The sequence below is a fragment of the Panulirus ornatus genome, chromosome 36 (genome assembly GCF_036320965.1).
Source record: "Panulirus ornatus isolate Po-2019 chromosome 36, ASM3632096v1, whole genome shotgun sequence".
Classification (NCBI taxonomy): domain Eukaryota; kingdom Metazoa; phylum Arthropoda; class Malacostraca; order Decapoda; family Palinuridae; genus Panulirus; species Panulirus ornatus.
In genome coordinates, this window is record NC_092259.1 from 18,501,459 (window position 1) to 18,606,783 (window position 105,325).

At 43.1% G+C, this 105,325-nt stretch overlaps 1 protein-coding gene across 3 annotated transcripts; it reads right to left on the reverse strand.

The window, feature by feature from the left end:
- Positions 1–1,362: 1,362 nt before the first annotated feature.
- On the reverse strand, positions 1,363–66,773 carry LOC139760422 (uncharacterized). Of its 3 annotated transcripts, XM_071683618.1 has the most exons (4): positions 66,586–66,773; positions 52,689–52,746; positions 22,577–22,646; positions 1,363–4,820 (listed from the first exon to the last, which is right to left on the reverse strand). In XM_071683618.1, exon 4 carries the CDS (start codon positions 4,796–4,798, stop codon positions 3,710–3,712), a length of 1,089 nt encoding a protein of 362 aa, XP_071539719.1. In that variant the 5' UTR covers positions 4,799–4,820; positions 22,577–22,646; positions 52,689–52,746; positions 66,586–66,773; the 3' UTR covers positions 1,363–3,709. The 3 variants fall into 3 exon arrangements, with proteins under 3 accessions (XP_071539719.1, XP_071539718.1, XP_071539720.1); XM_071683617.1 differs by lacking the exon at positions 52,689–52,746 and having other exon boundaries at positions 66,586–66,772; XM_071683619.1 differs by lacking the exons at positions 52,689–52,746; positions 66,586–66,773 and adding an exon at positions 66,536–66,558.
- Positions 66,774–105,325: the final 38,552 nt, after the last annotated feature.

A 105,325-nucleotide genomic window follows, 5' to 3' on the forward strand; every position in this document is an offset into this window, starting at 1 on the left:
GTATGCGAGACATGGACTATCGTGTATGTTTGCGTGACGGACTGTAAATGAGAAAGCGCGATACAGGGTGGATGTGTTGGTAATTTCTGAGGATATTAAATATGTGGTGTGCTGAAGGTTGCTCGAGTGAGTAATAAAAGGTATAACAGATGTGTGGTTGAGAGCTGAAGCTGAAGAGGGTGTGCTTCCATGTCTGGTCACGGAGTCCATTGGCCTCCGTAAATGGAGGCGTAGTCAGTCTGCCTCGTTATTTGAAGCGGGTGAGTACCTTTATAATACAGCAATACTGTTACAAGTCCCTACGTCTAGACATGGGGCCAAGTTTATGAGGTTGACTGTGTTTACATATTGGTGCAGTTGTACTATTGGTCCATGAGGAGGGGAGATGACCAGTGGCATAACTCATAAATCTTTAATAATAGGTTACCAGGTACACATCTTAGAAGTCTAATAATAATAATAATAATAGGTTACCAGGTACACATCTTAGAAGTCTATTAATAATAATAGGTTACCAGGTACACATCTTAGAAGTCTAATAATAATAATAGGTTACCAGGTACACATCTTAGAAGTCTAATAATAATAATAGGTTACCAGGTACACATCTTAGAAGTCTATTAATAAAGGATACAATGCTTCCATGGGCACTTGACTTTTCTTCTTGTTAGAGCTGCATCAAGTTTTTCCTCAATGACTGGCACATAACTTCATCATGTTGCAGGAATTGTTTAAGATGTTTTCTTTCTTTGTATTTATGGTACAGAACATTCTTAGTAGATATCAAGTTGCTACTAGAAGCTTGGACCAATTTTCTGTAAGTCGCGCAAACTCGGTCTACAAAAGCCTATACAAAGCGGTCCTGGGAGCACTATCCCTCTCATGGGGTAATTTAAGACAGATTAGGTAATAATACTGTCGAGGAAAATGAAATACAAATCCCGACCATCTTTTGTGTGTATTATCACCCGGGAATGAAGCAGAGGTACACGTAGTTACTTGCTGAAGTACTGGTGCAGGCAAGACTATGTGGTCGTCATGTCTAAAGGCCTGTCTACACGAGCGGGCCTGATCGGCGGGTTTGCCCGTTAACGGGCATATTTGACGGGCAAACGATCAAATTGGCCGAAAGCCCGCCGAGCGAAATCACTGAGCTGGTGCCCGGTAGCTGGAGTTTCTACCCTGCCAGACGCAAGATCATATCGTGAACCCACAGCGGGCCTTCATCCCACGGTATAGTAGCACAGTGAACATTTAACGATGGCAGCCCAGGATAACTCATGTTTCTTTACACCATATCCTTTTCTTTTTCTTTTTGAGACACAAAGCTTTTATCATAGAGCACAAAATCTTTTTCTTGACAATGCTAGGCACCATGGTTCTCGTACCGCACTCCACTGGCAACATCGTCGGGCAGGCCCGGCTGTTCATCACTTCGGTCGTGTGGACAACATTCACGGGCAGGCCCGCTCGTGTAGACAGGCCTTAACGTGTATATACCATGGCACTGGAGGCCTGTCATGTTACATTATGTTCACATCAAGAGGAGGATCTTCTGTATGTCCTTTACAAACCATATCACAATCACTGCAGGATACACGAAACCAACGATTTTCTGTTGATTTATTGATCAGAATATTAATATTACAGGTACTGATGATGGCTACACTTACATTGAAGGCTTAGACTAGAAAGCAAACTAGAATGAATGTATCAGTAAAGTACAGCAATACCAGATTCTTATGTACAGCCTTACAATCAACTCTATATAACGATTTGTCACAATATGAGCTTTGTGACTAATGCTATATATATATATATATATATATATATATATATATATATATATATATATATATATATATATATATTCCTATGAGTCCATGGGGAAAATGAAACACGGTAAGTTCCCAAGTGCACTTTCGTGTAATAATCACATCATCAGGGGAGAGACAAGAGAGAAGTATAACAGTCAGTTGATATACATCGAAGGACGCCATTTGGTAGACATGTTTACCAAATGGCGTTCTAGCTTCGTCTCTTCGATGTATATCAACTGACTGTTATATTTCTCTCTTGTCTCTCCCCTGATGATGTGATTATTACACGAAAGTGCACTTGGGAACTTACCGTGTTTCATTTTCTCATTTTCCCCGTGGACTCGTAGGAACATCTTGATCACGCGCAAAATTGTGATCCTTTCCAATATATATATATATATATATATATATATATATATATATATATATATATATATATATAAACTCAACCATAAATTTTGGAGTGCAAATACGTCATGCACTAAGAAACACACACAAAATTACTGATTATGTTATTGTGGAGCATAATGTTTAGTATATGGAGCAACAACACACAGGTGGGTCTGCTGGAAATGGTAAAAGTCAATGTGTTGTCTAGTTTGTGGGTCGAACAATACAGGAAATGGTAACCAACCAACCTCTCTCTACATAATTTGATAAATTGCTTGATCGTTAAGGTAAAAGTTACTAAATTGCTAAGGTAGAAGTTACTAATCGTTAAGGTGGGAGTTACTTAATCGTTAAGGAGGAAATTGCTTAATCGTTAAGGTAGGAAGTTACTTAATCGTTAAGATAGAAATTGCTTAATTGTTAAGGTAGAAGTTACTTAATCGTTAAGGCAGAAATTGCTTAATTGTTAAGGTAGAAGTTACTTAATCGTTAAGGTAGAAATTGCTTAATTGTTAAGGTAGAAGTTACTTAATCGTTAAGGTATAAATTGCTTAATTGTTAAGGTAGAAGTTACTAAATCGTTAAGGTAGAAATTGCTTAACTTTAAGGTAGAAGTTACTAAAGGTAGAAATTGCTAAATTGTTAAGGAAGAAGTTGCTAACATTAACAAATATTCTTAAATTATTACTAGTTGGCCAAAAACAGAATACTTCCTGGAGAAGGGAAATGTTTAAAAGCGAGAACAACTGGTGTACACTAAGTGGTCAATACTAATCTTCCAGGAATATCCAGAACAAAATAACAGCGACCCTATATATAAAGAGGTTCCGCTTATGCAATCATTACATATATCAACATTTTCACTTATGTGCACATTCTCTCTCTCTCTCTCTCTCTCTCTCTCTCTTTCTCTCTCTCTCTCTCTCTCTCTCTCTCTCTCTCTCTCTCTCTCTCTCTCTCTCTCTCTCTCTCTTTCTCTCTCTCTCTCTCTCTCTCTCTCTCTCTTTCTCTCTCTCTCTCTCTCTCTCTCTCTCTCTCTCTCTCTCTCTCTCTCTCTCTAAATTATATCAGTCTGGCACATGGATCACACACGGACTTTTACTCGCTACTGCGCAAGGACTAACGTTCTTGATGACTGCGCACAAACTGACGTTCCTAACGACTGCGCACAAATTAACGTTACTGAAGACTGCGTAGAAATTAACGTTCCTGAACGACTGCATCCAAATTAACGTTCGTGGAGACAGCACACACATTGACTTTCCTGACGACTGGTCACAAAGCAACGTTGCTGAAGACTGCGCATGTTCAAACACCTTCCATTCCGCCACATTCATCACATGCAAACCTTTGTGATGACTTTGTGCTCAAGGAAATGTTTCTCACGATCATTGTATCATGCAAACACTTCTCGTATTCATCTTACACAAACTTCCTCACATACACACACACACACACACACTTCACTATACACAGCAGATAATCATGGTTCTCCAACATCAGTTCACATTTTCATTACTTTTCTTGGCGTTACATTTCAAAAGTAAATGTGTCTGTAGATCACATTTATGTTGAAACCATTTCCCACATCCTTGACATCTATACGTTCTCACACGGCTGTGAATAATTAAATGTTGTCGAAGGCTAGATTTTCTTGCATACATTTTGCCACATTCATCACATTCAAACTTTTTGACAGCACTGTGCACATCCAAGTGCCTCTCAAGACTACCTTTCCGTGCAAACAGTTTCCCACATTCAACACATTCAAACTTTTTCTCGCCATTGTGTACTGACTGATGATTCTTAAGATCACTTTTTCGTATAAACATTTTGCCACATTCCTCACATATGAAGTTCCTCACACGACTGTGCACCAGCTGATGTGTTTGAAGATTACCTTTCTGTGCAAACAACTTCCCACATTCATCACATCTGAACTTTCCACTGCCGTGCAAGAGCGCATGTGTCTGAAGACCAGTTTTCCTTGCAAACATTTTCCCACATTCATCACATTCAAACTGTTTCACTCCAGTGTGCACAGATAAGTGCACTTTAAGTCCCCACGTCCGTAAGAACGTTTTCCCACACAGATCACAACCAAACCTCCTCACTCCACTGTGCATCAACAAATGTTGTTCAAGATGACTTTTCCGTAAGAACATTTTTCCACATTGATCACATCCAAAGTTCTTAACACCGACGTGAACCAATAAATGTTTCTTCAGGTTACTCTTACGTGTGAAGATCTTGCCACATTGCTCACATGTGTGATCTCCAACATCTTGCCTTTCATCCTCCACCACCACAACACCACCACCATCATCACCATCATCATCATCACCATCATGCAGGGTCAGGTTGCCACTGTGGTGAGAGCCAATATCTTCGTGGTCAATGTCAATATCTTCATGGTCAATATCTTCGTGGTCAATATCTTCGTGGTCAATATCTTCATGGTCAATATCTTCGTGCTCATCCGGGGGCAGCAGCAACATAGCGTTTCCATCACAATAGATCTGGCTGTAGCCTTCATAAGCAAAGTTTTCACAAGACATCGTCATTCTCAGATATTCTCGTCTTGACATAAAACATCTTCCAGTCCACAACCTGAAACAAGAAAATTATCTTAATAATATCACCACGTGTTACATTACCAACTCTGGACAACTGAGGTCATCTCACCACGTGTTATATTACCAACTCTGGACTACTGAGGTCATCTCACCACGTGTTATATTACCAACTCTGGACTACTGAGGTCATCTCACCACGTGTTACATTACCAACTCTGGACTACTGAGGTCATCTCACCACGTGTTATATTACCAACTCTGGACTACTGAGGTCATCTCACCACGTGTTACATTACCAACTCTGGACTACTGAGGTCATCTCACCACGTGTTACATTACCAACTCTGGACTACTGAGGTCATCTCACCACGTGTTATATTACCAACTCTGGACTACTGAGGTCATCTCACCACGTGTTACATTACCAACTCTGGACTACTGAGGTCATCTCACCACGTGTTATATTACCAACTCTGGACTACTGAGGTCATCTCACCACGTGTTATATTACCAACTCTGGACTACTGAGGTCATCTCACCACGTGTTATATTACCAACTCTGGACTACTGAGGTCATCTCACCACGTGTTACATTACCAACTCTGGACTACTGAGGTCATCTCACCACGTGTTGCATTACCAACTCTGGACTACTGAGGTCATCTCACCACGTGTTACATTACCAACTCTGGACTACTGAGGTCATCTCACCACGTGTTACATTACCAACTCTGGACTACTGAGGTCATCTCACCACGTGTTACATTACCAACTCTGGACTACTGAGGTCATCTCACCACGTGTTACATTACCAACTCTGGACTACTGAGGTCATCTCACCACGTGTTACATTACCAACTCTGGACTACTGAGGTCATCTCACCACGTGTTACATTACCAACTCTGGACTACTGAGGTCATCTCACCACGTGTTATATTACCAACTCTGGACTACTGAGGTCATCTCACCACGTGTTACATTACCAACTCTGGACTACTGAGGTCATCTCACCACGTGTTATATTACCAACTCTGGACTACTGAGGTCATCTCACCACGTGTTACATTACCAACTCTGGACTACTGAGGTCATCTCACCACGTGTTACATTACCAACTCTGGACTACTGAGGTCATCTCACCACGTGTTACATTACCAACTCTGGACTACTGAGGTCATCTCACCACGTGTTACATTACCAACTCTGGACTACTGAGGTCATCTCACCACGTGTTATATTACCAACTCTGGACTACTGAGGTCATCTCACCACGTGTTACATTACCAACTCTGGACTACTGAGGTCATCTCACCACGTGTTACATTACCAACTCTGGACTACTGAGGTCATCTCACCACGTGTTACATTACCAACTCTGGACTACTGAGGTCATCTCACCACGTGTTATATTACCAACTCTGGACTACTGAGGTCATCTCACCACGTGTTACATTACCAACTCTGGACTACTGAGGTCATCTCACCACGTGTTACATTACCAACTCTGGACTACTGAGGTCATCTCACCACGTGTTATATTACCAACTCTGGACTACTGAGGTCATCTCACCACGTGTTACATTACCAACTCTGGACTACTGAGGTCATCTCACCACGTGTTACATTACCAACTCTGGACTACTGAGGTCATCTCACCACGTGTTACATTACCAACTCTGGACTACTGAGGTCATCTCACCACGTGTTACATTACCAACTCTGGACTACTGAGGTCATCTCACCACGTGTTACATTACCAACTCTGGGGACTACTGAGGTCATCTCACCACGTGTTACATTACCAACTCTGGACTACTGAGGTCATCTCACCACGTGTTACATTACCAACTCTGACTACTGAGGTCATCTCACCACGTGTTACATTACCAACTCTGGACTACTGAGGTCATCTCACCACGTGTTACATTACCAACTCTGGACTACTGAGGTCATCTCACCACGTGTTACATTACCAACTCTGGACTACTGAGGTCATCTCACCACGTGTTACATTACCAACTCTGGACTACTGAGGTCATCTCACCACGTGTTACATTACCAACTCTGGACTACTGAGGTCATCTCACCACGTGTTACATTACCAACTCTGGACTACTGAGGTCATCTCACCACGTGTTACATTACCAACTCTGGACTACTGAGGTCATCTCACCACGTGTTACATTACCAACTCTGGACTACTGAGGTCATCTCACCACGTGTTACATTACCAACTCTGGACTACTGAGGTCATCTCACCACGTGTTACATTACCAACTCTGGACTACTGAGGTCATCTCACCACGTGTTATATTACCAACTCTGGACTACTGAGGTCATCTCACCACGTGTTATATTACCAACTCTGGACTACTGAGGTCATCTCACCACGTGTTACATTACCAACTCTGGACTACTGAGGTCATCTCACCACGTGTTATATTACCAACTCTGGACTACTGAGGTCATCTCACCACGTGTTATATTACCAACTCTGGACTACTGAGGTCATCTCACCACGTGTTATATTACCAACTCTGGACTACTGAGGTCATCTCACCACGTGTTACATTACCAACTCTGGACTACTGAGGTCATCTCACCACGTGTTACATTACCAACTCTGGACTACTGAGGTCATCTCACCACGTGTTATATTACCAACTCTGGACTACTGAGGTCATCTCACCACGTGTTATATTACCAACTCTGGACTACTGAGGTCATCTCACCACGTGTTACATTACCAACTCTGGACTACTGAGGTCATCTCACCACGTGTTATATTACCAACTCTGGACTACTGAGGTCATCTCACCACGTGTTACATTACCAACTCTGGACTACTGAGGTCATCTCACCACGTGTTACATTACCAACTCTGGACTACTGAGGTCATCTCACCACGTGTTACATTACCAACTCTGGACTACTGAGGTCATCTCACCACGTGTTATATTACCAACTCTGGACTACTGAGGTCATCTCACCACGTGTTATATTACCAACTCTGGACTACTGAGGTCATCTCACCACGTGTTATATTACCAACTCTGGACTACTGAGGTCATCTCACCACGTGTTACATTACCAACTCTGGACTACTGAGGTCATCTCACCACGTGTTATATTACCAACTCTGGACTACTGAGGAAGACAGCAGTAGCTAGTCATGTCTTCCTCAACCCTAGAGGTACAAGCAATTATGAGCTGCCCGACTTGACACCTTCAACTGTTGTACACATTGATTTATAACATTATTATTATAACATAACATTCATGATACTTTCAACATAAAGTTTATCCTAAATGTTTAACACAGTTACTTTACGGTCATTACATGCACTATTGGTCATTATTACGACACATTGTGGGTCTCCAGGTTAAATATCATTTATCATACACAGCCTCTCTACCTTCCTCCCCTCAGTAACTACCTTCCTCCCCTCAGTAACTACCCTACCCCCCTCAGTAACTCCTGCTCCCCTCAGTAACAATCCTCCTCCTCTCAGTAACTCTCCTACTCTCGTCATTAACTACCCTACTCCCCTCAATAACTATCCTCTTCCCCTAAGTAACTACCCTCTTCCCCTCAATAACTACCATCCCCCATCAGTAACTACACTCCTCCCCTCAATAACAACCCTACCCTCAGTAACTGTCCTCCTCCTCTCAGTAACTAGCCTCATCCCCTCAGTAACTAGGATAACCCTCAGTAACTATCCTCCTCTCCTTAGTGACCACCCTCCTCTCCAAAGTAACTATCATCCTTCTCTCAGGAACTACCCTCCTCATCTCAGTAACTATCCTCCTCCCCTTAGTAAATACCCAACTTCCCTCAGTAACTATCCTTCTCCCCTCAGTAAGTACCCTCCTCCCCTCAGTAACTATCCTCCTCCCCTCAGTAACTACCCTCCTCTCAGTAACTAACCTCCTCCCCTAAGCAACTACCCTCCTAGCCTCAGTAACTAACCTCCTCCCCTCAGTAACTATCCTCCTTCCCTCAGTAAATACGATCCTCCTTCCTTCAGTATTTATCCTCCTCCCCTCAGTAACTACCGTATTCCTCTCATTAACAAACCTCCTCCCATCAGTAACTATCCTTTTTCCAACAGTGACTACCCTCCTCCCTTCAGTAACTACCCTCACTTCAATAACTACCCTACTCTCCTCAGTAACTATCCTCCTCCTCTCAGTAACCTCCTCCCCTCAGTAACTACTCTCCTCCCATCAGTACCTAGCCAACTCCTGTCAGTAACTATCCTCCCGTCAGTAACTACCCTCCTCCCCTCAGTAACTACCCTCCTCCCCTCAGTAACTACCCTTCCCCCTCAGTAACTACCCTCCTCTCCTCAGTGACTATCATCCTTCCCTCAATAACTATCCTCTTCCCCTCAGTAACTAACCTCCTCCCCTCAGTAACTACTTTCCTTCCCTAAGTAACTACCTTCCTCCTCAGTAACTAACTTCTTCCCCTCAACAACTACCCTCCTCCCCTCAGTAACTGTCCTCCTCCCTTCAGTAAGTACCCTCCTCTTTTCAGTAACTACCCGCCTTCCCTCAGTAACCACCTTCCTCCCCATAGTAAGTACCCTCATCCCTTCAGTAACCAAGCTCCTACCCTCAATAACTACCCTACTCCCCTCAGTAACTATCCTCCTCCTCTCAGTAACTACCCTACTCCCCTCAGTAACTATCCTCCTCCTCTCAGTAACTATACTCCTTCCCTTAGTAACTACCCTCCTCCCATCAGTAACTACCCTACACCTCTCAGTAACTATCCCCCTTCCTTCAGTAACTACCCTCCTCCCCTCAATAACTACCTACCTCTCCTCAGTAACTACCCTCCTCTCAAAAACTAATCTTCTCCCCTAAGAAACTACCTTCCTCCTTTCAGTAACCACCCTCTTCCCCTCCGTAGCTACCCTCCTCCCCTCCGTAACTATCTCCCCCTTAATAACTACCCTCCTCCCCTCAGTATCTATCCTCCCCTCAGTAACTACCGTCCTCCCCTCAATACCTATCTCCTCGCCTCAGTAACTATCCTTCTCCCCTCATTAACTACCCTCCTTTCCTCAGTAACTACCTTCCTCCTTTCAGCAACTACCCTCCTCTCAGTTGCTTTCCTCCTTCGCTCAGTAACTATCCTCCCTCTCCATAACTAACTACGTTCCTCCTCTCAGTAACTACTTGTCTCCCCTGAGTAACTACCCTCCTCCCCTCAGCAACTAACCTCCTCCTCGCAGTAAGTGTACCCTCCTCCCCTCAGTAACTATCCTCATCCCTTAGGAACTTCCCACCTCCTCTCAGTAACTCTCCTCCTCCCCTAAGTAACTACTCTCCTCCTCTCAGTAACTACCCTCCTCCTCTCAGTAACTACCCTCCTCCCCTCAGTAACTACCTTCCTCCCCTCAGTAACTATCCTTCTCCCCTTAGAAACTACCCTCCTCTCAGTAAGTAACCTTTTCCCTCAGTAACTACCCTACTCCCCTCAATAACTATCCTGATCCCCTCAGAAACTATCCTTCTCCCCTAATAACTACCCTCCTCTCAGTAACTACCCTCCCCTCAATAGCTATCCTCATCCCTTCGGTAACTACCCTCCTCCCCAAGTAAACATCTTGCTTCCCTCAGTACTATCTCGGTAACTACCCTCCTCCCCAAGTAAACATCTTGCTTCCCTCAGTAACTATTCTCCTCCCCTCAGTAACTACCCTCCTCCTCTCAGTAACTACCCTCCTCCCCTGAGTGACTACCCTCCCCTTAGTAACTAACTTACTCCCCTTAGTATGTATCCTCCTCCCCTCAATAACTACCCTCCTCCCGTAAGTAACTACCCTACTTCCCTCAGTAACTATCCTCCTCCCCTCAGAAACTATCCTCCCCATCAGTTTCTATCCTCTTCCCCTTACGAACTACCCTCCTCTCCTCAGAAATTATCCTCTTCCCCTCAATAACTATCCTAATCCCCTCCGAAACTATCCTACTCCCCTCAGTAAGTACCCTCCTCCTCTCCGTATCTACTCTCTTCCCCTCAATAACTACCCTCCTCCCCGCAGTAACTACCCTCCTCCCCTCAGAATAACTACCCTCCTCCCTCAGTAACTACCCTCCTCCCTTCAGTAACTACCCTCCCTCTCAATAACTGCTCTCCTCAGTAACTACCCTGCTCCTCTCAGTGACTATCCTCCCCACAGTAACTACCCTCCTCCCCTAAGTAACTGCTCTCCTCCCGTCACTAACTATCCTCCTCCCCTCAGTAACTACCCTAGTTCCCTCAGTAACTACCCTCCTCCCCTCAATAACTACGCCGCTCCCATCAGTAACTACCCTCCGCCCATCAGTAAATACCCTCCTTCCCAAAGAAACTACCCTCATCCCCTCAATAACTACCCTCATCCCCTCAATAACTACCCTCCTCCCCTAAATAACTATCCTCCTCCCCTACATAACTATCCTCCTCCCCTCAGTACGGATCCTCCCCTCAGTAACTACCAGCCCCTCGGTAACTATCCTCCTCCCCACAGAAATGATCCTCCTCCCCTCAGTAACTATCCTCTTCCCCTCAGTAACTACCCTACTACCCTCATTAACTACCCTCCCCTCAGTAACTATCCTCCTCCTTTCAATAGCTACAACCAAGCTTTCTCCCTACAACCCCGTAAAGCAAAGAAATACAAACAAACCTTATCCCCACAATCTCGTAAAGCAAAGATATACAAACTCTCTCCCCATAACCTCGTAAAGCAAAGAAATACAACCAAACTCTCTCCCCATAACCTCGTAAAGCAAAGAAATACAAGCAAACTCTCTCCCCATAACCTCGTAAAGCAAAGAAATACAAGCAAACTCTCTCCCCATAACCTTGTAAAGCAAAGAAATACAACCAAACTTTCTCCAACCCTTGTAAAGCAAAATTTCAACCAAATCTTCTCCCCATAACATCGTAAAACAAAGAAATACAACCACTTTCTCCCCACAACCTCGCAAAGCAAAGAAATACAAACAATTTTTTCCCCACAACCTCGTAAAGCACAGAACTACAACCAAACTTCCCCCACATCCTTTTAAAGAAAAAACACAACCAAACTTTCTCCCAACAACCTAGTTAAGCAAAGAAATACAACTAAACTTTCTCCCTACAACCTCGTAAAGCAAAGAAATACAACTAAACTTTCTCCCCACAACCTCGTACATCAATGTGCACAAATCATGTCGTATCCAGTTGTATACATGATAACTGTGTGCCACCTTCTGTAGCATGAGGACCTGACCTGGGAGCAGCACGACCAGCCAGGTGACACAGGTGTGATAATCGCACAGTAGGTCAGGTCAACATGACAACATGGTTGTAAACTGACCGATGTACGAGTGTTGTTATGTACACTGCGTTAGTACTCGTGTGCACGATGATATTATGTACATTATATATTGAACAGTGCACCTTTGTGTGAATATCCCATACCTTACATACACAGTACATGTACAATACATCAACATACAACCATATATCAACATACAACCAGAATTTCGGTACAACGTATTTCACTAAGACAAATCGTACTGTTGTCTTTATATGAAAATAAAAAACGTAATAAATACGGCAAAAACGTAATGGATGGCAGGTGAGCGTAGGTATAATGAACCACAATCCTAGACTGGCACTGTAATAATAACACAAGACATGAACGAAGGTTCTGACACCATCCCTCCACCACAGACACATGGTCACACAACACATACTCGATACCTTCACTCATGTGACAGCTGGCCCTCATGTTACACAAACACCTTCACCTCCAGACCACTAGGAGAGAGTCCACCATGGAGCAGGTCCATCTACACCTCTGGTCGGTCTCTCCCCACATGACTTCCCCTACCTTAGGAAACCCATAATATGAAGAACACAACCACCCTGACACCACAGTTACAACATGCAGCACACCAACCTGACACGACGGTAACAACATGCAGCACACCAACCTGACACGGCAGTAACAACATGCAGCACACCAACCTGACACGGCAGTAACAACATGCAGCACACCAACCTGACACGGCAGTAACAACATGCAGCACACCAACCCTGAGACCACAGTTACATGTAGCACACAAACCTGACACCATAGTTACAACATGCAGCACACGAACCTGACACCAGTTACAACAATTGGCACAACACCCTGACACCACATTAAAACATGCAGCACACCACCTTGACACCACAGTTACACCATGCAGCACACCAGCCTGACACGACAGTAACAACATGCAGCACACCAACCCTGAGACCACAGTTACATGTAGCACACAAACCTGACACCATAGTTACAACATGCAGCACACGAGCCTGACACCAGTGACAACATGTAGCACAACACCCTGACACATCAAAACATGCAGCACACCACCTTGACACCACAGTTACAACATGCAGCACACCAGCCTGACACCACAATAACAACATGCAGCACACCACCCTAACATCACAGTTACAACATGTAGCACATCATCCTGACACCACAGTTACAACATGCAGCACACCACCTCTGAAACCAGTTACAACATGTAGCACACCAGTCTGACACCACAGTAACAACATGCATCACACTACCCTGACACCAGAGTAACATGCAGCACACCGGCCTGACACCACGGTAACATGCAAACCACAGTTACAACATGTAGCACACCACCCTGACTTCTAACTTACAACATGTAGCACACCACTCTGACACCACAGTTACAACATGTAGCACACCACCCTGACAACACAGTAACAACATGCATCACACCAACCTGACACCACAGTAACAACATGCAGCACACCACCCAGACACCACAATAACAACATGCAGTACACCACCCTGACACCACAGTAACAAAATAAAGCACACCACTCTGACACCATAGTTACAACATGTAGCACACCACCCTGACACCATAGTTACAACATGCAACGCACCATTCTGACACCACAGTTAAAACATGCAGCACACCATCCCTGACACCAGTTACAATATGTAGCACACCAGCCTGACACCACAGTAACAACATGCAACAGACTACCCTGACACCATAGTAACATGCAGCACACCAGCCTGACACCACAGTAACAACATGCAAACCACACTGACACCACAGTTCAACATGTAGCACACCAGCCTGATACCTAAGTTACAAAATGTAGCACACCACTCTGACACCACAGTTACAACATGTAGCACCACCCTGACAACACAGTAACAACATGCATCACACCATCCTAACGCCACAGTTACAACATGCAGCACATCACCCCTGACACCACTTTAACAACATGCAGCACACCACCCTGACACCACAGTAACAACATGAAGCACACCACCCCCTGACACCATACTTACAACATGTAGCACATCACCCTGACACCATAGTTACAACATGCAACTCACCACCCTGACACCATAGTTACAACATGCAACACACCACCCCTGACACCACAGCTACAACCTGCAGCACATCACCCCCAGACACCACAGTTACAACATGTAACACACCACCCTGACTTCTAACTTACAACATGTAGCACACCACTCTGACACCACAGTTACATGTAGCACACCACCCTGACAACACAGTAACAACATGCATCACACCAACCTGACACCACAGTAACAACATGCAGCACACCACCCAGACACCACAATAACAACATGCAGTACACCACCCTGACACCACAGTAACAAAATAAAGCACACCACTCTGACACCATAGTTACAACATGTAGCACACCACCCTGACACCATAGTTACAACATGCAACGCACCATTCTGACACCAAAGTTAAAACATGCAGCACACCATCCCTGACACCAGTTACAATATGTAGCACACCAGCCTGACACCACAGTAACAACATGCAACAGACTACCCTGACACCATAGTAACATGCAGCACACCAGCCTGACACCACAGTAACAACATGCAAACCACACTGACACCACAGTTACAACATGTAGCACACCAGCCTGATACCTAAGTTACAAAATGTAGCACACCACTCTGACACCAAAGTTACAACATGCAAGCACCACCTGACACACAGTAACAACATGCATAGACACCATCCTGACACCAGTTACAACATGCAGCACAACACCCTGACACCACATTAACAACATGCAGACACCACCCTGACACCACAGTAAACATGAGCAACACCACCCCCTGACACCAATTACAACATAGCACACACCCTGACACCAAGTACAACATGCAACCACCACCTGACACCATAGTTACAACATGCAGCACACCACCCTGACACCACATTTACAACATGAAGCATACCACCCTGACACCAGGGTAACAACATGTAGCACACCCCCTAACACCAGTTACAACATGCAGCTCACCAGCCTGACACTAAAGTTACAACATGCAGCACACCACCCTGAAACCACAGTAATAACATGTAAACCACACTGATACGACAGTTACAACATGTACCACACCACCCTAACACCTAAGTCACAAAATGTAGCACACCACTCTGACACCACAATTACAATATGTAGCACACCACCCAGACACCACAGATACAACATGCAGCACCAGTTACGACATGTACCATGCCAGCCTGACACCACAGTAACAACATGCAACACTCTACCCTGACACCATAGTAACATGCAGCACACCAGCCTGACACCACAGTAACAACATGCAAACCACACTGAAACCACAGTTACAAAAAGTAGCACACCACCCTGACACCTAAGTTACAACATGTAGCACACCACTCTGACACCACAGTTACAACAAGTAGCACAGCACCCTGACAACACAGTAACAACATGCATCACACCATCCTGACACCACAGTAACAACATGCAGCATACCAGCCTAACACCACAGTAACAACATGCAGCACACCACTCTGACACCACAGTAACATGAAGCACACCAACCCTGACACCATAGTTACAACATGTAGCACACCACTCTGACACCATAGTTACAACATGCAACGCACCACCCTGACACCACAGTTACAACATGCAGCACACCGCCCTGACACCACAGTTACAACATGCAACACACTACCCCGAAACTACAGTTACAACATGTAGCACACTACCCTGACACCACAGTAACAACATGCAGCACACCAGCCTGGCACGACAATAACAACATGCATGATACCAGCCTACCACCACAGTAACAACATGCAACGCACCAGCCTGACACCACAGTAACAACATGTAGCAAGCAATCCTAACACCACAAAAACAACATGCAGCACACCACCCCTAAAACCACAGTTACAACATGCAGCATACCATCCCGACACCACAGTTACAATATGCAGTACACCACCCTGACACCAAAGTAACAAAATGCAGCATACCACCCTGACACCACAGTAATAACATGCAGCACATCAACCTGACACAACAGTTACAAGATGGAGCACACCACCCTGACTCGACAGTAACAACATTACAGCACATCACCCCGACACCACAGTAACAAAATGCAGCATACCACCCTGACACCACACTTACAACATGCAGCACACAACCCGATACCACAGTAACAACTTGCAGCACACCACCCCTAACACCACAGTTACAATATGCAGCACACCACCCTGACACCACAGTAACAACATGCAACACACCACCCTTGACACCACAGTAACAACATGCAGCACACTACCCGAACACCACAGTAACAACATGCAGTTCACCAGCCTGACACCACAATAACATGTAGCACACCACCCAAACACCATAGTTACAACATGCAACAGACCACCCTGACACCACAGTAACATCATGCAGCACACCACCCCGACACCACAGTAACAACATGCAGCACATCAGCCTGATACCACAGTAACAACATGCAGTACACCAGTCTGGCACCAATAACAACATGTAGCACACCACCCTGACAATAGTTCCAAGATGCAGCATACCACCCTGACACAACAATAACAACATTCAACACACCACCTGACACCACAGTAACAACATGCAGCAAACCACACAGACACCACAGTAACAACATGCAGTACATCAGCCTGACACCACAGTAACCTATAGCATACCAACCTGACATCACAGTTACAACATGCAACACACCACCCTGACACCACAGTAACATTATACAGTATACCATCCTGACACCACAGTAACATCATGCAGCAAACCACCCAGACACAACAGTGACAACATGTAATACACCACCGCGACACCACAGTAACAACATGCACCACACCACCCTCGTACCACAGTAACAACATGCACCACACCAGCCTGACACCACAGTAACAACATGCAGCACACCACCCTGACACCACAACTACAACATGCAGCACATCACCCTGACACCACAGTAACACGCAGCACATCACCCTGGCACCACAGTAACAACATGCAGTACACCAGCCTGACACCAGAGTTACAAAATAAAGCACACCACAGGGAGCACAAAATAAAGCAAAGTAACAGGGAGCACAACAGCCTGACACCACAGAATCAACATGCAGTGCACCAGCCTGTCACCACAGTAACAACATGCAGCTCAGCACCCTGACACCACAGTAACAACATACAGCACACAACCCTGACACCACAGTAACAACATGTAGCACACCACCCTGAAACCACAGTAACAACATGCAGTACACCAGCCTGACACCACAGTAACAACATGCAGCACACCACCCTGACACCACAGTAACAACATGCAGTACACCAGCCTGACACCAGAATTACAAAATAAAGCACACCAGCCTGACACCACAGTAACAACATGTTGCAGACCAGCCTGACAACACAGTAACAACATGCAGCACACCACCCGAACACCACAGTAACAACATGTAGCACAACAGCCTGACACCATAGTAACAACTTGAAGCACACCACCCTGACACCACAGTAACAACATATAGCACACCACCCTGAAACCACAGTAACAACATGCAGTACACCAGCCTGACACCACAGTAACAAAATGCAGCACACCACCCTGACACCACAGTAACAACATGCAGCAAACCAGCCTGACACTACAGTTACAACATGCAGCACACCACCCTGACACCACAGTAACAACATGCAGTACACCTGTCTGACACCATAGTTACAACATGCAACACACAACCTTGACACCACAGTAACAACATGCAGCACACCACCCGAACACCACAGTAACAACATGCAGTTCACCAGCCTGACACCACAGTAACATGTAGCACACCACCCAAACACCATAGTTACAACATGCAACACACCACCCTGACACCACAGTAACATCATGCAGCACACCACCCTGACACCACAGTAACATCATGCAGCACACCACCCGACACCACAGTAACAACATGCAGCGCACCACCGACACCACAGTAACAACATGCAGTACAAAACCATGACACCACAATGATAACATTCAGCACACCACTCCGACACCACAGTAACAACATGCAGCGCACCACCGACACCACAGTCACAACATGCAATACACAATCATGACACCACAATGATAACATGCAGCACACCACTCCAACACCACAGTAACAACATGCAGTACTCCAGCCTCACACCACAGTTACAACATGCAGCAAACCACCCTGACACCAAAGGAACAACATGCAGCAGCCCACTCTGACACCAGAGTAACAACATGCAGAACACCACCGTGACAACACACTAACAACATGCATCACACCATCCTGACACCACAGTAACAACATGCAGCATACCAGCCTGACACCACAGTAACAACATGCAGCACATCACCCTGACACCACAGGAACACGCAGCACACCACCCTGACACCACAGTAACAACATGCAGTACACCAGCCTGACACCAGAGTTACAAAATAAAGCACATCACCTTGACACCACAGTAACAAAATGTTGCAGACCATCCTGACAACACAGTAACAACATGCAGCACACCATCCTGACACCACAGTAACAACATGTAGCACAACAGCTTGACACCATAGTAAGAACTTGAAGCACACCACCCTGACACTACAGTAACAGGGAGCACAACAGCCAGACACCACAGAAACAACATGCAGTGCACCAGCCTGTCACCACAGTAACAACATACAGCTCAGCACCCTGACACCACAGTAACAACATGCAATACATCAGCCTGACACCACAGTAACAACATGCAGCACACCACCCTGACACCACAGTAACAACATGCAGTACACCAGCCTGACATCAGAGTTACAAAATAAAGCACACCACCCTGACACCACAGTAACAACATGTTGCAGACCAGCCTGAAAACACAGTAACAACATGCAGCACACCATCTTGACACCACAGTAACAACATGTAGCACAACAGCCTGACACCATAGTAACAACTTGAAGCACACCAGCCTGACACCACAGTAACAACATGTAGCACACCACCCTCAAACCACAGTAACAACATGCAGTACACCAGCCTGACACCACAGTAACAACATGCAGCATACCACCCTGACATCACAGTAACAACATGCAGCGCACCACCGACACCACAGTAACAACATGCAGTACACAACCATGACACCACAATGACAACATGCAGCACACCACTCCGGCACCACAGTGACAACATGCAGTACAGCAGCCTCACACCACAATTACAACATGCAGCACACCACCCTGACACCACAGGAACAACATGCAACAGCCCACTCTGACACCACAGTAACAACATGCAGAACACCACCGTGACAACACACTAAAAACATGTAGCACACCAACCTGACACCACAGTAACAACATGCAGCTCACCAGCCTGACACTACAGTTACAACATGCAGCAAACCACCCTGATACCACAGTAACAACATGCAGTACACCTGTCTGACACCATAGTTACAACATGCAACACACAACCTTGACACCACAGTAACAACATGCAGCACACCACCCGAACACCACAGTAACAACATGCAGTTCACCAGCCTGACACCACAGTAACATGTAGCACACCACCGAAACACCATAGTTACAACATTCAACACACCACCCTGACACCACAGTAACATCATGCAGCACACCACCCTGACACCACAGTAACATCATGCAGCACACCATCCGACACCACAGTAACAACATGCAGCGCACCACCGACACCACAGTCACAAAATGCAGTACACAATCATGACACCACAATGATAACATGCAGCACACCACTCCGACACCACAGTAACAACATGCAGTACACCAGCCTCACACCACAGTTACAACATGCAGCAAACCACCCTGACACCAAAGGAACAACATACAGCAGCCCACTCTGACACCAGAGTAACAACATGCACAACACCACCGTGACAACACACTAACAACATGTAGCACACCAACCTGACACCACAGTAACAACATGCAGCACATCAGCCAGACACTACAGTTACAACATGCAGCACACCACCCCTGACACCACGGTAACAACATGCAGTACACCTGTCTGACACCACAGTTACAACATGCAACACACAACCTTGACACCACAGTAACAATATGCAGTACACCAGCCTGAAACCGCAGTTACAACATGAAGCACACCACCCTGCCATCACAGTAACATGCAGTACACCAGCCTGACACCATAGTTACAACATGCAGCACACCACCCTGCCATCACAGTAACATGCAGTACACCAGCCTGACACCACAGTTACAACATGCAGCACACCAGTCTGACATCAATTACAACATACAGCACACCAGCCTGACACAACAGTTACAACATGCAGCACACCACCCTGACATCACAGTAACAAGTTGCAGTACACCAGCCTGACACCACAGTTACAACATGCAGCACACCAGCCTGACACCACAGTTACAACATGCAGCAAATCACCCTGACACCACAGTTACAACCTGCAGCACACCAGTCTGACACCACAGTTACAACATGCAGCACACCACCCTGACACGCAGCACTATACAACACACATGGCTGACGTGGAACAGTTTATGTACATGTGTAGGGAAGTGTTCAGTGTGTCTGTGATGCCCGGAGACACACCATCCCAGCTCACATCATTCAGACACCTTGACTGGACAGTCTCTCCCACTGAGCAAAACACCAACCTTTGTAATGAGCACACACGACACACACACACACACACACACACACACACACACACACACACACACACACACACGACACTGAACCAACACAACAGTAACGTAAAATACTGAATACCCTCAGAACACAAGTGATACCATTGTGTTTGGGCAAGATAAGACTCCCTTAAAATCTTATACACGTAATTCACACCCCAGTTACAACCTTCCCAAATAGAAATCCAACATAAGTGCGAACCACAGCAGAGAGTGCAACCAGAGCAGAGACTGGCTGTCTGGCAACCAGAAACACTCAACACTTTCATGATGAAACACTGATGTTGTCAACACAGGCCCAGCCACCTGAACCTGTTCAGTGCACAATGCTATATAACAACACCTGAACCTGTTCAGTGCACAATGCTATATAACAACACCTGAACCTGTTCAGTGCACAATGCTATATAACAACACCTGAACCTGTTCAGTGCACAATGCTATATAACAACACCTGAACCTGTTCAGTGCACAATGCTATATAACAACACCTGAACCTGTTCAGTGCACAATGCTATATAACAACACCTGAACCTGTTCAGTGCACAATGCTATATAACAACACCTGAACCTGTTCAGTGCACAATGCTATATAACAACACCTGAACCTGTTCAGTGCACAATGCTATATAACAACACCTGAACCTGTTCAGTGCACAATGCTATATAACAACACCTGAACCTGTTCAGTGCACAATGCTATATAACAACACCTGAACCTGTTCAGTGCACAATGCTATATAACAACACCTGAACCTGTTCAGTGCACAATGCTATATAACAACACCTGAACCTGTTCAGTGCACAATGCTATATAACAACACCTGAACCTGTTCAGTGCACAATGCTATATAACAACACCTGAACCTGTTCAGTGCACAATGCTATATAACAACACCTGAACCTGTTCAGTGCACAATGCTATATAACAACACCTGAACCTGTTCAGTGCACAATGCTATATAACAACACCTGAACCTGTTCAGTGCACAATGCTATATAACAACACTAAACTCCCTCCCACCCAAACCACTCTTCAGTCAACCACAAACCCTGTAACAACGCTGTAACAACACATCCCAACAAACTTAACGCTGACAAACCACATACACAGTGAAACAACCTGACGAACACCACTTAACCGACCTCTAAACTAAGTTTGACATTCCAACCCACCAACCATACATCCATGAACATCCACAATCCCTAGACGAATACGAGTCAGAGTTCCCCGTTTCCGCTCTGTATATCACTCATCATGACAACACCACAAACACTGTTTCATTATATCCCACGACCTTGACACCCACGACGCTACTAACATGAAGACGACACTAAACACTCACTCCTCAACTGTCTTGCAATGTCTGTACATAAACGCATACATGGAACACTTTATAACCTGTGTCCCGACCGGCGGACGTGGCCAACTTCCTGAGTGCTGCAGAAGCCTCAGAAGGATACAAGATACATGTAAGGCAGGAAGTAATTAGTACCTTCCAATATTGCTTCTATTCTCTGGCTGTTTCCCAATCATTGTGGTCTGGTGGCAGCCATGTGAGAAGGATTAGCTTCTCTCTAACACTGAGATGAGAATATGATCCTGCACACACACATACACCTTGCTGACGTACACCCTACCTTTGCACGGGCTGGTCCAGGTGTCTCCTGGGTTGTGACAGTAGAGAGGTGTTCTAATACCACACAATGTCTGAAAAAAAAAGAAAAATACATTACACAGTATAATTATGATTATATGTCACTTGAAAAATAAATAAAATAATCTTTATTGTGTCTGAGAAAAAAAAAAACAAAGATCAAAACAACATTTAGATTATCTCCATTTCTTATACAATAGCACAGGAGTGCCTGGTGGGAGGAGCCAGCTAGTCTTGGTAGCACAGGAGTGCCTGGTGGGAGGAGCCAGCTAGTCTTGGTAGCACAGGAGTGCCCTGGTGGGAGGAGCCAGCTAGTCTTGGTAGCACAGGAGTGCCTGGTGGGAGGAGCCAACTAGTCTTGGTAGCACAGGAGTGCCTGGAGGAGGAGCCAACTAGTCTTGGTAGCACAGGAGTGCCTGGAGGAGGAGCCAGCTAGTCTTGGTAGCACAGGTGTGCCTGGTGGGAGGAGCCAACTAGTCTTGGTAGCACAGGAGTGCCTGGTGGGAGGAGCCAACTAGTCTTGGTAGCACAGGTGTGTCTGGTGGGAGGAGCCAACTTGTCTTGGTAGCACAGGTGTGTCTGGTGGGAGGAGCCAACTTGTCTTGGTAGCACAGGTGTGCCTGGTGGGAGGAGCCAACTAGTCTTGGTAGCACAGGTGTGTCTGGTGGGAGGAGCCAACTTGTCTTGGTAGCACAGGTGTGTCTGGTGGGAGGAGCCAACTTGTCTTGGTAGCACAGGAGTGCCTGGTGGGAGGAGCCAGCTAGTCTTGGTAGCACAGGAGTGCCTGGTGGGAGGAGCCAACTTGTCTTGGTAGCACAGGTGTGTCTGGTGGGAGGAGCCAACTTGTCTTGGTAGCACAGGTGTGCCTGGTGGGAGGAGCCAACTAGTCTTGGTAGCACAGGAGTGCCTGGTGGGAGGAGCCAACTAGTCTTGGTAGCACAGGAGTGCCTGGTGGGAGGAGCCAACTACTCTTGGTAGCACAGGTGTGCCTGGTGGGAGGAGCCAACTTGTCTTGGTAGCACAGGTGTGCCTGGTGGGAGGAGCCAACTACTCTTGGTAGCACAGGAGTGCCTGGTGGGAGGAGCCTGCTAGTCTTGGTAGCACAGGAGTGCCTGGAGGAGGAGCCAACTACTCTTGGTAGCACAGGTGTGCCTGGTGGGAGGAGCCAACTACTCTTGGTAGCACAGGAGTGCCTGGTGGGAGGAGCCTGCTAGTCTTGGTAGCACAGGAGTGCCTGGAGGAGGAGCCAACTACTCTTGGTAGCACAGGAGTGCCTGGTGGGAGGAGCCAACTACTCTTGGTAGCACAGGAGTGCCTGGTGGGAGGAGCCAACTAGTCTTGGTAGCACAGGAGTGCCTGGTGGGAGGAGCCAACTAATCTTGGTAGCACAGGAGTGCCTGGAGGAGGAGCCAACTAGTCTTGGTAGCACAGGAGTGCCTGGTGGGAGGAGCCAGCTAGCCTTGGTAGCACAGGTGTGCCTGGTGGGAGGAGCCAACTTGTTTTGGTAGCACAGGTGTGCCTGGTGGGAGGAGCCAACTTGTCTTGGTAGCAAAACTGTGCAAAACTTCTGAGAGGATGTGCTCAACACTACTACACAGAATCACACAACATATGTCACCTAATATTAATGGTTCACACATGGCAAAAATGTACACAACTGTATCATTACTTTTCTAACAATTTATGGGGATAGAAGACATAAGTACATCACTTTTCTTGACCTAAAAGCCGCATTTCATATTCCTAATAGGCAAGTTATTTTGTGAAATGATTTCTTTGCTAACTTAAGGGATTTATCAATGAAACATCTAGGGTACTTTAACTTAGATCCAATAGAATATATCTTCTCAAACTCGTCAATAAACTCTGGACTGAAAATACGTAATGTCGTAAGGAACACGGACTGGAATGATGATAAAGTACCCTAGATCTTTCATTGATAAATCCCTTGATATTGATATTGCCTTCAGCAACAACAATACTATGAAGAATATTTTGATCAGGAACTCACCAGAAAGTTCTGCAGGATGCATCTATAGAGTGTCATGCAGAAATTGTGATAAATTTTATGTTGGTCAGACTGGTAAGGATCTTTCTGTTAGACTTAAGCAACATAAATATAGTATGAGAACGAGACATGAATCAAATGCCTTGTTTAATCACGTTAAAAACTACGATCATTGTATTGACTGGAGTAACGCCATCTCAGTTATTAACTCTAACTCCAGTACCACGAGAAATATCATTGAATCTTCTATTATCAAATACACAAGTAATTATAACATTATATTAGTGAAGGTGTATATAAATTGGATAGCTTTATTGTTGATTAAATTTGTAAACACTTCCCCTTCTTGTCCACATAATAAGTTTAAGAATGCTTATGGCCAGATTCAAACGCATCCGACCTACATTCAGGCAGTCACTTGTTCACCAAATGGCGTCCTAACTACGTCTCTTCGTTGTATATCAACTGACTGTTATATTTCTCTTTTGTGTCTCCCCTGATGATGTAATTATTACACGAAAGTGCACTTGGGAACTTATGTTTCATTTTCCCCGTGGACTCTTAGGAATATACTTGATCACGCACAAAATTGGGATGTATTTAGGGAAACAGTGATGGATTGCGCAAAAGATGCTTGTGGCATGAGAAGAGTGGGAGGTGGGTTGATTAGAAAGGGTAGTGAGTGGTGGGATGAAGAAGTAAGATTATTAGTGAAAGAGAAGAGAGAGGCATTTGGACGATTTTTGCAGGGAAAAAATGCAACTCAGTGGGAGATGTATAAAAGAAAGAGACAGGAGGTCAAGAGAAAGGTGCAAGAGGTGAAAAAGAGGGCAAATGAGAGTTGGGGTGAGAGAGTATCATTAAATTTTAGAGAGAATAAAAAGATGTTCTGGAAGGAGGTAAATAAAGTGCGTAAGACAAGGTAGCAAATGGGAACTTCAGTGAAGGGCGCAAATGGGGAGGTGATAACAAGTAGTGGTGATGTGAGAAGGAGATGGAGTGAGTATTTTGAAGGTTTGTTGAATGTGTTTGATGATAGAGTGGCAGATATAGGGTGTTTTGGTCGAGGTGGTGTGCAAAGTGAGAGGGTTAGGGAAAATGATTTGGTAAACAGAGAAGAGGTAGTAAAAGCTTTGTGGAAGATGAAAGCCGGCAAGGCAGCAGGTTTGGATGGTATTGCAGTGGAATTTATTAAAAAAAGGAGGTGACTGTATTATTGACTGGTTGGTAAGGTTATTTAATGTATGTATGACTCATGGTGAGGTGCCTGAGGATTGGCAGAATGCGTGCATAGTGCCATTGTACAAAGGCAAAGGGGATAAGAGTGAGTGCTCAAATTACAGAGGTATAAGTTTGTTGAGTATTCCTGGTAAATTATATGGGAGGGTATTGATTGAGAGGGTGAAGGCATGTACAGAGCATCAGATTGGGGGAGAGCAGTGTGGTTTCAGAAGTGGTAGAGGATGAGGGGATCAGGTGTTTGCTTTGAAGAATGTATGTGAGAAATACTTAGAAAAGCAAATGGATTTGTATGTAGCATTTATGGATCTGGAGAAGGCATATGATAGAGTTGATAGAGATGCTCTGTGGAAGGTATTAAGAACATATGGTGTGGGAGGCAAGTTGTTAGAAGCAGTGAAAAGTTTTTATCGAGGATGTAAGGCATGTGTACGTGTAGGAAGAGAGGAAAGTGATTGGTTCTCAGTGAATGTAGGATTGCGGCAGGGGTGTGTGATGTCTCCATGGTTGTTTAATTTGTTTATGGATGGGGTTGTTAGGGAGGTGAATGCAAGAGTTTTGGAAAGAGGGGCAAGTATGAAGTCTGTTGGGGATGAGAGGGCTTGGGAAGTGAGTCAGTTGTTGTTTGCTGATGATACAGCGCTGGTGGCTGATTCATGTGAGACACTGCAGAAGCTGGTGACTGAGTTTGGAAAAGTGTGTGAAAGAAGAAGGTTAAGAGTAAATGTGAATAAGAGCAAGGTTATTAGGTACAGTAGGGTTGAGGGTCAAGTCAATTGGGAGGTAAGTTTGAATGGAGAAAAACTGGAGGAAGTAAAGTGTTTTAGATATCTGGGAGTGGATCTGGCAGCGGATGGAACCATGGAAGCGGAAGTGGATCATAGGGTGGGGGAGGGGGCGAAAATCCTGGGAGCCTTGAAGAATGTGTGGAAGTCGAGAACATTATCTCGGAAAGCAAAAATGGGTATGTTTGAAGGAATAGTGGTTCCAACAATGTTGTATGGTTGCGAGGCGTGGGCTATGGATAGAGTTGTGCGCAGGAGGATGGATGTGCTGGAAATGAGATGTTTGAGGACAATGTGTGGTGTGAGGTGGTTTGATCGAGTAAGTAACGTAAGGGTAAGAGAGATGTGTGGGAATAAAAAGAGCGTGGTTGAGAGAGCAGAAGAGGGTGTTTTGAAATGGTTTGGGCACATGGAGAAAATGAGTGAGGAAAGATTGACCAAGAGGATATATGTGTCCGAGGTGGAGGGAACGAGGAGAAGTGGGAGACCAAATTGGAGGTGGAAAGATGGAGTGAAAAAGATTTTGTGTGATCGGGGCCTGAACATGCAGGAGGGTGAAAGGAGGGCAAGGAATAGAGTGAATTGGATCGATGTGGTATACCGGGGTTGGCGTGCTGTCAGTGGATTGAATCAGGGCATGTGAAGCGTCTGGGGTAAACCATGGAAAGCTGTGTAGGTATGTATATTTGCGTTGTGGACGTATGTAAATACATGTGTATGGGGGTGGGTTGGGCCATTTCTTTCGTCTGTTTACTTGCGCTACCTCGCAAACGCGGGAGACAGCGACAAAGCAAAAAAAAAAATATATATATATATATATATATATATATATATATATATATATATTTTTTTGCTTTGTCACTGTCTCCTGCGTTTGCGAGGTAGCGCAAGGAAACAGACGAAAGAAATGGTCCAACCCCCCCCCATACACATGTATATACATACGTCCACACACGCAAATATACATACCTACACAGCTTTCCATGGTTTACCCCAGACGCTTCACATGCCTTGATTCAATCCACTGACAGCACGTCAACCCCGGTATACCACATCGCTCCAATTCACTCTATTCCTTGCCCTCCTTTCACCCTCCTGCATGTTCAGGCCCCGATCACACAAAATCTTTTTCACTCCATCTTTCCACCTCCAATTTGGTCTCCCTCTTCTCCTCGTTCCCTCCACCTCCGACACATATATCCTCTTGGTCAATCTTTCCTCACTCATTCTCTCCATGTGCCCAAACCACTTCAAAACACCCTCTTCTGCTCTCTCAACCACGCTCTTTTTATTTCCACACATCTCTCTTACCCTTACGTTACTCACTCGATCAAACCACCTCACACCACACATTGTCCTCAAACATCTCATTTCCAGCACATCCATCCTCCTGCGCACAACTCTATCCATAGCCCATGCCTCGCAACCATACAACATTGTTGGAACCACTATTCCTTCAAACATACCCATTTTTGCTTTCCGAGATAATGTTCTCGACTTCCACACATTCTTCAAGGCCCCCAGAATTTTCGCCCCCTCCCCCACCCTATGATCCACTTCCGCTTCCATGGTTCCATCCGCTGCCAGATCCACTCCCAGATATCTAAAACACTTCACTTCCTCCAGTTTTTCTCCATTCAAACTCACCTCCCACTTGACTTGACCCTCAACCCTACTGTACCTAATAACCTTGCTCTTATTCACATTTACTCTTAACTTTCTTCTTCCACACACTTTACCAAACTCAGTCACCAGCTTCTGCAGTTTCTCACATGAATCAGCCACCAGCGCTGTATCATCAGCGAACAACAACTGACTCACTTCCCAAGCTCTCTCATCCCCAACAGACTTCATACTTGCCCCTCTTTCCAAAACTCTTGCATTTACCTCCCTAACAACCCCATCCATAAACAAATTAAACAACCATGGAGACATCACACACCCCTGCCGCAAACCTACATTCACTGAGAACCAATCACTTTCCTCTCTTCCTACACGTACACATGCCTTACATCCTCGATAAAAACTTTTCACTGCTTCTAACAACTTTCCTCCCACACCATATATTCTTAATACCTTCCACAGAGCATCTCTATCAACTCTATCATATGCCTTCTCCAGATCCATAAATGCTACATACAAATCCATTTGCTTTTCTAAGTATTTCTCACATACATTCTTCAAAGCAAACACCTGATCCACACATCCTATACCACTTCTGAAACCACACTGCTCTTCCCCAATCTGATGCTCTGTACATGCCTTCACCCTCTAAATCAATACCCTCCCATATAATTTACCAGGAATACTCAACAAACTTATACCTCTGTAATTTGAGCACTCACTCTTATCCCCTTTGCCTTTGTACAATGGCACTATGCACGCATTCCGCCAATCCTCAGGCACCTCACCATGAGTCATACATACATTAAATAACCTTACCAACCAGTCAACAATACAGTCACCCCCTTTTTTAATAAATTCCACTGCAATACCATCCAAACCTGCTGCCTTGCCGGCTTTCATCTTCCGCAAAGCTTTCACTATCTCTTCTCTTTTACCAAATCATTTTCCCTAACCCTCTCACTTTGCACACCACCTCAACCAAAACACCCTATATCTGCCACTCTATCATCAAACACATTCAACAAACCTTCAAAATACTCACTCCATCTCCTTCTCACATCACCACTACTTGTTAACCCCTCCCCATTTGCGCCCTTCACTGAAGTTCCCATTTGCTCCCTTGTCTTACGCACTTTATTTACCTCCTTCCAGAACATCTTTTTATTCTCCCTAAAATTTAATGATACTCTCTCACCCCAACTCTCATTTGCCCTTTTTTTCACCTCTTGCACCTTTCTCTTGACCTCCTGTCTCTTTCTTTTATACATCTCCCACTCAATTGCATTTTTTCCCTGCAAAAATCGTCCAAATGCCTCTCTCTTCTCTTTCACTAATACTCTTACTTCTTCATCCCACCACTCACTACCCTTTCTAATCAACCCACCTCCCACTCTTCTCATGCCACAAGCATCTTTTGCGCAATCCATCACTGATTCCCTAAATACATCCCATTCCTCCCCCACTCCCCTTACTTCCATTGTTCTCACCTTTTTCCATTCTGTACTCAGTCTCTCCTGGTACTTCCTCACACAGGTCTCCTTCCCAAGCTCACTTACTCTCACCACCCTCTTCACCCCAACATTCACTCTTCTTTTCTGAAAACCAATACAAATCTTCACCTTAGCCTCCACAAGATAATGATCAGACATCCCTCCAGTTGCACCTCTCAGCACATCAACATCCAAAAGTCTCTCTTTCGCACGCCTGTCAATTAACACGTAGTCCAATAACGCTCTCTGGCCATCTCTCCTACTTACATAAGTATACTTATGTATATCTCGCTTTTTAAACCAGGTATTCCCAATCATCAGTCCTTTTTCAGCACATAAATCTACAAGCTCTTCACCATTTCCATTTACAACACTGAACACCCCATGTATACCAATTATTCCCTCAACTGCCACATTACTCACCTTTGCATTCAAATCACCCATCACTATAACCCGGTCTCGTGCATCAAAACCACTAACACACTCATTCAGCTGCTCCCAAAACACTTGCCTCTCATGATCTTTCTTCTCATGCCCGGGTGCATATGCACCAATAATCACCCACCTCTCTCCATCAACTTTCAGTTTTACCCATATTAATCGAGAATTTACTTTCTTACATTCTATCACATACTCCCACAACTCCTGTTTCAGGAGTATTGCTACTCCTTCCCTTGCTCTTGTCCTCTCACTAACCCCTGACTTTACTCCCCAGACATTCCCAGACCACTCTTCCCCTTTACCCTTGAGCTTCGTTTCACTCAGAGCCAAAACATCCAGGTTCCTTTCCTCAAACATACTACCTATCTCTCCTTTTTTCACATCTTGGTTACATCCACACACATTTAGGCACCCCACTCTGAGCCTTCGAGGAGGATGAGCACTCCCCGCGTGACTCCTTCTTCTGTTTCCCATTTTAGAAAGTTAATACAAGGAGGGGAGGATTTCTGGCCCCCCGCTCCCGTCCCCTCTAGTCGCTTTCTACGACACGCGAGGAATACGTGGGAAGTATTCTTTCACCCCTATCCCCAGGGATAATATACATATATATACACATATACACATACACACACATACACATACATACGCACATATACACACACACACACATACATATATATACATATGAAAAATGTAAGAAACAATTTAGAAAACTGAAACTTCTAGCTTGAAATGAATGAAAAAATGAATGTCACATAATGGTGCAACTTCTGGCTATATATATATATATATATATATATATATATATATATATAGTGCACATGAACGCATAATCCATAGAACATTCAAACCTCCAACAGCCAGGCTCGAACCTGGGACCTTATGCGTATTCCCTACATGTCGTAGAAGGCGACTAAAGGGGAAGGGTATGAGGGACTGGAAACCCTCCCCTTCTTGTATTTCAATTTCTAAAAGAAGAAACAGAAGAAAGAGTCAAGCGAGGAGTGCTCATCCTCTTCGAAGGATCAGATTGGGGGGGGAAGAGTGGTTTGGAAACGTCTTGGGAGTAAAGTCAGGGGTTGGTGAGAGGTCAAGAGCTTAGGAAGGTGTAGCACTACTCCTGAAGCAGGATTTTTGGGAGTATGAGACAGAGTGTAAGAAAGTAAATTCTAGATTGATGTGGGTAAAAGTGAAAGTGGAAAGAGAGAGATGGGTGATTATTGGGAGCAGCCGAGTATGTCAGCGGTTTTGGCGCACGATATCGGATATTAGTGATGGGTGATTTAAAAGCGATGTGAGTAATGTGGCAGTTAAGGGTATAATTGGTGCACTTGGGGTATTCAGTGTTATGAGTGTCAGTGTTATGAATGTAAATGGTGAAGAGCTTATGGATGTATGTGCTGAAAAAGACTGGTGATCGGGAATCCCAGGTCTAAAAAGAGATATATACAAGTATGTGAGTATGAGAGATGATCAAAAGGCATTAGTAGATTGTTTTAATTGAAAGGCTTGTAAAAGAGAGACTCTTGGATGTATATGTGCTAAGAGGGGCAGCTGGAGACGTCTGATCATTATGTTCTGGAGGGGAAGGTGAAGATTTGGTTGTTGAGTTTTCCAAAGAGGAGAGAATGTAGGAGAGATGAGAGTAGTGGTAGTGAGCTTGGAAAGGAGACTTGTGTGAAGAAGTACAAGGAACGATTGAGTTTAGAATAGCAAAAGGTGAGAGCAAATAATGTGAGGGGAGTGGGTGAAGAATGCGAGGTATTTATGGAAGGAGTGCTGGCATGTGTGAGAGATGCATGTGGCATGAGAAAGGTGGGAGGTGGACAGATTACAAAGGGTAGTGAGTGGTGGAATGAAGAAGTTGTTAGTGAATGAGAAAAGAGAGGAATTTGGACAGTACTTACAATGGAGTGGAAATGACTGGGAAAGGTATAAGAGATGGTGACAGGAGGTTAAGAAGAAGGTGAAAGGGTTGAAAAAGATGGCAAATGAAATTTGGGGCGAAAGAGTATCATTAAACTTTTGGGAGAATAAACGGATGTTTTAGAAGGAGGTAAATTGTGTGCGAAAGACAAGAGAACAAATGGGGACATCAGTAAATGGAACAAAAGGGGAACTGATAACAGGTAGTGATGGGGTGAGTATTTTGAAGGTTTGTTGAATGAGTTTGATGATTGACAGTAGTGCTCCCACCTGCCATGCAGGGGTCCTGGGTTTGACCCTGCTGTTGGAAGTTTGTATGTTCAATGAAAGTGTGTGTTCATGTGCACTATATTCGTATATATATATATATATATATATATATATATATATATATATATATATATATATATATATATATATATATATATATATTTTTTTTTATACTTTGTCGCTGTCTCCCGCGTTTGCGAGGTAGCGCAAGGAAACAGACGAAAGAAATGGCCCAACCCCCCCCAATACACATGTATATACATACGTCCACACACGCAAATATACATACCTACCAGCTTTCCATGGTTTACCCCAGACGCTTCACATGCCTTGATTCAATCCACTGACAGCACGTCAACCCCGGTATACCACATCGCTCCAATTCACTCTATTCCTTGCCCTCCTTTCACCCTCCTGCATGTTCAGGCCCCAATCACACAAAATCTTTTTCACTCCATCTTTCCACCTCCAATTTGGTCTCCCTCTTCTCCTTGCTCCCTCCACCTCCGACACATATATCCTCTTGGTCAATCTTTCCTCACTCATCCTCTCCATGTGCCCAAACCACTTCAAAACACCCTCTTCTGCTCTCTCAACCACGCTCTTTTCATTTCCACACATCTCTCTTACCCTTACGTTACTCACTCGATCAAACCACCTCACACCACACATTGTCCTCAAACATCTCATTTCCAGCACATCCATCCTCCTGCGCACAACTCTATCCATAGCCCACGCCTCGCAACCATACAACATTGTTGGAACCACTATTCCTTCAAACATACCCATTTTTGCTTTCCGAGATAATGTTCTCGACTTCCACACATTCTTCAAGGCCCCCAGAATTTTCGCCCCCTCCCCCACCCTATGATCCACTTCCGCTTCCATGGTTCCATCCGCTGACAGATCCACTCCCAGATATCTAAAACACTTCACTTCCTCCAGTTTTTCTCCATTCAAACTCACCTCCCAATTGACTTGACCCTCAACCCTACTGTACCTAATAACCTTGCTCTTATTCACATTTACTCTTAACTTTCTTCTTCCACACACTTTACCAAACTCAGTCACCAGCTTCTGCAGTTTCTCACATGAATCAGCCACCAGCGCTGTACCATCAGCGAACAAAAACTGACTCACTTCCCAAGCTCTCTCATCCCCAACTGACTTCATACATGCCCCTCTTTCCAAAACTCTTGCATTTACCTCCCTAACAACCCCATCCATAAACAAATTAAACAACCATGGAGACCACACACCCCTGCCGCAAACCTACATTCACTGAGAACCAATCACTTTCCTCTCTTCCTACACGTACACATGCCTTACATCCTCGATAAAAACTTTTCACTGCTTCTAACAACTTTCCTCCCACACCATATATTCTTAATACCTTCCACAGAGCATCTCTATCAACTCTATCATATGCCTTCTCCAGATCCATAAATGCTACATACAAATCCATTTGCTTTTCTAAGTATTTCTCACATACATTCTTCAAAGCAAACACCTGATCCACACATCCTCTACCACTTCTGAAACCACACTGCTCTTCCCCAATCTGATGCTCTGTACATGCCTTCACCCTCTCAATCAATACCCTCCCATATAATTTACCAGGAATACTCAACAAACTTATACCTCTGTAATTTGAGCACTCACTCTTATCCCCTTATATATATATATATATATATATATATATATATATATATATATATATATATATATATATATATATATATTTATATATATATATATATATATATATATATATATATATATATATATATATATATATATATATATATATATATATATATTATCCCTGGGGATAGGGGATTAAGAATACTTCCCACGTATTCCCTGCGTGTCGTAGAAGGCGACTAAAAGGGGAGGGAGCGGGGGGCTGGAAATCCTCCCCTCTCGTTTTTTTTTTTTTTTTCAATTTTCCAAAAGAAGGAACAGAGAATTGGGCCAGGTGAGGGTATTCCCTCAAAGGCCCAATCCTCTGTTCTTAACGCTACCTCGCTAATGCGGGAAATGGCGAATAGTTTGAAAGAAAAAAATATATATATATATATATATATATATATATATATATATATATATATATATATATATATATATATATATATATATATATATTTTTTTTTTTGCTTTGTTGCTGTCTCCCGCGTTTGCAAGGCAGCGCAAGGAAACAGACGAAAGAAATGGCCCAACCCACCCCCATACACATGTATATACATACACGTCCACACATGCAAATATACATACCTACACAGCTTTCCATGGTTTACCCCAAACGCTTCACATGCCCTGATTCAATCCACTGACAACACGTCAACCCCGGTATACCACATCGATCCAATTCACTCTATTCCTTGCCCTCCTTTCACCCTCCTGCATGTTCAGGCCCCGATCACACAAAATCTTTTTCACTCCATCTTTCCACCTCCAATTTGGTCTCCCACTTCTCCTCGTTCCCTCCACCTCCGACACATATATCCTCTTGGTCAATCTTTCCTCACTCATTCTCTCCATGTGCCCAAACCATTTCAAAACATCCTCTTCTGCTCTCTCAACCACGCTCTTTTTATTTCCACACATCTCTCTTACCCTTACGTTACTTGCTCGATCAAACCACCTCACACCACACATTGTCCTCAAACATCTCATTTCCAGCACATCCATCCTCCTGCGCACAACTCTATCCATAGCCCACGCCTCGCAACCATACAAAATTGTTGGAACCACTATTCCTTCAAACATACCCATTTTTGCTTTCCGAGATAATGTTCTCGACTTCCACACATTCTTCAACGCTCCCAGGATTTTCGCCCCCTCCCCCACCCTATGATCCACTTCCGCTTCCATGGTTCCATCTGCTGCCAGATCCACTCCCAGATATCTAAAACACTTTACTTCCTCCAGTTTTTCTCCATTCAAACTTACCTCCCAATTGACTTGACCCTCAACCCTACTGTACCTAATAACCTTGCTCTTATTCACATTTACTCTTAACTTTCTTCTTTCACACACTTTACCAAACTCAGTCACCAGCTTCTGCAGTTTCTCACATGAATCAGCCACCAGCGCTGTATCATCAGCGAACAACAACTGACTCACTTCCCAAGCTCTCTCATCCACAACAGACTTCATACTTAGTATGCCCCTCTTTCCAAAACTCTTGCATTCACCTCCCTAACAACCCCATCCATAAACAAATTAAACAACCATGGAGACATCACACACCCCTGCCACAAACCTACATTCACTGAGAACCAATCACTTTCCTCTCTTCCTACACGTACACATGCCTTACAACCTTGATAAAAACTTTTCACTGCTTCCAACAACTTGCCTCCCACACCATATACTCTTAAAACCTTCCACAGAGCATCTCTATCAACTCTATCATATGCCTTCTCCAGATCCATAAATGCTGCATACAAATCCATTTGCTTTTCTAAGTATTTCTCACATACATTCTTCAAAGCAAACACCTGATCCACACATCCTCTACCACTTCCGAAACCACACTGCTCTTCCCCAATCTGATGCTCTGTACATGCATTCACCCTCTCAATCATATATATATATTTATATATATATATATATATATATATATATATATATATATATATATATATATATATATATATTTTTTTTTTTTGCTTTGTCGCTGTCTCCCGCGTTTGCGAGGTAGCGCAAGGAAACAGACGAAAGAAATGGCCCAACCCACCCCCATACACATGCCTTGATTCAATCCACTGACAGCACGTCAACTCCGGTATACCACATCGCTCCAATTCACTGTATTCTTTGCCCTCCTTTCACCCTCCTGCATGTTCAGGCCCCGATCACACAAAATCTTTTTCACTCCATCTTTCCACCTCCAATTTGGTCTCCCTCTTCTCCTTGTTCCCTCCACCTCCGACACATATATCCTCTTGGTCAATCTTTCCTCACTCATTCTCTCCATGTGACCAAACCATTTCAAAACACCCTCTTCTGCTCTCTCAACCACGCTCTTTCTATTTCCACACATCTCTCTTACCCTCACGTTACTTACTCGATCAAACCACCTCACACCACACATTGTCCTCAAACATCTCATTTCCAGCACATCCATCCTCCTGCGCACAACTCTATCCAAAGTCCACGCCTCGAAACCATACAACATTGTTGGAACCACTATTCCTTCAAACATACCCATTTTTGCTTTCCGAGATAATGTTCTCGACTTCCACACATTCTTCAAGGCTCCCAGAATTTTCGCCCCCTCCCCCACCCTATGATCCACTTCCGCTTCCATGGTTCCATCCGCTGCCAGATCCACTCCCAGATATCTAAAACACTTCACTTCCTCCAGTTTTTCTCCATTCAAACTCACCTCCCAATTGAATATATATATATATATATATATATATATATATATATATATATATATATATATATATATATATATATATAGATATATATATATATATATATATATATATATATATATATATATATATATATATATATGCAGGTGCAACTGGAGGGATGTCTGATCATTATCTTGTGGAGGCTAAGGTGAAGATTTGTATGGGTTTTCAGAAAAGAAGAGTGAATGTTGGGGTGAAGAGGGTGGTGAGAGTAAGTGAGCTTGAGAAGGAGACCTGTGTGAGGAAGTACCAGGAGAGACTGAGTACAGAATGGAAAAAGGTGAGAACAATGGAAGTAAGGGGAGTGGGGGAGGAATGGGATGTATTTAGGGAATCAGTGATGGATTGCGCAAAAGATGCTTGTGGCATGAGAAGAGTGGGAGGTGGGTTGATTAGAAAGGGTAGTGAGTGGTGGGATGAAGAAGTAAGAGTATTAGTGAAAGAGAAGAGAGAGGCATTTGGACGATTTTTGCAGGGAAAAAATGCAATTGAGTGGGAGATGTATAAAAGAAAGAGACAGGAGGTCAAGAGAAAGGTGCAAGAGGTGAAAAAAAGGGCAAATGAGAGTTGGGGTGAGAGAGTATCATTAAATTTTAGGGAGAATAAAAAGATGTTCTGGAAGGAGGTAAATAAAGTGCGTAAGACAAGGGAGCAAATGGGAACTTCAGTGAAGGGCGCAAATGGGGAGGTGATAACAAGTAGTGGTGATGTGAGAAGGAGATGGAGTGAGTATTTTGAAGGTTTGTTGAATGTGTTTGATGATAGAGTGGCAGATATAGGGTGTTTTGGTCGAGGTGGTGTGCAAAGTGAGAGGGTTAGGGAAAATGATTTGGTAAACAGAGAAGAGGTAGTGAAAGCTTTGCGGAAGATGAAAGCCGGCAAGGCAGCAGGTTTGGATGGTATTGCAGTGGAATTTATTAAAAAAGGGGGTGACTGTATTGTTGACTGGTTGGTAAGGTTATTTAATGTATGTATGACTCATGGTGAGGTGCCTGAGGATTGGCAGAATGCGTGCATAGTGCCATTGTACAAAGGCAAAGGGGATAAGAGTGAGTGCTCAAATTACAGAGGTATAAGTTTGTTGAGTATTCCTGGTAAATTATATGGGAGGGTATTGATTGAGAGGGTGAAGGCATGTACAGAGCATCAGATTGGGGAAGAGCAGTGTGGTTTCAGAAGTGGTAGAGGATGTGTGGATCAGGTGTTTGCTTTGAAGAATGTATGTGAGAAATACTTAGAAAAGCAAATGGATTTGTATGTAGCATTTATGGATCTGGAGAAGGCATATGATAGAGTTGATAGAGATGCTCTGTGGAAGGTATTAAGAATATATGGTGTGGGAGGAAAGTTGTTAGAAGCAGTGAAAAGTTTTTATCGAGGATGTAAAGCATGTGTACGTGTAGGAAGAGAGGAAAGTGATTGGTTCTCAGTGAATGTAGGTTTGCGGCAGGGGTGTGTGATGTCTCCATGGTTGTTTAATTTGTTTATGGATGGGGTTGTTAGGGAGGTAAATGCAAGAGTTTTGGAAAGAGGGGCAAGTATGAGGTCTGTTGGGGATGAGAGAGCTTGGGAAGTGAGTCAGTTGTTGTTCGCTGATGATACAGCGCTGGTGGCTGATTCATGGGAGAAACTGCAGAAGCTGGTGACTGAGTTTGGTAAAGTGTGTGGAAGAAGAAAGTTAAGAGTAAATGTGAATAAGAGCAAGGTTATTAGGTACAGTAGGGTTGAGGGTCAAGTCAATTGGGAGGTGAGTTTGAATGGAGAAAAACTGGAGGAAGTGAAGTGTTTTAGATATCTGGGAGTGGATCTGTCAGCGGATGGAACCATGGAAGCGGAAGTGGATCATAGGGTGGGGGAGGGGGCGAAAATTCTGGGGGCCTTGAAGAATGTGTGGAAGTCGAGAACATTATCTCGGAAAGCAAAAATGGGTATGTTTGAAGGAATAGTGGTTCCAACAATGTTGTATGGTTGCGAGGCGTGGGCTATGGATAGAGTTGTGCGCAGGAGGATGGATGTGCTGGAAATGAGATGTTTGAGGACAATGTGTGGTGTGAGGTGGTTTGATCGAGTGAGTAACGTAAGGGTAAGAGAGATGTGTGGAAATAGAAAGAGCGTGGTTGAGAGAGCAGAAGAGGGTGTTTTGAAGTGGTTTGGGCACATGGAGAGGATGAGTGAGGAAAGATTGACCAAGAGGATATATGTGTCGGAGGTGGAGGGAACAAGGAGAAGAGGGAGACCAAATTGGAGGTGGAAAGATGGAGTGAAAAAGATTTTGTGTGATCGGGGCCTGAACATGCAGGAGGGTGAAAGGAGGGCAAGGAATAGAGTGAATTGGAGCGATGTGGTATACCGGGGTTGACGTGCTGTCAGTGGATTGAAGCAGGGCATGTGAAGCGTCTGGGGTAAACCATGGAAAACTGTGTAGGTATGTATATTTGCGTGTGTGGACGTATGTATATACATGTGTATGGGGGGGGGGGGTTGGGCCATTTCTTTCGTCTGTTTCCTTGCGCTACCTCGCAAACCCGGGAGACAGCGACAAAGTATAATAAAAATATAAAATAATATATATATATATATGTATATATATATATATATATATATATATATATATATACATACAGACATATACATATATACACATGTACATAATTCATACTGTCTGCCTTTATTAATTCCCATCGCCACCCCTCCACACATGAAATGACAACCCCCTCCCCCGCATGCGCACGAGGTAGCGTTAGGCAAAGACAACAAAAGCATCATTCGTTCACACTCAGTCTCTAGCTGTTATGCATAGTGCACCGAAACTACAGCTCCCTTTCCTCATCCATGACCCAAAAAACTTTCCATGGTTTACCTTAGACGCTTTATATGCCCTGGTTCAATCCACTGACAGCACGTCAACCCCGATACACCACATTGTTCCAATTCACTCTATTCCTTGCACGCCTTTCACCTTCCTGCATGTTCAAGCCCCGATCGTTCAAAATCTTTTTTCCTCTGTCTTTCCACTTCCAATTTAGTCTCCCACTTCTCCTCGTTCCCTCCACCTCTGACACATATGTCCTCTTGGTCAATCTTTCCTCACTCATTCTCTCCATGTGACCAAATCATTTCAAAACATCCTCTTCTGCTCTCTCAACCACTCTTTTTATTACCAAACATCTATTCTTACCCTTTAATTTCTTACTCGATCAAACCACCTCACACCACATATTGTCCTCAAACGCCTTATTTCCAACACATGCACCCTCCTCTGCACAACTCTATCTATAGCCCATGCCTTGCAACCATATAGCATTGTTGGAACCACTATTCTTTCAAACATACCCAGTTTTGCTTTCCGAGATAATGTTCTCACCTTCCACACATTTTTCAACACTCCCAAAACTTTCACCCCCTCCCCCACCCTGTGACTCACTTCTGCTTCCATGGTTTCATCCGCTGCCAAATCCACTCCCAGATATCTAAAACACTTCACTTCCTCCAGTTTTTCTCCATTCAAACGTACCTCCCAATTGACTTGTCCCTCAACCATACTGTACCTAATAACCTTGCTCTTATTCACATTTACTCTCAGCTTTCTTCTTTCACACTTTTCCAAACTCAGTCACCAGCTTCTGCAGTTTCTCACCCGAATCAGCCACCAGCGCTGTATCATCAGCGAACAACTGACTCACTTCCCAAGCTCTCTCATCCACAACATACTCCCTAACAACCCCATCCATAAACAAATTAAACAACCATGAAGACATCACGCACCCCTGCCGCAAACCGACATTCAATGAGAACTAATCACTTTCCTCTCTTCCTACTCGTACACAGGCCTTACATCCTCGATAAAAACTTTTCACTGCTTCTAACAACTTGCCTCCTACACCATATATTCTAAATGTGTGTGGATGTAACCAAGATGAGAAAAAAGGAGAGATGGGTAGTATGTTTGAGGAAAGGAACCTGGATGTTTGGACTCTGAGTGAAACGAAGCTTAATGGTAAAGGGGAAGATTGGTTCGGGAATGTTTTGGGAGTAAAGTTAGGGGTTGGTGAGAGGACAAGAGCAAGGGAAGGAGTAGCACTACTCCTAAAACAGGAGTGGTGGGAATATGTGATAGAGTGTAAGAAAAAAACTCTAGATTGATATGGGTTAAACTGAAAAGGGATGGAGAGAGATGGGTGATTATTGGTGCATATGCACCTGGGCATGAGAAGAAAGATCAGGAAAGGCAAATGTTTTTGGAGCAGCTGAGTGAGTGTGTTGGTAGTTCTGATGCATGAGACCGGGTTATAGTGATGGGTGATCTGAATGCAAAGGTGAGTAATGTGGCAGTTGAGGGAAAAATTGTTGTACATGGTGTGTTCAGTGTTGTAAATGGAGAATGTGAAGAGCTTATAGATTTGTGTGCTGAAAAAGGACTGATGATTGGGAATACCTGGTTTAAGAAGAGAGATATAAATAAGTATACGTATGTACATAGGAGAGATGGACAGAGATCGTTATTAGATTATGTGTTAATTGATAGGCGCATGAAAGAGAGACTTTTGGATGTTAGTGTGCTGAGAGGTGCAACTGGAGGGATATCTGATCATTATCTTGTGGAGGCGAAGGTGAAGATTTGTAAAGGTTTTCAGAAAAAAAGAGAGAATGTTGGGGTAAAGAGAGTGGTGAGAGTAAGTGAGCTTGGGAAGGAGACTTGTGTGGGCAGTACCAGGAGAGACTGAGTGCAGAATGGAAAAAGGTGAGAGCAAAGAACATAAGGGGAGTGGGGGAGGAATGGGATGTATTTAGGGAAACAGTGATGGCTCGCGCAAAAGATGCTTGTGGCATGAGAAGCGTGGGAGGTGGGCGGATTAGAGAGGATAGTGAAAGGTGGGATGAAGAAGTAAGATTATTAGTGAAAGAGAAGAGAGAGGCATTTGGACGAGTTTTGCAAGGAAATAGTGCAAATGACTGGGAGATGTATAGAAGAAAGAGGCAGGAGGTCAAGAGAAAGGTGCAAGAGATGAAAAAGATGGCAAATGAGAGTTGGGGTGAGTATCATAAAATTTTTGGGAGAATAAAAAGATGTTTTTGAAGGAGGTAAATAAAGTGTGTAAGTCAAGGGAACAAATGGGAACATCGGTGAAGGGGGCTAATGGGGAGGTAATAACAAGTAGTGGTGATGTGAGAAGGAGATGGAGTAAATTGTTTTGAAGGTTTGTTGAATGTGTTAGATGACAGAGTGGCAGATATAGGGTGTTTGGTTGAGGTGGTGTGCAAAGTGAGAGGGTTAGAGAGAATGATTTGGTAAACAGAGAAGAGGTAGCAAAAGCTTTGTGGAAGATGAAAGCAGGCAATGCGTTGGGTTTGGATGGTATTGCAGTAAAATTTATCAAAATAGTGGGTGACTGCGTTGCTGACTGGTTGGTAAGGATATCTAATGTATATATGACTCATGGTGAGGTGCCTGAGGATTGGCAGAATGCATGCATAGTGCCATTGTACAAAGGCAAAGGGGATAAAGGTGAGTGTTCAAATTACAGAGGTATAAGTTTGTTGAGTATTCCTGGGAAATTATATGGGAGGGTATTGATTGAGAAGGTGAAGGCATGTACAGAGCATCAGACTGGGGAAGAGCAGCGTGGTTTCAGAAGTCGTAGAGGATGTGTGGATCAGGTGTTCGCTTTGAAGAATGTATGTGAGAAATACTTAGAGGAGCAAAAGGATTTGTATGTAGCATTTATGGATCTGGAGAAGGCATATGATAGGGTTGATAGAGATGCTCTGTGGAAGGAATTAAGAATAAAAGAAATAATATAAATATATACATATATATAGATATCATTATTGCTGTTTCCCGCGTAAGCAAGGTAGCACCAGGAAACAGATGAAAAATGGCCCCTCCACTCATACACACACACACACACACATATATATTTTTTTATTTTTTTTTTATTTTTTGCTTTGTCGCTGTCTCCTGCGTTTGCGAGGTAGCGCAAGGAAACAGACGAAAGAAATGGCCCAACCCACCCCCATACACATGTATATACATACGTCCACACACGCAAATATACATACCTACACAGCTTTCCATGGTTTACCCCAGACGCTTCACATGCCCCCGATTCAATCCACTGACAGCACGTCAACCCCGGTATACCAATTCGCTCCAATTCACTCTATTCCTTGCCCTCCTTTCACCCTCCTGCATGTTCAGGCCCCGATCACACAAAATCTTTTTCACTCCATCTTTCCACCTCCAATTTGGTCTCCCTCTTCTCCTCGTTCCCTCCACCTCCGACACATATATCCTCTTGGTCAATCTTTCCTCACTCATTCTCTCCATGTGCCCAAACCATTTCAAAACACCCTCTTCTGCTCTCTCAACCACGCTCTTTTTATTTCCACACATCTCTCTTACCCTTACGTTACTTACTCGATCAAACCACCTCACACCACACATTGTCCTCAAACATCTCATTTCCAGCACATCCATCCTCCTGCGCACAACTCTATCCATAGTCCACGCCTCGCAACCATACAACATTGTTGGAACCACTATTCCTTCAAACATACCCATTTTTGCTTTCCGAGATAGTGTTCTCGACTTCCACACATTCTTCAAGGCTCCCAGAATTTTCGCCCCCTCCCCCACCCTATGATCCACTTCCGCTTCTATGGTTCCATCCACTGCCAGATCCACTCCCAGATATCTAAAACACTTCACTTCCTCCAGTTTTTCTCCATTCAAACTCACCTCCCAATTGACTTGACCCTCAACCCTACTGTACCTAATAACCTTGCTCTTATTCACATTTACTCTTAACTTTCTTCTTTCACACACTTTACCAAACTCAGTCACCAGCTTCTGCAGTTTCTCACATGAATCAGCCACCAGCGTTGTATCATCAGCGAACAACAACTGACTCACTTCCCAAGCTCTCTCATCCCCAACAGACTTCATACTTGCCCCTCTTTCCAAAACTCTTGCATTCACCTCCCTAACAACCCCATCCATAAACAAATTAAACAACCATGGAGACATCACACACCCCTTCCGCAAACCTACATTCACTGAGAACCAATCACTTTCCTCTCTTCCTACACGTACACATGCCTTACATCCTCGATAAAAACTTTTCACTGCTTCTAACAACTTGCCTCCCACACCATATATTCTTAATACCTTCCACAGAGCATCTCTATCAACTCTATCATATGCCTTCTCCAGATCAATAAATGCTACATACAAATCCATTTGCTTTTCTAAGTATTTCTCACATACATTCTTCAAAGCAAACACCTGATCCACACATCCTCTACCACTTCTGAAACCACACTGCTCTTCCCCAATCTGATGCTCTGTACATGCCTTCACCCTCTCAATCAATACCCTCCCATATAATTTGCCAGGAATACTCAACAAACTTATACCTCTGTAATTTGAGCACTCACTCTTATCCCCTTTGCCTTTGTACAATGGCACTATGCACGCATTCCGCCAATCCTCAGGCACCTCACCGTGAGTCATACATACGTTAAATAACCTTACCAACCAGTCAACAATACAGTCACCCCCTTTTTTTATAAATTCCACTGCAATACCATCCAAACCTGCTGCCTTGCCGGCTTTCATCTTCCGCAAAGCTTTTACTACCTCTTCTCTGTTTACCAAATCATTTTCCCTAACCCTCTCACTTTGCACACCACCTCGACCAAAACACCCTATATCTGCCACTCTATCATCAAACACATTCAACAAACCTTCAAAATACTCACTCCATCTCCTTCTCACTTCACCACTACTTGTTATCACCTCCCCATTTGCACCCTTCACTGAAGTTCCCATTAGCTCCCTTGTCTTATGCACTTAATTTACCTCCTTCCAGAACATCTTTTTATTCTCCCTAAAATTTAATGATACTCTCTCACCCCAACTCTCATTTGCCCTTTTTTTCACCTCTTGCACCTTTCTCTTGACCTCCTGTCTCTTTCTTTTATACGTCTCCCACTCAACTGCATTTTTTCCCTGCAAAAATCGTCCAAATGCCTCTCTCTTCTCTTTCACTAATACTCTTACTTCTTCATCCCACCACTCACTACCCTTTCTAATCAACCCACCTCCCACTCTTCTCATGCCACAAGCATCTTTTGCGCAATCCATCACTGATTCCCTAAATACATCCCATTCCTCCCCCACTCCCCTTACTTCCATTATTCTCACCTTTTTCCATTCTGTACTCAGTCTCTCCTGGTACTTCCTCACACAAGTCTCCTTCCCAAGCTCACTTACTCTCACCACCCTCTTCACCCCAACATTCACTCTTCTTTTCTGAAAACCCATACAAATCTTCACCTTTGCCTCCACAAGATAATGATCAGACATATATATATATATATATATATATATATATATATATATATATATATATATATATATATATATATATTATCCCTGGGGATAGGGGATTAAGAATGCTTCCCACGTATTCCCTGCGTGTCGTAGAAGGCGACTAGAAGGGGAGGGAGCGGGGGGCTGGAAATCCTCCCCTCTCATTTTTTTTTTTTTTTTTAATTTTCCAAAAGAAGGAACAGAGGGGGCCAGGTGAGGATATTCCAAAAAAGGCCAAGTCCTCTGTTCTTAACGCTACCTCGCTAACGCAGGAAATGGCGAATAGTTTAAAAAAGAAAAAATATTTATATATATATATATATATATATATATATATATATATATATAGATAGGTAGTATGTTTGAGGAAAGGAACCTGGATGTTTTGGCTCTGAGTGAAACGAAGCTCAAGGGTAAAGGGGAAGAGTGGTTTGGGAATGTCTGGGGAGTAAAGTCAGGGGTTAGTGAGAGGACAAGAGCAAGGGAAGGAGTAGCAATACTCCTGAAACAGGAGTTGTGGGAGTATGTGATAGAGTGTAAGAAAGTAAATTCTCGATTAATATGGGTAAAACTGAAAGTTGATGGAGAGAGGTGGGTGATTATTGGTGCATATGCACCTGGGCATGAGAAGAAAGATCAAGAGAGGCAAGTGTTTTGGGAGCAGCTGAATGAGTGTGTTAGTGGTTTTGATGCACGAGACCGGGTTATAGTGATGGGTGATTTGAATGCAAAGGTGAGTAATGTGGCAGTTGAGGGAATAATTGGTATACATGGGGTGTTCAGTGTTGTAAATGGAAATGGTGAAGAGCTTGTAGATTTATGTGCTGAAAAAGGACTGATGATTGGGAATACCTGGTTTAAAAAGCGAGATATACATAAGTATACTTATGTAAGTAGGAGAGATGGCCAGAGAGCGTTATTGGATTACGTGTTAATTGACAGGCGTGCGAAAGAGAGACTTTTGGATGTTAATGTGCTGAGAGGTGCAACTGGAGGGATGTCTGATCATTATCTTGTGGAGGCTAAGGTGAAGATTTGTATGGGTTTTCAGAAAAGAAGAGTGAATGTTGGGGTGAAGAGGGTGGTGAGAGTAAGTGAGCTTGAGAAGGAGACCTGTGTGAGGAAGTACCAGGAGAGACTGAGTACAGAATGGAAAAAGGTGAGAACAATGGAAGTAAGGGGAGTGGGGGAGGAATGGGATGTATTTAGGGAATCAGTGATGGATTGCGCAAAAGATGCTTGTGGCATGAGAAGAGTGGGAGGTGGGTTGATTAGAAAGGGTAGTGAGTGGTGGGATGAAGAAGTAAGAGTATTAGTGAAAGAGAAGAGAGAGGCATTTGGACGATTTTTGCAGGGAAAAAATGCAATTGAGTGGGAGATGTATAAAAGAAAGAGACAGGAGGTCAAGAGAAAGGTGCAAGAGGTGAAAAAAAGGGCAAATGAGAGTTGGGGTGAGAGAGTATCATTAAATTTTAGAGTTGACAGAGATGCTCTGTGGAAGGTATTAAGAATATATGGTGTGGGAGGCAAGTTGTTAGAAGCAGTGAAAAGTTTTTATCGAGGATGTAAGGCATGTGTACGTGTAGGAAGAGAGGAAAGTGATTGGTTCTCAGTGAATGTAGGTTTGCGGCAGGGGTGTGTGATGTCTCCATGGTTGTTTAATTTGTTTATGGATGGGGTTGTTAGGGAGGTAAATGCAAGAGTCCTGGAAAGAGGGGCAAGTATGAAGTCTGTTGGGGATGAGAGAGCTTGGGAAGTGAATCAGTTGTTGTTCGCTGATGATACAGCGCTGGTGGCTGATTCATGTGAGAAACTGCAGAAGCTGGTGACTGAGTTTGGTAAAGTGTGTGGAAGAAGAAAGTTAAGAGTAAATGTGAATAAGAGCAAGGTTATTAGGTACAGTAGGGTTGAGGGTCAAGTCAATTGGGAGGTGAGTTTGAATGGAGAAAAACTGGAGGAAGTGAAGTGTTTTAGATATCTGGGAGTGGATCTGTCAGCGGATGGAACCATGGAAGCGGAAGTGGATCATAGGGTGGGGGAGGGGGCGAAAATTTTGGGAGCCTTGAAAAATGTGTGGAAGTCGAGAACATTATCTCGGAAAGCAAAAATGGGTATGTTTGAAGGAATAGTGGTTCCAACAATGTTGTATGGTTGCGAGGCGTGGGCTATGGATAGAGTTTGTGCGCAGGAGGATGGATGTGCTGGAAATGAGATGTTTGAGGACAATGTGTGGTGTGAGGTGGTTTGATCGAGTAAGTAACGTAAGGGTAAGAGAGATGTGTGGAAATAAAAAGAGCGTGGTTGAGAGAGCAGAAGAGGGTGTTTTGAAATGGTTTGGGCACATGGAGAGAATGAGTGAGGATAGATTGACCAAGAGGATATATGTGTCGGAGGTGGAGGGAACGAGGAGAAGAGGGAGACCAAATTGGAGGTGGAAAGATGGAGTGAAAAAGATTTTGTGTGATCGGGGCCTGAACATGCAGGAGGGTGAAAGGAGGGCAAGGAATAGAGTGAATTGGAGCGATGTGGTATACAGGGGTTGACGTGCTGTCAGTGGATTGAATCAAGGCATGTGAAGCGTCTGGGGTAAACCATGGAAAGCTGTGTAGGTATGTATATTTGCGTGTGTGGACGTGTGTATGTACGTGTGTATGGGGGTTGGGCCATTTCTTTCGTCTGTTTCCTCGCGCTACCTCGCAAACGCGGGAGACAGCGACAAAGTATAAAAAAAAAAAAAAAAAAAAAAAAAAAGATGTTCTGGAAGGAGGTAAATAAAGTGCGTAAGACAAGGGAGCAAATGGGAACTTCAGTGAAGGGCGCAAATGGGGAGGTGATAACAAGTAGTGGTGATGAGAAGGAGATGGAGTGAGTATTTTGAAGGTTTGTTGAATGTGTTTGATGATAGAGTGGCAGATATAGGATGTTTTGGTCGAGGTGGTGTGCAAAGTGAGAGGGTTAGGGAAAATGATTTGGTAAACAGAGAAGAGGTAGTGAAAGCTTTGCGGAAGATGAAAGCCGGCAAGGCAGCAGGTTTGGATGGTATTGCAGTGGAATTTATTAAAAAAGGGGGTGACTGTATTGTTGACTGGTTGGTAAGGTTATTTAATGTATGTATGACTCATGGTGAGGTGCCTGAGGATTGGCGGAATGCGTGCATAGTGCCATTGTACAAAGGCAAAGGGGATAGAAGTGAGTGCTCAAATTACAGAGGTATAAGTTTGTTGAGTATTCCTGGTAAATTATATGCGAGGGTATTGATTGAGAGGGTGAAGGCATGTACAGAGCATCAGATTGGGGAAGAGCAGTGTGGTTTCAGAAGTGGTAGAGGATGTGTGGATCAGGTGTTTGCTTTGAAGAATGTATGTGAGAAATACTTAGAAAAGCAAATGGATTTGTATGTAGCATTTATGGATCTGGAGAAGGCATATGATAGAGTTGATAGAGATGCTCTGTGGAAGGTATTAAGAATATATGGTGTGGGAGGAAAGTTGTTAGAAGCAGTGAAAAGTTTTTATCGAGGATGTAAGGCATGTGTACGTGTAGGAAGAGAGGAAAGTGATTGGTTCTCAGTGAATGTAGGTTTGCGGCAGGGGTGTGTGATGTCTCCATGGTTGTTTAATTTGTTTATGGATGGGGTTGTTAGGGAGGTAAATGCAAGAGTTTTGGAAAGAGGGGCAAGTATGAAGTCTGTTGGGGATGAGAGAGCTTGGGAAGTGAGTCAGTTGTTGTTCGCTGATGATACAGCGCTGGTGGCTGATTCATGTGAGAAACTGCAGAAGCTGGTGACTGAGTTTGGTAAAGTGTGTGGAAGAAGAAAGTTAAGAGTAAATGTGAATAAGAGCAAGGTTATTAGGTACAGTAGGGTTGAGGGTCAAGTCAATTGGGAGGTGAGTTTGAATGGAGAAAAACTGGAGGAAGTGAAGTGTTTTAGATATCTGGGAGTGGATCTGGCAGCAGATGGAACCATGGAAGCGGAAGTGGATCATAGGGTGGGGGAGGGGGCGAAAATTCTGGGGCCTTGAAGAATGTGTGGAAGTCGAGAACATTATCTCGGAAAGCAAAAATGGGTATGTTTGAAGGAATAGTGGTTCCAACAATGTTGTATGGTTGCGAGGCGTGGGCTATGGATAGAGTTGTGCGCAGGAGGATGGATGTGCTGGAAATGAGATGTTTGAGGACAATGTGTGGTGTGAGGTGGTTTGATCGAGTGAGTAACGTAAGGGTAAGAGAGATGTGTGGAAATAAAAAGAGCGTGGTTGAGAGAGCAGAAGAGGGTGTTTTGAAGTGGTTTGGGCACATGGAGAGGATGAGTGAGGAAAGATTGACCAAGAGGATATATGTGTCGGAGGTGGAGGGAACAAGGAGAAGAGGGAGACCAAATTGGAGGTGGAAAGATGGAGTGAAAAAGATTTTGTGTGATCGGGGCCTGAACATGCAGGAGGGTGAAAGGAGGGCAAGGAATAGAGTGAATTGGAGCGATGTGGTATACCGGGGTTGACGTGCTGTCAGTGGATTGAATCAAGGCATGTGAAGCGTCTGGGGTAAGCTATGGAAAGCTGTGTAGGTATGTATATTTGCGTGTGTGGACGTATGTATATACATGTGTATGGGGGGGGTTGGGCCATTTCTTTCGTCTGTTTCCTTGCGCTACCTCGCAAACGCGGGAGACAGCGACAAAGTATAATAAAAAAAATAATATATATATATATATATATATATATATATATATATATATATATATATATATATATATATATTTATATATATATATATATATATATATATATATATATATATATATATATATATATATATATATATATATATATTATCCCTGGGGATAGGGGATTAAGAATACTTCCCACGTATTCCCTGCGTGTCGTAGAAGGCGACTAAAAGGGGAGGGAGCGGGGTGCTGGAAATCCTCCCCTCTCGTTTTTTTTTTTAATTTTCCAAAAGAAGGAACAGAGAATTGGGCCAGGTGAGGGTATTCCCTCAAAGGCCCAGTCCTCTGTTCTTAATGCTACCTCGCTAACGCGGGAAATGGCGAATAGTTTAAAAGAAAGAAAAAGATATATATATATATACACATAAACACACACAGACATATACATATAGAAACATGTACATATTCATACTTGGTGCAACCCCACCACAAAGGAAATAGCGTCGCTACCCAGCTGCTTCATTGAGGTAATGCCAAGAAAACACAAAAAAAGGCCACATTTTTCACACTCAGTCTCTAGCTGTCATGTGTAATGCACCGAAACCACAGCCTCCTATCCACATCCAGGCCCCACAGACCTTTCCATCGTTTACCCCAGACACTTCGCATGCCCTGATTCAGTCCACTGGCAGCAAGTCGACCCCAATATACCACACTGTTCCAATTCACTCTATTCCTTGCACGCCTCTCACCCTGCTGTATGTTCAGGCCCCAATCACTCAAAATCTTTTTCACTCCATCCTTCCACCTCCAATTTGGTCTCCTGCTTCTCCTTGTTCCCTTCACCTCTGACACATATATCCTCTTTGTCAATCGTTCCTTGCTCATTCTCTCCATATGTCGAAACCATTTCAACACAGCCTCTTCTGCTCTCTCAACCACACTCTTTTCCACACATCTTCCACACATCTTCCCGGAACACTCAGGATGTGGTTTCTGAATGTCTAAGGAAGTAACCAAGATGAGAAGAAAAGAGTGATACATTGTTACATGTCTGAGAAAAGAGAACCTGGATGGCCTAGGCCTGAGTGAAGCAAGGAAGAAGAATTGTTGGGAAATATCTTAGGGGTAAATTCTGGGTATAGTATGAGGTCAAGGAGGTGAGCAATGAAGGGTGTAGCAGTAATGCTGAAGCAGTTGTGGAACTATGGAAGGAGTGTAAGGGTTAAAATGACAATGAATAATGAAAGAAAACGAGTTACGAGACATGGAATCTTATTATTATGGCCACGAGAAGAATGATCAAGAGAATTGAGTGTTTTGGGAGCAGCTGAAAGTGAGCAGTTTTGATACGAAAGACTGAGTACTAGGGATAAGTGATTTATATGCAAGCATGAGTAATGTGCCACTGGAGGATGTAATTGGAGGACATGGACTATTCAGTAAGGTGAGAGGAAGTGGTGAACAGTTTGTGGAGTTTTGCTCTGAAAAAGGAATGGCAATGGTAATACTTGGTTTAAAAAGAGGGACATACACAAGTATACATGGGTGGGTAGGAAGGGTGATACACGGGCATTACTGAAATACATACTAACTGACAGACGTGCAAAATAGCCTTTTGGATGTGGTGAAAGGGCCAGCTGGTGGGATGTCTGGTCAATACCAGGTTGAGGTAAAGGTGAAGATTTGCATAAAATTTTGAGGGTGACCTAAGTGATTCAGCTTGAAAAAGAGACTTGTGTGAAGAAATACCAGAATAACCTGATTGCAAAATGGCAAAATGTGAGAGTAAACGAAGGTAGAGGAGTGGCTAAGGAATGAGAGGTATTTAAGGAAGCAGTGCTGGCATGGGCAAGAAAAGTGTGTGGTATGCGGTAGGTGCGAGGTGAGCATGTTAGAAAGGACAGGAAGTGATGGAATGAAAGAGACAAGAGAGGTAAATGGGAAGTACTTACAAGGAAGGAGTACAACAGAAGGTCAAGAGGTAAGTGCAGAGCTGGAACAAGAGGGTAAAAGAAAATTAGTGTAAGTTTGAATAAAATTCATGAATAGGATATTTTGGAAAAAGGTTCATAATATGAAAAAAACAAGAAAACACAGGGGAACATATGTGAAGGGGGCAAATTGGGAAGTGATAAGAGGCAATGATGAGTTGAAGTGATGGAATGAGTATTTCGAAGGAATGTTGAATGTGATGATAGTTTAGCTGGTGAAGGGTGTCTGGATTGGGGAGGTGAGAAAAGTGAGTCATGGCAAGTGACTTGGTGAAAAAGAGAGGCTGTGAAAGCCTTGCATAATATGGAATGTTGCAAGGTGGCTAGATAGGATGGTACTGCAGATGAATTTATTATTGGAAGTTGGTGAGTGTTGGTGACAGGATTTTCATTGTATGTATGGATCATAGTAAGGTGCCTGAGGATTGGTGGAATGCATGTCTAGTTTTACAGTATAAAAGCAAGGGGAACAAAGGTAAATGTTAGATCTACAGATATATGTTTATTGAGTGTACCTGGAAAGGTGTATGGAAAAGTGATTGAGAAGATGAAGGCATAAATAGAGCATCAAACCAGGGGGAAGATGTAGTTTCAGGGGTGGTACAGGATGTTTGGATCAGGCCTCTGCTTTAAAGAATGTGTTCCCATAAGAAGGACAGAGAAGATTTCCATTTATAAATGAAAAAAATGTAAGGACCACAAGTAAATGTGCTATAGAAAAAAAATTTAAACCTGATTACCTGTGAGAGATTGATCAACTTAGTGTTTTAATCCCTTGGAGGGCAGCCTAGTCTCAATACATCATGGTATACTAGTCAGTTACCATGAACCAATGAATCAACTCACCGAAATGTGGTTTGGCATGGCATCTGCATTCATTAGTAGCTCCCAACACTATGGCTCTCTTAAAGAAAAAATAAGTTTCATTAAAATAAAAGCTCCTCTAACCCCTATGGCTGAATTCTGATAGCTACTTGTCTGCTGCAGATCTACCAACATCAAAAGGACTGAAACCAGATGTGGACACTTTGTACTCATGAACATGCATCCCTGTGTGGCAGACCCTAGGGTGGAGCTGCACCAACCCTTTATGATAAAGGGATACTGTTCTGGTTCCTACCTCTACTGTAATTCTCTCTATGAAGCCCACGTACTTTTTACTAAAAGTCTTTTACTAAAGGACGAGAAAACAATCCAATACACAAGGAGGAGGTACTTACATTTGTATAGTAGTGGGTAAGGGATGGAAGGGAAGATAAGACACTACAATGTCATGATACCAAACACTAGTTACTCAATAATTCTATTACTGTATGCCTGAACACCTCATTTGTAAAAAGATGCTATAGATTGTGTCATCAAACTAACCAAAAGAGTAAAGCAAATATTAACACCTAAATATAACAGTAAAATATGTACATATGCAAGGGAGAAAGTCTGAGGGAGTGATGGTGGAGGCAACGTGTGACAGAAAACCAAGGTGGTCCCTCGGTATAATTGCAATTACTTTAAATATGCCATACAAGAAACTACAGGTTGAAGTGGCAAGTTAGTTAACTAAAATCAAATACACACATACACACATACATACATAAGCAAATTGAAATAAAGAAGAAATATTCATCTACAAAAAGACTGCTGACATGAGAGCAACCAAACACGACAATCCAGAGAAAATAATATTTTGATTTCAGTGGTTAGCTTGGGGCTGGTCGATGACAGCCTGGCAGCATCTGCTGGCTGCCTGAGGGTGGACCCTTTAGATGAGTGGTGTCCATAAATTCCATGGGTAAGCATAGGATGATGCATGCACACCAAGTATGTAGGTAAATAGAGTCACAACCCTAGCGTTCCCAGGGAATTCTCAAAGTGCTTTTGGGACAAACCACAAAACGAGTAATATAGAATACAATACATTAATAAACAAGCTCGTGATGTTGCTATGTAATGCATAAGACAACACATAATGGCTTAGTGATAAACATAATAACATCAATTAAATGCAATATACCCACTGCTTGACTTAATTTACAAAAAGATTAAGTAAATATCAATATGGTTAAGTCCCAGTTAAAGTATATCACAAACACAGCTTTAGAATATGAGTGATTTTGTATTTCAATTGTTATGTGGCAAATGTGACAGTTATGGATTACATTTTTTACTTTTTTCGTTCTTTTAAACTATTCGCTATTTCCCGCGTTAGCAAGGTAACGTTAAGAACAGAGGACTGGGCCTTTGTGGAATATCCTCACCTGCCTCCCCTCTGTTCCTTCTTTTGGAAAAAAAAGAAAAAAAAAACACAAACAAATTAGTCGATGGTGAGGACGGCTATGAAGATCAGGGAAAATGTGTATCTACTATAGAAGGTGAAAAATTTCAAAAACCGACAGAACCTACAAAAATCTTCCCTTCAGTTATATTGAGATGTAACAAAACATGCTTTTATAATCAAAATATACCATGGACTTTGTCTGGCACATTTCTCCATGGGAGAACTCTTTCATGCACCGGAACACATTTGTGTGTGAAAATTCTCTTGTATGTATGAAGTATCAAAAGATTTTGCATTGCATTGGTCACATGGTACATGGATAATAGAAAATAAATTGGAAATTGTCGTTTGGAAATTTCTTTTTTCTTTTCTGCTACTGAAATTTATAAGTCGATAGTGGAGAGGGCTATGAAAATCAAAGAAAACTTGGAAATATTAATGTAAGAGTATCTTTAAAATTTCAAAAAATGAACAGAACCTAGGAGAATCTCGCTCTTCATTAATGTAAGGCTGAAGTTCATTTTAACATGATGCTATGATCAAAATGCACCAAGAACACTAATGTACATAAATTCATGCACTGAAATGAAACTGTGCATGAGAATGTTTCTGTGGGTTTTTGGCAGCAGGATTCCACAAACAATGCCCAAAAAACAAAAGTATATTTATGAAAAAATTATAACAATCACATATTTTTCAAATAATAAGGAAACAAGTGTCAGCTGCTATGGGAAGTCCCATAAATGTAGATGATTCTTAGATAAATTTCACAAACTCTTACTTTTCTGATCCTCATTTTTCCCAATTCGTGTTAGCCCTCCAAACTATTAATATTTATCACAAAATTTAGAAAACTGATCAAAATATGAATCACCACTCTTATTATGTCCTCCACATAAAATCCTAACATTTCCACAGAAATCTATTTGAATTCCAAAGTTGTAATTAAGGTGAACCTAATTAGGAATTTATTACTTTAGCATTGCAGCAAATCTAATGCAAACAGTTACAAAAACCAGCAAAAGGATTATTAGAGTCAGAAAAACTCAGTTGCTAGAGATTACTTTAAGGAAAATTAGTTTGGTCTTTCAGAGTTGAGAGTTTCTTTACATTTCTCTTCGCACCCACTACCAATCCAAGAAACTTTACCTTATCTAACATTGTTGAAATTGATTACCCCAGGTGAAATAAAGTTCTTACTGAAAGAGTAACATCAGTATGGTTTTTGTTGACTAAATTTTCAGTGTCACTGTAGTTAACATTTACTTAAGAAAAGTTCATCTGTAATACTGATAATTACTATATCTTATTGCCTTTATTCAAACCTAAAACCCTTGATATATATATTATTATATTTATACTTTGTCGCTGTCTCCTGCACTAGCGAGGTAGCGCAAGGAAACAGACGAAAGAATGGCGCAAACCACCCACATACACATGTACATACATACACGTCCACACACACACATATACATACCTATACATCTCAACGTATTCATACATATACACAAAGACATATACATATATACACATGTACATAATTCCTACTGTCTGCCCTTATTCATTCCTGTCACCACCCCGCCACACATGAAATGACAACCTCCTCCCCCCCCGCATGCGTGCGAGGTAGCGCTAGGAAAAGACAACAAAGGCCACATTCATTCACACTCAGTCTCTAGCTGTCATGTATAATGCACTGAAACCATAGCTCCCTTTCCACATTCGGGCCCCACAAAACTTTCCATGGTTTATCCCAGGCGCATCACATGCCCTGGTTCAATCCACTGACAGCACATCAACCACGGTACACCACATCATTCCAATTCACTCGATTCCTTGCACGGCTTTCACCCTCCTGCATGTTCAGGCCCCGATCGCTTTTCACTCCATCCTTCCATCTCCAATTTGGTCTCCCACTTCACCTCGTTCCATCCACCTCTGACACATATATCCTCTTTGTCAATCTTTCCTCACTCATTCTCTCCATGTGACCAAACCATTTTAGAACACCCTCTTCTGCTCTCTCAACCACTCTTTTTATTAACACACATCTCTCTTACCCTTTCATTACTTACTTGATCAAACTAGCTCACACCACATATTGTCCTCAAACATCTCATTTCCAACACATCCACCCTCCTCCGTGCAACTCTATCTACAGCCCATGCCTCACAACCACATAACATTGTTGGAACCACTATTCCTTCAAACATACCCATTTTTGCTTTCTGAGATAACGTTCTTGCCTTGCACACATTTTTCAACGCTCCTAGAACTTTCATCCCCTCTCCCATCCTGTGACTCGCTTCCGTTTCCATGGTTCCATCCGCTGCCAAATCCACTCCCAGATATGTAATATATATACATATTTTTTTTTTTTTTTTGCTTTGTCGCTGTCTCCCGATTTGCAAGGTAGCGCAAGGAAGCAGACGAAAGAAATGGCCCAACCCACCCACATACACATGTATATACATACGTCCACACACGCAAATATACATACCCACACAGCTTTCCATGGTTTACCCCAGACGCTTCACATGCCCTGATTCAATCCACTTACAGCACGTCAACCCCAGTATACCACATCGATCCAATTCACTCTATTCCTTGCCCTCCTTTCACCCTCCAGGCCCTGATCACACAAAATCTTTTTCACTCCATCTTTCCACCTCCAATTTGGTCTCCCACTTCTCCGCGTTCCCTCCACCTCCGACACATATATCCTCTTGGTCAATCTTTCCTCACTCATTCTCTCCATGTGCCCAAACCATTTCAAAACACCCTCTTCTGCTCTCTCAACCACGCTCTTTTTATTTCCACACATCTCTCTTACCCTTACGTTACTTACTCGATCAAACCACCTCACACCACACATTGTCCTCAAACATCTCATTTCCAGCACATCCACCCTCCTGCGCACAACTCTATCCATAGCCCACGCCTCGCAACCATACAACATTGTTGGAACCACTATTCCTTCAAACATACCCATTTTTGCTTTCCAAGATAATGTCCTCAACTTCCAAACATTCTTCAAGGCTCCCAGAATTTTCGCCCCCTCCCCCACCCTATGATTCACTTCCGCTTCCATGGTTCCATCCGCTGCCAGAACCACTTCCAGATATCTAAAACACTTTACCTCCTCCAGTTTTTCTCCATTCAAACTTACCTCCCAATTGACTTGACCCTCAACACTACTGTACATAAATAACCTTGCTCTTACTCACATTTACTCTTAACTTTCTTCTCTCACACACTTTACCAAACTCAGTCACCAGCTTCTGCAGTTTCTTACATGAATCAGCCACCAGCGCTGTATGATCAGCGAACAACAACTGGCTCACTTCCCAAGCTCTCTCATCCACAACAGACTTCATACTTGCCCCTCTTTCCAAAACTCTTGCATTCATCTCCCTAACAACCCCATCCATAAACAAATTAAACAACCATGGAGACATCACACACCCCTGCCGCAAACCTACATTCACTGAGAACCAATCACTTTCCTCTCTTCCTACACGTACACATGCCTTACATCCTCGATAAAAACTTTTCACTGCTTCTAACAACTTGCCTCCCACACCATATATTCTTAAAACCTTCCACAGAGTATCTCTATCAACTCTATCATATGCCTTCTCCAGATCCATAAATGCTACATACAAATCCATTTGTTTTTCTAAGTATTTCTCACATACATTCTTCAAAGCAAACACCTGATCCACACATCCTCTACCACTTCTGAAACCACACTGCTCTTCCCCAATCTGATGCTCTGTACATGCCTTCAACCTCTCAAGCAATACCCTCCCATATAATTTCCCAGGAATACTCAACAAACTTATACCTCTGTAATTTGAGCACTCACTCTTATCCCCTTTGCCTTTGTACAATGGCACTATGCAAGCATTCCACCAATCCTCAGGCACCTCACCATGAATCATACATACATCAAATAACCTCACCAACCAGTCAACAATACAGTCACCCCTTTTTTAATAAATTCCACTGCAATACCATCCAAACCTGCTGCTTTGCCGGCTTTCATCTTCCGTAAAGCTTTTACTACCTCTTCTCTATTTACCAAATCATTTTCCCTAACCCTCTCACTTTGCACACCACCTCGACCAAAACACCCTATATCTGCCACTCTATCATCAAACACATTCAACAAACCTTCAAAATACTCACTCCATCTCCTTCTCACATCACCACTACTTGTTAGCACCTCCCCATTAGCCCCCCTCACTGAAGTTCCCATTTGCTCCCTTGTCTTATGCACTTTATTTACCTCCTTCCAAAACATCTTTTTATTCTCCTTGAAATTTAATGATACTCTCTCACCCCAACTCTCATTTGCCCTCTTTTTCACCTCTTGCACCTTTCTCTTGACCTCCTGCCTCTTTCTTTTATACCTCTCCCACTCATTTGCATTTTTTCCCTGCAAAAATCGTTCAAATCCCTCTCTCTTCTCTTTCACTAATAATCTTACTTCTTCATCCCACCACTCACTACCTTTTCTAATCAACCCACCTCCCACTCTTCTCATGCCACAAGCATCTTTTGCGCAAGCCATCACTGCTTCCCTAAATACATCCCATTCCTCCCCCACTCCCCTTACCTCCTTTGTTCTCACCTTTTTCCATTCTGTACTCTGTCTCTCCTGGTACTTCCTCACACAAGTCTCCTTCCCAAGCTCACTTACTCTCACCACACTCTTCACCCCAACATTCCCTCTTCTTTTCTGAAAACCCCCACAAATCTTCACCTTCGCCTCCACAAGATAATGATCAGACATCCCTCCAGTCGCACCTCTCAGCACATGAACATCCAAAAGTCTCTCTTTCGTGCATCTATCAATTAACACGTAATCCAATAACGCTCTCTGGCCATCTCTCCTACTTACATACATATACTTATGTATATCTCGCTTTTTAAACCAGGTATTCCCAATCACCAGTCCTTTTTCAGCACATAAATCTACAAGCTCTTCACCATTTCCATTTACAACACTGGACACTCCATGTATACCAATTATTCCCTCAACTGCCACATTACTCACCTTTGCATTCAAATCACCCATTACTATAACCCGGTCTTGTGCATCAAAACCACTAACACAATCATTTAACTGCTCCCAAAACACTTGCCTCTCATGATCTTTCTTCTCATGCCCAGGTGCATATGCACCAATAATCACCCATCTCTCTCCATCAACTTTCAGTTTTACCCATATCAATCTAGAATTTACTTTCTTACACTCTATCACATACTCCCACAACTCCTGATTCAGGAGTAGTGCTACTCCTTCCCTTGCTCGTATCCTCTCACTAACCCCTGACTTTACTCCCAAGACATTCCCAACCCACTCTTCCCCTTTACCCTTTAGGTTTGTTTCACTCAGAGCCAAAACATCCAGGTTCCTTTCCTCAAACATACTACCTATCTCTCCTTTTTTCTCATCTTGGTTACATCCACATACATTTAGACACCCAAATCTGAGCCTTCGAGGAGGATGAGCACTCCTCGCGTGACTCCTTCTTCTGTTTCCCCTTTTAGAAAGTTAAAATACAAAGAGGGGAGAGTTTCTGGCCCCCCACTCCCATCCCCTTTAGTCGCCTTCTACGACACGCGAGGAATGCGTGGGAAGTATTCTTTCTCCCCTATCCCCAGGGATATATATACATATATATATATATATATATATATATATATATATATATATATATATATATATATATATATATATCGTTCTCTGTTCCTTCTTTAAAAAAAACAAGAGGGGAGGATTTCCAGCCCCCCGCTCCCTCCCCTTTTAGTCGCCTTCTACGACATGCAGGGAATACGTGGGAAGTATTCTTTCTCCCCTATCCCCAGGTAAGGATATTCCCTCAGAGGCCCAGTCCTCTGTTCTTAACGCTACCTTGCTAACGCGGGAAATGGCGAATAGTATGAAAGAAAAAAGAAAATATATATATATATATATATATATATATATATATATATATATATATATATATATATATATATATGTATGTATATTTGCGTGTGTGGACGTTTGTATGTACATGTGTATGGGGGGGGGTTGGGCCATTTCTTTCGTCTGTTTCCTTGCGCTACCTCGCAAACGCGGGAGACAGCGACGAGGTATAAAAAAAAAAAAAAAAAAAAAAAAAATATATATATATATATATATATATATATATATATATATATATATATATATATATATATATATATATATCAGCGAACAACAACTGACTCACTTCCCAAGCTCTCTCATCCCCAACAGACTTCATACTTGCCCCTCTTTCCAAAACTCTTGCATTTACCTCCCTAACAACCCCATCCATAAACAAATTAAACAACCATGGAGACATCACACACCCCTGCCGCAAACCTACATTCACTGAGAACCAATCACTTTCCTCTCTTCCTACACGTACACATGCCTTACATCCTCGATAAAAACTTTTCACTGCTTCTAACAACTTTCCTCCCACACCATATATTCGTAATACCTTCCACAGAGCATCTCTATCAACTCTATCATATGCCTTCTCCAGATCCATAAATGCTACATACAAATCCATTTGCTTTTCTAAGTATTTCTCACATACATTCTTCAAAGCAAACACCTGATCCACACATCCTCTACCACTTCTGAAACCACACTGCTCTTCCCCAATCTGATGCTCTGTACATGCCTTCATCCTCTCAATCAATACCCTCCCATATAATTTACCAGGAATACTCAACAAACTTATACCTCTGTAATCTGAGCACTCACTCTTATCCCCTTTGCCTTTGTACAATGGCACTATGCAGGCATTCCGCCAATCCTCAGGCACCTCACCATGAGTCATACATACATTAAATAACCTTACCAACCAGTCAACAATACAGTCACCCCCTTTTTTAATAAATTCCACTGCAATACCATCCAAACCCGCTGCCTTGCCGGCTTTCATCTTCCGCAAAGCTTTCACTACCTCTTCTCTGTTTACCAAATCATTTTCCCTAACCCTCTCACTTTGCACACCACCTCGACCAAAACACCCTATATCTGCCACTCTATCATCAAGCACATTCAACAAACCTTCAAAATACTCACTCCATCTCCTTCTCACATCACCACTACTTGTTATCACCTCCCCATTTGCGCCCTTCACTGAAGTTCCCATTTGCTCCCTTGTCTTCCGCACTTTATTTACTTCCTTCCAGAACATCTTTTTATTCTCCCTAAAATTTAATGATACTCTCACCCCAACTCTCATTTGCCCTTTTTTTTCACCTCTTGCACCTTTCTCTTGACCTCCTGTCTCTTTCTGACGATACAGCGCTGGTGGCTGATTCATGTGAGAAACTGCAGAAGCTGGTGACTGAGTTTGGTAAAGTGTGTGGAAGAAGAAAGTTAAGAGTAAATGTGAATAAGAGCAAGGTTATTAGGTACAGTAGGGTTGAGGGTCAAGTCAATTGGGAGGTGAGTTTGAATGGAGAAAAACTGGAGGAAGTGAAGTGTTTTAGATATCTGGGAGTGGATCTGGCAGCGGATGGAACCATGGAAGCGGAAGTGGATCATAGGGTGGGGGAGGGGGCGAAAATTCTGGGGGCCTTGAAGAATGTGTGGAAGTCGAGAACATTATCTCGGAAAGCAAAAATGGGTATGTTTGAAGGAATAGTGGTTCCAACAATGTTGTATGGTTGCGAGGCGTGAGCTATGGATAGAGTTGTGCGCAGGAGGATGGATGTGCTGGAAATGAGATGTTTGAGGACAATGTGTGGTGTGAGGTGGTTTGATCGAGTGAGTAACGTAAGGGTAAGAGAGATGTGTGGAAATAAAAAGAGCATGGTTGAGAGAGCAGAAGAGGGTGTTTTGAAGTGGTTTGGGCACATGGAGAGGATGAGTGAGGAAAGATTGACCAAGAGGATATATGTGTCGGAAGTGGAGGGAACAAGGAGAAGAGGGAGACCAAATTGGAGGTGGAAAGATGGAGTGAAAAAGATTTTGTGTGATCGGGGCCTGAACATGCAGGAGGGTGAAAGGAGGGCAAGGAATAGAGTGAATTGGAGCGATGTGGTATACCGGGGTTGACGTGCTGTCAGTGGATTGAATCAAGGCATGTGAAGCGTCTGGGGTAAGCCATGGAAAGCTGTGTAGGTATGTATATTTGCGTGTGTGGACGTATGTATATACATGTGTATGGGGGGGGGTTGGGCCATTTCTTTCGTCTGTTTCCTTGCGCTACCTCGCAAACGCGGGAGACAGCGACAAAGTATAATAAAAAAATATATATATATATATATATATATATATATATATATATATATATATATATATATATATATATATATGTATTTTTTTTTTGTCGCTGTCTCCCGCGTTTGCGAGGTAGCGCAAGGAAACGGACGAAAGAAATGGCCCAACCCACCCCCATACACATGTATATGCATACACGTCCACACACGCAAATATACATACCTACACAGCTTTCCATGGTTTACCCCAGACGCTTCACATGCCCTGATTCAATCCACTGACAGCACGTCAACCCCGGTATACCACATCGATCCAATTCACTTTATTTCTTGCCCTCCTTTCACCCTCCTGCATGTTCAGGCCCCGATCACACAAAATCTTTTTCACTCCATCTTTCCACCTCCAATTTGGTCTCCCACTTCTCCTCGTTCCCTCCACCTCCAACACATATATCCTCTTGGTCAATCTTTCCTCACTCATTCTCTCCATGTGCCCAAACCATTTTAAAACATCCTCTTCTGCTCTCTCAACCACGCTCTTTTTATTTCCACACATCTCTCTTACCCTTACGTTACTTACTCGATCAAACCACCTCACACCACACATTGTCCTCAAACATCTCATTTCCAGCACATCCAGGTTTGGTGGAAAAACATCAGTGGAATCATTACACTTGTTGAAATGATTTTGAAGGAAGTTGACTGGATATGACAGCTAATTAATCGTTTAACAACAAACAACTTAATTGTATGGATGGCAAGGAAGATCAGCACATATGCAATCTTTCTTTACTGTGAAATTACATGAAACAACCACAGAAATAAGAAAATAAAATCTCTCCTTAGTTCTCCTAACACCCAATGTTTATTCTATTTTCATTGTGTGAGATTTTTAAAGCTTCTCTTAACTTGTTCTGGTGTTTATCTACTTTTATATAAAAAACAAATTTACTCTGATTGTCACTGCTTTCTACACTAATGTCTTATCTATTAACACAAGAGTACTTAATGTCATTTTACAAAATCAGTAAATTGTCAATTCACTTCTACACAATGTAATGAGACCACTGATATATACTTCTATTAAGTTTCCCTTTCCACTTCTGCAATGTATACCCTCTTAATCAATCTATCCTGACTCATTCTTTCCATGTCTAAATAATTTCAGCACACCTTCTTCAGCTTCATAAGTCATGCTCTTTTTTGCTACCACAGCCCACTTTTACTCAGGTCTTCCTACTAGACCAATCCTTCTCATGCCACACACAGTCTTCAAGAATTTCATTTCAGACACATCCAACATCTTCCATACCCTTTCATTTTGGGTCTATGCCTCACATTAATATAGTACTGCACTATCAAATGTATCAAGCATTGCCACCATCAAATTAGCTGCTGCTGTAGATGGCATGGCTACTTATCATGCTGTTTATTTATTAACATCCAATGCCAATTAGGCGGTGCTCAATCTTGAGTGTAACTGAGACTAGAATATAGAAACTTATAATTACTATTACCTACTGAAGATGACATGTAGGGATTATAAAATCTACATCTATTCATAAAATTGTATTACATGCAAATACTTTTACTTTAATTAACCCAACATTTTTGATGATGTTAAACTATTGATTGATAATTGTAAAAAACTGGTTCTCATTATTATTAGCTTTGAATATTACCTGATTCTGTTCTAAAGTTCCTTCATTACTAATATAGCATTTAATACAACATCAGTTGTGAAGCATTACTATGAGCAAAACTGTTTTGGTGAAAGTTCAATGGAGCTCTGCACTGAAGTAAGCTTTGGGAAATGACTACAAAACTTAAAAAGAATTTGGTATTTTATTTCATTCATAATTACAGAAATATGGTATCTGCAAAACAGGTTTTGGAGCATTATATCTCAATGAAAGATTTTAAATTAAACAGTAAAACAATAACTGTTATGCACACTGCAGAAAATGTGGGGCTCATTTATGTTAAGCGTAGGTATACACTTGGAAAATATCAAATGGAACCATATAAATCTCATCTAACCTTACATAATAATCAAAATGATAGTGGATATAAATCTCATCTAACCTTACATAACCAAAATGATAGTGGAATATACAATACGAACATAATTTTTGCCTGCTAATAAGGATTATGTGTTGTCTGTTTGTTTACACTTAACAATGCATTTCCATGAGCATGACTGGTATACTTCAGCCAGATTACTGAAAATTGCATAAAATTCTGATTGCTATGAAGGTTATGAGGTAGGTTCTGTAGGTTTATTAATCCCACAAGAACCCATTTACACAACTGCTGCCCAATATCTTCCATGTCCTGCTGCACAAAGCTGGTTTCTGTGCAGAGCTCAACTGATGTGCTAACATACATTATACAAAACCAAATACGGTTAATCAATGTAAAATTATGTCCTACATTTTCTTCTTTGTCAGAAAACAACATAACATGTTAAAACTTTGCCTTGTAGCCAGAAGGATACCAGAAATATATGTGTCACATGATGTGGATCACATGGCTACTAGTGTTTGCTGCCACCCAGGACCAAGTAACAACCATGACTGCATCTAGTATGTTTTACACTATCAAACATTAACACATAATGGGTAGGGAGGCAAGTTGTGGCACACTATCAAACATTATCACATAATGGGTAGGAAGGCAGGTTGTGGCATGCTATCAAACATTATCACATAATAGGTAGAGAGACAGATTGTGGCACACTATCAAACATTATCACATAATGGGTAGGAAGGCAGGTTGTGGCACACTATCAAACATTATCACATAATAGGTAGGGAGGCAGGTTGTGGCACACTATCAAACATTATCACATAATAGGTAGGGAGGCAGGTTGTGGCACACTATCAAACATTATCACATAATGGGTAGGAAGGCAGGTTGTGGCACACTATCAAACATTATCACATAATAGGTAGGGAGGCAGGTTGTGGCACACTATCAAACATTATCACATAATGGGTAGGAAGGCAGGTTGTGGCACACTATCAAACATTATCACATAATAGGTAGGGAGGCAAGTTGTGGCACACTATCAAACATTATCACATAATGGGTAGGAAGGCAGGTTGTGGCATGCTATCAAACATTATCACATAATAGGTAGGGAGACAGATTGTGGCACACTATCAAACATTATCACATAATGGGTAGGAAGGCAGGTTGTGGCACACTATCAAACATTATCACATAATAGGTAGGGAGGCAGGTTGTGGCACACTATCAAACATTATCACATAATAGGTAGGGAGGCAGGTTGTGGCACACTATCAAACATTATCACATAATGGGTAGGAAGGCAGGTTGTGGCACACTATCAAACATTATCACATAATAGGTAGGAAGGCAGGTTGTGGCACACTATCAAACATTATCACATAATAGGTAGGGAGACAGATTGTGGCACACTATCAAACATTATCACATAATGGGTAGGAAGGCAGGTTGTGGCACACTATCAAACATTATCACATAATAGGTAGGGAGACATTGTGGCACACTATCAAACATTATCACATAATAGGTAGGGAGACAGGTTGTGGCACACTATCAAACATTATCACATAATGGGTAGGAAGGCAGGTTGTGGCACTCTATCAAACATTATCACATAATGGGTAGGAAGGCAGGTTGTGGCACTCTATCAAACATTATCACATAATAGGTAGGGAGACATTGTGGCACACTATCAAACATTATCACATAATAGGTAGGGAGACAGTTGTGGCACACTATCAAACATTATCACATAATAGGTAGGGAGACAGGTTGTGGCACACTATCAAACATTATCACATAATAGGTAGGGAGGCAGGTTGTGGCATAATTTTAAAGGTTATGCAAAATATCAATACATTACTTATCTTAATATTAACCCCGTGATTCCCCTCTCATATCACACCTTCTTATATCATTCATGACCAAATACATCGAGCTTTTCCAGGTATTTGCATAATCATTGTTAAATATATAATGTATCTAGAACACAAGGGTGAGCACTGATGTCATTTCCCAAAGCTGTGGATCAATAGATGTATGGGCAGCAGTAACCTACTGCTATTATTAACCCGGGGTTTTGTTATTTTACTGTTATTAACATTATAGAAAGCTACAACAGTTGTACCTCAAACCTGGTTTGCGATCATAGAAAGTTACAACAGTTGTACCTCATACCTGGCTCACGATCAATACAACAGTCGAGAGTGGACCTCACTGGTCATCATCACAACACAGTCGGTCGAAGTTGTTGACAAGCCAACATATCCACCAACACGAACATATCTAGCGCATCCAGCAGGCAGCACACGAACATACCAGCGCATCCAGCAGGCAGCACACGAACATACCAGCGCATCCAGCAGGCAGCACACGAACATACCAGCGCATCCAGCAGGCAGCACACGAACATACCAGCGAATCCAGCAGGCAGCACACGAACATACCAGCGAATCCAGCAGACAGCACACGAACATACCAGCGCATCCAGCAGGCAGCACACGAACATACCAGCGCATCCAGCAGGCAGCACACGAACATACCAGCGCATCCAGCAGGCAGTACACGAACATACCCAGCGTATCCAGGAGGCAGCACACGAACATATCCAGCGTATCCAACAGGCAGCACACGAACATATCCAGCGTATCCAGCACGCAGCACACGAACATACCCAGCGTATCCAGCAGGCAGCACACGAACATATCCAGCACATCCAGCAGGCAGTGCACAAACATATCCAGCGTATCCAGCAGGCATCACACGAACATATCCAGCGTATCTAGCACGCAGCACACGAACATACCAAGCGTATCCAGCAGGCAGCACACGGAACATATCCAGCGTATCCAGCAGGCAGCACATGAACATATCCATCGTATCCAGCAGGCAGCAACACGAACATATCCAGTGCGTCCAGCAGGCAGCGCACAAACATATCTATCGTATCCAGCAGACAGCACACGAACATATGTAGCGTATTCAGCAGGCAGCTCACGAACATTTCCAGCAGGCAGCAACTCAAACATATCCAGGGCGTCCAGCAAGCAGCGCACAAGCATATCCAGCAAGCAGTGCACAAACATATCCAGTGTATCCAGCAGGCAGCACATGAACATATCCAGCATATCCAGCAGGCAGCACACGAACAAATTCAGCGTATCCAGCAGGCAACGTAAGAACATATCCAGCGTATCCACCAGGTAGCACACAAAGATATCCAGCGCATCCAGCAGTCAGCACACGAACATATCCACTGTATCCAGCAGGCTGCGCACGAGCATATCCAGCGCATCAATCAGGCAGGATACGAATATAGCCAGCGTGTTCAGCGGGTAGCAGACGAACATATCCAGCGTATCCAGCAGACAGTACACGAACATATCCAACGTATCCAGCAGGCAGCACAGGAATATATCCAGCGCATCCAGCAGGCAGCAACACGAACATATCCAGCGTATTCAGCAAGCAGCACAGGAACATATCCAGCGTTGGATATCCAGTAGGCAGCGCAGGAACATATCTAACGTATCGAGCAGGCAGTGCACGAACATATGCAGTCATCCAGCAGGCAGCACACGAACATATCCAACGCATCCAGCAGGCAGCACAGGAACATATTCAGAGCATCCAGCAAGTAGGAACACGAACATATCAAGCGTATCCAATAGGCAGCACACGAATATGTCCAGCGCATACAGCAAGCAGCGCACAGACATATCCAGCGCATCCAGCAGGCAGCACACGAACATATCCACCTAATCCAGCAGGTAGCACACGAACACATTCAGCGTATCCAGCAGGCAACGCACGAACATATCCAGCGTAGCCACCAGGTAGCACACAAAGGTATCCAACACATCCAGCAGTCAGCACACAAACATATCCACTGTATCCAGCAGGCTGCGCACGAGCATATCCAGCGCATCCAGCAGGCAGGATACGAACATATCCAGCGTGTGCAGCAGGTAGCACACGAACGTATCTAGCGTATCCAGCAGGCAGTACACGAACATATCAAGTGTATCCAGCGGGCAGCACACGAAAATATCCAGCGCATCTAGCAGGCAGCACAAGAACATATGCAGTGTATCCAGTAGGCAGCACACGAACATATCTAGCGTATCCAGCAGGCAGCACAAGAACATATCCAGCGCATCCACCAGAGAGGGAAAGAACATCCAGCGCATTCAGTAGGCAGCTAGCGAACATCCAGCGTATCCAGCAGGAAGAGCGCACACATATCCAGCGTATCCAATAAGCAGCACACAAATATATCCTCCGTATCCAGCAGGCAGCGAACGAACCTCCAGCATATACAGCAGGCAGGAAACGAACATCCAACGCGTCCAGCAGGCAGCGCACAAACATACCCAACGTATCGAACAGGCAGCACACGAACATATCCAAGGTATTCAGCAGGCAGCACACAAACATATCCAGCATATTCAGCAGGCAGAGCAGAAACATATGCAGCGTATCCAGCAAGCAGCGCAGGAAAATATCCAGCGTATTCAGCAGGCAGCGCACGAACATATCCAGCGTATCCAGCAAGCAGCACACGAACATATATAGCACATCCAGCAGGTAGCACAGGAACATATCCAGCGCACGAAGCAGGCAGCACAGGAACATACCCAGCGCATCCAGCAGGCAGCCGGCAAACATATCCAGCACATCCAGCATGCAGTACACGAACATATCTAACACATCCAGGAAGCAGCAACACGTACATATTCAGCATATCCAGCAGGCAGCACACGAACATATCAGCGCATCCAGCAGGCAGCAACACGAATACATCCAGCCCATCTAGCCGGCAGCGCACGAACATATCCAGCCCATCCAGCAAGCAGCAATACGAATATATCCAGCACATCCAGCAGGCAGCACAGGAACATATGCAGCAACACGAACATATCCAGCGTATTCAGCAGGCAGCGCACGAACATATATAGCGCATCTGGCAGGAAGCAACACGAACATATCCAGCGTATCCAGCAAGGAGCAGAGGAACATATCCAGCGTATCCAGGAGTCAGCACACGAACATATCCAACGCATCCAGCAGGCAGCACACGAACATATCCAGCGAATCCAGCAGGTAGCACAGGAACATATTCAGCGTATCCAGCAGGCAGCTCGCAAACATCCACTGTAGCCAGCAAGCAGCACACGAACATATCCAGCATATCATGCAGGCAGCGCACGAACATATCCAGTGCATCCAGCAACAGCAACACGAACATATGCAGCACATCCAACAGGCAGCAACACGAATATATCCTGCGTATGCAGCAGCCAACGCACAAACATATCCAGCGTACCCAGGAAGTAAGCACAGGAACATATCCAGCGCATCCAACAGGCAGCAAAACAAACATATCCAGCGTATCCAGCAGGCAGCGCACGAACATATCCAGCGCATCCAGCAGGGAGCACAGGACCTTATCCAGTGTATCAAGCAAGCATCACACAATCATATCCAGAGCATCCAGGAGGCAACACAGGAGCATATCCAGCGAATCCATCAGGCAGAGCGCAAACATCCACAGTATCCGGCAAGCAGCGCACAAACATATCTAGCGCATCCAGCATGCAGCAATACGAACATATCCAGCGTATCCAGGAGGCAGCACACAAACATATCCAGCGTATCCAGCAGGCAGCGCACCAATATATCCAGCGCATCCACCAATGAACACACTAACATATCCAACGCATCTATCAGGCAGCACACGAATATATCCAGCGCATCCAGCAGGCAGCACAGGAACATATCCAACGTATCCAGCAGATAGAGCGCAAACGTCCAAAGTATCCAGCAAGCAGCGTGCAAACATATCCAGCGCATTCAGCAGGCAGCGCACCAATATATCCAGCGCATCCACCAAGGAATACACTAACATATCCAACGCATCTATCAGGCAGCACACGAATATATCCAGCGCATCCAGCAGGCAGCACAGGAACATATCCAACATATCCAGCAGATAGAGCGCAAAGATCCACAGTATCCAGCAAGCAGCGTGCAAACATATCCAGCGCATTCAGCAAGCAGCGCACGAACATATCCAGCCCATCCAGCAAGCAGCAACACGAGCATATCCAGCGCATCCAGCAGGCAGCACAGGACCTTATCCAGCATATCAAGCAAGCAGCACACGAACACATCCAGCGCATCCAGCAGGCAGCACAGGAACATATCCAGCGAATCCATCAGGCAGAGCATAAACATCCACAGAATCCAACAAGCAGCGCACAAACATATCTAACGTATCCAACATGCAGCAATACGAAAATATCCAGCGTATCCAGGAGGCAGCACACAAACATATCCAATGTATCCAGCAGGCAGCGCACCAATGTATCCAGTGCATCCACCAGGCAGCACACGAACATATCCAACTCATCTAGCAGGCAGCACACGAACATATCCAGCGCATCCAGCAGGCAGCACAGGGACATATCCAACGTATCCAGCAGGCAGCACACGAACATATCCAACTCATCTAGCAGGCAGCACACGAACATATCCAGCGCATCCAGCAGGCAGCACAGGGACATATCCAACGTATCCAGCAGGCAGCACACGAACATATCCAGCGCATCCAGCAGGCAGCACACAAACATATCCAACGTATCCAGCAGATAGAGCGCAAACATCCACAGTATCCAGGAAGCAGCGTGCAAACATATCCAGCGCATTCAGCAAGCAGTACACGAACATGTTTAGCGTATCCAGCAGGCAGCAACACGAATATATCCTGTACATCCAGAAGGCAACGCACGAACATATCCAGCCCATCCAGCAAGCAGCAATACGAACATATCCAGCGCATCCAGCAGGCAGCACACGAACATATCCAGCGCATCCAGCAGGCAGCACAGGAACATATGCATCGCATCCAGCAAGTAGCAACACGAACATATCCAGCATATTCAGCAGGCAGCACACGAACATATATGACGCATCCGGCAGGAAGCAACACGAACATATCCAACGTATCCAACTAGCAGCAGAGGAACATATCTAGCGCATCCAGCATGCAGCAATACGAACATATCCAGCGTATCCAGCAAGCAGAGCACAAACATATCCAGCACATCCAGCAAGCAGCACAGGAACATATCCAGCGTATCCAGCAAGCAGCACACGAACATATCCATCGTATCCAGCAGGCAGCACACAAACACATCCAGCACATCCAGCAGGCAGCACAGGAACATATTCAGCGCATCCAGCAAGCTGCAACACGAACATATCCAGCAGGCAGGACACTAACATATCTAGCGCATCCAGCAGGCAGCACACAACATATCCAGCGCATTCAGTAGGCAGCACACGAACATATCCAGCGCATCCAGCAGGTAGCACAGGAACATATATAGCGTATCCAGGAGGCAGAGTGCAAACATCCACAGTATCCAACAGGCAGCGCACGAACATATCCAGCCTGTCCAGCAGGCACCGTGCAAATATCCAGCGTATCCAGCAAGCAGCGCACGAACATATCCAGCGCATCCATCAGGCAGCACACGAACATATATTCAGCAGGCAGCACACGAATATATCCAGTGCATCCAGGAAGAAGCGTACGAACATATCCAGCGCATCCAGCAGGCAGCACACGAACATATCCAGCGTATCTAGCAAATAGCACACGAACGTATCCAGCGTATCCAGCAGGAAGCACAAGAACATATCCAGCGTATCCAGCAGGAAGCACACGAACATATCCAGCGTATTCAGCGATCAGTACAGGAAAATAACCTGCGTATCCAGAAGACAGCGCACGAGCATATCTAGTATATCTAGAAGGCAGCACACGAACATATCCAGCGCCTCAGCAGGCAACACACGAACATATCCAGCGAAACCAGCAGGCAGCACACGAACATATCCAGCGCATTCAGCAGCCAGCACATGAACATATACAACGTATGCAGCAGCCAGCACTCGAACACATCCAGCGTTTTCAGTAGGCAGCACACAAACATATCCAGCGCCTCCAGCAGGCAGCACACGAACACATCCAGCGAAACCAGCAGGCAGCACAGGAACATATCCTGCGTATCCAGGAAGCAGCGCGCAAACATCCACAGTATCCAGCAAGTAGCACACGAACATATCCAGCGCATTCAGCAAGCAGCACACGAACATATCCAGTGCATCCAGCAGGCAGCACAGGAACATATCCAGCGTATCTAGGAGGCAGAGCGCAAACATCCACAGTATCCAGCAGGAAGCGCACAAACATTTCCAGCGCATCCAGCAGGCAGCACACGAACATATCCAGCGCATTCAGCAGGAAGCGCACGAACATATCCAGCGCATCTAGCAGGCAGCACAGGAACATATCTGGCGTATCCAGGAGGCAGAGCGCAAACATCCACAGTATCCAGCAGGAAGCGCACAAACATATCCAGCGTATCCAGTAGGCAGGAACACGAACATAAGTAGCGCATCCAACAGGCGGCAACACGAACATATCCAGCGTTTCCAGTAGGCAGCGCTCGAACATATCCAGCACATCCAGCAGGGAGCACAGGAACATATATAGCGCATCCAGCAGGCAGCACACGAACATATCCAGCGCATCCAGGAAGTAGCACAGGAACATATCCTGCGTATCCAGCAGGCAGAGCGCAAACATCCACAGTATCCAGCAAACAGCGCGCAAACATATACAGCGCGTCCGACAGGCAGCAACTCGAACATATCCACCGTATCCAGCAGGCAACGCACAAACATATCCATCGTGTCCAGCAAGCAGCACAGGAACATGTACAGCTTATCCAGGAGGCAGAGCGCAAACATCCACAGTATCCAGCAAGCAGAGCGCAAACATATCCAGCGTATCCAGGAGGCAGCGCACGAACACATCCAGAGCATCCATTAGGCAGCACACGAATATATCCAGCGCATGCAGCAGGCAGCACACGAACATATCCAGCGCATCCAGGAGGCAGCACAGGAACATATCCAGCTTATCCAGGAGGCAGAGCGCAAGCATCCACAGTATCCAGTAAGCAGCGCACAATCATATCCAGCGCATTCAGCAGGGAATACACGAACATGTCCAGCGCCTCCAGCATGCAGCACACGAACATATCCAGTAAGCAGGACAAGAACATATCCAGCGTATCCAGTAGGCAGCGCACAAACATTTAGTGTATCTAGCAAGTAGCACACGAACATATCCAGCGTCTATATAACATCTCACCATTATGCATGCATGATCAACATCTACGGCTATACTACCATCCCACCATAATTAGTCTTGCTTGATAAATATCTACGGCTATACTAATACTTCACCATCATGCATTTATAATCAACATCTGCGGCTTTACTAACACCTCACCATCATGCATGCATGATGAACATCTACGGCAATATTACCATCTCACCATCATCAGTCATTCATGATCAATATCTACGGCTATATTAACAACTCACCATCATGCTTGTGTAATCAACATCTACGGTTTTACTTACACCTCACTGTCATCATGAATGCATGATCAACATGTATGGTTATACTAGCACCTCACTGTCATCATGAATGCATGATCAACATGTATGGCTATACCAGCACCTCACTGTCATCATGAATGCATGATCAACATGTATGGTTATACCAGCACCTCACTGTCATCATGAATGCATGATCAACATGTATGGCTATACCAGCACCTCACTGTCATCATGAATGCATGATCAACATGTATGGCTATACTAGCACCTCACTGTCATCATGAATGCATGATTAACATCTACGGCTATACTAATACCTCACCATCATGCGTGTATGACCAATATCTGCAGCTATATTAACACCTTACTATCATTAGTCATGCATGATCAGTATCTAAGGCTATACTAACATTCCACCATCATGCATGCATGATTACCATCTGCAACTATACTAACCCCTCACCATCATGCATGCATGATCAACATCTGCGGTTATACTAACCCCTCACCATCATGCATGCATGATCAACATCTGCGGTTATACTAACACCTCACTATCTTGCATGCCTGTTCAACATCTACGGCTATACTAACACCTTTCCATCATCAGTCATGCATGATCACCAACTCCGGCTATACTAGCACCTCACCATCATGCGTGCATGATCAATATCTGCAGCTATATCAACACCTCACCATCATCAGTCATGCATGATGAACATCTACGCCTATTTTAAAACCTTACCATTGATGTATGCATGAGTAACTTCTGCAGCTATACTAACTCCTCACCATCATGCAAGTATGATTGACATCTACACTTATACTAACTCCTCACCATCATGCAAGTATGATCAACATCTATGATTACACTACCATTTCACCATCATCAGTCATGCATGATCAACATTTACTGCTATACTAACACATCACCATCATGCATGCATGATCAACTTCTACGGCTATACTAACAAGACACCATTATGCATGTGTGGCGAGGTGGCGATGGGAATGAATAAAGGCAGACAGTGTGAATTGTGTACATGTGTATATATGTATATGTCTATGTGTGTATATATATGTGTACATTGAGATGTATAGGTATGTATATTTGCGTGTGTGGACGTGTATGTATATACATGTGTATATGGGTGGGTTGGGCCATTCTTTCGTCTGTTTCCTTGCGCTACCTCGCAAACGCGGGCGACAGTGACAAAACAAAATAAATATATATATATATATATATATATATATATATATATATATATATCCCTGGGGATAGGGGAGAAAGAATACTTCCTACGCATTCCTGACGTGTTACCGTAGAAGGCGACTAAAGGAACGGGAGCGGGGGTTAGAAACCCTCCCCTCCTTGAATTCTAACTTTCTAAAAGGGGAAACAGAAGGAGTCACGCGGGGAGTGCTCATCCTCCTCGAAGGCTCAGATTGGGATGTCTAAATGTGTGTGGATGTAACCAAGATGAGAAAAAAGGAGAGATTGGTAGTATGTTTGAGGAAAGGAACCTGGATGTTTTGGCTCTGAGTGAAACGAAGCTCAAGGGTAAAGGGGAAGAGTGGTTTGGGAATGTCTTGGGAGTAAAGTCAGGGGTTAGTGAGAGGACAAGAGCAAGGGAAGGAGTAGCAGTACTCCTGAAACAGGAGTTGTGGGAGTATATGATAGAGTGTAAGAAAGTAAACTCTAGATTGATATGGGTAAAACTGAAAGTTGATGGAGAGAGATGGGTGATTATTGTAGTAGTTTTGATGCACGAGACCGGGTTATAGTGATGGGTGATTTGAATGCAAAGGTGAGTAATGTGGCAGTTGAGGGAATAATTGGTGTACATGGGGTGTTGAGTGTTGTAAATGGAAATGGTATAGAGCTTGTCGATTTGTGCGTTAAGAAAGGACTGGTGATTGGGAATATCTGGTTTAAAAAGCGAGATATACATGAGTGTACGTATGTAAGTAGGAGAGATTACCAGAGAGCGTTATTAGATTACGTGTTAATTGATAGGCGCGCGAAAGAGACTTTTGGATGTTAATGTACTGAGAGGTGCAACTGGAGGGGTGTCTGATCATTATCTTGTGGAGGCGAAGGTGACGTTTTGTAGAGGTTTTCAAAAAAGATGAGAGAATGTTGGGGTAAAGAGAGTGATGAGAGTAAGTGAGTTTGGGAAGGAGACTTGTGTGAGGAAGTACCAGGAGAGACTGAGTACAGAATGGAAAAAGGTGAAAACAAAAGACGTAAGGGGAGTGGGGGAGGAATGGAATATTTAGGGAAGCAGTGATGGCTTGCACAAAAGATGCTTGTGATATGAGAAGCATGGAAGGTGGGCAGATTAGAAAGGGTAGTGAGTGGTGGGATGAAGAATTAAGATTATTAGTGAAAGAGAAAGAGGCATTTGGACGATTTTTGCAGGGAAATAATGCAAATGAGTGGGAGATGTATAAAAGAAAGAGGCAGGAGGTCAAGAGGAAGGTGCAAGAGGTGAAAAAGAGGGCAAATGAGAGTTGGGGTGAGAAAGTGTCATTAAATTTTAGGGAGAATAAAATGATGTTTTGGAAGGAGGTAAATAAAATGCATAAGACAAGGTAAGAAATGGGAACATCGGTGAAGGGGGCTAATGGGGAGGTAATAACAAGTAGTGGTGATGTGAGGAGATGGAGTGAATATTTTGAAGGTTTGTTGAATGTGTTTGATGATAGCGTGGCAGATATAGCGTTTTTTGGTCGAGTTGGTGTGCAAAGTGAGAGGGTAAGGGAGAATGATTTGGCAAACAGAAAAGAGGTAGTAAAAGCGTTGCGGAAGATGAAAGCCGGCAAGGCAACAGGTTTGGATGGTATTTCAGTGGAATTTATTAAAAAATGGGGTGACTGTGTTGTTGACTGGATGTTAAGGATATTTGATGTATGTATGACTCATGGTGAGGTGCCTGAGGATTGGCGGAATGCTTGCATAGTGCCATTGTACAAAGGGGATAAAGGTGGATGCTCAAACTACAGAGGTATAAGTTTGTTGAGTATTCCTGGGAAATTATATGAGAGGTTATTGATTGAGAGGGTGAAGGTATGTAGAGAGCATCAGATTGGGGAAGAGCAGTGTGGTTTCAGAAGTGGTACAGGATGTGTGGATCAGGTGTTTGCTTTGAAGAATGTATGTGAGAAATACTTAGAAAAGCAAATGGAGCATTTATGGATCTGGAGAAGGCATATGATAGAGTTGATACAGATACTTTGTGGAAGGTGTTACGAATATATGGTGTGGTAGACAATTTGTTAGAAGCAGTGAAAAGTTTTTATCGAGGATGTAAGACATGTGTACGTGTAGGAAGAGAGGAAAGTGATTGGTTCTCAGTGAATGTAGGTTTGCAGCAGGGGTGCGTGATGTCTCTATGGTTGTTTAATTTGTTTATGGATGGGGTTGTTAGGGAGGTGAATGCAAGAGTTTTGGAGAGAGGGGCAAGTATGCACTCCGTCATGGATGAGAAAGCTTGGGAAGTGAGTCAGTTGTTGTTCGCTGATGATGCAGCGCTGGTGGCTGATTCGTGTGAGAAACTGCAGAAACTGTTGACTGAGTTTGGTAAAGTGTGTGAAAGAAGAAAGCTGAGAGTAAATGTGAAAAACAGCAAGGTTATTAGGTACAGTAGGGTTGAGGGACAAGTCAACTGGGAGGTACGTTTGAATGGAGAAAAACTGGAGGAAGTGAAGTGTTTTAGATATCTGGGAGTGGATTTGTCAGCGGATTGAACCATGGAAGCGGAAGTGAGTCACAGGGTGGGGGAGGGGGCGAATGTTCTGGGAGCGTTGAAAAATGTGTGGAAGGCGAGATCGTTATCTCGGAAAGCAAAAATGGGTATATTTGAAGGAATAATGGTTCCAACAATGTTGTATGGTTGCGAGGCGTGGGCTATGGATAGAGTTGTGTGGAGGAGGGTGGATATTTTGGAAATGAGATGTTTGAGGGCAATATGTAGTGTGAGGTGGTTTGATCGAGTAAGTAATGAAAGGGTAAGAGAGATGTGTGGTAATAAAAAGAGTGTGGTTGAGAGAGCAGAAGAGGGTATTTTGAAATGGTTTGGTCACATGGAGAGAATGAGTGAGGAAAGATTGACCAAGAGGATATATGTGTCAGAGGTGGAGGGAACGAGGAGAAGTGGGAGACTGAATTGGAGGTGGAAAGATGGAGTGAAAAAGATTTTGAGTGATCGGGGCCTGAATATGCAAGAGGGTGAAAGACGTTCAAGGAATAGAGTGAATTGGAACGATGTGGTATACCGGGGTCGATGTGCTGTCAATGGATTGAACCAGACCATATGAAGCATCTGGGGTAGAACATGGAGTTTTCTGGGTCCTGGATGGTGAAAGGGAGCTGTGGTTTCGGTGCATCATACATGAGAGCTAGAGACTGAGTGTGAACGAATGTGGCCTTTGTTGTCTTTTCCTAGAGCTAGCTAGCGCACATGCGGGGAGAGGGGGTTGTCGTTACATATGTGGCGGGGTGTCGACGGGAATGAGTAAGGGCAGACAGTATGAATTATGTACATGTGTATATATGTATATGTCTGTGTGTGTATATATATGTATACGTTGAGATGTATAGGTTTGCATATGTGCGTGTGTGGACGTGTATGTATATACATGTTTATGTGGGTAGGTTGGGCCATTCTTTCGTCTGTTTCCTTGCGCTACCTCGCTAACGCGGAAGACAGCGACAAACTATAATAAAATAAATAAATAAATATATATATATATATATATATATATATATATATATATATATATATATATATATATATATATATATATTTACGAACAAAGTGCATATGAACGCGAACCTTCATAGAGCATACAAACCTCCAACAGCCAGGATCGAACCCGGGACCCCTGTGCAATAGGCGGGAGCGCTACCGCTAGGTTATGATCACCCTTAATAGGGAAATGACAATTCTGATACTATGTATTCGAGTACACAGTATATAGTATTCGAATAGTCAATTTCCTAATAGGGACGATCATAGTCTAGCGGTAGCGCTCCGGCCTGTTGCTCAGGGGTCCCGGGTTCGATCCTGGCTGTTGGAGGTTTGTATGATATATGCATATATCTAGACCAAATGTAAAATTGGCAGCAAGATATTCCCAATTTCTGCAACATTTTGTATGTGATTCGTACAGTCGTTGGGTTCAGCGATAATTGTTACCACACTTCACAACATGTGTGGCAAACATAACAATATTACCACACTTCACAACATGTGTGGCAAACATAACAATGTTACCACACTTCACAACATGTGTGGCAAACATAACAATGTTACCACACTTCACAACATGTGTGACAAACATAACAATGTTACCACACTTCACAACATGTGTGACAAACATAACAATGTTACCACACTTCACAACATGTGTGACAAACATAACAATGTTACCACACTTCACAACATGTGTGGCAAACATAACAATGTTACCACACTTCACAACATGTGTGGCAAACATAACAATGTTACCACACTTCACAACATGTGTGGCAAACATAACAATGTTACCACACTTCACAACATGTGTGGCAAACATAACAATGTTACCACACTTCACAACATGTGTGGCAAACATAACAATGTTACCACACTTCACAACATGTGTGACAAACATAACAATGTTACCACACTTCACAACATGTGTGGCAAACATAACAATGTTACCACACTTCACAACATGTGTGGCAAACATAACAATGTTACCACACTTCACAACATGTGTGGCAAACATAACAATGTTACCACACTTCACAACATGTGTGACAAACATAACAATGTTACCACACTTCACAACATGTGTGGCAAACATAACAATGTTACCACACTTCACAACATGTGTGGCAAACATAACAATGTTACCACACTTCACAACATGTGTGACAGACATAACGATGTTACCACACTTCACAACATGTGTGACAAACATAACAATGTTACCACACTTCACAACATGTGTGGCAAACATAACAATGTTACCACACTTCACAACATGTGTGGCAAACATAACAATGTTACCACACTTCACAACATGTGTGGCAAACATAACAATGTTACCACACTTCACAACATGTGTGGCAAACATAACAATGTTACCACACTTCACAACATGTGTGGCAAACATAACAATGTACCACACTTCACAACATGTGTGGCAAACATAACAATGTTACCACACTTCACAACAATGTGTGACAAAACTAACAATGTTACCACACTCACAACATGTGTGGCAAACATAACAATGTTACCACACTTCACAACATGTGTGGCAAACAATAAACAATGTTACCACACTTCACAACATGTGTGACAAACACAACACTGTTCCACACTTCACAACATGTGTGGCAAACATAACAATGTTACCACACTTCACAACATGTGTGGCAAACATAACAATTTACCACACTTCACAACTTTTGACAAACATTACAATGGTTACCACACTTCACAACATGTGTGGCAAACATATCAATGTTACCACACTTCACAACAATTGTGTGGCAAAAACATAACAATGTTACCACAGCTTCACAACATGTGTGGCAAACATAACAATGTACCACACTTCACAACATGTGATGGCCAACATAATACAATGTTACCGACACTTCACAACATGTGTGGCAAAAAAAAAACATAACACTAGTTACCCCATACACTTCACAAGCATGTGTGACATAACATAACAATGTTACCACACTTCACACATGTGTGGCAAACATAACAATGTTACAACACTTCACAACATGTGTGGCAAACATAACAATGTTACCACACTTCACAACATGTGTGACAAACATAACAATGTTACCACACTTCACAACATGTGTGGCAAACATAACAATGTTACCACACTTCACAACATGTGTGGCAAACATAACAATGTTACCACACTTCACAACATGTGTGGCAAACATAACAATGTTACCACACTCACAACATGTGTGGCAAACATAACAATGTTACCACACTTCACAACATGTGTGGCAAACATAACAATGTTACCACACTTCACAACATGTGTGGCAAACATAACATGTTACCACACTTCACAACATGTGTGACAAACATAACAATGTTACCACACTTCACAACATGTGTGGCAAACATAACAATGTTACCACACTTCACAACATGTGTGGCAAACATAACAATGTTACCACACTTCACAACATGTGTGGCAAACATAACAATGTTACCACACTTCACAACATGTGTGGCAAACATAACAATGTTACCACACTTCACAACATGTGTGGCAAACATAACAATGTTACCACACTTCACAACATGTGTGGCAAACATAACAATGTTACCACACTTCACAACATGTGTGACAAACATAACAATGTTACCACACTTCACAACATGTGTGGCAAACATAACAATGTTACCACACTTCACAACATGTGTGGCAAACATAACAATGTTACCACACTTCACAACATGTGTGGCAAACATAACAATGTTACCACACTTCACAACATGTGTGGCAAACATAACAATGTTACCACACTTCACAACATGTGTGACAAACATAACAATGTTACCACACTTCACAACATGTGTGGCAAACATAACAATGTTACCACACTTCACAACATGTGTGGCAAACATAACAATGTTACCACACTTCACAACATGTGTGACAAACATAACAATGTTACCACACTTCACAACATGTGTGGCAAACATAACAATGTTACCACACTTCACAACATGTGTGGCAAACATAACAATGTTACCACACTTCACAACATGTGTGGCAAACATAACAATGTTACCACACTTCACAACATGTGTGGCAAACATAACAATGTTACCACACTTCACAACATGTGTGGCAAACATAACAATGTTACCACACTTCACAACATGTGTGGCAAACATAACAATGTTACCACACTTCACAACATGTGTGGCAAACATAACAATGTTACCACACTTCACAACATGTGTGGCAAACATAACAATGTTACCACACTTCACAACATGTGTGGCAAATATAACCATGTTATCTGGGATACTTAAGAAGTATCATGATTCTCATTATAATGAATAGTCCATTTGTCGTATATCTTGATACTTAATCCAGTTCTTGATGTTCAACTGTTGTAAACTTCACTTACCAGGTAAACTACCGAATGTTTGATTATCCACACCATGATAGCACTTTCTCGCTGTGTAACTTGTTATGTATTTCATTCATAGAGGCTTAGTCCCTTATGTAAAGTGCACTGTATCCTTTTTGTTCTAGGATGGGAAAAGTGCACGCTGCGGTAGCCTCTCATGCAGCAAACATCAAATAAAACATTGTGATAGGTTTTGCTGGTCCTCAGAAGTGACATGGAGTTCATTTGCAAAGAATACCTTTTACCAAGTTGTATACTTGCTGACTGTAAACCCCAAGTTGTATCCTTGCTGACTGTAAACCCCAAGTTGTATCCTTGCTGACTGTAAACCCCAAGTTGTATCCTTGCTGACTGTAAACCCCAAGTTGTATTCTTGCTGACTGTAAACCCCAAGTTGTATCCTTGCTGACTGTAAACCCCAAGTTGTATCCTTGCTGACTGTAAACCCCAAGTTGTATCCTTGCTGACTGTAAACCCCAAGTTGTATCCTTGCTAACTGTAAACCCCAAGTTGTATCCTTGCTGACTGTAAACCCCAAGTTGTATCCTTGCTGACTGTAAACCCCAAGTTGTATCCTTGCTGACTGTAAACCCCAAGTTGTATCCTTGCTAACTGTAAACCCCAAGTTGTATCCTTGCTGACTGTAAACCCTAAGTTGTATCCTTGCTGACTGTAAACCCCAAGTTGTATCCTTGCTGACTGTAAACCCCAAGTTGTATCCTTGCTGACTGTAAACCCCAAGTTGTATCCTTGCTGACTGTAAACCCCAAGTTGTATCCTTGCTGACTGTAAACCCCAAGTTGTATCCTTGCTAACTGTAACCCCAAGTTGTATCCTTGCTGACTGTAAACCCCAAGTTGTATCCTTGCTGACTGTAAACCCCAAGTTGTATCCTTGCTGACTGTAAACCCCAAGTTGTATCCTTGCTGACTGTAAACCCCAAGTTGTATCCTTGCTGACTGTAAACCCCAAGTTGTATCCTTGCTAACTGTAAACCCCAAGTTGTATCCTTGCTGACTGTAAACCCTAAGTTGTATCCTTGCTGACTGTAAACCCCAAGTTGTATCCTTGCTGACTGTAAACCCCAAGTTGTATCATTGCTGACTGTAAACCCCAAGTTGTATCCTTGCTAACTGTAAACCCCAAGTTGTATCCTTGCTAACTGTAAACCCGAAGTTGTATCCTTGCTGACTGTAAACCCCAAGTTGTATCCTTGCTAACTGTAAACCCCAAGTTGTATCCTTGCTGACTGTAAACCCCAAGTTGTATCCTTGCTGACTGTAAACCCCAAGTTGTATCCTTGCTGACTGTAAACCCCAAGTTGTATTCTTGCTGACTGTAAACCCCAAGTTGTATCATTGCTGACTGTAAACCCCAAGTTGTATCCTTGCTAACTGTAAACCCCAAGTTGTATCCTTGCTAAATGTAAACCCCAAGTTGTATCCTTGCTAACTGTAAACCCCAAGTTGTATCCTTGCTAACTGTAAACCCCAAGTTGTATCCTTGCTAACTGTAAACCCCAAGTTGTATCCTTGCTAACTGTAAACCCCAAGTTGTATCCTTGCTAACTGTAAACCCCAAGTTGTATCATTGCTGACTGTAAACCCCAAGTTGTATCCTTGCTAACTGTAAACCCCAAGTTGTATCCTTGCTAACTGTAAACCCCAAGTTGTATCATTGCTGACTGTAAACCCCAAGTTGTATCCTTGCTAAATGTAAACCCCAAGCTGTATCCTTGCTAACAGTAAACCCCAAGTTGTATCCTTGCTAACTGTAAAACCTAAGTTGTATCCTTGCTAACTGTAAACCCCAAGTTGTATCCTTGCTGACTGTAAACCCCAAGTTGTATCCTTGCTAACTGTAAAACCCAAGTTGTATCCTTGCTAACTGTAAACCCCAAGTTGTATCCTTGCTGACTGTAAACCCCAAGTTGTATCCTTTCTAACTGTAAACCCAAGTTGTATCCTTTCTAACTGTAAACCCCAAGTTTGTATCCTTTCTAACTGTAAACCCCAAGTTGTATCCTTTCTAACTGTAAACCCCAAGTTGTATCCTTTCTAACTGTAAACCCCAAGTTGTATCCTTTCTAACTGTAAACCCCAAGTTGTATCCTTTCTAACTGTAAACCCCAAGTTGTATCCTTTCTAACTGTAAACCCCAAGTTGTATCCTTTCTAACTGTAAACCCCAAGTTGTATCCTTTCTAACTGTAAACCCCAAGTTGTATCCTTTCTAACTGTAAACCCCAAGTTGTATCCTTTCTAACTGTAAACCCCAAGTTGTATCCTTGCTAACTGTAAACCCCAAGTTGTATCCTTTCTAACTGTAAACCCCAAGTTGTATCCTTTCTAACTGTAAACCCCAAGTTGTATCCTTTCTAACTGTAAACCCAAGTGATCCTCTAACTGTAACCCAGTTGTATCCTTCTAACTGTAAACCCCAAGTTGTATCCTTGCTAACTGTAAACCCCAAGTTGTATCCTTGCTAACTGTAAACCCAAGTTGTATCCTTGCTAACTGTAAACCCCAAGTTGTATCCTTGCTAACTGTAAACCCCAAGTTGTATCCTTGCTAACTGTAAACCCCAAGTTGTATCATTGCTGACTGTAAACCCTAAGTTGTATCCTTGCTAACTGTAAACCCCAAGTTGTATCCTTGCTAACTGTAAACCCCAAGTTGTATCCTTGCTAACTGTAAACCCCAGCTCTGTCTGGTGTCTATAACTATACAAACCATTGATCCTGAGTTAGGTCTCATTACTGGGGGTACTTTTTCATCTACATGATTTATTGTCAGTAAGTTATGTATTATGTGTCATGTATATGTTTTTTATTTGTTTAATTAGAAGTGGATGAATATGTGTGTTTGACGACCGGAGATACAAACGCCAAGGAACAGATTAAATTTGTATGTGCACAATGGTGGGACACAAAACATAAAGTGGCAACTTCTAGTGAAGGCAACACCCAGTAGATGCTGCTATCTGGCGGCACCGGCTGTCACTACCTACGTAACGCTAACATTGATCCTACATGGATGTTAAGAGTTTTTCCTCAAAAACTGAGTCAATAACATTAACAAACTGTAGTGTGTGAGTGTGTTAAGTGAAACCCACAATATGCGACACTGTTCGGCAATCAGGTGAGAACTAAATGTGTATTGATGTATCATAAAGCAACTCTAAAGCTGCGTTAAGATGCCAAGAGAAACGAATGAGTGGAAATGAAGCAGATGATATTGTTCATCATCAATGATGTGCTATGTCTTGTTTTTGTTATATGTCAGCTTAACTAGGCATCGAAAATTAGTGGTATTTTCTGCGTGCTTACTGAAAACACCAAGTTACGACACATTGTTTGGTTTTAGCATCAGCAAAATTTTGATCTTGCCAAACGTAAAATCAAGTTTGAACTTTTACTTGACATTTTTCCAAACATTCTCAACAGACACCACATTGGCCTAATGAAATATTGTAGAATGAAAGAAAATACTGTAAAGTAGGCATTCTGATCTTATCTTATATGTCTTAACACTACGCTAACATTGCAGGAAAATAGCTTCAATGCTTTGATAAACTATCAGATTCAATAAACAATGTATAATTTTATAAAGTAAGGAAACAGCATAACCTGCAATAATGAAGCAGCATAACCTGCAGTAATGAAGCAGCATAACCTGCAGTAATGAAGCAGCATAACCTGCAGTAATGAAGCAGCATAACTTGCAGTAATGAAGCAGCATAACCTGCAGTAATGAAGCAGCATAACCTGCAGTAATGAAGCAGCATAACCTGCAGTAATGAAGCAGCATAACCTGCAATAATGAATCAGCATAACCTGCAGTATTGAAGCAGCATAACCTGCAGTAATGAAGCAGCATAACCTGCAATAATGAATCAGCATAACCTGCAGTATTGAAGCAGCATAACCTGCAGTAATGAAGCAGCATAACCTGCAATAATGAATCAGCATAACCTGCAGTATTGAAGCAGCATAACCTGCAGTAATGAAGCAGCATAACCTGCAGTAATGAAGCAGCATAACCTGCAGTAATGAAGCATCATAACCTGCAGTAATGAAGCAGCATAACCTGCAATAATGAATCAGCATAACCTGCAGTATTGAAGCAGCATAACCTGCAGTAATGAAGCATCATAACCTGCAGTAATGAAGCAGCATGACCTGCAGTAATGAAGCAGCATAACCTGCAGTAATGAAGCATCATAACCTGCAGTAATGAAGCAGCATAACCTGCAGTAATGAATCAGCATAACCTGCAGTAATGAATCAGCATAACCTGCAGTAATGAAGCAGCATAACCTGCAGTAATGAAGCAGCATAACCTGCAGTAATGAAGCAGCATAACCTGCAGTAATGAATCAGCATAACCTGCAGTAATGAAGCAGCATAACCTGCAGTAATGAAGCATCATAACCTGCAGTAATGAAGCAGCATAACCTGCAGTAATGAAGCAGCATAACCTGCAGTAATGAATCAGCATAACCTGCAGTAATGAAGCAGCATAACCTGCAGTAATGAAGCAGCATAACCTGCAGTAATGAAGCAGCATAACCTGCAGTAATGAATCAGCATAACCTGCAGTAATGAAGCAGCATAACCTGCAGTAATGAAGCAGCATAACCTGCAGTAATGAAGCAGCATAACCTGCAGTAATGAATCAGCATAACCTGCAGTAATGAAGCAGCATAACCTGCAGTAATGAAGCAGCATAACCTGCAGTAATGAATCAGCATAACCTGCAGTAATGAAGCAGCATAACCTGCAGTAATGAAGCAGCATAACCTGCAGTAAGGAAGCAGCATAACCTACAGTAATGAAGCAGCATAACCTGCAATAATGAAGCAGCATAACCTGCAGTAATGAAGCAGCATAACCTGCAGTAATGAATCAGCATAACCTGCAGTAATGAAGCAGCATAACCTGCAGTAATGAAGCAGCATAACCTACAGTAATGAAGCAGCATAACCTGCAATAATGAAGCAGCATAACCTGCAGTAATGAAGCAGCATAACCTGCAGTAATGAATCAGCATAACCTGCAGTAATGAAGCAGCATAACCTGCAGTAATGAAGCAGCATAACCTACAGTAATGAAGCAGCATAACCTGCAATAATGAAGCAGCATAACCTGCAGTAATGAAGCAGCATAACCTGCAGTAATGAATCAGCATAACCTGCAGTAATGAATCAGCATAACCTGCAGTAATGAAGCAGCATAACCTGCAGTAATGAAGCAGCATAACCTGCAGTAATGAAGCAGCATAACCTGCAGTAATGAATCAGCATAACCTGCAGTAATGAAGCAGCATAACCTGCAATAATGAAGCAGCATAACCTGCAGTAATGAAGCAGCATAACCTGCAGTATTGAAGCAGCATAACCTGCATTAATGAAGCAGCATAACCTGCAGTAATGAAGCAGCATAACCTGCAGTAATGAAGCAGCATAACTTAACACTTCTTCCGTCACTCTGGTCTCACACTTGTAGAAGTAGCAGTAGAACCTACGAAAACGTTACTTAACCTTTCTAGAAGCCAAGATGAACGCTATTTATGTTCAATAACATTCACATTCGTGTCAATATTCTGGCCAAAATATGCACACGGCAACTGACAACAAAAGTCAACAAACAGACGACAGACTGAGCGGCCCTTCTCTCATCGCCCAACCTCCTCATAGGCAAGCAGTCATCCCACACCACGCTCTCTCTCTCTCTCTCTCTCTCTCTCTCTCTCTCTCTCTCTCTCTCTCTCTCTCTCTCTCTCTCTCTCTCTCCATATATATATATATATATATATATATATATATATATATATATATATATATATATATATATATATATATATATATATATATATTTTTTTTTTTTTTTTTTTTTTTTTTTTTTTTTATACTTTGTCGCTGTCTCCCTTTGCCGTTGTACAATGGCATTTTGCAAGCATTCCGCCAATCCTCAGGCACCTCACCATGAGACATACATACATTAAATAACCTTACCAACCAGTCAACAATACAGTCACCCCCTTTTTTAATAAATTCCACTGCAATACCATCCAAACACGCTGCCTTGCCGGCTTTCATCTTCCGCAAAGCTTTTACTACCTCTTCTCTGTTTACCAAATCATTCTCCCTAACCCTCTCACATTGCACACCACCTCGACCAAAACACCCTATATCTGCCACTCTATCATCAAACACATTCAACGAACCTTCAAAATACTCACTCCATCTCCTTCTCACATCAACACTACTTGTTATCACCTCCCCATTAACCCTTTTCACTGAAGTTCCCATTTGTTCCCTTGTCTTACGCACTTTATATGCCTCCTTCCAAAACATCTTTTTATTCTCCCTAAATTTAATGATATTCTCTCATCCCAACTCTCATTTGCCCTCTTTTTCGCCTCCTGCACCTTTCTCTTAACCTCCTGCCTCTTTCTTTTATACATCTCCCAATCATTTGCATTATTTCCCTGCAAAACTCGTCTAAATGCCTCTCTCTTCTCTTTCTCTAATAATCTTACTTCTTCATCCCACCACTCACTACCCTTTCTAATCTGCCGTAAGTTTGTTGAGTATTCCTGCGAAATTATATGGGAGTGTATTGACTGAGAGGGCGAATGCATGTACAGAGCATCAGATTGGGGAAGAGCAGTGTGGTTTCAGAAGTGGTAGAGGATGTGTGGATCAGGTGTTTGCTTTAAAAAATGTATGTGAGAAATACTTAGAAAAGCAAATGGATTTGTATGTAGCATTTATGGATCAAGAGAAGGCATATGGTAGAGTTGATAGAGATCCTCTGTGGAAGGTATTAAGAATATATGGTGTGGGAGGTATTTTGTTAGAAGCAGTGAAAAATTTTATCGAGGATGTAAGGCATGTGTACGTGTGGGAAGAGAGGAAAGTGATTGGTTCTCAGTGAATGTTGGTTTGCGGCAGGGGTGTGTGATGTCTCCATGGTTGTTTAATTTGTTTATGGATGGGGTTGTTAGGGAGGTGAATGCAAGAGTTTTGGAAAGAGGGGCAAGTATGCAGTCTGTTGTGGATGAGAGAGCTTGGGAAGTGAGTAAGTTGTTGTTCGCTAATGATACAGCGCTGGTGGCTGATCCGGGTGACAACCTGCAGAAGCGGGTAACTGAGTTTGGTAAAGTGTGTGAAAGAAGAAGGCTGAGAGTAAATGTGAATAAGTGCAAGGCTATTAGGTACAGTAGGGTTGAGGGACAAGTCAATTGGGAGGTGAGTTTCAATGGAGAAAAACTGGAAGAAGTGAAGTGTTTTTTAGATATCTGGGAGTGGATTTGGCAGCGGATGGAACCATGGAAGTGGAAGTGAATGATAGGGTGGGGGAGGGGGAGAAAGTTCTGGGAGCGTTGAAAAATGTGTGGAAGTCGAGAACGTTAGCTTGGAGAGCAAAAATGGGTATGTTTGAAGGAATAGTGGTTCCAACAATGTTATATGGTTGCGAGGCGTGCGGAGGAGGGTGGATGTGCTGGAAATGAGATGTTTGAGGACAATAAGTGGTGTGAGGTGGTTTGATCGAGTAAGTAATGAAAGGGTAAGAGAGATGTGTGGTAATAAAAAGAGCGTTGTTGAGAGAGCAGAAGAGGGTGTTTTGAAATGGTTAGGTCACATGGAAAGAATGAGTGAGGAAAGATTGATCAAGAGGATATATGTGTCAGAGATGGAGGGAACGAGAAGTGGGAGAGCAAATTGGAGGTGGAAAGATGGAGTGAAAAAGATTTTGAGTGATCGGGGCCTGAACATGCAGGAGTGTGAAAGGCGTGCAAGGAATAGAGTGAACTGGAACGACGTGGTATACCGGGGTCGATGTGCTGTCAATGGATTGAACCAGGGCATGTGAAGCGTCTGGGGTAAACCATGGAAAGTTTTGTGGGGCATGGATGTGGAAAGAGAGCTGTGGTAGCTAGAGACTGAGTGAGAACGAATGTGGCCATTTCTGTCTTTTCCTAGCGCTACCTCGCGCACATGCGGGGGGAGGGGGTTGTCATTTCATGTGTGGCGGGGTGGCCACGGGAATGAATAAGGGCAGACAGTATGAATATGTGCATATGTATATATGTATATGTCTGTGTGTGTATATATATGTATACGTTGAGATGTATAGGTATGTATATGTGCTGCGTGTGGACGTGTATGTATATACATGTGTATGTTGGTGGGTTGGGCCATTCATTCGTCTGTTTCCTTGCGCTACCTCGCTAACGCGGGAGACAGCGACAAAGTATAATGAAATAAAGAATATATATATATATATATATATATATATATATATATATATATATATATATATATATATATATATATATATATATATATTACAGAGGTATAAGTTTGTTGAGTATTCCTGGTAAATTATATGGGAGGGTATTGATTGAGAGGGTGAAAGCATGTACAGAGCATCAGATTGGGGAAGAGCAGTGTGGTTTCAGAAGTGGTAGAGGATGTGTGGATCAGGTGTTTGCTTTGAAGAATGTATGTGAGAAATACTTAGAAAAGCAAATGGATTTGTATGTAGCATTTATGGATCTGGAGAAGGCATATGATAGAGTTGATAGAGATGCTCTGTGGAAGGTATTAAGAATATATGGTGTGGGAGGTAAGTTGTTAGAAGCAGTGAAAAGTTTTTATCGAGGATGTAAGGCATGTGTACGTGTAGGAAGAGAGGAAAGTGATTGGTTTTCAGTGAATGTAGGTTTGCGGCAGGGGTGTGTGATGTCTCCATGGTTGTTTAATTTGTTTATGGATGGGGTTGTTAGGGAGGTGAATGCAAGAGTTTTGGAAAGAGGGGCAAGTATGAAGTCTGTTGGGGATGAGAGAGCTTGGGAAGTGAGTCAGTTGTTGTTCGCTGATGATACAGCGCTGGTGGCTGATTCATGTGAGAAACTGCAGAAGCTGGTGACTGAGTTTGGTAAAGTGTGTGAAAGAAGAAAGTTAAGAGTAAATGTGAATAAGAGCAAGGTTATTAGGTACAGTAGGGTTGAAGGTCAAGTCAATTGGGAGGTGAGTTTGAATGGAGAAAAACTGGAGGAAGTGAAGTGTTTTAGATATCTGGGAGTGGATCTGGCAGCGGATGGAACCATGGAAGCGGAAGTGGATCATAGGGTGGGGGAGGGGGCGAAAATTCTGGGAGCCTTGAAGAATGTGTGGAAGTCGAGAACATTATCTCGGAAAGCAAAAATGAGTATGTTTGAAGGAATAGTGGTTCCAATAATGTTGTATGGTTGCGAGGCGTGGGCTATGGATAGAGTTGTGCGCAGGAGGATGGATGTGCTGGAAATGAGATGTTTTAGGACAATGTGTGGTGTGAGGTGGTTTGATCGAGTAAGTAACGTAAGGGTAAGAGAGATGTGTGGAAATAAAAAGAGCGTGGTTGAGAGAGCAGAAGAGGGTGTTTTGAAATGGTTTGGGCACATGGAGAGAATGAGTGAGGAAAGATTGACCAAGAGGATATATGTGTCGGAGGTGGAGGGAACGAGGAGAAGAGGGAGACCAAATTGGAGGTGGAAAGATGGAGTGAAAAAGATTTTGTGTGATCGGGGCCTGAACATGCAGGAGGGTGAAAGGAGGGCAAGGAATAGAGTGAATTGGAGCGATGTGGTATACCGGGGTTGACGTGCTGTCAGTGGATTAAATCGGGGCATGTGAAGCGTCTGGGGTAAACCATGGAAAGCTGTGTAGGTATGTATATTTTGCGTGTGTGGACGTATGTATATACATGTGTATGGGGGTGGGTTGGGCCATTTCTTTCGTCTGTTTCCTTGCGCTACCTCGCAAACGCGGGAGACAGCGACAAAGAAAAAAAAAAAAAAAAATATATATATATATATATATATATATATATATATATATATATATATATATATATATATATATATATATATATATATATATTTTTTTTTTTTTTTTTATACTTTGTCGCTGTCTCCCGCGTTTGCGAGGTAGCGCAAGGAAACAGACGAAAGAAATGGCCCAACCCCCCCCATACACATGTACATACACACGTCCACACACGCAAATATACATACCTACACAGCTTTCCATGGTTTGCCCCGGACGCTTCACATGCCTTGATTCAATCCACTGACAGCACGTCAACCCCTGTATACCACATCGCTCCAATTCACTCTATTCCTTGCCCTCCTTTCACCCTCCTGCATGTTCAGGCCCCGATCACACATAATCCTTTTCACTCCATCTTTCCACCTCCAATTTGGTCTCCCTCTTCTCCTCGTTCCCTCCACCTCCGACACATATATCCTCTTGGTCAATCTTTCCTCACTCATTCTCTCCATGTGCCCAAACCATTTCAAAACACCCTGTTCTGCTCTCTCAACCACGCTCTTTTTATTTCCACACATCTCTCTTACCTTTACGTTACTTACTCGATCAAACCACCTCACACCACACATTGTCCTCAAACATCTCATTTCCAGCACATCCATCCTCCTGCGCACAACTCTATCCATAGCCCACGCCTCGCAACCATACAACATTGTTGGAACCACTATTCCTTCAAACATACCCATTTTTGCTTTCCGGGATAATGTTCTCGACTTCCACACATTTTTCAAGGCTCCCAGAATTTTCGCCCCCTCCCCCACCCTATGATCCACTTCCGCTTCCATGGTTCCATCCGCTGACAGATCCACTCCCAGATATCTAAAACACTTCACTTCCTCCAGTTTTTCTCCATTCAAACTCACCTCCCAATTGACTTGACCCTCAACCCTACTGTACCTAATAACCTTGCTCTTATTCACATTTACTCTTAACTTTCTTCTTCCACACACTTTACCAAACTCCGTCACCAGCTTCTGCAGTTTCTCACATGAATCCGCCACCAGCGCTGTATCATCAGCGAACAACAACTGACTCACTTCCCAAGCTCTCTCATCCCCAACAGACTTCATACTTGCCCCTCTTTCCAAGACTCTTGCATTTACCTCCCTAACAACCCCATCCATAAACAAATTAAACAACCATGGAGACATCACACACCCCTGCCGCAAACCTACATTCACTGAAAACCAATCACTTTCCTCTCTTCCTACACGTACACATGCCTTACATCCTCGATAAAAACTTTTCACTGCTTCTAACAACTTGCCTCCCACACCATATATTCTTAATACCTTCCACAGAGCATCTCTATCAACTCTATCATATGCCTTCTCCAGATCCATAAATGCTACATACAAATCCATTTGCTTTTCTAAGTATTTCTCACATACATTCTTCAAAGCAAACACCTGATCCACACATCCTCTACCACTTCTGAAACCACACTGCTCTTCCCCAATCTGATGCTCTGTACATGCCTTCACCCTCTCAATCAATACCCTCCCATATAATTTACCAGGAATACTCAACAAACTTATACCTCTGTAATTTGGGCACTCACTCTTATCCCCTTTACCTTTGTACAATGGCACTATGCAAGCATTCCGCCAATCCTCAGGCACCTCACCATGAGTCATACATACATTAAATAACCTTACCAACCAGTCAACAATACAGTCACCCCCTTTTTTAGTAAATTCCACTGCAATACCATCCAAACTTTCTAAAATGGGAAACAGAAGAAGGAGTCACGCGGGGAGTGCTCATCCTCCTCGAAGGCTCAGAGTGGGGTGCCTAAATGTGTGTGGATGTAACCAAGATGTGAAAAAAGGAGAGATAGGTAGTATGTTTGAGGAAAGGAACCTGGATGTTTTGGCTCTGAGTGAAACGAAGATCAAGGGTAAAGGGGAAGAGTGGTTTGGAAATGTCTGGGGAGTGAAGTCAGGGGTTAGTGAGAGGACAAGAGCAAGGGAAGGAGTAGCAATACTCCTGAAACAGGAGTTGTGGGAGTATGTGATAGAATGTAAGAAAGTAAATTCTCGATTGATATGGGTAAAATTGAAAGTTGATGGAGAGAGGTGGGTGATTATTGGTGCATATGCACCTGGGCATGAGAAGAAAGATCATCAGAGGCAAGTGTTTTGGGAGCAGCTAAATGAGTGTGTTAGCGGTTTTGATGCACGAGACCGGGTTATAGTGATGGGTGATTTGAATGCAAAGGTGAGTAATGTGGCAGTTGAGGGAATAATTGGTATGCATGGGGTGTTCAGTGTTGTAAATGGAAATGGTGAAGAGCTTGTAGATTTATGTGCTGAAAAAGGACTGATGATTGGGAATACCTGGTTTAAAAAGCGAGATATACATAAGTATACTTATGTAAGTAGGAGAGATGGCCAGAGAGCGTTATTGGATTACGTGTTAATTGACAGGCGTGCGAAAGAGAGACTTTTGGATGTCAATGTGCTGAGAGGTGCAACTGGAGGGATGTCTGATCATTATCTTGTTGAGGCTAAGGTGAAGATTAGTATGGGTTTACAGAAAAGAAGAGTGAATGTTGGGGTGAAGAAGGTGGTGAGAGTAAGTGAGCTTGGGAAGGAGACCTGTGTGAAGAAGTATCAGGAGAGACTGTGTACAGAATGGAAAAAGGTGAGAACAATGGAAGTAAGGGGAGTGGGGGAGGAATGGGATGTATTTAGGGAATCAGTGATGGATTGCGCAAAAGATGCTTGTGGCATGAGAAGAGTGGGTGGTGGGCTGTTTAGAAAGGGTAGTGAGTGGTGGGATGAAGAAGTAAGAGTATTAGTGAAAGAGAAGAGAGAGGCATTTGGACGATTTTTGCAGGGAAAAAATGCAATTGAGTGGGAGAAGTATAAAAGAAAGAGACAGGAGGTCAAGAGAAAGGTGCAAGAGGTGAAAAAAAGGGCAAATGAGAGTTGGGGTGAGAGACTATCATTAAATTTTAGGGAGAATAAAAAGATGTTCTGGAAGGAGGTAAATAGGGTGCGTAAGACAAGGGAGCAAATGGGAACTTCAGTGAAGGGCGTAAATGGGGAGGTGATAACAAGTAGTGGTGATGTGAGAAGGAGATGGAATGAGTATTTTGAAGGTTTGTTGAATGTGTTTGATGACAGAGTGGCAGATATAGGGTGTTTGGGTCGAGGTGGTGTACAAAGTGAGAGGGTTAGGGAAAATGATTTGGTAAACAGAGAAGAGGTAGTAAAAGCTTTGCGGAAGATGAAAGCCGGCAAGGCAGCAGGTTTGGATGGATATATATATATATATATATATATATATATATATATATATATATATATATATATATATATATATATATATATATATATATATATATATATATATATATATACATATATATATTGTTGTTAGGGAGGTGAATGCAAGAGTTTTGGAAAGAGGGGCAAGTATGAAGTCTGTTGGGGATGAGAGAGCTTGGGAAGTGAGTCAGTTGTTGTTCGCTGATGATACAGCGCTGGTGGCTGATTCATGTGAGAAACTGCAGAAGCTGGTGACTGAGTTTGGTAAAGTGTGTGAAAGAAGAAAGTTAAGAGTAAATGTGAATAAGAACAAGGTTATTAGGTACAGTAGGGTCAAGTCAATTGGGAGGTAAGTTTGAGTGGAGAAAAACTGGAGGAAGTAAAGTGTTTTAGATATCTGGGAGTGGATCTGGCAGCGGATGGAACCATGGAAGCGGAAGTGAATCATAATGTGGGGGAGGGGGCGAAAATCCTGGGAGCCTTGAAGAATGTGTGGAAGTCGAGAACATTATCTCGGAAAGCAAAAATGGGTATGTTTGAAGGAATAGTGGTTCCAACAATGTTGTATGGTTGCGAGGCGTGGGCTATGGATAGAGTTGTGCGCATGAGGGTGGATGTGCTGGAAATGAGATGTTTGAGGACAATGTGTGGTGTGAGGTGGTTTGATCGAGTAAGTAATGTAAGGGTAAGAGATATGTGTGGAAATAAAAAGAGCGTGGTTGAGAGAGCAGAAGAGGGTGTTTTGAAATGGTTTGGGCACATGGAGAGAATGAGTGAGGAAATATTGACCAAGAGGATATATGTGTCGGAGGTGGAGGGAACGTGGAGAAGTGGGAGACCAAATTGGAGGTGGAAGGATGGAGTGAAAAAGATATTGAGTGATCGGGGCCTGAACATGCAGGAGGGTGAAAGACTGGCAAGGAATGGAGTGAATTGGATCGATGTGGTATACCGGGGTTGACGTGCTGTCAGTGGATTGAATCAGGGCATGTGAAGCGTCTGGGGTAAACCATGGAAAGTTGTGTGGGGCCTGGATGTGGAAAGGGAGCTGTGGTTTCGGGCATTATTGCATGACAGCTAGAGACTGAGTGTGAACGAATGGGGCCTTTGTTGTCTTTTCCTAGCGCTACCTCGCACACATGAGGGGGGAGGGGGATGGTATTCCATGTGTGGCGAGGTGGCAATGGGAATGAATAAAGGCAGACAGTGTGAATTGTGTGCATGGGTATATATGTATGTGTCTGTGTGTGTATATGTATGTGTACATTGAGATGTATAGGTATGTATATTTGCGTGTGTGGACGTGTATGTATATACATGTGTATGTGGGTGGGTTGGGCCATTTCTTTCGTCTGTTTCCTTGCGCTACCTCGCAAACGCGGGAGACAGCGACAAAGCAAAATGAATAAATAAATAATTATATATATATTTTTCTTCTCTTTCTTTCATATTATTCGCCATTTCCCGCCTCAGCGAGGTAACGTTAAGAACAGAGGACTGGACCTCTGAGGGAATATCCTCATTTGGCCCCCTTCTCTGTCCCTTCCATTGGAAAATTAAAATTAAAAAAAGAGAGGGGAAGATTTCCAGCCACCCGCTCCCTTCCCTTTTAGTCGCCTTCTACGACACGCAGGCAATACGTGGGAAGTATTCTTTCTCCCCTATCCCCAGGGATATCTGGGAGTGGATCTGGCAGCGGATGGAACCATGGAAGCGGAAGTGGATCATAGGGTGGGGGAGGGGGCGAAAATTCTGGGAGCCTTGAAGAATGTGTGGAAGTCGAGAACATTATCTCGGAAAGCAAAAATGGGTATGTTTGAAGGAATAGTGGTTCCAACAATGTTGTATGGTTGCGAGGCGTGGGCTATGGATAGAGTTGTGCGCAGGAGGATGGATGTGCTGGAAATGAGATGTTTGAGGACAATGTGTGGTGTGAGGTGGTTTGATCGAGTAAGTAACGTAAGGGTATGAGAGATGTGTGGAAATAAAAAGAGCGTTGTTGAGAGAGCAGAAGAGGGTGTTTTGAAATGGTTTGGGCACATGGAGAGAATGAGTGAGGAAAGATTGACCAAGAGGATATATGTGTCGGAGGTGGAGGGAACGAGGAGAAGAGGGAGACCAAATTGGAGGTGGAAAGATGGAGTGAAAAAGATTTTGTGTGATCGGGGCCTGAACATGCAGGAGGGTGAAAGGAGGGCAAGGAATAGAGTGAATTGGAGCGATGTGGTATACCGGGGCTGACGTGCTGTCAGTGGATTGAATCAAGGCATGTGAAGCGTCTAGGGTAAACCATGGAAAGCTGTGTAGGTATGTATATTTGCGTGTGTGGACGTATGTATATACATGTGTATGGGGGTGAGTTGGGCCATTTCTTTCGTCTGTTTCCTTGCCCTACCTCGCAAACGCGGGAGACAGCGACAAAGCAAAAAAAAAAAAAAAAGAAAAATATATATATATATATATATATATATATATATATATATATATATATATATATATATATATATATATATATATATATATATATATCCTCCCCTCATTTTTTTTTTTTTTTTAATTTTCCAAAAGAAGGAGCAGAGAAGGGGGCCAGGTGAGGATATTCCCTCAGAGGCCCAGTCATCTGTTCTTAACGCTACCTTGCTAATGCGGGAAATGGCGAATAGTTTGAAAGAAAAGAAAGATATATATACATATATATATACATACATACATATATATATATATATATATATATATATATATATATATATATATATATATATATATATATATATATATATATATATATATATACATATATTTTTTTTTTTTTTTTTTTTTTGCTTTGTCGCTGTCTCTTGCGTTTGCGAGGTAGCGCAAGGAAACAGACGAAAGAAATGGCCCAACCCACCCCCATACACATGTATATACATACGTCCACACACGCAAATATACATACCTACACAGCTTTCCATGGTTTACCCCAGACGCTTCACATGCCCTGATTCAATCCACTGACAGCACGTCAACCCCGGTATACCACATCGATCCAATTCACTCTATTCCTTGCCCTCCTTTCACCCTCCTGCATGTTCAGGCCCCGATCACACAAAATCTTTTTCACTCCATCTTTCCACCTCCAATTTGGTCTCCCACTTCTCCTCGTTCCCTCCACCTCTGACACATATATCCTCTTTGTCAATCTTTCCTCACTCATTCTCTCCATGTGACCAAACCATTTTAAAACACCCTCTTCTGCCCTCTCAACCACACTCTTTTTAATACCACTAATCTCTCTTACCCTTTCATTACTTATTCGATCAAACCACCTCACACCACATATTGTCCTCAAGCATCTCATTTCCAGCACATCCACCCTCGTCCGCACAACTCTATCTATAGCCCATGCCTCGCAACCATATAACATTGTTGGAACCACTATTCCTTCAAATATACCCATTTTTGCTTTTCGAAATAATGTTTTCGCCTTCCACACATATTCCAACGCTCCCAGAACTTTCGCTCCATCCCCCATCCTGTGACTCACTTCCGCTTCCATGTTTCCATCCACTGCCAAATGCGCTACCAGATATCTAAAACACTTCACTTCCTCCAGTTTTTCTCCATTCAAACTTACCTCCCAATTGACTTGTCCCATCCATAGACAAATTAATCAACCATGGAGACATCACACACCCCTGCCGCAAACCGATATTCACTGAGAACCAATCTCTTTCCTTTCTTCCCAGTCGCACAGATGCCTTATATCTTCCATAAAAACCTTTCCCTGCTTTTAACAACTTGCCTCCCACCCCATAAATTCTTAATACCTTCCACAGAGCATCTCTATCTACCCTCATCATATACCTTCTCCAGATCCATAAATGCTACAGACAAATTCATTTGCTTTTCTAAGTATTTCTCACATACATTCTTCAAAGCAAACTCCTGATCCACACATCCTGTACCATTTCTGAAACCACACTGCTCTTCCCCAATCTGATGCTCTGTATATGCCCTCACCCTCTTAATCAATGCCCTCACATATAATTTCCCAGGAATACTCAACAAACTTATACCTCTGTAATTTGAGCATTCACCTTTATTCCCTTTGCCTTTGTACAATGACACTATGCATGCATTCCGCCAATCCTCAGGCACCTCACCGTGAGCCATACATACATTAAATATCCTTACGAACCAGTGAACAACATAGTCACCCCCATTCTTTTATGAATTCCACTGCAGTACCATCCAAACCCACTGCCTTGCCGGCTTTCGTCTTCCGCAAAGCTTTTACTACCTCATCTCTGTTTACCAAATCATTCTCCCTAACCTTCTCACTTCGCACACCACATCGTACAAAACACTCTGTATCTACCACTTTTTCATCTAACACATTCAACAAACCTTCAAACTACTCACTCCATCTCCTTCCCACATCACCATTACTCGTTATCACCTCCCCAGTAGCCCCCTTCACCGATGTTCTCATTTGTTCTCTTGTTTTACGCACTTTTTTACCTCCTTCCAAAGCATCTTTTTATTCTCCCAAAGATTTTATGATACTCCCTCACTCCAACACTCATTTGTCCTCTTTTTCACCTCTTGCAACTTTCTCTTGACCTCCTGCCTCTCTCTTTATACATCTACCAGTCATTTGCACTATTTCCCTGCAATACTCGTCCAAATGCCTCTTCTCTTTCACTAATAATCTTACTTCTTCATCCCACCACTCACTACTCTTTCTAATCTGCCCGCCTCCCACGCTTCTCATGCCACAAGCATCTTTTGCGCAAGCCAGCACTGCTTCCCTAAATACATCCCTTTCTTCCCCCACTCCCCTTTCGTCCTTTGTTCTCACCTTTTTCCATTATGTACTCAGTCTCTCCTGGTACTTCCTCACACAAGTCTCCTTCCCAAGCTCACTTACTCTCACCACTGTCTTCACCCCAACATTCTCTCTTGTTTTCTGAAAACCTCTACAAATCTTCACCTTCGCCTCCATAAGATAATGGTCAGATATCCCTACAGTTGCACCTCTCAGCACATTAACATCCAAAAGTCTCTCTTTCGCGTGCCTATCAATTAACACATAATCCAATAACGCTCTTTGGCCATCTCTCCCACTTACATATGAATACTTATGTATATCTCTCTTTTTAAACCAGGAATTCCCTTTAACCAGTCCTTTTTCAGCACACAAATCTACAAGCCCTTCACCATTTCCATTTACAACACTGAACACCCTATGTACACCAATTATTTCCTCAACTGCCACATTACTCACCTTTGCATTCGAATCACCCATCACTATTGCCCGTTCTCGTGCATCAAATCCACTAACACACTCTCTCAGCTGCTCCCAAAACACTTGCCTCTCATGATCTTTCTTCTCATGCCCAGTTGCATATGCACCAATAATCACCCATTTCTCTCCATCCACTTTTAGTTTTAACCATATCAATCTAGAGTTTACTTTCTTGCACTCTATCACATACTCCCACCACTCCTGTTTCAGTAGTGCTACTCCTTCCCTTGCTCTTGCTGTCTCACCAAACCCTGACTTTACAACCAATATATTCCCAAACCACTCTCTCCCTATACCCTTGGGCTTCGTTTCACTCGGAGCCAAAACATCCAGGTTCCTTTCCTGAAACATACAAGGAACAGAGTGAATTGGAACGACGTGGTATACTGGGATCGACGTGCTGTCAATGGATTGAACCAGGGCATGTGAAGCGTCTGGGGTAAATCATGGAAAGTTTTGTGGGGCCTGGATGTGGAAAGGGAGCTGTGGTTTCGGTACATCACACATGACAGCTAGAGTGTAAGTTTGAGCGAATGTGGCCTTTGTTTTGGTTTCCTGGCGCTACCTCGCGCTCACGCAGAGGCAAGGGGTGCTGTTTTTCATGTGTGGCGGGGTGGCGAGAGGGATGGATGAAGGCAGCATGTATGAATATGTACATGTCTATATATGTATATGTCTGTGTATGTATATGTATGTATACGTTGAAATATATAGGTATGTATATTTGCGTGTGTGGGCGTTCATGTATATACATGTGTATGTGGGTGTGTTGGGCGATTCTTCCGTGTTTCCTTGCGCTACCTCGCTAACGCAGGAGACAGCGTCAAAGTATGATAGAAAATAGATAAATATATATATATATATATATATATATATATATATATATATATATATATATATATATATATATATATATATTTTTTTTTTTTTTTTCTTTTTTTTATTTTTATTTTGCTTTGTCGCTGCCTCCCGCGTTAGCCAGGTAGCGCGAGGAAACAGACGAAAGAATGGCCCAACCCACCCACATACATATGTATATACATACACGTCCACACACGCAAATATACATACCTGTACATCTCAACGTATACATATATATACACAGACATATACATATATACACATGTACATGATTCATACTGTCTGCCTTTATTCATTCCCATCGCCACCTCGCCACACATGAAATAGCAACCCCCTCCCCCCGCATGCGCGCGAGGTAGCCCTAGAAAAAGACAACAAAGGCCACATTCGTTCACACTCAGTCTCTAGCTGTCATGTAATAATGCACCGAAACCACAGCTCCCTTTCCACATCCAGGCCCCACAGAACTTTCCATGGTGTACCCCAGACGCTTCACATGCCCTGGTTCAATCCATTGACAGCACGTCGATATATATATATATATATATATATATATATATATATATATATATATATATATATATATATATATATATATATATATATATATATATATATATGTTGAAAAATGTGTGGAACGCGAGAACATTATCTCAGAAAGCAAAAATGGGTATGTTTGAAGGGATAGTGGCTCCCACAATGCTATATGGTTGCGAGGCGTGGGCTATAGACAGGGTTGTGCGGAGGAGGGTGGATGTATTGGAAATGAGTTGTTTGAGGACAATATATGATGTGAGGTGGTTTGATCGAGTAAGTAATGAAAGGGTAAGAGAGATGTGTGGTAATAGAAAGAGTGTGGTTGAGAGAGCAGAAGAAGGTGTTTTGAAATGGTTTGGTCACATGGAGAGAATGAGTGAGGAAAGATTAGCAAAGAGGATATATGTGTCAGAGGTGGAGGGAATGAGGAGTGGGAGAACGAATTGGAGGTGGAAGGATGGAGTGAAAAAGAAAAGGGCCTGAACATGCAGGAGGGTGAAAGGCGTGCAAGGAATAGAATGAACTGGAATGATGTGGTATACCGGGGTCGACGTGCTTTCAGTGGATTGAGCCAGGGGATATGAAGCGTCTGGAGTACACCATGGAAAGTTTTGTGGGGCCTGGATGTGGAAAGGGAGCTGTGGTTTCGGTGCTGAGTGTGAACGAATGTGGCCTTTGTTGTCCTTTTCTAGTGGTACCTCGCACACGTGTAGGGGGAGGAGGTTGTCATTTCATGTGTGGTGGAGTGGCGACGAGAATGAATAAAGGCAGCAAGTATGAATTATGACCATGTGTATGGTAAGGATCTTTCTGTTTGACTTTATCAACATAGATATAGTATAGGAACGGGACAAGAATCAAATGCCTTGTTTAATCGCGTTAAAAACTATGATCATTGTATTGACTGGAGTAATGCCATCTCAATTTTTAACTCTAACTCTATTACCACAAGAAATGGCACTGAATCTTCTATTATTAAATACACAAAGAATTATGATATTAGTGATGGTCTATACAAATTGGATAACTTTATTGTTGATAAAATTTGTAAAATGAATTTCACCCCCTCCCCCACCCTGTGACTCACTTCTGCTTCCATGGTTCCATCCGCTGCCAAATCCACTCACAGATATCTAAAACGCTTCACTTCCTCCAGCTTTTCTCCATTCAAACTTACTTCCCAATTGACTTGCCCTTCAACCCTACTGAACCTAATAACCTTACTCTCACCTCTCTTCTTTCGCACACTTTACCAAACCCAGTCACCAGCTTCTACAGTTTCTAACCCGAATCAGTCATCAGCGCTGTATCATCAGCGAACGACAACTGACTCACTTCCCAAGCCCTCTCATCCACAATAGACTGCATACTTGCCCCTCTGTCCAATTCTTGCATTCACCTCCCTAACAACCCAATCCATAAACAAATTAGACAACTATGGAGATATCACACACCCCTGCCGCAAACCGAAATTCACTGAGAACCAATCACTTTCCTCTCTTCCTACTCGTACACATGCCTTATATCCTTGATAAAAACTTTTCACTGCTTCTAGCAACTTGAATCCCACACTATATATTCTTAATACCATCCACAGAGCATCTCTATGATCCATAAATGCTACGTACAAATCCATTTGTTTTTCTAAGTATTTCTCACATACATTCTTCAAAGCAAACCCTAATCCACACATCCTCTACCACTTCTGAAACCACACTGCTCTTCCCCAATCTGATGCTCTATACATGCCTTCACCCTCTCAATCAATACCCTCCCAAATAATTTCCCAGGAACACTCAACAAACTTATACCTCCATAATTTGAGCAGTAAATTTTATCCCCTTTGCCTTTGTACATTGGCACTATGCATGCATTTCACCAATCCTCAGGCACTTCACCATGAACCATACATACATTAAATATCCTTACCAACCAATTAACAACACAGTCACCCCCTTTTTTAATAAATTCCACTGCAATACCATCCAAACCCGCCGACTTGCCAGCTTTCATCTTCCGCAAAGCTTTCACTACCTCTTCTCTGTTTACCAAGTCATTCTCCCTAACCCTCTCACTTTGCACACCACCTCGACCAAAACACCCTATATCTGCCACTCTATCATCTAACACATTCAACAAACCTTCAAAATGCTCACACCATCTCCTTCTCACATCACTACTACTTGTTATTACCTCCCCATTAGCCCCCTTCACCAATGTTCCCAATGGTTCTCTTGTCTTACGCACTTTATTTACCTCCTTCCAAAGCATGTTTTTATTCTCCCTAAAATTTGATTATACTCTCTCACCCCACCTCTCATTCACCATCTTTTTCACCTCTTCCATCTTTCTCTTCACCTCCTGCCTCTTTTATATATATTTGTTTATTATTATTTATTTTCATTTTATTTTGCTTTGTCGCTGTCTCCCGCGTTAGCGAGGTAGCGCAAGGAAACAGACGAAAGAATGGCCCAACCCACCCACATACACATGTATATACATACACGTCCAAACACGCAAATATACATACCTATACATCTCAACGTATACATATATATACACACAGACATATACATATATACACATGTACATAATTCATACTGTCTGCCTTTATTCATACCCATCGCCACCCCGCCACACATGAAATAACAACCCCCTCGCCCCTCATGTGTGCCAGGTAGCGCTAGGAAAAGACAACAAAGGCCCCATTCGTTCACACTCATCTCTAGCTGTCATGCAATAAATACACCGAAACTACAGCTCTCTTTCCACATGCAGGCCCCATAGAACTTTCCATGGTTTACCCCAGACGCTTCACATGCCCTGGTTCAATCCATTGACAGCACGTCTCCCCCGGTTTACCACGTCGTTCCAATTCACTCTATTCCTTGCACGCCTTTCACCCTCCTGCATGTTCAGGCCCCGATCACTCAAAATCTTTATCACTCCATCTTTCCACCTCTAATTTGGTCCCCCACTTCTCGTTCCCTCCACCTCTGACACATATATTCTCTTGGTAAATCTTTCCTCACTCATTCTCTCCATGTGACCGAACCATTTCAGAACACCCTCTTCTGCTTTCTCAACCACACTCTTTCTATTTCCACAGATCTCTCTTACCCTTACATTACTTACTCAATCAAACCACCTCACACCACATATTGTCCTCAAACGTCTCATTTCCAGCACATCCACCCTCCTGCGCAAAACTCTATCCATAGTCCACGCCTCGCAACCATACAACATTGTTGGAACCACTATTCCTTCAAACATACCCATTTCTGCTTTCCGAGATAATGTTCTCGACTTCCAAACATTCTTCAAGGCTCCCAGAACTTTCGCCCCCTCCCCCACCTTACGATTCGCTTCCGCTTCCATGGTTCCATCCGCTGCCAAATCCACTCCCAGATATCTAAAT

Coding starts and splice junctions, on each gene's coding strand:
- LOC139760422 (XM_071683618.1), bottom strand. CDS start 4,798: ATGTCAAGACGAGAATATCTGAGAATGACGATGTCTTGTGAAAACTTT.